General features: G+C 42.5%; 1 protein-coding gene across 1 annotated transcript; it reads left to right on the top strand.

Annotated features, from left to right (window-relative positions):
* The first annotated feature begins 20,691 nt into the window (after nt 1-20,691).
* Nucleotides 20,692-105,126, top strand: LOC126263563 (UDP-glucosyltransferase 2-like). The gene is made up of 8 exons (XM_049960656.1): nt 20,692-20,697; nt 21,882-22,285; nt 41,351-41,606; nt 47,226-47,354; nt 55,547-55,753; nt 81,034-81,265; nt 86,678-86,897; nt 104,847-105,126. Exons 1-8 carry the CDS (start codon nt 20,692-20,694, stop codon nt 105,124-105,126), a joined length of 1,734 nt encoding a protein of 577 aa, XP_049816613.1.
* The last annotated feature ends 39,053 nt before the right edge of the window (nt 105,127-144,179 follow it).

Genomic DNA, 144,179 nt, shown 5'->3' on the forward strand with positions numbered 1-144,179 from the left:
CGTTGCTTTATGACCACCGCGAAAGAGTTTTGAAAAGTGCAGATTTCGTTAAATGTCATCGTGTTTAATTCACAACATACTTTTTAAGAGTACACTGATATGTAAGAAGGGTCCTGAAACTGATAATACGAATATGACATTTGTCGCAAAAAGTCACTTGCTCTACTAAGCCATAAATTTTTGGGTTTAAGTTTTGCTGAATAACTTAAAACAATTACGGAATGTGGTAGAAGAAATCATTAAAAACAATAACAGTTTTTCAAAATTTTTAAGAATATTATGCACATAACTAGATAACAATATTTTCTAAGATGGGTGCAAGGTGCCACGCCCCTCTCCCCTTGGTATTGCGAGGATTATGGAATGAGAAAACAGGAAAGCGTGTTAGCTACTGTGAACAGCATAGCTAACAACCATCACAGCAGTACAAGTCTGTATCCCAACTAGCTCTGCAGATGATGAATTTAGGGAAGCAATGTATGAGGAAATAAAGGAATGAATTTGGGTAGTTCGAGGAGACGAAAATTTAATTGCGATTGGGGACTGGAATTCGATAGTAGGACAAGAAGAGTCGGAAAAACAGTGCACCGTAAGGGGGATAGGTGAGCATTGACACTGGTTCATGATGTTGGAAAATGTGCGAATCTGGAGACTGTTAAAAGAAGACCAGGGTGTAGTAGACAAGGTGGTCCTGTATTTCACTGAACGGGATACATGGGGTGCGCCTGTGGAAGATGAACATGCCACTAACTGTCTGGAGAAGCTGTCGTGGCTCACCTGAAGCGGATCTGAGTCCGAAGAGTGGGATAATAGAGCGACCTCCGGAATCACACGTGACTTCTGTACAACACTTCCCATTGGGTGCAGCAAGTAACACTTTTAAAGCATGCCTTGCCAACATCTCTTGCACGAAACATGGGCTGGTCTGGCATAAAAGCCATGTAAACGTTACCGCGAAAGCACTACAGTGAGCGAGCGTGGAAGGAAAAATTTTGGTTTCCCATGAATTCGTACAAATTACAAAAATAGATCTTAGTATGTATGTATAAATGTATGCAAGTACGTTCTACATCTCCTGCTAAATCACTGGACCGATTTCAACCAAACTTGGTACACATGCCATTTACTGTCTGGAAAGAATCACTATGGGGCTGAGGACAACCGTCCTATACAGGGGCTGGGGATAGTGGTGAGAAAGGAGAGTGGCCCACGACGTGAGAATACCCATAGTTTAGTTATCCAGTATTTGAGAATGAGAGCACTTAAAGACTAGCAACAAACTTCACACATAATTCCAAACCTTTACGAAACTTTTTCTCACTGACGTTCACCATAAAGTGACGAAAGGGAAGAAGCCTGTTACTACACTTCCCCTGTTCACGCAGCAAAACTGGCACATGAAGTGTGGCGTTTTAATCTATTACTTCGTTAGTACTAACTGTAATCGTGACACATTTTGAAAACCGTATTCACATAAGTCATTGAATGTACGAGAAAAATTACGTAATTCGGGGACACATAGTTTATAAGATATGATGTCAAAATTGAGATGAGTGAAAACCCGCCACATCGTGCATGACGTTTTAATTTATTACTTCTTTTTCACGAACTCCATTCACAACACTTTTCACAAGCAGTACCCACATTTACTGCTGACTGCACCTACAAAAATACATCATTGTACGTTACATAGTTCAGTAGATATTACGTCACGAATACTTTTTACTACTAACACCACTCACAACACAATTCTCAGACAGTAGACAGTAGACACTGCATATACCTGCAAAACAAAGTGATTATACAGCACATGCTTCAGAGATACGACGTCATAAACATTAAACTGTATGAAACTGAACTGAGGGGCGAAATTCGTCAAACATGCAGGTGAAATATGTGTACAAATACGTATGAAATATGTTAAATATTTGTGAAATGCGTTTTACTTGTGTGTATGAGAGCAAAGTAGCGGGTAAAAAGCCCTGGAACGGTTTCAGTGAGTTTGGTCCAAAAAATGGTTCAGACGGCTCTGAGCACTATTGGACTTAACATCTATGGTCATCAGTCACCTAGAACTTAGAACTACTTAAACCTAACTAACCTAAGGACACCACACAACACCCAGTCATCACGAGGCAGAGAAAATCCCTGACCCCGCCGGGAATCGAACCCGGGAGGTGAATTCGGTACACATATTATTTACCGCCAGGATAAGAACGAGCGAGAACTTGGAAATATATAGGAGGAGGAAGAGGAGGAGGAGGAGTAGCACGAGGAGGAGAAGGAGACAGAGATATGGGAAGATGAAATGGAGGAGGGAGGATGAATGGACTAATAGAAGACTGAAAGTAATAAATACCTGGTCACGCCCTGTTCCTCAGCTATTCCGTAATAAAATACTCCAGTGATTCCTCCAAACAGTTGGCAGCCTGCACAAACTTTCCTCATTCGCCAGTTTTGATGACAACTCTGTCAGACACTCTCTTGGAAAAACTGGTTCCGCAGATAGGGTCTGGTACACCAGTCTAACAATTTGGACAGTCCGCTAGAAGGCATAGACGTAGATCACAGCCGCTAGGCGGCGCCCCTGTAACCTGCGGGCGCAGCTGTCGCCGCCACAGTGCTGTGTGCGAGACACGCCCGTAGCGCCGTTTAATCGGTGCTCGAGGGGGCCCTATAAAGCCGGCAGCGCAACAGCTCAGGAGTTCCTCCAATATGCTGATGACACAGCTTTCCTGGCTCTGTATCCTACCCTTCAACGGTCCCAATGTACCCTCCAAACCCGCCTTGACCAGTTCACCAGTTGGTGTAACCAGCGATTCCTACGTATGAACCCCTCCAAAACCAGGCACTCATCATAGGCTGCACCACCCACTCCTTCCGTCTCTACGATTTCTACCTTTATGGTCGTCCCATCCAGCTCACCCCCACCCTGGGATACCTTGGTCTCACCCTCGATCGTCACCTCACCTGGACCCCTCATCTCCTGACTACCCATCAGAAAGCCCATTCCCACCACCACCTCCTTAAACTCCCGTCTGACCAGACATGGGGATTGCATCCCACCATCCTCCACACCTACAAATCCCTCATCCATCCTATCCTCTCTCATGCCAGTACTGCCTGGATCTCCGCCAACCACGTTTACAAGGCTCAAACACCACGCACTTGGCCTTGCCTTCCGTATCCACCTTCCTTCCCCCACATGACTCCTGTAGAACCTCATCCCCTTCCCCCACCTCCTTCTCCTCCAACATCTCCGCATCCTTTACACTGTCTGCAGCCTTGATCCCCCCCACCCCTTGGTTTCCTCCTTCCTCTCCACACCCCACCCATTGCCATACCTCTATTGCTGTATCCCTCCCGCTCTCCACCTCCACACTCTCCATCTCCTTCATCAGGGCAATTTCCAGAATCCCCCCCCCCCCGTCCCAGATGTTGAACCTCTCAATGACGTCTACCCTTCCTTCCAACTGTAGCCTGGCCTTGTTCCCCCCTCCTCCCCCTTTTTTTTTTTTTTTTGATCATCAGTCTACTGACTGGTTTGATGCGGCCCGCCACAAATTCCTTTCCTGTGCTAACCTCTTCATCTCAGAGTAGCACTTGCAACCAACGTCCTCAATTATTTTCTTGACGTATTCCAATCTCTGTCTTCCTCTACAGTTTTTGCCCTCTACAGCTCCCTCCAGTACCATGGAAGTCATTCCCTCATGTCTTAGCAGATGTCCTATCATCCTGTCCCTTCTCCTTATCAGTGTTTTCCACATATTCCTTTCCTCTCCGATTCTGCGTAGAACCTCCTCATTCCTTACCTTATCGGTCCACCTAATTTTCAACATTCGTCTATAGCACCACATCTCAAATGCTTAGATTCTCTTCTGTTCCGGTTTTCCCACAGTCCATGTTTCACTACCATACAATCCTGTACTCCAGACGTACATCCTCAGAAATTTCTTCCTCAAATTAAGGCCGGTATTTGATATTAGTAGACTTCTCTTGGCCAGAAATGCCTTTTTTGCCATAGCGAGTCTGCTTTTGATGTCCTCCTTGCTCCGTCCGTCATTGGTTATTTTACTGCCTAGGTAGCAGAATTCCTTAACTTCACTGACTTCGTGACCATCAATCCTGATGTTAAGTTTCTCGCTGTTCTCATTTCTACTACTTCTCATTACCTTCGTCTTTCTCCGATTTACTCTCAAACCATACTGTGTACTCATTAGACCATTCCGTTCAGCAGATCACTTAATTCTTCTTCACTTTCACTCAGAATAGCAACGTCATCAGCGAATCGTATCATTGATATCCTTTCACCTTGTATTTTAATTCCACTCCTGAACCTTTCTTTTATTTCCATCATTGCTTCCTCGATGTACAGATTGAAGAGTAGGGGCGAAAGGCTACAGCCCTGTCTTACACCCTTCTTAATACGAGCACTTCGTTCTTGATCGTCCACTCTTATTATTCCCTCTTGGTTGTTGTACATATTGTATCTGTCCCGTCTCTCCCTATAGCTTACCCCCACGTTTTTCAGAATCTCGAACAGCTTGCACCATTTTATATTGTCGAACGCTTTTACCAGGTTGACAAATCCTGTGAAAGTGTCTTGATTTTTCTTTAGCCTTGCTTCCATTATTAGCCGTAACGTCAGAATTGCCTCTTTCGTCCCTCTAATTTTCCTAAAGCCAAACTGATCGTCACCTAGCGCATTCTCAATTTTCTTTTCCATTCTTCTGTATATTATTCTTGTAAGCACCTTCGATGCATGAGCTGTTAAGCTGATTGTGCGATAATTCTCGCACTTGTCAGCTCTTGCCGTCTTCGGAATTGTGTGGATGATGCTTTTCCGAAAGTCAGATGGTATGTCGCCAGACTCATATATTCTACACACCAACGTAAATAGTCGTTTTGTTGCCACATCCCCCAATGATTTTAGAAACTCTGATGTAATGTTATCCATCCCTTCTGACTTATTTGACCGTAAGTCCTCCAAAGCTCTTTTAAATTCCGATTCTAATACTGAATCCCCAATCTCTTCTAAATCGACTCGTGTTTCTTCTTCTATCACACCAGACAAATCTTCCCCCTCATAGAGGCTTTCAATGTATTCTTTCCACCTGTCTGCTCTCTCCTCTGCATTTAACAGTGGAATTCCCGTTGCACTCTTAATGTTACCACCGTTGCTTTTAATGTCTAAAGGTTGTTTTGACTTTCCTGTATGCTGAGTCTGTCCTTCCGACAATCATATCTTTTTCGATGTCTTCACATTTTTCCTGCAGCCATTTCGTCTTAGGTTCCCTGCACTTCCTATTTATTTCATTCCTCAGCGACTTGTATTTCTGTATTCCTGATTTTCCCGGAACATGTTTGTACTTCCTCCTTTCATCAGTCAACTGAAGTATTTCTTCTGTTACCCATGGTTTCTTCGCAGCTACCTTCTTTGTACCTATGTTTTCCTTCCCAACTTCTGTGATGGCCCTTTTTAGAGATGTCCATTCCTCTTCAACTGTACTGCCTACTGCGCTATTTCTTATTGCTGTATCTATAGCGTTAGAGAACTTCAAACGTACCTCGTCATTCCTTAGTACTTCCGTATCCCATTTCTTTTCGTATTGATTCTTCCTGACTAATGTCTTGAACTTCAGCCTACTCTTCATCACTGCTATATTGTGATGTGAGTCTATATCTGCTCCTGGGCACGCCTTACAATCCAGTATCTGATTTCGGAATCTCTGTCTGACCATGACGTAATCTAATTGAAATCTTCCCGTATCTCCCGGCCTTTTCGAAGTATACCTCCTCCTCTTGTGATTCTTGAACAGGGTATTCGCTATTACTAGCTGAAACTTGTTACAGAACTCAATTAGTCTTTCTCCTCTTTCATTCCTTGTCCCAAGCCCATATTCTCCTTCCCCTACAACTGCATTCCAGTCGCCCATGACTATTAGATTTTCGTCCCCCTTTAGATACTGCGTTAGCCTTTCAATATCCTCATACACTTTCTCTATCTGTTCATCTTCAGCTTGCAACGTCGGCATGTATACCTGAACTATCGTTGTCGGTGTTGGTCTGCTGTCGATTCTGATTAGAACAACACGGTCACTGAACTGTTCACAGTAACACACCATCTGTCCTACCTTCCTATTCATAACGAATCCTACACCTGTTATACCATTTTCTGCTGCTGTTGATATTACCCGATACTCATCTGACCAGAAATCCTTGTCTTCCTTCCACTTCACTTCACTGACCCCTACTATATCTAGATTGAGCCTTTGCATTTCTCTTTTCAGATTTTCTAGTTTCCCTGCCACGTTCAAGCTTCTGACATTTCACGCCCCGACTCGTAGAACGTTATCCTTTCGTTGATTATTCAATCTTTTTCTCATGGTAACCTCCTCCCCATGACCCCTTTTTCCTCTCCTTCTCCCAGAGCAGATTTTCCTCCTTTCCTCCCTCAGTCTCAGCACCCGTCTCACCTCATCCACCATTCTCTCCCTTCCATCGCGCCTCGTTTTCTTTTCCCCCTACCCCCCCCCCCCCCCCAATGGCAGATCCTCCCAGGTTTTTATTAATTATCAAGTGTGCTGTGTTAATGTTGTTTTTGATGCCATTATACAGTGTCTTCTAGCAATGTGGTTTTAAATGTGTGCTCGACCTGCATATAGTCCATGATTGTTCATGTGCTTTTTATATTGTGGCCGCCTTTTATGTTGTTTTTGCCTCGAGTGTTTTTTAAGTGCACTTCAAAATGCCCACTGTGTTCTTTCAACTTTATGTCGACTTTCAACTGTCCCGCAGTGCATGTCCCCATATTAGCGTGTATTTAACTCGCCTCATCTCCATTTCCGGGTTTTTTAATGTTCTCTTTTTATCCCCTTTTTTATATAAGAATCCACTTTTCTGTATTTTATAAAGCCGTTTGGCTGAAGAGTTGTGGACTGTGCCTCTGCCAGCCCTAACCTGGCCATGTGGGGCAGGGGAATGAAATTACAATAAAGAGAAAAAAAGGCTCAGCAGTGACTCTGCTCCTGCTTTTGAGGCAGACACACGAGGCAAGGAAGTGATTCCATCCGCTTCCTCACACGACGAGGAAGAGTCAGAGGAGGAAGAGCTGCCCCTGTGCCTGCCACTCTCAGACGAGTGCAGCATGCAGCCCTTTCTGAAGAAGATTGCAGTGTCTGGGAGGGATGGGTAATACCCACACTAGGACAATCCATATCCCTTGACGCCTACGGACAAAAGCCCAAGCCTCACCTTCCCCACCATCTGTTTGACCTTAGCCACATCTTTGGCCTGTTGCACGAGGTGGTGTCCCGGAAGAGTGGTGCTCCGGCAGGAAGAAGCCTGCCTGAGAGGACCAAGCTAAAATAGACTACTTCGCAAACCTGAGGAAGTAGCGTTACGCCCATTCGAATGTGAGGCCACCGAACCACCAAAGAGGGAAAAGGAGAAACAGCAGCCATGCTGCTTACCCTTCATCCTCACTGGACTCCATGCCAGTCTGCTCATTAGTGCAGTGCGGTGCAGTGTTCAGGAGTCAGTCGTGTTCCGACTGCCCTCTTGTATCATCGTCGCTCGTGTAGCACCCAACGTTGTTCCATTCCTGATCTTGCCACGTCTAGGCTTTCGATTTGGTTCACTGTTCAGACTTGCCATTCAGTCATATCCACCCACAGCTGTTGTCGTCTTCGTTGTTGACAATAGGTGTTGCCTTTGGTTCAAATGGCTCTGAGCACTATGGGACTTAACTTCTGAGGTCATCAGTCCCCTAGAACTTAGAACTACTTAAACCTAACTAACCTAAGGACATCACACACATCCATGCCCGAGGCAGGATTCGAACCTGCGACTGTAGCGGTCGCGCGGTTCCAGACTGTAGCGCCTAGAACCGCTCGGCCAACCCGGACGGCGGTGTTGTCTTTCTGTGATTTTGGCGACTCACCGTCGACACCCTTGGCCAGTGAGCCTGCATCTCTTGGTCACGTCAGATTCTGGTAACTAGACAGGGGACGTAAACTTCATGCAATCACGAGAATTAATTGATAAAAAAATAATTATGTTTGGTCATAAATTCAAAACTAAATACAATTGTTGTTAAAACAGATGAAGTGGATATAAAGGGTGGCAATGGAGCACAAAATTGTCAGTATGGTTTGCCTGCTGAGTCCAGGGCAAAGACCTGTAGGAGAGGCGGGTGTGGCGTGGAGGCTGAGCGTCTGAGGTGACTGCATCACTGATGTACGCTGACTGTGCCCGCAGCAGTTCGATGTGGCGTGCATCGGGAGCCACAAGTATGGAGCTACAATACGCCACACAGAGGCTGTTACAGGAGCCCTAGTGGTGGTTTGTACAATGACAGGAGTGTAGCTCAGAAGCAGCTCTAATCAGTTTATAATTAATACCGTTATTTAAAACTTGTGCTTCTAGAAGAATATTACTTCCTCAAATTACAGTTCGATGAATTATAGAGAAAAAGTAGAGAAACGAGGGAAAGCATTTAGTGGTGTAGCTGAAGGTATGTCAGACAACGTTACAAAATGCGACAGGAGGAATATAATTGCCATCTATATCTACATACATTCTGCACAAGCCACAGTAATGTTAGTGGCGGAGGGTACCCTATACCACTACTACTCATTTCGTTTCCTGTTCTGCTCGCAAGTACAGCGAGAGGAAAACGCCTGCCTGTATGCCTCCGTATGAGTGCTAATTTCCTGTATCTTATCTTCGTGGTCCTTACGCCTCCTTGCTGGGAGGGAATTTATGACTGCATGGAGCCCCTCTACTGGTGACCATTAGAGCCAAAGTGTTGCTGCATCAATAACCTCCCCAACATCCACATACTGCTTCGCAGGGAGCGTACCCTTCATTGGGCCAAATAGATGGGAGTCGGAAAGTGCCAGATCAGGGAACTAGGGTGAATGAGGAAGAACAGTCCAACAGAGTTTTGTGAGTTCCTCTCAGGTGCCCATACTTGTGTGACGCCTTACGTTGTCATGGAGGAGGAGGAATCGTTTGCATTTTTGTGGTAACGAACACTTTGGAGCCTTTTCTTCGATTTACTGCGTGTAGCACAGTAAACTTCAGCGCTGACGGTTGCACAACGATTGAGGATGTCAAACGGCGTAACCCCTTCAGAGTCCTGGACGACCGTCGCCACGACTTTACGGACAGAGGGTGCAGCTTTGAACCATTTGTTCCGAGGACACGTGGCGTGGCGCCGCTCCATGGATCGCCGTTTTGTTTCCAGTTCATGAACCCATGTTTCATGGCCTGTGACGATGTTGGACAAACAGTTGTCACCATGAGCCGCGTAACGCCCAAGAAACTCCGCACAGGCTGGCCTTGGTTGCTCTTTATGGTCTGTTAGGCGTCGGGAAACGCAACGGGGCACTCATCTCTGAGTATGCAACGTGGTGGGCGAATGTGTCATACGCTTCCAGTTGTGCAGCGAGCTGTTTGATTGTGATCCGCCGGTCACCTCGAATGATACGAGGCCTGTTCAGAAAGTAAGCTCCGATTGATTGCCAAATTGAAACCACAGTGAACATCAGAAATGTTTTACTTGTAACAATTAGCTACACCTTTCAGCTACTTCTCTACGTAGTCGCCGTTCTGACTTAGACTTTTGTCATAGCGTTGTACCAACTTTTCAATAGCCTCATCATAGAAGGCAGCCGCCAGTGCTTTCCGCCAATTCTCCACGCTGGCCTACACCTCGTTGTCTGTGTCAAAATGTTGTCTTCAAAGACAGCGGTTCATGTGACCAGAGATGAAACTCAGGGGGAGACAATTGCGGACTGTATTGTGGGTAATCTCACATTTCCATTTGAAAACGATGCAGGAGCATCTTCATTGCCCCTGCAGAATGCGGCTGAGAATTGTCTTGAAGACGAAACAGCACGACAGTTATGTAATGTTAGCTGCATAGCTTCAGGCGAAATTTCTCACCAGGCCCTCGTACTTGGCGGCAGACACTATTTTCTAGACATCTTTACGCACTCACTGCGAGCTCAGAAATGAAAAGAGCGACGTGATGCTAACTGGGGTTATACTAGAGACACTACCCAACACATCTGTGCAAAGCTTTATCGGATTTTCATAGTCGTTTCCATTTCGCGACAGATCGGAGCTTACTTTCTGAACGCCCCCCGTAGTTTGTTCGCTGAGAGGTCTCCGAAGACATTCTGGAAGCGCCTACGAATACCTGCGATGCACTGGTTTTCTGCCCTAAGAAACTCAATGACAGCTCTCTACTCGCAACAAACAGCTATAAACAAATACCTGGACAACGCCGGGTTTCTCTGTTAGTGTGGCATGTAAGGCCACAAAATGATTTCCATAACACAAGAACTGTAATCAGACTTCATAATAAGAGAATTAGAGTGCAAGGTTCGACTTCTACGGAACGCAAATACGCATATGACGGCGCGCTGATGTCGCGAAACCCAGACGTCACCAAATCGATTGCTTCCCCTGGTAGTTAAATAGCTGAAAGGCAAGCAGATTCTGAATTCATCATTAGTAAAGGGATTTTAATCAAGTCCCTATTAAAATAAAGCGCAAGTGAACTTAAATTTCATCACTGATATTACGAAAGTTATAAGTATCTTTATCTACATCTACACATATACTCTGCTAGCCACCAAACGGTGTGTGCGGAGGGCACTAGGGCACTATTCGCACTATTCGCACCAAAGTCGTATTCCCCCCCACTCGCGGATGACGCGTGGGAAAATCGACTGAACGCCTCTGTACGAGCTCTAATTTCCCTTATTTTTGAATGGGGATCATTGCGCGATTTTGAATGTTAGTAATACCAATATATGCTCGACATCATCGGCGAAGATCCGATTTTGCAATTTAGTGAGCAGCCCCTTACGTTTAGCACGTCGCCTATCTGCAAGTGTGTCCCACTTCAAACTCTCTATAAGATTTGTAACGCTCTCCCGATGGCTAAATGTACCAGTCACGAATCTTGCCGCTCTTCTTTGGACCTTCTCAGTCTCGTGAATCAGACCCAACTGGTAAGGGTCCCGTAAAGACGAACAATAATCTAAGACTAGACGGACTAAAGTATTGTAAGCAATTTCCTTCGTTGAAGGACGGTATCGCGTCAGGATTCTACCAATAAACTGCAATCTAGAGTTCGCCTTACACGTTACCTGTGCCATCTGATAGTTCCATTTGAGATCATTTCGAATAGTCACACCCAGATACCTGACGGATGTCACCGCTTCCAAAGACTGGGCATTTATTTTGTACTCGTTCATTAATGGGGCTTTTCGCTTTGTTATACGCAGCATGTTACACTTACTAATATTAAGAGATGACTGCCAGTCATTACACCACGCATTTATTTTCTGCATATCCTCACTGATTTGTTCACAACTTTTGTGTGATATTACTTTCCTGTAGACTAACGCATCATCGGCAAACAGTCTAATGCCGCTGTCAATACCCTCAATCAGATCGTTTGTGTAAATCGTAAAAAGCAGCGGACCTATTACGTTGCCATGGGGCACACCTGAAGTTACGCTTGTTTCTGTTGAAGTCTCCCCATTCAGGACGATAAACTGCTCTTTGTCTGCTGGAAAACTTACGTTGCCATGGGGCACACCTGAAGTTACGCTTGTTTCTGTTGAAGTCTCCCCATTCAGGACGATAAACTGCTCTTTGTCTGCTGGAAAACTTTCTAGCCAACCGCATATGTCATGGAATAGACCGTAAGAGCGCGCTTTTGGAGCAGGCGGCAGTGCGGAACTGAGTCGAACGCCTTTCGAAAGTCGAGGAATATGGGCATCAACCTGGGAGCCGGTATCTAGAGCCTGCCAAAGAAGGCCAGCTGTGCCTCGCATGACCGCTGTTTTCTAAAAGCGTGCTGGTTTCTGTAGATGAGCTTCTCAGAGTCTAGAAAGGTCATTATGTCCTAACACAAAATATGTTCCATGATTCTAGAACAAATCGATGTCAGTGAAATTGGCCGGTAATTATGTGCATCCGATTATCTACCATTTTTATAGATTGCTATAACCTGGACATTCTTTCAGTCCCGTGGAACTTTCCGCTGTTCTAATGATCTCTGATAGATGATGGATAAGAATGGTGTTATATTTGTAGCATAGTCAACGCATAATCTTACGGGGATACCACCTGGGCCAGATGCCTTCCTGGCGTCTAAGGATCTTAACTGTTTTACAATTCCAGATGCACTAAACCCTATGTCAGTCATTCTTGCGTTTGTTCGATAATTGAAAGGGGGAATGGTGTTGCGGTCACTTACCGCAAACGAGTTTTTGAAAGCTACATTTAGAATTTCGGCTTCCTGTTTATCGTCATCAGTTACATTACCCGTACCATCAGCAAGAGAAGGTATTGAATTATTTGTAGCGTTCATAGATCTTACGTACAACTAAAATTTTTTGGGGTTATTTTTGGAATCTGCAGATAAAATATTGCTTTCGAATAACGGAGAAATGTATCCTTATATGAAGGTGGATGGAAGACAAAAGACAATACGGAGGAGACTTTTAGTGCATAAATTATTTTTAAAAAATTGGAAAACGAAATTAGGGAAACGATTGCTAAACATTAGTAAGGACATAGAGTATAATTTGATCTTCGATATAGTGCGATATTTTAATTTATTACACAGTCTCTTAGTTGAACTCTTCAAACAGGCGCCAAGGAGCACCTCGTGGTTAAACCGCAAACAGTGAAACTGTCATTCCGTCAGGATTGGCGATGCGGTCGGAATTACCAAACAGAGCTGTTTAGAGCTAGACTTTATGTCGTCATAGAAGGTTGGATGGCAATTTAGCTCTTGTTTAACAAGAGGTGTCAGCGGCTCTGTCCACAAGTACAGACAATTTTTTTCCCTACTTTGCATTTCCCATCAATACTACAATTCCTTGTAGTGTCGTAACTCGGATGTTCCCTGTTGTACTGTAGAGTACTGTAGAGTTTGCAGAACGACGTTATGTGTCCCGTCATACTGCACCGTTTGCGCTCCGGGTTATACAAGTAGCTCTGCTCTCTGTGTGGCAGTCAGTTACGCTCGTTGCCTTGATTTTGCAGTACGGGCGTTATTCTTGTACTTTATATTATATTGTGACACACGATCTGAGTTGGACCGCCTGTGTCGAGCAATAGCTTCGCAAATTTGCTAGTGAACCCGGGAATAAGGCTGTTGTGGACCGGTAGGTTTCAATTACATGTAGAAGAAGGCGACACTTTTGATGTGTGCAATACAAGTAAGTCGCAAGTACCCAACAAAATTTCGTGATGTTGCTTCATGAAATAAAAGGTCAGTATAAGATCCACAAGAAGTCAAGTGCTGTAGTGTGGTAAGTGCATTTGACATTAACCGGGCGGTGCACGTGCCTAGAAATTCTACGTTAGTACACGCAGCTAGTCTCACAGACCGTTACAGTTTCATTCACTTTTAATTTCCATTGTGATGTATGTCGTGGGGGAAAGTGTCAGTAAATTGACTAGTATCATTGTAAATCACTTTAACACATCTAATTAAAAGAAATAAATTATATTTCGGTCGAAAGCATCTACGCAAAATGGAGATACATGAAAACGAACTGCTATGGAAATAATGCACATATGCAGTGGCACGTCTTGACGAACAGTGTTGGGACGCAGTAACAGAGTGTACAAGGCAAATGTATTCCCCGCAGTTTTTACAGGCATATCTGGTCTTTCTGCTTTTGGTTTCGCAGTCCACACTCTGTCCTCAGGAGGCTGCAGTTAGTTGTTTCCAGTTCAGAACTTCTCACACTCAAAAGCTCTTCAATTCTTTCAGTTACTTTTTGCCGAAGACAACAGCCTCAGGAATTTTGTTCCTCTCAGTTTCCCTCTCTTCTTAACACATCTGGATTCATGATACCGTAACATACAAACACTGACCATCTTGTGTTTCTAGCTACGTTATATCACACAGTCATTCCCTCTAACAGGTCATCTCCACCCTTAGTGAGTTTATAGAATGCGATAATTTATGGATTTTTATGCTTCTCTGTGTTTTGGTCACTATGTCCATCGCGATGCGTCGTAGACAGAAGTAACAACAGGCTATTTCTTTTCGGCACATAAGTGGGTAATGTACAATTGCCCTGAAAGACAAACATACACTCCTGGAAATGGAAAAAAGAACACATTGACTCCGGTGTGTCAGACCCACCATACTTGCTCCGGACACTGCGAGAGGGCTGTACAAGCAATGATCACACGCACGGCACAGCGGACACACCAGGAACCGCGGTGTTGGCCGTCGAATGGCGCTAGCTGCGCAGCATTTGTGCACCGCCGCCGTCAGTGTCAGCCAGTTTGCCGTGGCATACGGAGCTCCATCGTAGTCTTTAACACTGGTAGCATGCCGCGACAGCGTGGACGTGAACCGTATGTGCAGTTGACGGACTTTGAGCGAGGGCGTATAGTGGGCATGCGGGAGGCCGGGTGGACGTACCGCCGAATTGCTCAACACGTGGGGCGTGAGGTCTCCACAGTACATCGATGTTGTCGCCAGTGGTCGGCGGAAGGTGCACGTGCCCGTCGACCTGGGACCGGACCGCAGCGACGCACGGATGCACGCCAAGACCGTAGGATCCTACGCAGTGGCGTAGGGGACCGCACCGCCACTTCCCAGCAAATTAGGGACACTGTTGCTCCTGGGGTATCGGCGAGGAGCATTCGCAACCGTCTCCATGAAGCTGGGCTACGGTCCCGCACACCGTTAGGCCGTCTTCCGCTCACGCCCCAACATCGTGCAGCCCGCCTCCAGTGGTGTCGCGACAGGCGTGAATGGAGGGACGAATGGAGACGTGTCGTCTTCAGCGATGAGAGTCGCTTCTGCCTTCGTGCCAATGATGGTCGTATGCGCGTTTGGCGCCGTGCAGGTGAGCGCCACAATCAGGACTGCATACGACCGAGGCACACAGGGCCAACACCCGGCATCGTGGTGTGGGGAGCGATCTCCTACACTGGCCGTACACCACTGGTGATAGTCGAGGGGACACTGAATAGTGCACGGTACATCCAAACCGTCATCGAACCCATCGTTCTACCATTCCTAGACCGGCAAGGGAACTTGCTGTTCCAACAGGACAATGCACGTCCGCATGTATCCCGTGCCACCCAACGTGCTCTAGAAGGTGTAAGTCAACTACCCTGGCCAGCAAGATCTCCGGATCTGTCCCCCATTGAGCATGTTTGGGACTGGATGAAGCGTCGTCTCACGCGGTCTGCACGTCCAGCACGAACGCTGGTCCAACTGAGGCGCCAGGTGGAAATGGCATGGCAAGTCGTTCCACAGGACTACATCCAGCATCTCTACGATCGTCTCCATGGGAGAATAGCAGCCTGCATTGCTGCGAAAGGTGGATATACACTGTACTAGTGCCGACATTGTGCATGCTCTGTTGCCTGTGTCTATGTGCCTGTGGTTCTGTCAGTGTGATCATGTGATGTATCTGACCCCAGGAATGTGTCAATAAAGTTTCCCCTTCCTGGGACAATGAATTCACGGTGTTCTTATTTCAATTTCCAGGAGTGTAGATGACTATTGTCAGTTTTAAGTGCTAGAAATCCCAAGGGGGCTTGTCTCTTATTCTTCTTCAGGGTACCAACGACGGTCGTCTTCTATGTCATAAATGCGTTTGTAAGTTCGTAACGTGTAAAATAATTGTCGCAAGTTACGTTGCGTCCTGTCTTCATGATAGATCAGTAAAGTCTCTGTATGAGTTCAGTTGACATGTTGGCCTGTTTGTATACGTGGGGCTGTTGCAGAACGTAGTGTACGCCTCCATGCTCAATGCGTAAGAAATTTTGGCGTCCACTTCTGCGAAAATCTCTATTCCATACTGATCTGGTTTATTTGGCATGTAGTGGTGGAATCTGCAACCAGTGTTTCGTCAACTGTCACGTATTCTGAACATTTTCAACAATCAGGCTAAAAACCTGTGTAATCTCCGCCATGTGATATGTCTTCTCCGTCTCACGTCGTATTTCTTTGCCGTCGAATTTTCTGCAACGAAGGAGAAAGTGAGATCTGTTTATATGTGTCGTGTCTCGGGTGATCACAACACTAATTCGTAGACTAGGAAGCAGGACACAAGCCATGGTGGCTGGTCACATTATAGAATATCAATAGACAGTGCAACAATTTAATAATAAAAATTTAATTATTTTTTCAGGAACAGTAATGTATAACATGTGGTGTCACCGCCAGACACCACACTTGCTAGGTGGTAGCTTTAAATCGGCCGCGGTCCATTAGTACATGTCGGACCCGCGTGTCGCCACTGTCAGTGATTGCAGACCGAGCGCCACCACACGGCAGATCTCGAGAGACTTACTAGCACTCGCCCCAGTTGTACGGACGACGTAGCTAGCGATGCACACTGACAAAGCCTCGCTCATTTGCAGAGCCGATAGTTAGAATAGCCTTCAGCTAAGTCAATGGCTACGACCTAGCAAGGCGCCATTAGCATTACATAGCTTGTATCTAAAGAGTCTCACTTGTATCGTCAAGAGCGATGTACCACAAGGATGGATTAAAGTTAAGTATTCCAGAAGCTACGTACTTTTCTTTATAGCATTCATTACGTATCCTGTTTCAGACCTATCTACTAGCCTGCGTGAGTTAACGCGTGCCTTTCGGGTACTTCCGAGTGGCGTGGCTGTCTTGTTACGCCACAACATAACATACGAAGCACTTCCAGCCTCTGAATAAAGCCTTTTGTCAACTCAACAGTAAAATATCTTGCTAGCAGCGCTGTTTGTCTCAGACGTAACTAACTATGACGTCGTCAGTTGCTGTCACTTGAAGCTTAGCTGTCGAACTGAGGAAATGACCTGCGCTGACGAACCGACCCCTGAGCGCTGTCGGCGGCGCCCTTTATGCCCCCGCCGGAGAGGGCGCTGGTGTCGTGTAGTCCTCCCGTAGAGGGAGACTTACGGCGCTTAATATGCGTATACTGCTTCACTAGCGCCACCCCTCGTGGTCCGCAGGTAGTGACGTTCGCGCTGGCGGGCTTTTGATGGCCAGTGCAAGAGTGATGTCTAATGATGACACCGCAATGTCTATGTCCAGTGCATTTGTTCGGCACCAGTCTTGCAGACGTAATTAATAGGCACAAAACACATAAGTGTAGTAGAATAATCCCAATAAAGCCTTCATTTCATCTTCGTTAGATTGTTGGGCATCTCTCGCCCCAGAAAACTTCCCCTGAACACTTTGTATATACCTATTAGTACAGTTAATGAGTATGTGCATAATTTATTCATTAAAAGGTTAGTAGTGGTGTAGAGGAGTTATAGCACTGTTCTCCCGGTATGTGTGTCACTCTGATATGAGAACCTGTGGGCGAGTTCTCTGTCAAACACTTCGCTATCTGTGTCGTAATCACTGTCTCCTGTTTCATTATTCGATGCTTCTTGCTCAGTGTCGGAATCATTATTATATTCCGGGTTCTGCATTCCTCTGAAATCAAACTCTCCAATTCTCCGTAATTATCAGTTTCATATTCAGCCATCACTTCTACAATCAGCTATCTAATTCTCTCCTCTTCTGCGTCATAAGAAGATGCCATGATGGAGTTACAATATTTACACAATACAGAAGTAAGATACCAACCATGAAAAAGTCTGTTCTAAAACTAAACAAAGCCAGTACTGCGTCGTGCGTGCGCCAGAATAATCTAAGGGGAGCTAACAATGAACTGACACCAGTACATGTGGCTGGTCTGCGATGCCCTAGAACTGTTTTCTGTAAACTAACCACAAGAGCTGTTGCTAGAATACCGAGTAGCTAATACCAAACGACTCCTAATACCGTCACCTAAAGGTACTGAGAAGGTAGGGTATGGGAAAGAATTGTCAGAAATTGTATTAATGTGAAAATATTCTCGGTGATCTGTCAGACCACCTGTGTGCACGTTTGGATTAAAAAAAATTATCATGCTGAAAATGATTTGACTACGATTACTAATTGGGGTAAATCTGACTCAAGTTACAAGGCAGATTTTGTACTTCGTTTAAAAATTTTGACTTTTGCAAGCTGTGCGAAACAGAATTATCAAAGTTTTAGAAACAATTCCTGTTCTTAGTGACAGTTTAAAACATTTGATGACAACGACAGGAACAAACTGACATATACTGATGAGCCAAAACATTATGACCACCTGCTTAATAGCTTGTTTGTCCATCTTTGGAACGAAGTACACCACTGATTCTTCATATCACGGATCCGACAGTTTGTTGGCAGGTGTGTGGCATTAGATTCTATGCACAGGTCATGTAATTGGTGTAAATAGCGAGCCGCTGATTTGTGTACATGATGATGGTGCCCGATCATGACCCATATGGGTTCCATAAGTTTTACATCATGCGAATTTGGTCGCCGAGACATCAACGTGAGTTCACTATAATCCTCCTGAAAGCACTGTAGCACGGTTCTGTCTTCTAGACATGGGCAGTTGTGCTGCTGACAGACTGGATAGCCTTCAGCGAAGACATCAACCATGAAGGGACACAGATGGCTCGCAGCTGCCAGCGTGTCTTCAATTACTACATATTTCTGCTCAGGCAGGAGAATGCCTCCTATAGCACAATGCTGCTCCTACCAGCCTGAGTCCATGGCGCACTGCCTGTTCTGTGCCGCCATTCACCTCGATGACAGCATTTTTGGAGACGGGAAGCGACCTAGTGTAGCAAAAATGTGACTCACGTCAAGAGCAGACAGGTTTCCATTGATCGACAGTCAAATCCCAATGGTCTCAAGCCCACTGCAATAGTAATTGACAATCTTGTTGGGTCAACATGTGACTACATCGGGGTGGCCTGCTGCAGAGCTCCGTCTTCAACAATGTGCGATGAATGGCGTGCTCCGAAACACTTGTGCGTGCACCAGCGTTGTGCTCTTTCAGCAGAGATGCCACAGATCACCATCTATAATACTTTATAGAGCAGAGAAGCCTCGGAGCCACATGCTGCGTGTGAAGAGCGGTGGACGTCTAACCACTTAGTGCCTAGCGGTAACTTCACTGACCTCCTACCTAGTCGACCTGATTCGCCGTTTTCGAGATGCTCATTCATAGGCTGTGTGTATTAATAATCTGCTCATGTCTTCGCTAGGGTGATCGCTCGTCCGTGTCTCCTCCACTTACATGCCTCTATTACTGTGTCACGTGCCATCAGCGCCACCATATGGTATTCCACGCCGCTATGGGTAGTGGTCATTGATATGTCGTGGTATGGGAAAACTTAACCAAAATGTAAGATAAACAGAGATCAAAGGCTGGAGGAAGTGAAAGCGTAGACCCAAATGAGGTTACAATTTCAAACACAATTCAATTTTATTAAACATTAAAAAACACTTGTTCACTGGTACAAATATATTGTACCAGTATATATATCACAAAACACAATAAAAAATTTTAAACTCCAGGCCTGAAGGGCCGCTGAACATTCGCAACTGTAATGTCAGAATGACAACATTAAGATTCAACCTAAGGAGATAATCACGGTCTGAAGGACCCAACACCTTTGATTAATTATTGACCAATACAATAAGTTACTGAAAGGAATGACTTTAATCATTTGCCCAGAAGGGCCAATCAAATATAGCCATAAATGCAGTTTTGATAATGCTACAAGAATGCAAAACCAACAGTTAATTTACTTCATCCAAAGTAGCAGTAAAGACCAAAAGACAAATTCACATACCAAAGGTTTTTTTAATGAAACAAGCTAACAAGATAAAATTAATAACCAAAAAGGGGTAGTGACGTCGCCACTCGGCCTGAAGGGCCTGAATATCAGTAGTAATAAATATTTGAGAATGGTTGACGTTAGTGAGTTAGCACTTAAAACCAGCCCGTGCTCCTCACCACTAGGAAAAATTTACAATCAGCTGTGCTAGGACCGTCTGCTTTAGCAATATGGCATAGACCAGCAGAACAACTAGAAACTTCACCAAAGTGGCGAATCGTTCACATAGGGCATGACAGAGACTCTCTGTAACACATAAAATAAAAATTACTAAACATTGAAACATGATTCAAAATATAACGCCTATCTAGGCAGGAACTCTTAATGACGCCCACTAGCCTTCGTAAATCTTCGACTTAGCAAATGTGACGGCCAGTACTAAATAATAATACCACTCAACAAATTGTAAAATACAAGATCGTTATTGCACTTGGGTCAGAATAAAATTTCAACCACATATAATATTTTAGGTTCAGTTATTAAGGCACAGAAAGTTTCTAGTGATAGTTACACTTGACAATATAACAGCAGATCATTGAATTGGGATTTCGGGCACGCCTGAGCCTACTAAAATTGCGAAACACCATGGCACACGACCTTAGAGCAAAACACACCCGACGACACGGGCAGAAATTGAGTGAGAGACATCAAGTCAAAAAATTCTGACCGTTAGTCCAGAAGGCAGACAAGCATTCGGCGACAGGCTGCAGCCAGCACCAACTCGAGTTATGTCAATCGCCCCAGTTCCGCCATAGCAACGCGGACACGCCGCGTCAACAGTTGCCACGCCGAGCTTTCGTATCACACAGCCCCTCGAGAACGACTGCCGCCGTCCCGAGTACACACGCTCGTAGCAATCGCGTGCGTTCACAGGAAGTTATACCGCCTTTCCCGCAACACAGCGCTGCCACCATGGAGGTATAAGGAGGGGAGATGCCATGACGTCACAAACTTGAAGCCGACAGAAACCGAGCTCCGCCATTGGAGTTTGGTCAGAAGACTCGGTTTGCGTTGTTTACGGGTGTACTAACCGTTGGAATATTGCTACCAAGTTAAAAGGAATCACGTTCCATGCGTAAGTGGCCCCGTTCGTAAAATATTGTCGTTTATATTCGTGAGATGTGCGGCCTTGTTTACGTTTTGTGAAACTGTTTTCTTCTTATTTTATTTCAGATTTCCGATCAATGAAGCTCGTAGGGCTCTGTGGGTTCATATGCTTATTTTTCTTGACAAAGCACAAACGATGTTTGTATTTACAAATGAAATTTTGTATAAGTGTGTAAACGAGTAAGAAATATCATCCGGTATGTAAACTAGCATAGCTTTCGGGTTCTGCTTTCAGTTTACATCGACACAAATACAGTAAAAGGTGATTTGAGTTTGAAAAGAGCTTTGTACACTTATTTTTCATCATTCGAAGTTCGTATCCAAAAGAAACACTTAAGTTAACGAGACCAAATCAGTTGTATTGCTGGGGCAAAAACGCATTAAAAACAAAACGAAAACACCTGAAAAAGCTATTCTGACGTTGTGTTATGCATGTAAACATTGTAACACTCATCATCTGAAATTATTTCGCAGACATAACGTTAAATATGAAGAACACGCAATTCTAACAAGAGCTCTGTCACTGTTTTGACCAATCAAACATGGCGGCCCACCGGCTTCAAGCAGACGTACAGCAGACGGCCATAGTGCCATCTCCCCTCCTTATACCTCCATGGCTGCCACACAACAGGAAACTAAACTCCCCGTCTCGCTCCGGCAACAGCACTCGATACTCTCGTCGTCAGCAGGTCTCTCCCAGAACGCAGCGCCCTCCGAAATTTAAAAGCAAACGGACCAATCGCGGCAGAGCAAAGCCAAGGCTCCGGAAGACGACACACCACACCTAGGCAAAGATGAAGATTATACGGTTCAGTCATAGCGTTTGGCTGATCAGTGTATGACGGTACACAATGAAGCATGAAGTACCGTTCATGAGGATGCAGTTGTCAGGAGTAGCCAAATGATATGAAGAAGCGACGTAGGCCCGACGAAGCGCACGCAAAGAGCACCAAAACAATTGAAAAGGTTTCTTATCGTAGATCCCCTCGTTGCAGGTACATATACAGCTTGTCGCGTTAGTGGCGTGCTTGGCGGCGGGCTCTGGCGACGCAGCCCGCATCCTGGCGTTGTTTCACTACCCTGGCGGCAGCCACTTCAACACGCTGGGCCGGCTGGTGCGCGAGTTGGCCGCAAGGGGCCACCACCTGACCGTCGTGAGTCACGTCCCACTCGACAGCCCTCCGGCGAACTACACCGACGTCAGCATCAGGGGCTCCGCACCACTCGTCACGGACACGTTCAGTGTCAAGAGGCTTTTATACACAGCCAAGAAAGACCTTGGCCTTCTCGATCTGGGCATCACAAGAGAAATTGCTTCATACTTATTCAACATTGATTTCAAAAACTGCAAAGTGGCATATGAACATCCTGCCGTCGAAGACCTCATAAGAAGCATAAGGTACTAGTATCACTCAGCAAATGGATCATTATAAAACCTATTTATAATTAATATAACAGAAATGAAAATAGTAGTTTATGAATAAAAATGGAAATCCACAGAAACGATTAAATTTACTGTTGGATTACATTGATTTCAGTCATTATAATTCAACGAAGACCCAAAGAAACTGGTACAGCTGCCTAATACGTGCCGCAGTACGACGTGGCAAGGACTAGACCGAGGAAGTGCTGGAGGAAACTGACATAATGAATCCTGCAGGGATGTCCATAAATCCGTAAGAGTACGAGGGCGTGCATATCTCTTCTGAACAGTACGTTGCAAGGCATGCCAGATATCCTCAATAATGTTCATGTCTGGAGAGTTTGGTGGCCAGTGGAAGTGTTTAAAGTCAGAAGAGTGGTCCTGGAGCCATTCTGCAGCAATTCTGGACGTGTGAGGTTTTGCACTGTCCTGCCGGAATTGCACAAGTCCATCGGAACGCGCAATGGACATGAATGGATGCAGGTGATCCGACAGGGTGCTTACGTACGTGTCACCTGTCAGAGTCGTTTCTAGACGTATCAGGGGTACCATATCACTCAAACTGTACACGCCCCACACCATTACAGAGCCTCCACCAGCTTGAACAGTCCCCTGCTACAGTGCAGGGTCCATGGATTTATGAGGTGGTCTCTGTACCTGTACACGTCCATCCGCTCCATACAATTCAAAACAAGACTTGTCCAACCAGGCAACGTGTTTTGTCAACAGTCCAATGTCGGTGTTGACAGGCCCAGGCGAGACGTAAAGGTTTGCGTCGTGCAGTCATCAAGAGTACACGAGTGGGCCTTCTGCTCCGATAGCCTATATCGATGACGTTTCATTGAATGGTTCGCGCGCTGACACTTGTTGGTGGCCCAGCACTGAAAACTGCAACAATTTGCAGAAGAGTTGCGCTTCTGTCACGTTCATCGATTCCCTTCAGTCGTCGTTGGTCCCATTCTCGCAATGTCTTTTTCCGGCCGCAGCGATGTCGAAGATTTGACGTTTCACCGGATTCCTGATATTCACGGTATACTCGTGAAACGGTCCTGTGGAAAAATCCCCACTTCATCGCTACCTCGGAGATGCTATGTCCCATCGCTCGTGTGCCGATTATAACAACACTTTGAAACTCACCTAATTTTTTATATCCTGCCATTACAGCAGCAGTAACCGATCTAACAACTACGCCAGACACTTGTTGTCTTATATAGACGTTGCCGCCCGCAGCGCCTAGTCTGCATGTTTACATATCTCTGTATTTGAATACGCATGCCTATACCAGTTTCTTTGGCTCTTCGGTATATAATTACGTTACATTACATTCATACTCGTTCCACAGATAAAGAACACGACATTTCGTAATGATTTGGAATCTGTCAGTTTAACATAAGGTTCCTCTACACGGCTTTTCTTTTTGTGCAATTACTACTTCATATCTAAAAATTCATCTATTAAGTAGAAGGAGTTGTCATTCAGGAAGTCTTTTAGTTTGTTTTTAAATGCTGGTTGTCTAACTGTCAGACTTTTAATGCTGTTGGGTAAATGATCAAGGCTTTTGTGGCATTAAAATTCACCCCTTTCTGTGCCAAAGTCAGACTTAATCCAGCATAGTGAAAATCATCCTTTCCTCTAGTACCGTAGCAATATAGTGTGCTATTATTTTGGGTTGTTAGTAACAAATTTTATAAGTGAGTGTATGTATTGCGAAGGTATTGTAGTACCCCTAGTTCCTTAAATAAATGTCTTGCAAGGTGATCTTGGATGGGCTCAAGCTATTTGTTTGTTTACGTGCTTTTTTGCAATGAATACGTTTCGTCTTTGATACACCCAGCTTAACCTGCAGGACAGGACAGGTAGTTTAAATTGTGGAAAGGGGCCAAAATAAGGGGCTGTTAGTTACACTCGATCGCACAACTTCATTATTTGTTCACACATTACAAGAGCACCGAAAAATTTTTTTTAAACACCAGCTTTAATCTTTGGAACTCAATTACTGGCTGAAAGCCACTTTAATTTGAAAATGGTTGAAGGCCAATAACTTAAAACGCAAGCATAATCAGAAATTTACAAGGCAAGCCTCATCTTACAACAGTTCTTTATTTAAGCTGAAGGCCCAAAGAATCTGAGATTTTCAGAGCAAATAATTTGAATTCAAAATCAGCTGATAGCCCAACACTTAAGGCTAAACAACATTAAATTAAAAAAAAACGAAGGCCTTACATAAAACAGTTCTTAATTAGGAAAAACTCAACGAAAACAGAAATTTAAAAGGCAAAGCTTTATCTTAAAACAGTTCCTTAGATAGGCTGAAGGCCCAAAGAATCAGACACCAAGACCAAACAAGTTAAATTCATATCAGCTGAAGGCCTAACACTTAAAACTCCATAACATTAATTTTTTTAATACCAAAGGCCTTACGTGAAACAGTTCTTTAAATTAGGCTGAAGGTCTAAAGAATCTTATGCCTTAAGGGCAAAACAACCTTAATTTTTTTAAAAAATGGCTAGAAGCCATACAAGCACAAACAACAAGAACGAATTAAAAAAAGGCACTACACCCAAGGGCGCTCAGATGTCCGAGGGTCGGCCTGTAATTCAAACACTAGCACTCGCTTAGGTGAGACAGGCAGTCAGGCCAACCATCGACGATCCGACGACAACCCAACCAACAGACAGTCAACGGACCAACCGACAAGATAACTTCCACTTCAGCCGACCAGGCCACAACAGGGAGTTCAACTGAACAACGTTGAAGATATTGGCCCCCACAACCAATCATACATGGAGATACGTAACTACACACTGTGCTGGACAGCAACAACACAATGAGGAAACTACACTGCCTGAAATTTACGTCAACAGCCAGGACAGGCAACCGGAACGTTAACGGCCACAAGGCAAAAGATACCGCTGGTGCACTTCAGTTCAAATAACCAAACATAGTGAAACTCCACCAGAGAATTTTCCAACTGGAAAACCATGTCGTTGCTCGCGGGAATATCACAACAGCCGACAACGAACTCCAAACGACACAATGTGAACAGTCTTGACTTGCTGGTAGAATAAATCAAAACTCAACTTTCGTGTCCAGGGTCGGTGAGCCACGGACCTTGTAGCAATGGGAATAGCCCCACACACTCCAACACCGCGTAGAGACCCCCAGCAGCCCGGCGGAGAACTCCTCGCTGCTCCACACCAACCGACCGACTGCCCAAGCCTGGAAACAGTGAAAGGACCAAGTATACGTCGGCCGATGAGACGACCAACCAAACGACCAACCAACGGTCGTCCCACTCCAATCTCCCTCCGTCGGACAGTTCATGTGTGTCGCCAGCGGTCGGCGAGCACTGGCTGTCGGTGTCTCACCGTCTCACCGTATCTAGACAGAGTAGTTAAAACGTCTAGCTCCCAAGAAGAGGTACCTGCATAACGTCCGTGGGCCAGCACAATATATTATTCTTACTGCTCGCTTTTGTACAATCGATATTTTCTTTCTAAGTGATATATTTCCGTAGAAAATTATTCATAACTACGTTAATGCATAGAAACATTCAAAATATGTCAGGAGGTTGATACATTTGTTTTCAAGATTAGCAGTTCCATGAAGAAGTAGCTGAACTTAACTGTTCAGAAGCTCAGTAATGTACTTCTTCCAGTTAACGTTTTCATCAAAATATACACTCAAAAATTTAGAATGTTCTACCCTGCTTACTGACTACTGCCCATGTGCTACATCAGTTGTTGGTATGACTCCATTTGTTGAACAGAACTGAAAATAGAGAGTTTTCAAAATTTAGTGAGAGTACATTTTCAGAGAATCACTTAATAATTCCTTCTAAAACATCATTTATATTCTCTTCTGTTGTTTTCTCTCTTATGGGATTTGTTGTAACACTAGTATTGTCTACCAAAAAATGGCTCTGAGCACTATGGGACTCAACTGCTGAGGTCATTAGTCCCCTAGAACTTAGAACTAGTTAAACCTAAGGACATCACAAACATCCATGCCCGAGGCAGGATTCGAACCTGCGACCGTAGCGGTCTTGCGGTTCCAGACTGCAGCGCCTTTAACCGCACGGCCACTTCGGCCGGCATTGTCTACCAAAAGTACCAAGTTTACTTGATGAATTTTAAGTGGAAGGTCATTCATGTACACTCCTGGAAATTGGAATAAGAGCACCGTGAATTCATTGTCCCAGGAAGGGGAAACTTCATTGACACATTCATGGGGTCAGATACATCACGTGATCACATTGACAGAACCACAGGCACATAGACACAGGCAACAGAGCATGCACAATGTCGGCACTAGTACAGTGTATATCCACCTTTCGCAGCAATGCAGGCTGCTATTCTCCCATGGAGACGATCGTAGAGATGCTGGATGTAGTCCTGTGGAACGGCTTGCCATGCCATTTCCACCTGGCGCCTCAGTTGGACCAGCGTTCGTGCTGGACGTGCAGACCGCGTGAGACGACGCTTCATCCAGTCCCAAACATGCTCAATGGGGGACAGATCCGGAGATCTTGCTGGCCAGGGTAGTTGACTTACACCTTCTAGAGCACGTTGGGTGGCACGGGATACATGCGGACGTGCATTGTCCTGTTGGAACAGCAAGTTCCCTTGCCGGTCTAGGAATGGTAGAACGATGGGTTCGATGACGGTTTGGATGTACCGTGCACTATTCAGTGTCCCCTCGACTATCACCAGTGGTGTACGGCCAGTGTAGGAGATCGCTCCCCACACCACGATGCCGGGTGTTGGCCCTGTGTGCCTCGGTCGTATGCAGTCCTGATTGTGGCGCTCACCTGCACGGCGCCAAACGCGCATACGACCATCATTGGCACCAAGGCAGAAGCGACTCTCATCGCTGAAGACGACACGTCTCCATTCGTCCCTCCATTCACGCCTGTCGCGACACCACTGGAGGCGGGCTGCACGATGTTGGGGCGTGAGCGGAAGACGGCCTAACGGTGTGCGGGACCGTAGCCCAGCTTCATGGAGACGGTTGCGAATGGTCCTCGCCGATACCCCAGGAGCAACAGTGTCCCTAATTTGCTGGGAAGTGGCGGTGCGGTCCCCTACGGCACTGCGTAGGATCCTACGGTCTTGGCGTGCATCCGTGCGTCGCTGCGGTCCGGTCCCAGGTCGACGGGCACGTGCACCTTCCGCCGACCACTGGTGACAACATCGATGTACTGTGGAGACCTCACGCCCCACGTGTTGAGCAGTTCGGCGGTACGTCCACCCGGCCTCCCGCATGCCCACTATACGCCCTCGCTCAAAGTCCGTCAACTGCACATACGGTTCACGTCCATGCTGTCGCGGCATGCTACCAGTGTTAAAGACTGCGATGGAGCTCCGTATGCCACGGCAAACTGGCTGACACTGACGGCGGCGGTGCACAAATGCTGCGCAGCTAGCGCCATTCGACGGCCAACACCGCGGTTCCTGGTGTGTCCGCTGTGCCGTGCGTGTGATCATTGCTTGTACAGCCCTCTCGCAGTGTCCGGAGCAAGTATGGTGGGTCTGACACACCGGTGTCAATGTGTTCTTTTTTCCATTTCCAGGAGTGTATATTAGGAATAGAAATGGACTAAAAAATTGAAACCAATTGGACTCCCTTTGCGAATGTACCCCAGTCACTAAAATTTTCTACCTTCCCGACATTGTTTGGATTGTTCAGCACAACCTTCTGCATTCTGTTTGTCAAGTATGATTCAGATCAATTGTGTGTAAGGCCATCAATTCCATAAAACTGAGATTTTATAAAAGAGTATCATAATCTACACAATCGAAGCCTTTGGAGAGATCACAGAACATTCCAGTTGGCGATATATTATTGTTTAAGCCTGGAACCATTTGATGAGTGAATGTATGAATAGCATAATCAGTCGAACAACTTTTCTAGTATCCAGACTGTGATGTCCTAGGTAAACTGTTTCCACTTAAGAGGACTATTACTCTTGTATACATTACTTTTTCGAATATTTTGGGAAACGATGTCAGTACGGAAATTTGACGATAATTATTGAAGGTGTCTTGTCATCTTTCTTATGAAGTGCTATGGTAAATACATATTTTAACTTGTCTGAAAAACCTCCCTGTGCTGGTGATGCACTGTATATATTACCAAGGGCATTTCGTATTATGAAGTTGGAGTAGCTTTTCAGAATTCTGTTTGAAATACTATCAACCTCACAAAAGCATTTGCTTTTTAGAATTTTTGTTAATTTCAGTGAAGGATGTCGGTGTTACTTCTAGCTGCTTAAAGTTTTGCAGAATGACATTTGTAATATATTGTCTTGGTATTTTAACTGCCATATAATCCTACATTTTCATATTTAGAAAGCAATTGTTAGAGGTACTTGTACCTTATAAATTATCAGTCACAACCTTGTCATTTAGTTTAATTGTCATGGAATCCTGTACACTGACTGGCTTTCCTCTCTTTTGTTTGATGGTGTTCCACATAGCTTTCATCTTACTATCTGCATTATTTATTTCTTTCAGGACATTTTAATGACATTCCTCAAAATACTGCAGTATTTTTGTAGTGTGCCAATAATGTTGGATCTTGACTTACTCTGATCTTTACACAAATTTTGACCTTCCACATGCATATGATTTCAATTCCCTTAGTTATCGATGGCTTACTTGGTTTTTATGGATACTTTTTGGATAATTTTTTAGGAAAGAAATTTTCAGTTGTTGACACAAACTTACTGTGGAATAAATTGAATTTAACATTGGCACCTCACACATAATTCATCCCATACCACCCCTTTTAGCTTACTCTTCAGACATAGCATCCTTGTTGTCATTAATAAGCCTCACTGCTTTAAATGTATCTGCCTCTGGGTTGTAATGTACCATACTGTTTATTTCCATTAATTACTCATCATGATCAGATAGTCCATTAGCAATTGGGTACATATTGTTTCAGCCTGAACACTGTCGATAAACATGTTATCAATCAGTGTCCTCCTATTTGGCTGCACACGAGTTAGAAAACTGATTACTGAAATTAGATTGAAGCACCCAGATAATAATTCTAGTTTTTCCTGTCCTATCTTTTAAGAAATCTACATTGAAATTTCCACGAACTATGAACTGTTTTTTCTTGTGTGACAAGTAGCCCAATAATGCATCTAGATTTTTTATAAATAGCCATAAATAGCTGAAACCTTCCTGTTGGGAATCTGTAAAGTGTTACAATTCTCAGAGAAGAATTCTGTAGTCACAACTCACTAGCACTTGCTCCTAGATTCTGATCAACACAAAAACTAATTATTTCAACGTTTTCAATATATTTCTTCACATGTGTTACAACTCCTCGTTTTTCCAGATTAATTCTACACAAAAATGATGTAAGCCTATAATGTCTGATGTTTAATTTCTCCATGCCTGAAGCTATATGGTGCTCAGAGAGACACAGAACACCTATGCCTTGATAATTTTCCACATCTTTTAGGCATACAATAAGCTCATCAGTCTTCTGTTCAACTCTCTAATGTTCTGATGAAACTAATTAATTTTATTTTTCTAAAAACTGTTACACATATTACGGCCTTCTACTGCTCTAATTTGTTTCGGTGCTCTCTGTCGGTAACATGGCTCTAACCTAAAAAATGTGACGTTTTGATTCCAGAAATCAAAGAGATTTTTTCTTGTGTACTTGTGGTCTCCTTACACTTTTTGCAAAGTGCTCAGCTGATCTTTCCTTCCCCCTCCAATTTAGGTGCCGGCTTGATTTGTGTATCCCCATCTCCAAATTGCTGCAACGTGTACGGCACATGTATTAGACTTTGTTTCAGTCAAAGGAAAGCCGCTCAGCTCTTTGTTCACAGCTACTTGTTCACAAAGCTAACAGCCGCGGTAACACTGGGCTGTTCATGTCGCTGCCAGACTTCGAAAAACTCACACGAGTGCATGCTGTTGCTGATCATATTTTCTCTAGGTCACCTCCAATGCTATAATCTAAGTCGTTAGCTAGGCTGTTTCCTGCGGCTAGGCTGTTTCCAGCTCCTCCTATAATAAGTACCTTATCCTCGCCAACAAAGTCTGTACACAAGGCCCCTATGTTCTTGTCATCTGGCTAATCTTGGCGTTAGGTTTCGCCATGGCCTGATATTCTAGGCCTAGCTTTTCCTGTAATAACTAGCCTACATCTCTTCCGTGATTGCTCCCTAGTAGCAATTCCCTTTTTTTCCTAAGTTCGTTGAACGTAGGCAGTATCAGACACGAAGCGAATGAAAACTATAAAAGCAATACATTTTTTAACCACACTCTTAAACCGATGCAATCAGTAAATCATTTAAAGCACTGTAATGGATCCAAGATAACACGTAACGACTTAACGCCGATGTTAATACTGATTTTCACTTATCTTAGGTGTTAAATCACAGAAGACACGAAACAAATGAAAACCCTACAAACTACGATATTTATAACAACACGATCTAACAAGACACAAACGGACACTATGATGAGCACTGTACTAAATTCAAAACAGCTCGTAACGCTGATAATGCTGCCTCATACGGGCACGCAACGTCTCCATATCCTTCACAGTGATCACTCGACATCTGACCTGTACACGCCCGTTTTGTACCCTACCAGGCTTGGTAACAAAAGAAAACACAAACCTTTTGCTAGAGTATGTAGTTCTTAGACAATGAAGGACGTAATTTAGTTCCAATATGATGGACGTAGAGGCCAGTTTAAACGGATTGTAAATCGCGCAGTGGAGAAGTATGCGCCAAATAAATGGATTAAGAGTGGAAAAGACCCACAGTGGGCAGTGGTTGAATACCAAACTTCTGCAAATGGTGACGAAGCAGAGGCTGCTGCATTCCCGGTTCAAAGACGAAACGCGCAAATGACGACAAGCAGAAGCTAATACAAATTCGTGGCTCTGCAGAAACATTGATGCACGAAGAATATAACAACCACCAGCGTCATACTTTAGCAAAAGCTCTTGCCGAAAACTCGAGAAAATTCTGGTCCTTCGTAAAATCGCTCAGCAGTTCGAAGGTTTCTCGTCAGACACTCGTTGGCCAGTCTCGTGCTGCACCACCTCGCTTGGTAACAGTAGAAGTAGTTATGGTGATAGGAGGGAGTACTGTGTAGGATAAAATTAAGTATTAATGGTATATTGCATAATTTCTGTAAGAAACAATAGAGTCTGTGATTATATTAGAGGTAACATGTTGCAATTGAATGGAATATATAAATGTTCGCTAACTTATGTGTGTATATGTCCGAAGAACAGTAACTGGTCTCGGACTCCTGAATCCTGTAGAGTGATCCGGATGTAGTCTTTCGTCGATGTGCAATCATCGCGAGAAACAGTATCGAGAATTACCAAAACATCTGGAAAGTCTGCTTACCAGAATTTTTTATCATAGAACTTAGGCCATACTGTTGGTTGCAAACCTACACGAAAGACTACGTAATTACATACACCGTCGAACCAACCAAATCAGAAGAGGAATATGGTTTTTACTCTAGTGCGACAACAGTTCTTGAGCCGTGGCAGGTACAACGCTTGGAATGGGTTCTGAGAGACAATGGATGTTTAGCGAAGACGTCGGAAGCGTGTCAAAGAGAAACATGCAGCTGACACATTTAATAAATAAATTCTCAGCACGGTATTTCTGCCGTAAATCCCCAGGGAACCAAACAGAACCGGTAGTGCATGACGAAAACATGGTAGTGGAGACAACACACACGCACACGAAAGAAGTTCGGTGACTAAGGTTTTCAAAGACGAACGGTACCAACTTGCAACAAAGTGGTCTACAGAATTGGCGGCAAAGTGCATTTCGTAATACTGACGGATAAACTGTCCGTAGTGGAGTATGCGTCGTCATTTGCAGAACTATTGTACAAAAATGGCGCTCATATCTAAGTTTTAGCCGGGACATGAATTTTGAAAACTGTTTGTTCCAAGAAGCTATTCGAGATCTACAAGTCCCTTTCTGTGAAAACCACCATCTGGACCACCTATTTTATTGATACTTCCATTTTTGCATGATTTTTGATGTCTTCAGCTCTAAATTATGCACCGACATTAGGTGGCCGGTCTAACAATGCGAAACAAATACATTCAGGGGATTCGCCAAGATATATACGTGAAAGTGTCAATAACTACAGATACTTATACCTTTATATATTTGTATGTCTGAGGTTAATCGTGATATGCATTGGCGAATCAGCAGATATTCTGCCGGGATTCAATTTCTCTATCCTGAACCTCCTCAAGCATGTCTCCGATAATCGCAGCATAGACTTCGTTCTGCAGGTATCAAAGTCGGAGATAATGTAGAAGTTATTTCATAAACTGTTATACGTAAAAGGGGCGTAATGTCCGGCGCACGACGTGAAGAACCAGTCACCACAGGTTATTGAATGGCCTTAAATCCATAACCCAGGAAAAACCGGACTCCGTCGAGGTAGTTTGGCGGTGAGATATCATATCTAAAAACCATAAAGCATTGTCATCGAAGTGTAGAACTGAAAAGTTGTCCGGCATTTTACAGTAAACACACCTGTCGACATATCGTATTTATACGCCGATACCGGGCATACGACTTTCAAGTAATATGTCCCACTTATACGGGCATATATGTAATGGATGTACGAGTACAGGTTGTAGACGCATATTTATGTTTGGATCTGGTCGTGAGGGGTGTACGGATAGCCATATGGTAAGGTGAACGAAGCGACGTTTAAGTAACCTGTCTCAACTATAGGGGTATATACATAACGGATGTTCGAGTACAGCTTGTAGACGCGTGGTTGACGACATATTTCAGTTTGGGTCTGGTCGTGAGTCCCGTACGGATAGCCAAATGGTAAGGTGATTGCGATAAGAGAGAAATATGTGTTCTAGTCCCGATCTGGCACAAATTTTCATTGTCGTCATTCCATTCTACGGCTGGTGGTTGTCCACATTCGCAATTTCGAATGCATTTACTGTATTTCATAACGGCTGTAGTCTACACGGTGCCTGTGCCTCTAGCCGACCGCGGTGGCCGTGCGGTTCTAGGCGCTCCAGTCCGGAGCCGCGCTGCTGCTACGGTCGCAGGTTCGAATTCTGCCTCGGGCATGGATGTGTGTGATGTCCTTAGATTAGTTAGGTTTAAGTAGTTCTGCGTTCTAGGGGACTGATGACCTCAGAAGTTAAGTCCCACAGTGCTCAGAGCCATTTGAAGCCATTTTTTTGAAGCCATTTGAAGCCTGTGCCTTTGGGCGCTGCATGCATGCATGCATGCATGTCCAAAGGAAATTTGCATTGTTAATTCAGAATACCACATGTACTGCAATACTGTATGGTATCGTAACAGCAGAATGGGTCATCAAGGAGAGCTCATTGGAGTAGTGACTGGGTGACATGTAACAAATCAGTCAGGAACATTTCAACTATTCTAAATCGGCCAAAACACGTCGGTGATGCGATTGTGAAGTGAAAACGCGAAGGAACGACCACCATCCTACCAAGCTCGGGCAGACCTCACGTACTGACAAATAGGGATCGTCCCGTCGAGCATTGCGGAACGTGGATGTAGAAGATCGCATAAAATCAGCACAAGGAGTCACTCTTGATTTCCAATGTGCTACCATTAGCTCAAGTTAGTACAGTGGTTGTGCTAAGGGGTTAAAAGGAATGGGGCATAAACGTTGAGCATCTGCTCACAGACCACACGTTTCTCTAGTCAGTCACAAGCGACGCTTCATTTGGTGTAAAGAACGACGTCACTGGACAGTGGATGACTGGAAACGATCGCAGGTTCGAAACCTGCCTCGGGCATGGATGTGTGTGATGTCCTTAAGTTAGTTAGGTTTAAGTAGTTCTAAGTTCTAGGGGACGGATGACCTCAGATGTTAAGTCGCATAGTCCTCAGAGCCATTTGAACCATTTGGTAACATTCCTGGAATGGACAGGCCGGCCTGAAGCCCCGACCTGAACCCGACGGAAAATCTTTGGGATGAGTTACAACGTCGACTCCAGATCACAGCATCGTAAATGACCACTTTCTCTCTTACGACCCGCGTGTGCAATTCCTTTACAGGCATTTACATACCTCAAGGGAACTGTCCGCTAGAACAGTTCAACTCGCCATAAAAGTGAAGAGTGGACACACGTCATATTAGTTTCCACTAACATGTGTCCGGATTCTTTTGATCATATAGTGTGGATGCAGATGTACATATGATCTCCAAAGATCTTTGGGGATTGTCATTTACAAAAATCAACACTTGTGGTTATTCTGATTGACCCTTATGTGAGGAGTCAACTCATCATTGAAGATTAAGTTTCCAATAAGTCTGCCGTCTTCTTCCAACCTATTGAACGTCTCAGCAAAATTCGAAACACTACCTTACATGCAGTATGATATCACGTAACGCTCACGGATGCTCTGACTGTTTAGTACTGAACAATGGTAGTTAACCGTAAGGACTGGGTTATCTTAAATTTCCATTGTACAGTCATGGTTGACTTTCATACAGGAAAATCATACTATGCACAATGCGGAATGATCATCCCGACACTTAAAATAAAAAATAAAGCAAACGGCTTCTACGATGCCACGATATGTGCTACAAGTCTGTGCAACTGTTAAGTAATTCAATCTGAACCGGCTCCGTGACACCACAGTAAAATTATGTATCACTGTAAAGTCATAAATTGTTTACTTGAGAACTGTATTTCCTGACGATGTTTGAGATACAAAATCCATTTCCTTAGTATAAAGGTGAAGAGCGGACACACGTTATATTAGTTTCCACTAACATGTGTCCGGATTCTTTTGATCATATAGTGTGGATGCAGATGTACATATGATCTCCAAAGATCTTTGGGGATTGTCATTTACGAAAATCAACACTTGTGGTTATTCTGATTGACCCTTATGTGAGGAGTCAACTCATCATTGAAGATTAAGTTTCCAATAAGTCTGTCGTCTTCTTCCAACCTATTGAACGTCTCAGCAAAATTCGAAACACTACCTTACATGCAGTATGATATCACGTAACGCTCACGGATGCTCTGACTGTTTAGTACTGAACAATGGTAGTTAACCGTAAGGACTGGGTTATCTTAAATTTCCATTGTACAGTCATGGTTGACTTTCATACAGGAAAATTATACTATGCACAATGCGGAATGATCATCCCGACACTTAAAATAAAAAATAAAGCAAACGGCTTCTACGATGCCACGATATGTGCTACAAGTCTGTGCAACTGTTAAGTAATTCAATCTGAACCGGCTCCGTGACACCACAGTAAAATTATGTATCACTGTAAAGTCATAAATTGTTTACTTGAGAACTGTATTTCCTGACGATGTTTGAGATACAAAATCCATTTCCTTAGTATAAAGGTGAAGAGTGGACACACGTCATATTGGTTTCCACTAACATGTGTCCGGATTCTTTTGATCATATAGTGTGGATGCAGATGTACATATGATCTCCAAAGATCTTTGGGGATTGTCATTTACGAAAATCAACACTTGTGGTTATTCTGATTGACCCTTATGTGAGGAGTCAACTCATCATTGAAGATTAAGTTTCCAATAAGTCTGTCGTCTTCTTCCAACCTATTGAACGTCTCAGCAAAATTCGAAACACTACCTTACATGCAGTATGATATCACGTAACGCTCACGGATGCTCTGACTGTTTAGTACTGAACAATGGTAGTTAACCGTAAGGACTGGGTTATCTTAAATTTCCATTGTACAGTCATGGTTGACTTTCATACAGGAAAATCATACTATGCACAATGCGGAATGATTATCCCGACACTTAAAATAAAAAAATAAAGCAAACGGCTTCTACGATGCCACGATATGTGCTACAAGTCTGTGCAACTGTTAAGTAATTCAATCTGAACCGGCTCCGTGACACCACAGTAAAATTATGTATCACTGTAAAGTCATAAATTGTTTACTTGAGAACTGTATTTCCTGACGATGTTTGAGATACAAAATCCATTTCCTTAGTATTTTTGCCATTACGTAGCCTTTCTGGCACAGTTGGCAAAATATTCCAACTTTCTGCAGATTCCGCCTTGGCTGTGACAAGTTGTCGAACCTATAAACGGCTCCCAACAATCATGTCATACTGACGATTTCACCGACATATCGTAGTAACATCATGACAGATGGGATTCCACCGTGTTAGTTGATCGAACTTTCCTCGGTTGTTCTGCCCTTTCACAGTGTCCAGCGTGCACAGCATTTCAAACCACGAACCGACCTCGTGGGCTCTCACGACCGACGTACACTGATCAGGTAGACCATTATGTCCACCGACTTACTATCGATATAAACCAGTCCATGCCATAGCAGCGTCACCTGGCGACGAATGACTCCTCGTCAGACATAAGCACGTTCCATGTAGTATCAGTAAGCGTGCTGTCCGTGTGTAAATTGGGAAAGGCGCGCGATCTATCTGAGTTGGACCGTGGGCAGACTGTAATGGCCCAGAGGCTCGATACGAATATTTCGGAAACTGCACGACTTGCCGAATATTCGAGGAGAGCTGCGGTGGGTGTCTTCAGCACGTGCCGAAACCAAGGCGAATCCACTTCCAGACGTCTTGGTGTTGGACGGCCATCCTTCATTGTGCATGTCGGACGTCGAAGGTTGAGCAGACTGCTAAAACAGGACAGGCGGCAGGCTGTGGCGGAACTAACATCGGACTTTAATGCTGGGTAGACTTCAAGTGTGTCTGAATACACAGTGCACCGAATACTCCTAACGATGGGTCTCCGCAGTCGACGACCCTTGCATGTGCCAATGTGAACACAACGACGTTGGCAAATACGACTGAAATGGGCTCGTGACCATAGGCAACGGACGTTGGCGTAGCGGTTGAGCGTTGCACCTTATGCCTACGCCTGGGCGCAAATGCGTCGTCTTCCAGGGGAACAGTCCCTTGATACCTGTATTGACGTTGACAAGCTGGAGTCGGCTGATTATGCTCTGTGGAACATTCACGAGGGCATCGATGGGTCCAGTGGAGCTCGAGCAAGGCACCATAACGGCCAAGGAATTCTTCGGCAAGATAATGCGCCATGTCACAAAGGCAAGAGAGTGATGGAGTGGTTCGAGGAACACACTGGCGAGCTCCAGTTTGTTGTGCTAGCCTCACAACTCGCCAATTATGAACCCAATTGGAGACATCTGGGATTTTACTGCAGCCGCCGTCAGAGCTCATCGCCATCCTCCACGGTATTTACGGGTATTACGTGACTTTTGTGTGGAGATCTGGTACCAACACGCTCCAGAGACCTACCAAGCCCACATTGCGTCCATGCCATGACGCGTTGCTGCTGTTATCCGTGCAAAGGTGGACATAGCAGCTATTACGTAGTGGTCTGGCTGTCCATTGTACAGTCCCTTGCCTCGAGGCAGCTCCAAACGCCGTCCTTGCCTGAGGGCACTCGTCGGCGCCTGAAGAGGTGACTGTTTCGACGACTGCGGCCAGAGACGCCCAGTGGGGCATGGCAGTTCAGGCACCGTGGATGTAGACACTTTGCCCACCATGGCCCCCATCTTGTCGCAATTTCTGCGTGTCCTCTCCTTATTTAGTTTCAGCGCTGATACCCAGGCCCTGCTGAGAATAGAGCTACAGTTCCAGTTAAAAAGTTTGTCTCCCGTGGGTGTTTTGATGGCCTCTCTAACGACGCTGTTCCAGTATTTCGACTTTTGTGATAAAATCTTGGCGCATGTTTATTTCATCATGTAAATTTCGCATAAACTGTATTCCGCTACCACCGACTTCTTTGGATACAGTAGTCGAGTGTGCTTGTGGTGCTCTCGGCAGCGATCTTCTGTGTGTGAAATATTTGTCGAATAAGTGTCACATGCAAGTCTTCCACAAATCGAGGTCATCGCTGATGCTCCCCAGCAACGCGCTTATTTTATGTGTCGGCCAAAAGTCAGCCACATTCAATGACGCAGGCACATGTGTGATCGCCGAAATGGTGTTCCCTTTGGACCCTATGAACTGGTAGTACCTCCCGTCAAACGTTCTATCGTGAAAACTTACACGACTGACACATGGCTAACACATCTGTGTCTAGGAAGATGATGACAACAGCAACCTCTGCAGAAGCCCTGAGACGCCTCGCTGCTGTGTATTGATCCACCCCATACACAATCCGTGGAAAGTACACTTTTAGATCTTTGCCCCCAAAGTGGCGTGCCAATCCTCACCTACCACTGATGGCTATATTCCCAGCTGGCTCATGTCCAGAACGCTATGGAAGTCCTTCACCTGTGAGGTGAACGAATCCCTAAGGCACCGTCCCGGCTACCGTCACTGCCAGCAATTACCCCTGACCCACTGGCAGGGAAGCGTGCCCCTCCTGGTGCCTCCTCTCCTCCCCCCCCCCCCACCCATTTTGCTTAGTTTCACTTCAAGCATCACCGCTCCTATGAGCTGGTTAAAGGGCAAATGGATCTAATCTACCGCCACTTCAGCGATGTGGAAACCAATTCAGAGTGTACTGGCGAAAGTACCTCTGTAGCACACAAGTAACTCTGCTTGCACCAGTCGCACGTTCGAAGATCGCGACAAACACGTCATATGACGATGACCAGTTGTAGACTGCAGAAAGGTGCACCCATCCCAGCGATCGGATACGCTGTTTAAATCAGACAATGATGCACTATCTGGAAGGAGTAAATCAGCCATAACTAGAGCAAAGGTGTTCACTTCCAGGCTCAAGTTCACCAACCACAAGCTCAGAACTAGTAGTACGGACGTCAGTTGGTGTGACTCACTAGACTGTGACGTCGCCCATAATCAGCACATAGGTTGTGGCCTGTTGTGTCAGTTGTACCCACTCTTCAAGAGTGATGTACTATCAGGCAATGTGAAACTGACAATTTGATGTGCCACCATACTTCCAGCCATTTTGTCTGGTTTGCACAGTTGGAAAGAGATACTCATCTGAAACGACTGTAAACTCTTAAAAACGAAATGCATCCAGGTTATAATAAACGAGTCCCGCTATTTTCTCAAGACTCACATTAAGCAACATTTAGGGCAACCATCCATTTATTAAATCATCGATATGAAACTTATCAGATTTTATACAAAACAACTATTTTGCGCCGCAATATGGTAAATTGAACCCCCAAATTCGCTTCGTAAAAGACCAAAGAAGACTCTCATACGATACTTTGGTGAACGACGTACAGTTAAACACTACATGTGCAGAGTCTATCCATTTTTCTAGTGAACTATAAGTTAGTCTCAGATGAGACTTGTGCAGCTTCTGTTTTTCGTATTAGCAACAAACACGAATTGGATTGACTGTTCGTATCTCGTCAGTGATTGTCACAATGATCAGCCAAAGCATTATGACCATTGCCCAACAGCGACGCTGAATGCCAACTGGTAAGGTTGCCGGCACGTGACACTGTAACGAAAGAATGTAAGCGGAAAAGACAGGGGCGGGGGTCACCTTAGCGAAGGTATGAGATGAAAATGGCGAATTCCTCTGAGGTAAGGTACTTTGACAGATTATTATTACTCACAGCCTGTGAACGAGTATCTACAAAACGGCGAAGCTGGTCGGATGTCCGTGTGCTACTGTCGTACGTATGTACGGAAAGAGGACAGTTAAACTACAACTAGGTTCCAAGTGGTTGGAAGTCCAAAACTGTTCACAGAACGTGGGGTTCGGAGGCATGGCTGCTTTGTAAAGTAGGAGATGGTGATACGTGGCATCTCTGCCGAAAGAGCACAATGCTGGTGCTCACACAAGTGTTTCGGAGCACAGTGTTTCTCGTACATTGTTGGACATGGAGCTCCGCATTAGGCCACCCCTACATGTTCACATGTTGACGCAACGGCATCGTCAGTTACGATTGCAGTGGGTACGGGACCATCGGGATTCGATCGTCGGCCAAACAAAACGTCTCGGGTCTTCGGGTCAACCACATTTTTCCTATACGAGGTAGCTAGTCGTCTCCAGAACGCATTCATCGGGGTGAATGACGGCTCGAAAGGTGCAGCGCGTAACGGACGTTGGTTGGTGGCAGCAGTATTATGCTATGGGAGACATTCTCCTGCGCTTGCGTGGGACCCGTGGTAGTAGCCGAGGATGCATCCTGTCGCGCTTGATGTCTTCCCCGATAGCGCTTCATCATTCCGTAGCATAACTGTCCCTGTCTCGGAGGCAGAACTCTGCTACAGTGGTTTGAGGAGCATTATGCTGAATTCACGTCGATGTCTCGGAGACCAAATTTGCACGGTGTAAATACTTTGGAACCTACTTGGGTCGCTATTGGGCGCCACAGCCGCGTACAAGTCAACGGCCCGTTATTTACGCGACTTTCGTGACCTGTGCATAGATATATCTAATGCCCCATACCTCCACGAACCTGCCAAGAAATTTTCAGATAACTGATAGAATCAGACGCACAAACACGTTATCAAACAGGTTGTCATAATGTTGTAGCTCAACAGCGTACGTTATGCTGGTGCCCGAACACAATCCTCACCTCATTTTGTGGACAATGAGCTCCCTTTTGTAATTCTAATTGTGTGTAACGTCATAAATTCTTTATGTGTGCGGGACGATTTTGACTGTGCTCTGTTCTTTGGTTCGAGCCCACGTTACCGCTGTCGTAACGTTCCTTCTCTACCGTGTTTATGACATCGATACAGCGTCCATGTGTGTTTCCGCATGCTTTGGTCCACAATAGCGACTGGCACTGTTTATTTCAGAAATGCAAGACTAATCTAATTGTTTGGAAAGTGTGTAAGTGGTAAACGTAGTGCATATTACCTGTATAACGAGCAAATTAGTAGGCATGTGACGAGTTTGTGAACTTTCTACTTATCTGGCTAACACAGCGATTGTACTGTTCTAGCTATGTAGCCATTTGAAACTGGTTCTGTATTTTTGACTTAACCTTTAGTTGTCTGTTAATGCTTATATGAGAGTAATATAATTGCAGTGCAGCCACTGTTCAGGGGCAACTGATTGACGAAGCTGATGTTGCACAGGAGCGGCGAGAAGCAGTTCGACTTGGTGATCGTGCACGCTTTAACGATCGACTGCTTCGACCCTTTCGCACACCTGCTCGGTGGAGTGCCGCTGGTTGCCGTTTCGACCAACATGATGACGCCCTGGTGCAGCGACAGGGTCGCCAACCCTCACAACCCCGCCTACGTCGGCACTTACTTCCTCCCATACGAGACCGCCAACATGGGTTTCTATGAGCGCTTTCTCAACACCGTCTATCATCTCTTTGTTAAATTTGTAAGTAGAGACTGGTTGTAACTAGTGCTTTCCCAGTGCAGTTCAATGCTACATGTTGCTACCGGACTAAGGTTATCTGCGATTTCCCTAAATCGTTTAACATAAATACTCTCACAGTGTAAAGCAAAAAGGCTAGGGATGATATCTGATCAATTCCTGATACTAATCAGTTTGCTTCACCTACAATGACCTCCCTCTCGTCTATCAGTAGTAGCAGTAGTAGTAGCATTTGTACTAGTACGAGTAGTTTTGTTCATGTGTGGTTCACTTTTACAACGTTATATAATATAATAAAAAACATAATTCAGATACATAGAAATAATGAAATTAATTAATGGTAGATAAGTAAATAGTAAAGATCTGATATGAAACTGAAATTTTGATTACTGTCTCTTACGAAATTTACCGGCGTGTCGGACAAGCACAATAAGCTGAGCTCTGCCTGTAAATGGCTAAAAAATCTTTTCATATTAGTTCCACATAAACGAAATACTATTTCTCTTGTTGTAGATTTATGCATACCAATTAATAATACTACGTCCGATCGCCGTATCCACCTACAAAATCTTGACCGCGTCCTTTATATTGTTGTAATCGGATCCTCGTGATAACTCCGAAGTACACTGGGGTCCTTCTTGGTTTTCTATATATTGCAATGATACTTGGAATAATGACTCACACAACCTGTCACTGGCAAAATTATACTATATTCTTCCTTCGATGCACATAAAAAACGCAAACTTTTTACTTATTCTCACAACCACAATGGCTACATCCGATTACGCTCTAAAAATAATATGCGTCTTCCTTCGTTAATTACCAGAGAGCGAGTCATTCCTTATACTGAGGAACAGGAAAAGCATCTTCTGTTCTTTTAACATTTGAAAATCAAAAATTCATGACGCTAGGGTCTCAAGTTTCATTTCCTGCCCGGCAGACAGTTTTAGTGTGCCAGAAACTTTCCGATCAGCGCACACACTGCTGTTGAATGAAAAGTCATTATAGATGTCATTCTATAATAGTTTAAGAAGATGGATATCGTGGTACGTTACAGAACAGCGTTGTATTGGTTAGGGCTGGGCAATATGATCTTGTGTACGAGATCACACGAATGACATTTACGAGCCTGGAAGTTCGATGAATGGCAGTCTGACAGGGACACTAGAAGCACTGCAGGGCAGGTTTACAGTATATTCCCAAGAATCAGGAACAGGCCCGTACTCGAGGTATGGTGCACCTATTTACAGGTCAGGCTCCATATCCCAAACATTTGCATCGAGTGGGACATGATAACACACCAATTTTTTAGTGTGGAAAGGAAGGTTCCGCTGATCATACTTTTCTCAGATACCCCCTTTTTCAGGTAGGGGTAGACTGCAGTCAGTGCGATTGAAATCTACAAGCAATTGTAAGTGACCAAAACTTGTGGACTACAGTTAATATGATTGCACATGGAATATAAAAAAGGCAACTGCTTAACTATCACTCTATAAGATCAAATGGACGCGTCAACAGATGACAAGTAGCGTTTCCTCCATTATAGATATTGATAGGCACATAGAAATTTAAATAGGAGAAACTTTAAAATACAGATATACATAAATAAATAAGGAATATTTTTTAAAAAATGGAGGAAAGAAAGAATGTTATGGCCACCCGCACAGGTATGCATAGACTCGAGGATTGCGGAGGCACGTACATATCAGTGTGGGCAATGTAGAATAGCGTCGCAACATTAGTTTTAGGTTTAGGTGTACTTGTAGTTAGTCGACAAACCTTCAGTTGTTCTGAGGCTGCCAGTAACAATCTAGTGATATAGGCTGGAAGTTATTCACGTGGAACTTGAGTTAATTCCTTATATTTTATGTTTTTCTCATTTCCAATTTTCTGTTTCAGTTTTACGTTAATATTATAAATGGTTGCTCTTAACATAATTTATGCTATATACAAATAGAAGTCGTTGTACGTCACAATAATTGTTGAATAGGTACGACCTGTTTATAGCTTCAGACAACAGGTAAACAATTCATGGCAAGAAGATAAATTTGAAAAAAGAAGGTTTACGAAAAAAAAACGTAATTTTTACGTACAGATAGCTACATCCCTAAAAGTTTGAGAATGGTGAGACGTGCGGTCAGCTGTGTCCCTATGGTTGGAAATATTTCGGCGTCTGCCTGGTCCAATATAAGGAAACCGTCGAGTTCAAGGTCAGTCGACTAACAACACGGCGACCTCGTTTGGTTCATCGCTACAGTAAAATACAGTTTTGTTTATACATTCTTGCAAGGAAGTTATTTCATACGTAAGAAGCTAATAGTACACTGTTCATTCATTTCTGTACAGTACACCGACAACTGCACAGACTGAATGCTAGTACCCACACTATCAACTGCCATAAGTGCCTTGGCGATGATGTTTTTGCTTCTGTTTCGTATATCACAACTTCCCATTTTCTTGCCTGAAAAACTGATCATGCACCATTGCGCAGTTAGCAAGATACTGATATGAAGATATCTGGGAAAGGCAATAAGATGTTACTGATATCCATTGAGGAGATTTGGTGTTAGCTTTTGCAGAAAAAAGAACGTTCTAGTGCAAAAATGTATTGTGAAGTGAAGTTAAAATATTCATCGTTTAGTTTCGAAGCTCTATCAGTACCAGTGTTTGCAGTCAACATTGCAGTACCTCGAGTCCCGCTGTTATGAAAGCATCTGTTGGTGATAAATGACCAAACATTATTCAGCATCTTTGTGTCATCGTCAGAGGGTGCTTTTATTCAGTTCTGGAAAATGTAAAGTGTTTTTTGGTAATAGTGATTCTAACGAAGTTAAACCTAAAATCGCTTCTCTCTGTTGTTGTTACTATTTCGTACATTTGTTCTCATACCAATTTGAGGACTGATTTTAAACTTGTTTAACGTTTCTCTACCTCTGCATGTGTGTAAATGAAGTTCAAATTTTGCGCCAAACGGCATTGAGAACAACCGAACATTACCTGGGACTGGAGACGCAGAAGCAACATAAAAACTGCGTTTTATGAAGTGAAAAAGTGTAGCTCGGGAGTAAATCTCCGCAAAAACATGTATTTTCGTTAAGTGTATTTTTCCAAAACAGTTGAGAATACAAATTAGGACGGGTGTTTCGAAATTAACTGTATGTACTCGCAAAATATAGTCGCCAAGCATTTTTTGCACAACAAAATTAAATATGTAGTTACAGTAGCAGAGATTACTGACGATGGCACGAAGGTCCCGAAACATGTTCGAATTGTAATAAACAATAGTAGTTTGCACAATAGGAGACTCGAAACCAGCAAGAAAATAAAGGTGTTTTATTGATTTCTGTTACATACTTTAATCAAAGTCCTGTATAATATTTCACTGTAAGGAATGCACTGCAAATGGTTTTCTTTAATAATCTCTTAATTACAATTAGGAAGTTTATTGTACTATTTTTTCTTCAGTAGAAAGAGCTGTTTCCAATTTTATGTTTATTCTTGCTCTGTTAATGTAAGTTATGTCTAGATCCATGGTCAGAGACGGAGCCCTTATTGCAGCTTTGTATGTGCATAGCTGATTGATATCCTAATTTGGTATGGTGAAAATATATTAACGCATCCCCACAGCGATTTACTGATTTTCGTTATTTGTCGATGATGTTGTTCTTTAGTTTGAAAACTGTGTTTTTGTTTTGTTCATTAGTTGCACAGAAAGGAATTCTAGTGGTAAGAAATGAGTGTTCGACATACAGCATTTAACTTGAAGACATTGGACGTTACACAGTGATGACAAAACTCTAAGGGGACTGAACTGTGATGACAGTTTTTGCAAACATCTTTGTACAGTTTCACCACTTCACTAAACAAATCAGCATTCATTAGTATAAATTTTGTGCTCGTTACATAATATATAGTGGCTTCACATACGTTTATCAGTGTCATTTTCACTCATCAAATTGAAATTAAAGGTACTTTCTTTCGTAAATGCTAAACATAACTTCGTAGCATAATGACGAATTGTAAACTTCCTTTAGGGATTCAGTTTCTTTGTCTGCCAATAGGTCCTCATTTTCCTTTACAGTGATTGTCCTGTTATGGTTGTTAAGAAAGGGAATTTTTTCCTTGTGTCGCAACTATTTAGAAATAATTGATGAAGATCAAGAACAGTGATTGTCCTAATACACTAAACAGCCAGAAAATTATGACCCTCGACCTACTATCGATATAAATCGGCCCGGGCGATAGCAGCTTTACCTGGTGGGTAATGTCTGTTAGTCAGACAAATGCACAGTACATGTAGTATCGGTGGGCGTGCTGCCCGCGTGTAGAATGGAGATGGCGCGTAATCTGTCTTTGTTTGACTGAGGACAGATTGCGATGGCCCAGAGGCTCGGCACGAGCATTTCAGAAACTGCAAGACTTTTCGGATATTCGAGGAATGCCGTGGTGAATGTTTTCAACACGTGCCGAAAACAAGGTGAAACCTGCCCAGACGTCGTGGGGTTGGGCAGCCACCCCTCATTATCGATGTCGGACTGGTAAGACAGGAGAGGCGATGAACTGTGGCGGAACTAATATCAGACCTTAATGTTTGGCAGGGTACAAGTTCGTCTGAAAACACACTGCGCCGAACACCCCTAATGATGGGCCTCCGCAACCGACGACCCGTGCATGTCCCAATGTTATCATCATGGCTTTGTCTACGACTGAAATGGACACGTGACCATCGACACTGGACGTTGGCACAATGGCAGAGTGTTGCATGGTCTCACGAACCCCGCTACCTTCTTCATCATGCGGATGGGAGAGTGCGAATCCGTCGTCTCCCAGGAGAAGAGTTCCTTGACACCTGTACAAGCTGGCGGCTGTTCCACTATACTCTGAGGAACATTCAAGTGGGCATCCATTGGAACAATGGAGCTCGTGCACTTCACCATAATGGCTAAGGGGTAACCTACACACCACGTACACCCCTTCATGACGATAACGTTCCCCTACGGCAATGCCATTTTTCAACAAGACAATGTCCCATGTTTCAAGGCCAGGAGTGTGACAGAATAGTCCGAGGAACACAGTGACGAGCTCCAATTTATATGCTGGCCCCGAACTTTCCAGTTTTGGATCCGATCGAACACATTTAGGAGTATGATTGAATGTGGTGTTATATAGTTCATCGTCCCCAACCCCCCACCCCCCTCCCCCCGGAATTTGCGGGAATTAGGTGTCTTATGTGTGAAACTCCCTCCAGCGACCGGCGAAGACCTCATTGCTCCCATGCCACTGTCATCCGTGCCAAAAATGTAGATACTAGGTAATAAGTATGTGGTCGAAATGTTCTTGCTGGTCAGTGTATGTTACCCTTATGAAAACTTGTGTTGCCGAATTTTGGTTGTGATAGGTGCTTGACTGTTGTTTGAGGTTTGTGTTATCACTGCTTTTTCTGGTAAGTATGATCAGAGCTATTCGTTAGCTATTCCAATTGTATTAAAAGTTATTCCTTCCTATTTGGTAGAACCATAAATTTATTTTCTTCAATAGCCCATCGTCTCTATATGGTGAATGATCAACAAAACTGGCAGATGGCTTTGCTAGAAGGTAAAGTGTTTATGTCTATGGATACAGGTATCAAGTGTGGTGGGCAGGTACTGTAGGCCTTCAGCCTCCTCTTACTGGCCAAGTACCTGTGCTGACAAAACTGTCCGCGACCTGTATGAAGATCAGTTTCTGATTAGACAAAGTAGTGGCAACAAGGTGAGTCATTCTGGCTTACGTTTGGAATAATTTAGAGTGGCCCAGAGAATTTTAAATCTTGGGGGCCGGTGGAGGATTTGCTGCCCCTCCGACAGAATTCCTGTCCGCGGCTTATACACTTTGTCCACCTCACTTGATCTTCACTATCTGGAATAGAGCTTTCTCTTTCCATGTCATATGCTACTGCAGTAATGTGCGCTGTTGCTGGAGGCAAGTGCAAAGCCCACACATGGAAACAAGTATAAACGTTAACGCATTGAAATCTTCGAAGCTGTAGGGCCGTTAACAAGTTGGACATTGGCGAATGTACTTTATGTGCCAAGAATTCTAACCACGCAATGTCTCCTGACAAACTCTCTCACACGAAACATATATCAAGATCGACTGACTGTAAATAATCTGTTGTTAGTTCCGTCATTTCACGGAATGTCACCAGGTGATATATGACAGCATTCCTGTAGTATTCTCATTGTAAGATTAATTCTGAACGAAATTTGACAAAACAGTTTACAAAACTACGCCATTGTAAAGTAAAATAGCTAATATTTTATCTCGTATTGTCATTCTCGTCTTGAAACTGATTCCAACAATAATCTGCCATCCTACTTTCCTTCGTGCTACCTGTCTATGGTGGAAATGTCTTTACGATATCTTTCAACCTGTTCAAGCGATGCGATATTAAAAATCTAAGTAATCTATCACTTGTTTCTTGAGAAACAATGCTGCTCTCCGCCAAGGACGCTTCATGTTCATGTAAATTGATTTTTGATAATGACTATACCACTCGCAAAGGAAAAATGGAATCTATGAGTAAACTTGCTGCATTGACAATACCGTACCGTTTACTGATTTACTGTACCTCAGTGTCGCTGCATGTTTTCTATATGTGTTCACTGCATTCCAGTGGATTGAGCACACATCCCAAGATACTGTAATTTTAGTCATACTGGCTTACGCAACTAGGTCAGAGAGCATTGTAATCACCTTTCCACTGTGGAGTAGAAATACATTCCTTCTTGTTTTGGACATATATGTACTCTCAAGTCCTGTGTGCTGTACTGAGAAACAGACTTGACTATGATATTACGTTAACTGTTGTAACTGTCGCCGGCCGGAGTGGCCGAGCGGTTCTAGGCGCTACCGTCTGGAACCACGTGACCCCTACGGTCGCAGGTTCGAATCCTGCCTCGGGCATGGATGTGTGTGATGTCCTTAGGTTAGCTAGATTTAAGTAGCTCCAAGTTCGAGGGGACTGATGACCTGGGAAGTTAAGTCCCATAGTGCTCAGAGCCATTTGTAACTGCCCTCAGTAGACAGACAGCTACGACTTCATACGACAGAAGGCGAACTCTGACGCCTTCCAACGCTGTTGTCAGACTGCAATTGCGAAGTACAAAGGGCTACTGGCTGTATCGAGGTTACGTGACCGAATGCAACAATCCTCAACAGAGCAGTGGAAGAACTGAGACATTGCCATAGAGATTTACGCAAAGTCTCATAGCTCACGAAATAGATGTGGCTAGTCTACGTGTCACACAAAGTCGCATAGCTCACGAAATAGCTGTGGCTAGTCCAATTGTCAGAGGTCTTTTTTTAGTGTATAGTTTCACCTGTATCCGTCGAGCTTACAACAGTCAAGCTTTGGTATATCTCTCCGGCATTTTCATTCTCTACACTTCCACTGATTATCAAACTAACTACTCCATCGCGAAAATGGTCGCTTTCAACATATTCCTCCTTTTTAGAGTGAAATTCTTCCATACATTTCCGTTGTTTTCCATTAGATTCCCTATGTCTTTATTAGTTCTACAATAGACTAAACGTTATGTCTAGCATTCTTCTGCAGCACATTTTTATTGAACCTGCTATTCTCTTCTTGTTTGTACTCTTTAAAAAGCACTTTTCATTACTACACAAGGCTGCACTCCAAATAAATAGTTTCAAAAAATACCTTGTAACAGTGAAATTTGTGTTATATCGTTACGTTACAAAATTTCTCTTTTCGGGATAATTTGTTAATGTGCAATTGCTATTGACAGCCAGAAATTTATGCATGATTTACGTCGTTTATTAACAGATACTTTGCTGCCCAAATAGTAAAACTTATGTATTAGTTGGTGCATCTCATCTGCTTATCTGATTTCCACAGCATGACCTAACTTATTTCGACTACACATTTAGTCTGTAACATCCACGTTTCCCCTCCGTGTTAGGCTATACTCCGCGCAAAGTCCTTTATGAATGTCTGCCTGCCACTTAAATTCGTATTAGACATTAACAAATTCTCAGATAATTTGCATTACTATTGGCAGTCTGCCATTTATATCCTCTTTACATCGGTCATCGCCAGTTATTTTGCTCTGGAAATAGCAACGCTCGTCTATCGTTGTTACATCTCATTTTATAATCTAATTCCCACACTATCACCTAGTTAAATTACACTAGATTCCACTATACATTAGTTCACCTTATAATCTCTTGTCGAGCCACATCTTACAAACTTTTTTATTGAGACGTTGCATATTCCGTTCATCCAATCTTTCACGTCCTTTGCTCGTTCTGACAGACTTCCAGTCCTGTCACAAACCTTAAACTTTTGTTGGTTCCTCATCAACTTTAATACCTTCTTCAGTTTTTTCCTCGATTTATTTTCCTGCTTGTTGGATGTACCGGTTTTGACTATTTTGATACTCTCCAGGATTTCCTGGCGAGATCTTGACATGTGGAATAATCGGGTATACTGCCCGATGTTTGTGGCGCTCTGACACAATATTTCGGCCACGTAACTCGTTGCCTTCTTCAGGTGCTACCTGAGACTGCCGTATTTTTTTTTTCTTTATTGAATTTCAATTCCCCCCGAAGGGGGCGGGCTGGCAGCAGCTTAGTATGCCGCTCTTCAGCCGACAGATTTTGTGACAAAGAACAAGAGAACAAATAATAACAAAACAGGCGATAAAATCGGAGACTTAGAGAGTAACAAGGCGAAAGGAAATCGTGGAACTTAAAACAACAACAGAGGGATGATGATGCTAATAAAAATACATACGAAGCAGACAGGGAAAACAATAGACAATTAAAAAAAACACGGCGACAGTCTGGATTCTGTTCGCAAAAGACATAAAATTCACACCTAGCGACAGCATGGTTTCTGTTCGCAACACGAGAAAGACAAACAACATTGAATAGTCACTGGAACACTGCACTAAAAAGTTGGCAAATGTGACACCACAGTCGAGAGCAGGTGGGGGGAAACTGGACAGAAGATGGGAAAAAAAGGGGGGGGGGGAAAGGAGAGTAAAAGCGAAGGGGGGAACCGGGAAAGGAGCTGATGGAGGATGAGGACCCAGAAGAGGGGTGGGGGGCAGACGCGACAGGGAGTGGGGTAGGCAGAGGAGGGGAATACAAAAGGACTGGGGGGGAGAAGGGAGGTAGGGAGAGGTTTAGTGGGGAGAAAACAGGACGGAAGGGGGGGGGGAAGAGGGAGCCCAGGGAAAGGACAGAGGAAAGGAGGGGGAGTGAGGATCAGAGTTGATAGGAAGGATAAATGGAGGGAGAGAGGGCATCATCCGGGAGGGGGAGTTGACGGAAGCCACCTTGGGAAAGGAGATGGAGGGTGTAGAGATGGAGGGTAGGGGGGACACAACGGTGAAGACGTGGCAGGGGGCGGGGATGGGAGAGGAGAGGAGCAACCAGGGGGTGAGGGGGTTCAAGACGGCGGGACTGCCGTATTGGAGGATCTTGTCCAGTATTTATGCCCAGTGGGCGCTGGGTGCTCTCTTTGCCGTCCGCGCCCACCTGGTGCTGCATGTAATGTGTTGTCTCTTCCCCGGTGCTCCCTCGGACGTCCGCGCCCGACTTGGTCGCCATCTGTGGAACGCCAAACGCGGGTCCAGCCCAGACAGCTGCCACGACAACAGATGGTGGGCGAACCGGGCGCGGACGTCCGTGGGAGCACCAGGGAGTGGCCAAAACCTCAGGAGCAGCACCAGGCGGGCGTAAACCACGAACGGAACGCCCGACACAGGACGGGCCTCAGAGAGCTGCCACAGATGGCGACCACTTCGGGCGCGGACGTCCGAGGGAACACCGGGGAAGGGACAACACATTACATGCAGCGCCAGGCGGGCGCGGACGGCAAAGAGAGCACCCAGCGCTCACTGGGCATAAATACTGGACAAGATCCTCCAATACGGCGGTTGAAGCTTTGCTGGCATTACCTGGAAAGGTCTTTGCAGGTGGTGACTTTAACGCTAAGCACACCGAATGGCATTCCCGTGTCACCAACAACCACGGATGCAAACTTCTCCGAGTGGCCCAGCGGTGGAACGCCGTCATCCTCGGACCTCACGAACTCACCCACTTTCCCAACAACGGTGGGCCTCCGGACGTGGTCGACATTGCGGTGGCCGAGGGAGTGCCTTATGTTATATCCGCCAGCACCCGCACTGCCTTATCTTCGGACGTTATATTTGACGTCGACGTCGATGACCAGCCAGTGACGCGGGGAGGCATCCCAACCAGGAACACCAACTGGACCCGGTATCGGGATCTGTTGGAAGAGGGTCTTCGTGACGCACCTGACGTAGACGATGTTGGGGTTGATAGCTGTGCCGGATTCCTCCACAACTGTACTCTACAAGCGGTGCTTCGGGTCACACTGGCCGCGATCTGGCCCACCTCACCGCTCCCGGCAACTACCACCGCATCTCATGGAGGCGATAACTGCCAAAAACCGCCTCTTTCGTGAATGGCAGCTGACGCGCAACGCAGTGACGAAGAGGGCTTTCAACGGGATGAGAGGGACATAAAAGTTGCCGTTGCAAACCACCACCATCAGGAATGGTCCAACCGCCTGGCCACTCTTCGGGTTGACGATGGTACTGCCTGGAAAGCCACACAGCTCTTCCTCCGCCGGCGTCAGAAGATTCCGCCGTTACAAGTTGGTCGAAACATCGTCAGCAGCCCAGTGGACAATCCCAACGCCATTGCTGACGTTTTTGAACAAAATTTCCAGCCCATCATGGACCTCATGGATCCGGATCACGTTCGCCTGGTTGCTCAACGTCTCCCGGTGTTCCTCGCTGCCCCTACGGGTGACGAACATATCGAAGAGGTGGATGCTGATGAAGTCGCCGATCAACTTCGACGACTCAACAAACGCAAGGCAGGAGGCCCTGACCAGCTTACGAATGAAATGCTGCGACGGCTGCCACCGACAGCCGCTGAACACCTGGCTCGCCTTTTCAACAGCATCCTCCGCACTGGCTGCTATCCTCAGGAATGGAAACACGCCGAGGTCGTCCCCATCCGAAAGCCTGCGAAGGACCCTCGTCTCCTGAGCAGCTACAGGCTCATCAGTTTGCTACCAGCAGTCAGCAAAGTTTTTGAAAGGCTGTATCTCTGCCGCCTCCTGCGTCACATCAGGGAAGAACGTCTCCTCCCGAACGAACAATGTGGTTTTCGCCCTGGACACGCGACAACGCACCAACTGCTTCGACTCGTTGAAGAGGCCCTTGATGCCATAGAACGACGGGAATATTGCGGAGCCATCTTCCTGGATGTTTCACGGGCGTTCGATTCTGTATGGCATGAGGGGCTTCTCTTCAAGCTCCTGGACCTCGGTGTGCCCCTGCCGCATGTCCGTCGCTTAAAATCTTACCTCGCTGACAGAAGCTTTCATGTACGCACGGAGGACCTGTCGACGCGCCGCCGGGTCAGGGCTGGAGTTCCCCAAGGCTCCGTCCTCAGCCCCATAGTGTACATCCTGTATACCGCAGACGTGCCGCGAATAGACAGGGTCCACCTCGTCCTCTACGAGGATGATAAGGCGATGTACACGCGCAGCTTGAATGCCGCTCTGCTCCAACGATGCATGCAGGCAGCGGCTGACACACTTAGTCAGTGGGCCAGGAGGTGGCACCTCAGCTTCAATGGGGCTAAGAGGCAAGCCCTCCTCATCACCAAGAAGCATATCCCAGCTGACCTACCACAGATCATCATCAGGGGAACTGCCGTACCTTGGGGAAATACTGCTAAGTACCTGGGTGTGACGCTGGATAGAGCGCTCACATGGAGATACCATATCGACGACATCGTCAAAAAGGTCAGGGGTAGAATGACTCAACTCTACCCCTTTCTAAATCCGACACCTGCGCTCCAGCCAGAACTGGGTGTTGCGTTCTATCTTACGCTCATACGCCCGCATATCGACTACGCCGCTGTGGTTTGGGTCAATGCTGCAGCGACCCACGTCGACCGACTCCAGCGCCTTCAGAACCGGATTCTACGACTGGCATTGCACCTCCCTCGGGACTTCCCGTCGGACGACCTTAACCGAATCTCCAACATCCCTACTGTTCGAGACAGGTTTCGTCAGGCTGCATGGCTCTTTTATGAGAAGAACGCGCAGTCCGAAAATCCGCTCCTTCGAGCACTGGGCCACCGGGTGCAGCGTCTTAACGCAACCAGATGGCCGCACCTGCTTCGCAACCACTGAGTTGCCAGCACATTCAGAACACCGTCCCAGCAGACTGACAGGACATCAAACACGAAGTCAGGCCATATCAGATGCCCTGTCAGTTTGGAGGAATAACCTTCCGGCTTAGACTCTACCGACCCACAGGGGCTCATCTGTCCCTGTCAGGCAGCAACAGCAATACGGCGGTGTCTACCTAGACAAGCACCTCAACTACTAAGCCCACCTGGAATACCTGCTCAACAAAACGAGGAAACAACAGTTAATCCGACAAGTGCAAGGGCGACTGTATGGCTGCTCCACCAGGACAGCCATACACACATACAAGACATACATACGACCAATATACGAATACGCCGCTGCACCACTGGGCTGAATACCAAAGACAGTAGCAAACAGACTGTACTCGACAGAACGCCGACTACTACGCAGCATAGCAAAACTACCATACCGCACCCCTAGCGACGAAGTATACGAGACAACAGAAATAACCCCACTACAAACAAGACTGGCAAAACTTAGGGCAAGATACGGCTCACACATCCTACACAAAAGACCCGATACGGAAGACATACTGACGACCAAGACACGCACAGCAAGACGCCCGAAAAAGAAATACATTTACCCGGCGCATACAGTAGCAGAAAATACATCAACTGAGTTCCCCGACTTAGCACCCACAATGAGACGACAGGAGGAGAAACCATCCCACCCCACCTAGACGAAAGACAATAACACAGCAACAAATGACCTAGTGCACCACGACAGCCCCCACATTCAACACACAACACACCCCATAACACGAAGCACAATAGCATCAAGGAAATCATAGATAAGATAAGAGCTATTGTAAAAACCAGCTCCAAGTACCACCAAAGGGAAAGGAGAATATGTGAAACTAGATATAAAGCAAAAAAAAAAAAAAAAAAAAAAAAAAAAAGACATTGTAGCAACCAGCTCGTAGTATTAAGATTAGTCTAAGCTAGAATATATCAGCCACAACAACAACACTGTCCCACAACAGTTTACATTTCGTAGAATTATTACATAGGGAAAAATAAAGGTAAACACCATAAGAATCCCCCATTAGGTTAATGTGTCACTTCCAGTTATAATGTCATATCACCCCCACATACCTTATAAAGTCAATACACTAATTGCATCCTAGATTCAATTAAGTAAACAATTGTTATGTTAGTTATATTGTTAAATAAGTTCAGTTTTTGCACAGTGAACTTAATCAATATTCTTTCACACTATATACACCAAAAAGTAACGTAAAATTAAAGATACCCAACATAAAATAATAGCATGTAATCAAATATATAAAGAAAATGGAAATAAATAAAATAAAAATTGTAACCTATGGCTGATAAAGCGCAAACAGACAAGCCCTAGAACAGCCCGCCTTCTCCCCTCAGGAGAAGGAATGAAAAGTGCTAAAAAAAATTATAATAATTCCAGTACGGCAGTCTCAGGTAGCACCTGAAGAAGGCAACGAGTTACGTGGCCTAAATATTGTGCCAGAGCGACACAAACATCCGACAGTAGACCCGATTATTCCACATGTTTTGAAACTATTGGTTTAAAGCTGGTGTCACCTGTAGTGTAGATATCCTCAGCTTTCTGCTCAATGGGTCACGCGAGACCCGCACGGTACGTGTACTCCACTGGAGTGACGCCGGTGTGAGCCGCGGCGCGCTTCTGCTGCCGGCAGGTGCGCCACCGCGCCCTCTACGAGGACACAGAGGAACTACACCGCCGCCACCTGGGCACGCAGCTGCCGCCGCTGTGGCAGTCGCTGTCGGCCACGAGCCTCGTGCTCCTCAACACGCACTGGACCATCGGCGGCGCAGTACCGCTGCTGCCCAACGTCGTCGAGGTCGGCGGACTCCACATCGAGCAGCCGCAGCCCCTGCCGCAGGTACCGTCCACTTCATCATCATCAGTTACCTACTATATTAGGAGGTCATTTGCCTCTCCATTTTCTGCCATCCATTGCTTCCTTTTTAAGGTTGCTGTATGTTGTACCGTCCATCATGTCATCCAGTATCTGGAATCTCTTCCTTCCTCACTTCCTTTTCCCTTCTACATAACCTTCTAAAACTGTTTTTATCAGTCCGCCATTCAGTTTCTTTTTCTTCTCTTTATTACATCTAGTAACTGTCTCTTCCCTCCCACTCTTCTCAGTACCTCTTCATTTTTTACTCTGTCCATCCAAGTTATTCTTTCCATCCTCCGCCATGTCCAGATCTCAAAAGCCTCCATCCTTTCTCTGTCTTTCTTCCTCATAGTCCATGTTTCAGCGCCATATAGAAGAACACTCTCTGAATTCTCTGTCCAGGCCTCTGCAGAAAATTCTCCTTTTCTTATAAAACGCCTCCTTTGCCATTGCTATCCTTGGTCCGCAGCTCGTGGTCGTGCGGCAGCGTTCTCGCTTCCCACGCCCGGGTTCCCGGGTTCGATTCCCGGCGGGGTCAGGGATTTTCTCTACCTCGTGATGACTGGGTGTTATGTGATGTCCTTAGGTTAGTTAGGTTTAAGTAGTTCTAAGATCTAGGGAACTGATGACCATAGATGTTAATTCCCATAGTGCTCAGAGCCATTTGAACCATTTTTTGCTATCCTTGTTTTAATTTCTGTGGTTCACTTGCAGTCAGTGTCTATCCTGCTTCCAAGATACTTAAAATTTTGCACCTGTTCTAGTAGTTCTCCATTCAGCATAATTTTTGTTTCCTTATTTCCTCCTAGTGCTAATACTTTTGTTTTATTTGTGTTAATTTTCATTCCATATTTTTTTCCATTAGTTTCAATGGTGTCCACCAAATCCTGTAATTCTTTTTCCCCTGTGGCTAGAAGGACCATGTCATCAGCAAACCTCAAACACCCTACTCTTCTTCCTCCAATTTCTGCACCTTTGTCATCTAATGAGCATTGGTCAATCATGTTTTCCAAATAGAGGTTGAAAAGAGTAGGTGATAGACAGCATCCTCGTCTTACTCGCCGGCCGCTGGTGGCCGAGCGGTTCTAGGCGCTTCAGTCTGGAACCGCGCGACCGTTACGGTCGCAGGTTCGAATCCTGCCTCGGGCATGGATGTGTGTGATGTCATTAGGTTAGTTAGGTTTAAGTAGTTCTAAGTCCTAGGGGACTGATGACCTCCCATAGTGCTCAGAGCCACTTGAACCATTTGTCTTACTCCTTTTCCTAGTCCGATCCAGTTTGTACTTTCTCCTCTCACTTTAATTGAAACTTTTTGATTGAGATATAATGAGTTTACAAGTCTTCTGGTTTTCCAGTCCACTCTCTTTTCCCTCATTATAGTCGCCAGCTTGTCCCAAACCACATTGTCAAATGCCTTTTCTAGATCGATGAAGCACATATATAAGTCTCTTCCTTTTTCAATAAACCTTTCTCCCAATATTCGTAGGAGCCGTATTGCATCTCTGCTGCCCGTATTCCGTCTAAAGCCAAACTGCTCCTCGCCAAGGTTCTCCTCCATCACTTTATTAATTATTCTTAACATCACTTTGGCTGCATGTGAAATGAGGCTGATTGTCTTGTGCTCGCTGCATTTCTTGGTTCCTTGTTTTTTCGGTAATGGAATCATTACTGTTGTCAGAAAGTCCTCAGGCCATTCACCACTGTCATATATTTTATTAGATAATCTCAATATTTCTCTAATCCCATCTTGGTTCAAGCATTTTAATATTTCTCCCAGTATCGTATCTGTACCTACCGCTTTGCCAATTTTCATTGCAGCTATGGCAGAGTTTACTTCTTCCATTTTGATGGTAGGTCCTTTCTCGTCATCACTTACACTTTTGTGTGATTCAAGTTCCAGAGTTTCTGGTTTGCTATTTGTGTCATATAGCTCTTTTAGATATTCTTCCTATCTCTGGAGGACATCGTCACGATCTTTGTTCACTATCTCTTCGTCTTTACTCAAAATTTCCAAAACCGTTCACTTACGAGGAATAAACACAACAGGCAGTCCCAGAAAGTATTTGCTTATTAACCTACAACAGCCCGTTAACAAAGCACGTTTCCATTTTCTCCAATATGGCCTCTATCGTGCTTTCTAATGAGAGGCACCCACTTGCCTTTCTCATACTGTGGCATCAAGCAGTCAGGCCTGCAAGATGAGTGGTTTGCCAAGCGAGTGGATTCTTCCTTAATTTATCGAGCAACATGAGTTCTCGTATCTTACTATTTAGTTACAAATTATCCTCCTGCATGAATAATATGCAACGGAAACACGCATCTGACTATCAGTGATTTATAGAACTCTGACTGCACACTACGCACTGGCAATACCACATTTACTTTTTGTCTTTGATTTAACGGCTTTTATATAAATTCGGGACATTATGACAACATACAATTTAATGAAAAAGGCCACCAATCTCTTTCTATTCACTATCTGATTTATTCCTCAACACACAAATTCTACAACCTACAACAAAATCACATGAGAAATTCCGCCCAGTGGGCATGGCTTTACGTTAGTGAATCTCTATACTATGGTCTCGTAATCTATTTACCGCAACAGTGCACTCCCTGGATCGGATGGTGGATCTTTTATTATACCTCACACTTCGCCTCTCACAATCATCCTCACGAAACTTTCCTCCAGATCGAGCGATACAGAAGGAACAGGCATACTCACAAATCTTTCGAAACTACCTTGCTACCCCCATGCAAAACACACATACCCAAATTACATGACATATACAACACAATAATATGAAATACAACACAAAGAACTGTTACAACATCATCACTTTCCGCTTTCCCACTTCAATCAATATCTATCCCAGTTTCACACGACACTGCCCCACTTTGTAATTCTACTTTCCTACTGTGAACTCTGGAGATAAACGCACGTCTTCCTGTGCAATGCAAGCCAAGTGGCGTTGCTGGAAAAACGGCCGACTCACCTTGATTCTCTCTCAGAGTTTAAATTTAGCGTCACACGGAATGATATTTCTTAAATACTTCAACTTATGATACACACGCTATTTCTTAAATATTTCAGCTTATTGTACACACGCTATTAATTCTTAAATATTTCAGCTTATTGTACACACGCTAGTATCTCAACTTATAACTACACGTGGGCTCATTGTGACCGTTGGTTTACTACAATCCCCTTAAAATTACCTGCCTCACTTTGTAATTTTCCCCACAAAAGTTCCTGGGAAAGAGAAATGATTAGTTCTAACTACTCTTAAATATTCCACATCCATACCATGCCTCCACACTTTCATTACGGAGCACAACAAAAAAACAGGTCTTTACAGCAGAAGGTTCAGCGCCAGAGTGCCGAAACATGGCCGTATTCCGGTTCTCTCGCACCTCTGTCGAAGTGGGAGAAGCACCTTGCTACCTTATTGGTCAGCCACATTTCAGACGCCCAAAGCTCTGGTAAAATTTTCATCTCTTTGGTCTCACCAAAGGTAGCCAAAGGATCGACTCAAAGATGATCATATATTCCCATTCACTATCTGTGGTTAGCAGACGACCATACATTTATTCATTTCACAGATCTCACCAAACTGGATGTAGGGATTTATTTTGAGGGAGTGCACATGTGATCAATTAAATAAATAAATTGTCATTCTTTCCCACACTGGTTTCCGGCTTCGCTGTATTAATTGAAATTGAGTTACTTTTACACAAAAAATGTGTTGTTCTGACAAGAATTTCGTACCTATTTTCAATGTTGGGCGGTACTGTACCCTTTCACCACCGGCTACCCATGCAGAAAAAAATGGCACGGTACTATCCTTGCAATGCGAGGGTAGTTCCGAACATTTTTTTAAGAAAACTGTATTAAAACAAACGTAGCAATTTATCAAAATAATCAGGAGGAGACCTTAGCCTCTGGTGACCTCAAATAGACGACCAAATTATTGACAGTTGTTGCATTATTGTACTCTCCACAATCCGGAGTAACGTACACATACAAATATGTAACAATCCACACGACAAATAAAACATCACATCATAGAAATGAAAAAATAATATTTAGATAAAAATTTGCTTTAGTTACTGGGATCTTCGTTATTTTTATGAGTAATCCAAATTTCAATAATTCTAAAACAAATAAAAAAATACTAATTGTACTCATGAAATTTTAAATAGCTCACCGTCCAAACACAGAGCAAGTAATCTGACATTCATAAATTGCGCTGTAAAAACCCTTACACAGCAAAGTCTAAATACTAAACAAAATCAACAAAAGAAAAAAAATTCGTACACTAGTTACACGTAGAATGTCAGGCTCCATACCATTACTCTAAAATATACCTCAAACCTACAGAGAAATAAAAACTGAGAAGAAAAACAATGAAATATACCACAAGTTACATACTGGTTACGTAATATAGTTCGTCTAAGACATCATGTCATACCTCATTAACTATCATCACCTAAACAATTGCCACAGCTACTCGACAGTGAGTTTAACCTTATCCTATATCCATCAGTACAAATACCTGCTGCTGAGCTAGTCAGTCCATCAACTTCGATCAATACTCGCAATAAATAGTTAGCAATAAGTGCTTGAATCTACCAGTAGCTCTCTTATCTTACTCTACTGTTCATTTCTCTGTTGTCACACATATAGACGACAAGAACTTGCATTTCGACTAGCCTTCGTTACACTTTAATGTGAAATATCACCACTGTGATAATAAAAATAAGTGGCTTCAGTCAAAACACCAACAAGATTATTACTATGCACGACATCAAAATACATCAGTTAATTCCGATATTTGTTGTGCAATGCAAACTCTTGTCCCCTGTGACAATCTTACTGATCAATGCTACATGAACTGCTACGTTAGTATTACGCCACTGGCTTATAATTAAAGCATCATTGTACCAAATATTCTAATAAACATGCTACGTGAACTTGATAACCCAGAACAAACAAACAAAAAAAACACTAACTATTCTAAACACAAATGTTAATAAAATACAATTACGCTTGCTGTCCCTTCAGGAATGAAACATATAAAAAAAAACATTTACACAATTACAAATACATTATTCCCTATCTTGCGAGTCACACGGAAACATTTCATTCTGTGATTTTCTTGGGGTCAAAAAGTTGCTGATAGTTTTCCTAGAACCACTGTCTCGGTGTCAAAGCTCTCCCATGGTTACCCGGACGAAAGTCTTTGAGTCACTCAATTCGGCATTTTGAACACGCATTGAACAGTAAACTGTATCTCTCATTAAACACAAATGTCATAGTCACTCTCAGAGTACCATCCACACGAATCTGTTCGTCCAAAAAATGGCCCTACAACTACTATTACCCACGGTTCTGTCCTTTCAGTTCATGGTGTAACTAAAAGTCGTAAGTTTCAACAAACAGCACTTATTCCCGCGCCAATTCAAGAAATGTCTCCTACTACAGACGCAAATGTCAATGTCCCACTCTAGTTTCTTGCCTTCATACAATAATTGTTCACCAAACGACAACTGTCCTCTAAGTATACCAAGTGTCCCACATGCAATTCACAAAGCACACTTAACAAGTCACTGCCAAAAGTTTATGGATCCCACCGTTCAGTGGTCAAGACAAAACAAAACAATCGTCCTGTCTGCTAAAGACAAAATCTTTTCCACCACTCACAACGTGGAAACACCAGTCCTTCACTTTCCGCATTATGGAAAGTCGCAGTCACCTTGCTTCACGGCTCCACAGTCCAGTACTAGGTAATAGCTGCTGGTAAAAAATGCTCGCCGGGCTCTGCCGCGCTCCGTCCATTCTGCCGTGGCGCCGCTGCGCGCGCCGTTGAGCAGAAGAAACCACCCGCTGTTGCCTCCGCGGGATACCTTCCCCAGTCGTAAGGGTGGCGGAACTCATGAATGGCCAGTGATACGTGCGTGTCGCCCCAGGCCGTTGACCTGCTGTAGCGGGCGCGTGGAATGTACCTCGTCCGACAGTGGAGTGGGGAGTGCCGCGGCTGTGTCGCCTGTCGCCATGGCGACGTCAGCTCGGCCCGTTAGCGGTATGGGCGTTACGACACCCAATTAGCCAGATCTTCCGTGCATCTCGCAACATTACAGACAAAAGGATATTCTTACATTATTTAAATACTCATTGATTACATGTATGATCTATTAGATACATTGGTAATAAAAGAACCTTTGTTCTAAAAAGAACATAAAATTATACACCCTAGTTTTCTACACAGACAACATACATTTATCTATCCCTTTTCTATAGACAGCCCACACTCGCGCTATTCATTGTACCTGTCGTCCCTCATACAAAACATGAAGGTGTAAAATAAAGAACAAAATGAATAAGAAACAATCTATACAACTCATAATTAAAATACAAAATAGTAAACTACTCTAACATCCTATCACAGTGAAAATATTAGAAACTGTTGATTCTCAAGCTACAATATACAATGAACCTTTGTGCTTGTGACAGACTGAAAGTAAAACCCCTTGAAAGTGTTCTAACAAAAAAATGAGAAAATAATCTACACAACTCTCAATTACCTACCACAGGTTATTAAATATTAAACTACTTTAACATCCTAACACAATAAACATTTTAGGAACTGGTGACTCTAAATCTACAACATATAATGCACCTTTGTGCTTGTGACAGACTGAAATCAGTATCTCTTCACATATTTTACATTTCATTATATATAGCAACGTTTCTAGGACACGTATGACAGATCCTGACCTGACATCGAGGTTCATCCCAACAAACAATAAAACACAATAATGTTTTAGTTATGGATCGGTAGCATCCCCTTTACAGGAGTGTGTGCATTGATCACACTACTCTACGACTCTCACTCACCAGACATCACATTTTCCCTCTCATTCAATCCATTGATACACTAACAGAATAGGTCTAGAAGTCAGCTAACCTTAACACCACCACACTCACTACAACATACCATACCTTTGCTCCCTTATACTCAACCACATAACACATGAAGCTGTTTCGGAGATAGCATTCCAGTCTCCGAATTCGTCCTTTCACTCTGGCACCTCTCTCCATCGGCTTACCTCCGCATTCGCTTTCATTCTGCTGAACACCAACTTAGAATTGCGACATTTCATCTAAGAACAAAAAATACACAAATTAATCAACCCGCAAAATAACTGTACACATTATTGGAACCGTTTTGATTAGTTATACTGGTACCAGGCTTCAACAACAACAAAAAATATTATTTTTGCCAAATAGCATATTTTATGGTAAGAATTAGATCTACACTTATATTACATCTTACGTCAGTATTTCACAACGTTAACCATCTGGGTCTCATACTCCCTTTACGTCCTTTCACACTGTGCAGTTGTCCTCATCTCTTCATTCGTATTTCGGCTCTCCGTCCGTCCATTACTCCATCATTTCCTGGTCTTCCTTCGCCATTGGCATCAATCTCTATTGCAGCATAAACAGGCCTCTCTGTAACATACATCTAAGACATCTCCACATTATTCAATTCTACTCACCTTTATTTACCACTGTTTCATCACGTCGAATCTCTCTTTATTAATCACACTGCTTCACGTCGCTTCTTTCCTTACACCTCACCTTTATCCACTACTATTTATCACGTCGCTTCTCTACCTACCATCTTTATTCACTCATTAATCATCACGTCGTTTCTGCTTGATCCTCATTCATATGACAAAAAATACGTACATACACCACTCTGTCGACTCCTGTTCATGACTCATTCGACCTGTCTATTCCGTCACACTTCCTGACATCCCGCCTGAAAATTCTTATGTTCGATTTGACCCTGCACAACGTTACACATCACAAATAAATACACTGACTATCTACCATAAATTTCCTACCTTAGATCTATCCTTAACTTTTCCATAATTTGATGTTAGAAATGTGATGAAGCCAACGAGATTGTTTTCCCTTGATCGTCTCAATTGTGACAATGATTGTCCTGTCGTGAACGCAATGACTGCCTATCCTCTCTTCGCCCATCATTTTGATTTTCCCTTCTTCCATCTCTGTCCCATCTTCTATTTTCCCGGTTTGACGGTCGATATTCCCATGAACTCTGCCCCCTATTTCCTCGCCATCTTCCATTCCCGTCATTCCTCTGATTCCCTGCTCTCCTGCCATTCTGATAGTTTCTGCCGTTCCTATCCTCGACTCTGTCTGACCTATGAGTCGTGTCTCCGTTCACGATGTTCTTCTCATTACCCAGTTCCTGTAACAAGTGCTGAAATGACGCAGAATCGTCTAAGCCTCTGCCTGCTATCACTATATCTCTGCGCAATCTCACTGGCAACTTCGTTATACAGATCCTAATAAGCTCCCCAGGTTGGTATGGCACATCCAAATACCTATTTCGTCTCAGCATTTCCTGATAGCACGCCACTGGATCTCTTATACTACCTTCGTTACAATTTGGCATCATCAATATGCTTTGCTTAACCTGGTCCTGCTTACTTTTCGGCCAGAAGTCATTTAAAAACTTGTCACAAAATATCTTGTAGCTACTACAGTCTTTAATAACTTCCTGCATTTGTGCTCTAGCCTCGTCCCTCAAATGATTACACACAAACTTCATTTTGAGGAGCGGTCCCCACGATTCAGGTAATGAATCTTGAAATTGAGACAGCCACAGACATGGGTGTTGATAGGTATCAGGATCCGGAAAGCAAGTGAACTTTTGTACCGACACGAAGTGCCTCCTACTTTCTTCTTCCGCATTTATGTTTTCCGACCTTGAGCTACACCCAGTTGGGTTTGCCACCTGTTTTATCCGACACAACCGTTCTTCCAACTCTCTGAGTTCGTCTTCTATTTTCTGCCTATTTTCTTTTTTTGAATTTATCTCACTCTCGCTCTGCAATCTATCTGGTGGTGTGTCACCTCCGCTACTGCACGCTAATTGCAACTGTGCTAGTTCTTCCCTATGTTTCCTATTTGTTTCTAATTGTAATAGTGATTGTATCTCCTCCTGGTCGGCATAAACCTCTCGCTGCGTACTGTCAGAGCCCGTTTCGCCTCTTATACTAATCTTTTCTACATCTGCGCTAATCGTATTCATTCTGGCCAATACCTCCGCAACTTCATCCCTGCATTTATTTAGCGCCACTTCCTGCCGAGTGACTTGAGCTTCCACGCTGTCTAATGCCCCTTGTTTATCTGCAAGTAAGTCCTCCACTATCTCTTTGATTCGCTCATCCGGCAACACGTCCCTACGTTCTGTAATATCGCTCTCTATTGCACTTATTCGTCCCTCCAAATTATTGACTTTTTCTTTCACGGCGTCACATACTTGCTTCAACACGCCCAGATTCTTCTCCCCCTCGTCTAACCGATTATTAACTGCGCACAGACGCTCATCGATAACTGTGTGTAGCTTCCTCATTGCCTCTTTATTTCCCTTATCCATTGCCTCCAATTTTTTCGTATTTGCTTCCAATTTTTCCTTAGTTGCTTCAAATCGTTCCTTTTTCTCCCTATCTCTCTCCTCATTCTTCCTATCTCTCTCCTTATTATCTCTATCTAATCTTTCATCCATCCTCTGTAATAACTGTAGTATCACATCGTGATTTGCTACTTTAGACGCGCTCACCTCCTTCGCCTGAGAAACCGTAGCTTCGCTAAGGGTAGCTGCACTTTCACCGCACACCTGGCCTAGTCTCGGCTCGCCCGCGTCGTCTGGAAAAGCCCGCGTTTGTGGACAAAGCCCGCCGCACAAAGGATCCCCTTGCAGCGGTCCACTGAACAATACGGCCTCTTCGGAGTGTTTGTCTTTCTCCCTCATTAACCCATGGTCCGCAGCTACTTCCTGCTGCACTGCTACGTTCACGCCAGAATCGTTATTCTCCATGGTGACTATACTTTTAGCCTGCGACCTAGTTACTACGGACATTACGCAAAAAAAATTATAAAACGATCTTCTAGCCTTGTGCGATACCGCAATTAATTACATAAAACAAATAAAAGATCCTCACCAATCCAGAAAGAAATTGCAAACAGAAAAAAATTTTACTTCTTAGCGCTATCACAATACATTCCATAAAAAAATTTAACAGCAAACCCTAACAACAAAATATCCTAACAAAAATGATCCTGGCAACAAAATTATCGTGACAAAAACGGAATCCTGGCAACAAAATATCCTAACCAATAAAATAATCCTGGCAGGGTCGAAATTATGAGAGGCACCCACTTGCCTTTCTCATACTGTGGCATCAAGCAGTCAGGCCTGCAAGATGAGTGGTTTGCCAAGCGAGTGGATTCTTCCTTAATTTATCGAGCAACATGAGTTCTCGTATCTTACTATTTAGTTACAAATTATCCTCCTGCATGAATAATATGCAACGGAAACACGCATCTGACTATCAGTGATTTATAGAACTCTGACTGCACACTACGCACTGGCAATACCACATTTACTTTTTGTCTTTGATTTAACGGCTTTTATATAAATTCGGGACATTATGACAACATACAATTTAATGAAAAAGGCCACCAATCTCTTTCTATTCACTATCTGATTTATTCCTCAACACACAAATTCTACAACCTACAACAAAATCACATGAGAAATTCCGCCCAGTGGGCATGGCTTTACGTTAGTGAATCTCTATACTATGGTCTCGTAATCTATTTACCGCAACAGTGCACTCCCTGGATCGGATGGTGGATCTTTTATTATACCTCACACTTCGCCTCTCACAATCATCCTCACGAAACTTTCCTCCAGATCGAGCGATACCGAAGGAACAGGCATACTCACAAATCTTTCGAAACTACCTTGCTACCCCCATGCAAAACACACATACCCAAATTACATGACATATACAACACAACAATATGAAATACAACACAAAGAACTGTTACAACATCATCACTTTCCGCTTTCCCACTTCAATCAATATCTATCCCAGTTTCACACGACACTGCCCCACTTTGTAATTCTACTTTCCTACTGTGAACTCTGGAGATAAACGCACGTCTTCCTGTGCAATGCAAGCCAAGTGGCGTTGCTGGAAAAACGGCCGACTCACCTTGATTCTCTCTCAGAGTTTAAATTTAGCGTCACACGGAATGATATTTCTTAAATACTTCAACTTATGATACACACGCTATTTCTTAAATATTTCAGCTTATTGTACACACGCTATTAATTCTTAAATATTTCAGCTTATTGTACACACGCTAGTATCTCAACTTATAACTACACGTGGGCTCATTGTGACCGTTGGTTTACTACAATCCCCTTAAAATTACCTGCCTCACTTTGTAATTTTCCCCACAAAAGTTCCTGGGAAAGAGAAATGATTAGTTCTAACTACTCTTAAATATTCCACATCCATACCATGCCTCCACACTTTCATTACGGAGCACAACAAAAAAACAGGTCTTTACAGCAGAAGGTTCAGCGCCAGAGTGCCGAAACATGGCCGTATTCCGGTTCTCTCGCACCTCTGTCGAAGTGGGAGAAGCACCTTGCTACCTTATTGGTCAGCCACATTTCAGACGCCCAAAGCTCTGGTAAAATTTTCATCTCTTTGGTCTCACCAAAGGTAGCCAAAGGATCGACTCAAAGATGATCATATATTCCCATTCACTATCTGTGGTTAGCAGACGACCATACATTTATTCATTTCACAGATCTCACCAAACTGGATGTAGGGATTTATTTTGAGGGAGTGCACATGTGATCAATTAAATAAATAAATTGTCATTCTTTCCCACACTGGTATCCGGCTTCGCTGTATTAATTGAAATTGAGTTACTTTTACACAAAAAATGTGTTGTTCTGACAAGAATTTCGTACCTATTTTCAATGTTGGGCGGTACTGTACCCTTTCACTAAATGCGCATAAACAGCAAATAGCACTGCACAAGCCAGATGCAGAGTTACACAACTGATGACTGACACATCATGTGTGTGTCGTGACAAGTACATGGCGATTATAATTAAAGTGCTGCTGTTCACACTGATTCAGCGTTGACTTTATTTCTCGTGCGACAGCAACACTTGGTAGATATCCTGATGTCTTAATGCAGAACGGATTTCCAATTTTGGCGATCTAGTGCAAATCTAGTGCTGTGGATGCAAGAAAGAAATATAGAAATGTTTCCATATGTAATGGATTGGGAATGGGATATGGGCACAAAGGGTCAAAAAAGTGACAAAATAATGCTGGCTTTATTATTAGCGATCCCTTACACAGTCTGTTTAATACGGCCACCAGAGAAAGCGACAAGATGCTGCATCTGTTGTAAAGGCAGCAAGATTTCGCTACGACATATTTAATATTCTTGCAAATTTATATTTATGAGAGATCACTCTTTAAAATGCTCAATCGCATTATTAATCATTTTATTGGCTGATACTAGCTAGCATGCCGTATTAATAACTTGTGTAGTACTGCATGTCTCAGAATTAATTAGGGTTGAGCACTGACAGAAAAGGTGAAGCAGGCGACGCTTTCGTCAGAAGCCACTATCAGCTAAGGAGGGGATGGGAAGAGTCATAACATGTTCTGTAGGGGCGGACATTTACTGCCCTGAGAGAGGGAGCACAGTGTGGCGACGGTGGTTTATGATGCAAGAGGCTGCAGGTCCCCTGTACCATGGACAGAGCAGGCAGCAGGTTGCTCTCTGATAGGACAGAAAAAATTTCAGAATTCCAAATCTGAAGGATGAATGCCAGGGGCAGGGGAAGGCGAAAGGACATCCTTTTATTGCGAAGCAATGCGCGGAGTCATAAACGATGGTCGTGAGCTGGCCTTCGAGGTATCTTCTCACAGGAAGTGCCGGGGAATGTTTCCCATGGAAAAGCAGAGACGCGTTTTCGATTGGCGGAGAGTCAAGATGTACAAAGGGAAATTGAACCTGCCACAAAATCTTATGACAGGAGATTGAGCTTCAGGTGACTGGCCGGCAGATTCATGACCCACGTGCTGGTACAAAATGTTTTTGTAACGGTCTCCGTGATTCCTCGCCTGAACGCAAACGCAGACGCCGCGAGTCCAGCAGGGAGCTGGAGTGTGACGTGAGCAAGGACTTCCCTGTAAGGACCGATCGAGAAGACGTCCCTCCCTCCTGATGCAGCACACACCCCTGCCAAGAGTGAACGAAGACAGATCGCTCTGGGAATCGAGCTAGACTTCGGTGGCGAGAGCCGGAGCGGAAAATCTGTCGGGTACATTTTGAGGAGCGTTGCTTTTGACACAAGGAGTGTGTGGAGTCGTTTCTCCGTGAGAGAGTTGTTACTCTGTTTACTCGAGTGAAGATTGTTTAGCGCTCTGAGCAGTCTGGCTCACACTCAAGCGCTCTTCTACGGAAGAATACTTGATTCGAGTTTCTCTTCCTGGTTGGCGAGAAAACAGAAATCTTGACCCGTATTCTCTCTTGTGCTGAGGATATTTCAACCCCAGGAGTTTGCAGATGGGACACTGAGTCCACTGTGTAGGCAGAGAATTGCAAGTAGCCGACTCGCTTCACTTGCACAGCGGGCGACGCCCCAGCGAGCAGATCATCGGTGCAGTGCAACTACTGTCCGTGCTTCAGTAGATGACATGTGTACTCCGGTTTGGTGGATAAGGAAACACTTACAAGGAAAGTGTTGAATTCCATTTTCTTGTACAGTGAGCGTTTTCTGAAAGTGCCTGTCAGGGTGTAGATCTTCTGTTTCTCACTGAGAACCAGTATCAGCCAACTTCGTGTCCCTCGTCTAATAACGGCGGCCGCGGTCTAGAAATAGTCAAATGCATGTTCTGCCAATCTGGAAATAACGTGTAGGATAGAATCCGATATTGTGTATATACAATTTGTTGCACTCTAAAGCATTTTGAGAATAAATAATTCACGGTGTCCAAGTTCTAATTCATTCTAGTAGCATCCCGATAGGAGTCAGTGGTTCGATGTGCTAAACTGAAGTAAAACCACAACACGATGCTTCGTTTTATGGAAATTTCTACGTGCAGGTTGTCAAAGACAGGATCATCTTAATCATTTGTACCCGTGAGAATTCCGTTTCGGAGGCAATAATCAACTACACATATACACGCCACTTGTTAGAAACACCACGGAGGTTTACACCGTAAAAAGACGTGATCAACAGATGCTCGCAGCAATTCCAGTGGAATCTAATCAACATGTTCCTGTATACTGGCCTTCAGATCAGGTAACGACAGAACGTGTCGCTGGCGATCACATTCCGGTAGATATTCTCAGAGCAAAAATAGCTCTAAGCACTATTGGGACTTAACACCTGAGGTCATCAGTCCCCTAGACTTAGAACTACTTAAACGTAACCAACCTAAGGACATCACACACATCCATGCCTGAGGCATGATTCGAACCTGCGATCGTAGGAGCAGGGCGGTTCCGGACTGAAGCGCCCAGAACCGCTCGACCACAGCGATCGGCCCAGTGCAAAAAGTCACATGGATTCAGACCAGGTGATCTTGCAGGCCACGCATCTGGAAGAATTCTGGAGATACCCCGATCGTGGAAGGTGACATTAAGTAGATATTTCACTGGGCGAGCGACATTAGGCGTTGCCAAATATTGCGTGAAAACGAAGATTGCGCTCTTCCAAATCGGAAATCACATGCAGCACAAGGAAGTCTCCATAACGTGCAGATATCACGGTGCACCTGTTAGGCTCTCTGGGTGTATTCTCCTCAAAAAAGAACGAATCGAGAATAAAGGTGCTTGTGAACCCATACCACACAGTCACATACGGTGTGTGCAAGGGCTCTTCGTGCACAGCACGCGGTTTAACAGTACCCAAAATTCGCTAGTTCCGTGTATTCGCTGCATCCTGTAGCATAAAATATGCCTCGTCACACCATAAAATATTGGCTGACCACATGTCATCAACTTCGACTCGTGCCAGAAAGCGAAAACCTAATTCAGAACGTTGCTGCGCATCTTACAGTTTCAGTAGCTGCACTTTCTGGTTTTGTACATACCAGTGTAAAAAAAGACTGCAAAACATTCCGCACTGTTAACTATAGGAGTCCGCAGCTCGTGGTCGTGCGGTAGCGTTCTAGCTTCCCACGCCAAGGTTCCCGGGTTCGATTCCCGCCGGGGTCAGGGATTTTCTCTGCCTCGTGATGACTGGGTGTTGTGTGCTGTCCTTAGGTTAGTTAGGTTTAAGTAGTCCTAAGTTCTAGGGGACTTATGACCATAGATGTTATGTCCCATAGTGCTCAGAGCCATTTTTTGACTATAGGATGGACAGTTCTCGCAAGACCGCACTAGGACTGGTGCTACCCGGATCACATGCTGCATGGTCGGTTACAGTGACAAGAGCAACTTCGTCACTAACTCCCACAGGGACAGGACGCCTTCGTCTTCCAGGTGCCACATGAAACTCACCAGTGTTCCCGAATTTCATTATCATCTTCTTAAAAAATTAAATGACATCGGGCCTCTCTTCAGATATTTCATTCGGCAATACATTCCCAAATGCAGTACTGTTACGCCTGCCGTTCACATAAAACAGTTTTACTAACAGCGCACAGTCTCTCTTCTTAATTGCCATACTGTTCCCTCGCGTTATAGTCTATCAAATGACAGCGTGAACATCACACCCTCAAAGAAACAGTGTACAGCACCGGATTTCCACCTGGTGACCACAAATGGAACTATTTTTTTCCAGCGCAAATCGGTTTCATGTTAACGCATTAGCGTATCTACAAAGTTTCGATAACATACGATAACAACAACCCCCACTGAACCTGTGTGCGTAGCTGCACTTCAGTTATAACCGCCCGATATGATGTTTCCTGACTGGACCTGATTACGTTACCCGTACTCTTGCACAATGATAAGCGAAAAAATTATGCCCATTGTCAGAACACCGGCTTTTGGTGTTGTGGGCACGTGTCGCATTAACGATAGTACATAACATTTATGAAATACTTCGTCGGTATTTGGAGTAATAAAGACATATTAAAATTTTTAATACAGAGTAGTGATGTTCTACGGTAATACTTATTCTATAGTTCGTTGTGAATCATTTTTCGGCGTTTTAAGCCATCCTCAGATAACTTAATACTAAACAGACGGTCCACAAAGTATCACCGAGAGACAGTATTTAGTGGAGCAGAGACGAATGGTGACTAACTGTAGCCTCGAATGGACTGCAAGTGGGGAACTACACTGACAAAAGCGACTCTGACAAAAGGTAGCCCACTGTCAGGGAACGAATATCTCAGAAATTAAGAGGTTGATCAACATTTCTCATGCTAATGCCGTGAGCGTTTATGGAAAGTGCTTGAGAGATGACGAAACCAGGAGTAGCCGGCAAACTACCAGACGTCCACACCTCATCTCAGAATGTGGAGGTCCGACGCTCGGCCATTGTCTGAGGGAGGAACGACGGGGGTCTCCGGCAGATCAGACGGCGCAGTACAATGCCGGTGCAGCACAAGTGTTTCGGAGCACACCGTTCAGAGGACATTCTTGAAAGTGGTGCTCCAAAGCAGACGATCCTTATGTCTTCCAGTGTCGACACGACATCGTCACTTATGTCATTGTATCTTAAGAGACTGGGCCGTGGATCAATGGAAACGTGTCGCCTGGACGGATAAAGCAGATTTCGTGTCACTGCAGGTCAGAGATGGTGTCCGGAAACGCTGTCATCCAGACGTACAGCTGTTCGAGACACTCACAGTCCTACAGAAGCACGCCAATGTTATTGTATGGGAACATTCACATGGGCTGCCATCGGAAACGCACCTGATTACGTCTTCTGCTCCATAAATGTATGACCTGACCGGAGGAGCACGCTAGTCAGCTCACGTCGATGTCTTGGCCACCAGATTATCCTGATCGGAACCCGATGCACCAGATTCGGTTTGTTGTCGAGCGCCAGGTTAGGTTTACGCAAGTATAGTGTATTACTACTGTCTTCTTTGGGAGGCCTACCTCTTTCATTACGTTGAGTGGATTTTGGTATAATCCAGTTTTCCAAAACAATCATATTCATTTTATTTAGAAAAAGTCTGTTTGTTATCCTATGCAGAAGTCACCCAGCGATCATGCAAGGACTGTGCCGAATCTTAAACGAATGAGAAATATTACGGCCCAGAATCTCATCTTTACAGACTTTGAAAAAACGCGTTGGAAACGTAACTGATCTGGCATGACCATTCGGTGTTGAGCAACATAACTGATATTTTATTAAACACCGCCCTCCATATCGTTCGTCACACATTCTGGCATGGGCTCTTTGTATTTTGTTAAACGGCGAAGTAATTCGCATAGAGGTAACCATTTACCACACAAAGCTTTACTCAACATACAAGACAATAACCTCAGCATTAGGGATAACAACCAACTATGGTTCCGCAACAAAACTGGCAATGAATAATAAAGAGGAAATTAAGGAAGCATTAATAGTGCCTCTCAGTAGAAAAGTCGATAAACTAATCAACCTCAGCAGAAGAAGGAATGTCACGACTTGAGCATAACTGTTAAAAGTTAGTTAAATAGCCAACGGTTGTACAGAGAATCAAAAGCCACCCATGCACAAGCAAGTTCTCCTCTCAGTCGCTGGGATCATCCAAAACAGGCTTGGCTCTGAGCACTATGGGACTTAACATCTTAGGTCATCAGTCCCGTTGAACTTAGAGCTACTTAAACCTAACTAACCTAAGGGAATCACAAACATCCATGCCCGAGGCAGGATTCGAACCTGCGACCGTAGCGGTCGCGCGGTTCCAGACTGAAGCGCCTAGAACTGCTCGGCCACCCCGGCCGGCTCCAGAACAGGTTGGTAGTGCTAAATGCTAACGGAGAGGAGATCATCTCCCTAACGCAAAGTACGTTAAGTTTGACAAACGTCATAACAAAATTCGGACGTCAGCGATATTGCTATTCAGTAGTCTTGGAAGAGTGACTTCTACCTAGCAAAATATTTCGTTAACTGATAGGTACACTTGGCCGTCGCGTGTGTTTTAGCGCTACGTAAATGGAGCGACCTGGCCGAAGTAAATGTCAACGTCACTGGAAAAAAATCAGTTTGGTAAGCATGCTAGAAATGCTATAATGAGATTCGCAGAACTCGATGCAAGTAGATTATAAAGAAGTAAACCGACATTACAAGGAACTTACGTAGGGCTGACAGTCATGAACACTTCCATATTTACTCTCCTCTAAATAAAATGCCACTGAATGATCAATGCAAGACACTGTATTTGCAACTTACTACAAGTAAAATCCTTATCACCACACAAACAGTTACCGTTAACGGACAAAGACTGACTACAAGATCTGACACTGTTCACAATTTAGTTAATCATCAGACACAAATATTATCAAAAGGGATGTAATTAATTAACAGCAGTACATGAAAGTGTTGATATTTTCATGTTTAGGAATGGTCTATTTCACAGAACGTACCCTAACATTATGTTCCCAGGGAACAAGCATGCTCACCCGCCAACATCTGCATCACGTCCGCCACTCAAAATCAGTCTCTCTTCTGCCTTAATTGCGCTTGATTCTTTTTTTACCAGAAGAGGAGGTGGTACTGGCTCGACTAGCCAATTGGGAGGTAAGGAATAACTGCAGAGCCTTACTATTTACTTCGTGCTTTCTTTCTGGGCATGCAGGAGGAACGGCGAAGGCTCGAGGTACGCTACGTTTTGCTTTTCAAAGCATTTCTGGAGCCAGTGGGGGCTGATGGTATCTGAAATTGGGTATTACACCAAAATTTCAGTGTTGCATTTTTATGAGGTGCTTGCAAGGAAGAAAATTCTTCACCTCAGCACCCATATTTCCGTCATTCGTTATGGTGTACCGGTATGAAATGAGCTTTCTTCTTGTGAAAATGAAACACTAATTTTGAATTGAAAAGTAAAAACATTTTATTCAAAATACTGACCATTGCTTTCTATACATTTTGACCACCTTTCTGGCAATTTTTGGACACCACGCCAATAGAATGGCTCGTCTTTTGAAGCAAACCCATCAGACACCCAATTTTCGACTTCTTCGTAGGAATCGAAGTTTTCCTCAGCCAATGCGTGTCCCATTGATGAAAACAAATGGTAGTCGGTAGGGGCCAAGTCTGGTGAATACGGCGGGTGGGGTAGCACCTCCCAGCCAAGTATTTTGATTGTATTCTGAACCAGTTTTGTTTTGTGTGCATGTGCAGTGTCATGTAAAAAAAAAATACTTTGCCATGTCTTCTGTCCCATTAGGGTCTTTTTTCGATCAATGCATAGTTCAAATTGATCATTAGTTGTCTGTAGCGATCATTATTCACAGTTTCACCGGGTTTTAGAAGCTCGTGATACACCACACCTTTCTGATCCCACCAAACACAGAGCATTGTCTTCTTGCCGAAACGATCTGGTTTTGCAATCGATGTTGATGGTTGTCCCGGATTAACCCATCATTTTTCCCGTTTAGGATTCTTAAAATAAATCCATTTTTCATCGCCAGTAACAATTCGATGCAAAATTGATATTCTTTCATGTCTTTGAAACAAAATTTGACAAATGGTTTTTCGGTTTTCCATCTGCCTTTCATTCAATTCATGTGGCACCCATTTTCCACACTTTTGGATCTTTCCCATAGCTTTCAAACGGTCAGAAATTGTTTGTTGTGCAACATTTAGCATTGCTGCCATTTGCTTCTGACTCAAAGTATCATCTTTATCCAATGTTGATTGCAATTCGGCGTCTTCGAACTTTTTTGGTGGTCTTGCACGTTCTTCATTACATATCAAAATCATTATTTCTGAACCGTGGAAACCATCTTTTGCATGTTGCTTCTGATAGAGCATGATCACCATATGTCTCGACAAGCATTTGATGCGACTCTGCAACACTATTTTTCAAATGAAAACAAAAAATTAATGCTTTCCGCAAATCATCACTTTCTGGTACGAAATTCCACATTGTTAACACGATGAAAACATATGATGTTGTTTGTTCCATGACTTGATGTATACTAAATATCTTTCACAGATGTCATACCAACCAAAGAAAAAAAATTAAGGCTCGTTCACAACAAATGTTCCCTATCGACACATTTGTATCTTAACGCTCACTTCATACCGGTACACCTGGTACACATCATGGTGTATGAAGGCCAAAAACATTAGTTTTAAGTCCTATTAACTATCCTGCGGGAAATTAGAGACACATCTATGAAAGAAAATTATCTGATGGAGAGAACGTGCTACGATTTATAACCTATCTAGAAAAGCTATTACCGTCACGTCTGAGTAATGAGCTACATGTCTATTAGAACCGAAACACATTCGTCATTTAAAACATTGGAAAAAAAGAGACAAATTATTCGTTATAAGAAAATTTATTCTTACCTCACTTGTACTGAAAATCTGTGCTCCCATTTTTATTGATGCAAACTTGTTAGCCACGAAGTGATTGAAGTCTGCGATCTGCGTCACGTGATCACTGTCAATGGAAGGCATCGCCAGAGCTGACAATATTTCCTGGCTCAACTCAACGACTTATAGACCATGTGACTAGCTTGTTCTGTCTGTCCAGAACATATCAGATATAACAACGCATAGAAAACTGCGTTATAAAGAAAAAAAAAAAAACACTTGTTAACCTGGAAGCACCACAACATTCATACAGAAGGTTCTTAGAAATAGTACTACGACACGTGATAATGGCGAACATTTTGGCTGAGATAACACCAACAATCGTAGTATTCTAGTCACTTTTCCAAATGTCACAATGTCAACATTAAATTTACGATAAACAAAAATATAAAATACGGTTATGCTGTTGAGAAATTATTTCCTCCGAATGTCTACCCTCACAACAAATTTGTGAATGAAAGACAATTATTGTTGAAACATCGATACTGGTAATAATGTGAGTAGCGGAATGGTGTACCCTAGTCGCTTGAACAAGCGAGGAGGAGGGAAAGCTTGTAGAAGTGTCCTCCATAGAACGGTGGGACCTGACGTGGCATTCGGAACTGTTTCTACGCAGGGAGTCTACACGCCGACTACAACACCTTGTGACATCACTGGGGAGTGTGCTACCTGCTGTTACGGACAGGCTTCGACTCGTCCAAGACGGAAGTGCAATGGGCCGCGCTGTCCGGCAGGGAGCTGCAGTTGGAGTGGAAATCCTCTCCTCGAACCCGGCAGCGTTCCTGTCAGTACGATGTTGGACGGCCATAGGTAGTTGATTGCAGTATATTTCGTGGCATTTAATAGGCTTCTAAACCAAAAACAGTATAAGAAAAGAGGATATATGAAGTTTAAAATTATTGGAAATTGTACAACGCTGAAACAATACCACGCACTGCCACTGTTTGGAGCTCAAATTAAGAGAAGAGGAACATGGAAGTAAAGGTTAGTTCCACTACTTCAGGGGAAAAGATACTTCCCTATCCTATGTAGGAGATTAAAAAAATACTCAGCCATTATTTCAACTGAAATGGACGAAGAAGACAAGGAAACTAGCAATGTACACTGGGAAGAGGCTGCTGGTTTCATGCAAAAATAAAATAAAACATCATATCCCATTGCGATAGTTTCCGAAGCATCGGCAACTGTACGAGATAATGAGAAAGAAAGAAAGCAACAAAATTTGTCCAATACGAGTTATGTTGTTGTTGTTGTGGTCTTCAGTCCTGAGACTGGTTTGATGCAGCTCTCCATGCTACTCTATCCTGTGCAAGCTTCTTCATCTCCCAGTAACTACTGCAACCTACATTCTTATGAATCTGCTTAGTGTCTTCATCTCTTGGTCTCCCTCTACAATTTTTACCCTCCACGCTGCCCTCCAGTACTAAATTGGTGATCCCTTTATGCCTCAGAACATGTCCCACCAACCGATCCCTTCTTCTGGTCAAGTTGTACCACAAACTTCTCTTCTCCCCAATCCTATTCAGTACCTCCTCATTAGTTATGTGATCTACCCATATAATCTTCAGCATTCTTCTGTAGCACCACGTTTCGAAAGCTTCTATTCTCTTTTTGTCTAAACTGTTTATAGTCCATGTTTCACTTCCATACATGGCTACACTCCACACAAATACTTTCAGAAACGACTTCCTGACACTTAAATCAATACTCGATGTTAATAGATTTCTCTTCTTCAGAATCGCTTTACTTGCCATTGCAAGTCTACATTTTATATCCTCTCTACTTCGACCATCATCAGTTATCTTGCTCCCCAAATAGCAAAACTCCTTTACTACTTTAAGTGTCTCATTTCCTAATCTAATTCCCTCAGCATCACCCCACTTAGTTCGACTACATTGCATTATCCTCGTTTTGCTTTTTTTAATGTTCATCATATGTCCTCCTTTCGGGACACTATCCAACTGCTCTTCCAAATCAATTGCTGTCTCTGACAGAAATACAGTGTCATTGGCGAACCTCAAAGTTTTTATTTCTTCTCCATGAATTTCAATACCTACTCCAAATTTTTCTTTTGTTTCCTCCACTGCTTGCTCAATATACAGATTGAATAACATCGGGGAGGGGCTACAATCCTGTCTCACTCCCTTCCCAAACACTGCTTCCCTTTCGTCTCCTTCGACTCTTAAAATTGCCATCTTGTTTCTGTACAAATTGTAAATAGCCTTTCGCTCCCTGTGTTTTACCCCTTCCACCATCAGAATTTGAAAGACACTATTCCAGTCAACATTGTCAAAAGCTTTCTCTAAGTCTACAAATGCTAGAAACGTAGGTTTCCCTTTCCTTAATCTAGCTTCTAAGATAAGTCGTAGGGTCAGTATTGCCTCACGTGTTCCAATATTTCCACGGAATCCAAACTGATCTTCCCCGAGGTCGGCTTATACTAGTTTTTCTATTCGTCTGTAAAGAATTCGCGTTAGTATTTTGCAGCCGTGACTTATTAAACTGATAGTTCGGTAATTTTCGCATCTGTCAACACCTGCTTTCTTTGGAATTGGAATTATTATATTCTTCTTGAAGTCTGAGAGTATTTCGCCTGTCTCATATATCTTGCTCACCAGATGGTAGAGTTTTGTCAGGACTGGCTCTCCCAAGGCTGTCAGTAGTTCTAATGGAATGTTGTCTACTCCAGGGGCCTTGTTTCGACTCAGGTCTTTCAGTGCTCTTTCATATCTCCCACTTCATCTTCATCTGCATCCCCTTCCATTTCCAAAATATTGTCCTCAAGTACATCGCCCTTGTATAGACACTCTATATACTCCTTCCACCTTTCTGCTTTCCCTTCTTTGCTTAGAACTGGGTTTCCATCTCAGCTCTTGATATTCATACAAGTGGTTCTCTTTTCTCCAAAGGTCTCTTTAATTTTCCTGTAGGCAGTATCTATCTTACCCCTGGTGAGATAACATCCTCACATTTGTCCTCTAGCCATTCCTGCTTAGCCATTTTGCACTTCCTGTCGATCTCATTTTTGAGGCGTTTGTATTCCTTTTTGCCTGCTTCATTTACGGCATTCTTATATTTTCTCCTTTCATCAATTAAGTTCAATATTTCTTCTGTTACCCAAGGATTTCTAGTAGCCCTCGTCTTTTTACCTACTTTATCCTGTGCTGCCTTCACTACTTCATCCCTCAAAGCTACCCATTCTTCTTCTACTGTATTTCTTTCCCCCATTCCTGTCAGTTGTTCCCTTATTCTCTACCTGAAACTCTGTACAACCTCTGGTTCTTTCAGTTTATCCATGTCCCATCTCCTTATATTCCCACCTTTTTGCAGTTTCTTCAGTTTTAATCTACAGTTCATAACCAATAGATTGTGGTCAGAGTCCACATCTGCCCCTGGAAATGTCTTACAATTTAAAAGCTGGTTCCTAAATCTCTGTCTTACCATTATATAATCTATCTGATACCTTTTAGTATCTCCAGGGTTCTTCCATGTATACAACCTTCTTTTATGATTCTTGAACTAAGTGTTAGCTATGATTAAGTTATGCTCTGTGCAAAATTCTACCAGGCGGCTTCCTCTTTCATTTCGTAGCCCCAACCCATATTCACCTACTACGTTTCCTTCTCTTCCGTTTCCTACTGTCGAATTCCAGTCACCAATGACTATTAAATTTTCATCTCCCTTCACTACCTGAATAATTTCTTTTATCTCATCATACTTTTCATCAATTTCTTCGTCATCTGCAGAGCTAGTTGGCATATAAACTTGTACTACTGTAGTAGGCGTGGGCTTCGTGTCTATCTTGGCCACAATAATGCGTTCACTATGCTGTTTGTAGTAGCTTACCCGCACTCCTATTTTTTTATTCATTATTAAACCTACTCCTGCATTAGCCCTATTTGATTTTGTATTATAACGCTGTATTCGCCTGACCAAAAGTCTTGTTCCTCCTGCCACCGAAGTTCACTAACGCCCACTATATCTGACTTTAAACTATCCATTTCCCTTTTTAAATTTTCTAACCTACCTGCCCGATTAAGGGATCTGACATTCCACGCTCCGATCCGTAGAACGCCAGTTTTCTTTCTCCTGATAACGACGTCCTCTTGAGTAGTCCCCGCCCGGACATCCGAATGGGGGACTATTTTACCTCCGGAATATTTTACGCAAGAGCACGCCATCATCATTTAACCATACAGTAAAGCTGCATGCCCTCGGGAAAAATTACGGCTGTAGTTACCCGTTGCTTTCAGCCGTTCGCAGTACCAGCACAGCAAGGCCGTTTTGGTTAATGTTACAAGGCCAGAACAGTCAATCATCCAGACTGTTGCTCTGCAACTATAGCACAGCAAGGCCGTTTTGGTTAATGTTACAAGGCCAGAACAGTCAATCATCCAGACTGTTGCTCTGCAACTATTGAAAGGCTGCTGCCCCTCTTCAGGAACCACATGTTTGTCTGGCCTCTCAACAGATACCCCTCCGTTGTGGTTGCAGCTACGGTACGGCTATCTGTATCGCTGAGGCACGCAAGCCTCCCCACCAACCCAACGGCAAGGTCCATGGTTCATTGGAGGGGGGGGGGGGGGGGGGGGACGAGTTATGAAGAACACAGAATTATCAAAGATGGGCGAAAAACGGACTTCTTTCACTCTGCGTAGTTATCTAATGCCACATACCTTCAGAAACCTACCAAGATAGTGTCTAATCCACGTGACTCAGAATGACTGCTGTATCTCTTGACAAAGGTAGGTCAACACTCTATTATGGAAGAAGTCACGATACAGTGTAGCCCCAGTGTGGGAGGTGTCTTTGTGGACAGTTTCGGTTTGTTAACAGGAGCTGGAGCAGTTCCTGTCTGGGTCTGCCCATGGAGCGGTGTACGTGTCGTTCGGCAGCCTGATCGCCTTCCACACGCTGCCGCTGGACAAGATGCGCGCCGTCCTGGAGGCGCTGTCCAGCCTGGAGCAGCGTGTGGTGCTGCGCTGCGACGCCTCCCAGCTACCGGCCGGTGTGCGGTTGCCTGGCAACGTGTGGGCCAGCAGGTGGCTGCCGCAGACCGCCATACTGGGTCAGTCGCTCCACTCTACATTACTCCCACCTTCCTCTGGTGGACACTGTCTTCGCCTACTAGTCCCAGATTCCCTCTCAGTCTCTACATTTTTTGACCTGTTTCGACGCAGACCACCAGAAATGTCTCTCCTTTGCCAAAATCTCAGGGTAATACTTGCATCCTAAGGCCTCAATTGTTTATTTGATCTATCTCTGTCAGTCCTGACAGATTTGTATCTCACTCAAGTATCAAGGAAATTATTCTAATGTCTTAACCCATGTCCTATCGTGCTTTTCCTTTTTCTCGTCAGTGTTCTCCATGCATTCCTCACCTTAACGATTCTTTGGTGAACCACCCCTTTTATTATCATGTCAATCCATCAACATCCCACTCCAGTACCATATCTCCAACGAGTCGATTCTCTTTTTTTCCAGCTGTCCCACAGTCCTCGAATCTTTTCCATCAATCCTCTGTGAGAAATGTTCATTCTCAGAGAATTGTTCCTCAAATTAAGGTCGCTGTTAGGTACTAACAAGCTTCCTTTGGACAGGAACGTCCCCTTTACCTGTGTTAGTCTGCTTTTTATGTCCACTAGCTGCAGTTAGAATTTTCTGCTTACTTCACACTCCTACAATATTTCGGAAAAGACTATATGTTTCACCTACATTGTTACTGGGTTGTTTATCTCACAATCAAGATCTGTGCATATGTGCCATTTACAAACAATAGCTCAAGAGGTGATGCTTAATACATTTCTTTACTTGTTATTGGAACATATTTAATATCATCATCTTAACAGGTGATAATACGGGTGACAATTATTGGACTATGGAAAATAAAATGGTCATAACTACTGAACGGTAGTGTTAGGTTGTTCAAAATGCACGGTTGGCCGCGTAGCATGGTGGGAATTAGTATGCACATGCATGGTTTGGTTGAGCGACGAAGTTCGTCAGTAAGCATAATTGGTGCATTTGGGAGACGGAGAATCAGCATTTCGTGATCGAGAAGCCTCTCCAAGCTCAACGAGTGACTGTGTGATGTGCATTGTCCAGTCACGAAATAGTCAGTGTGATATCCCTCGACGGCACAGTGACTGTCGAACGGTACGTGAAGGTTTTGGAAGATGGATTCATCAGCAGCATCCAGAGTTACCCTGATCTCGACAAGATGCGGCTCATGCAAGACCGGAGCTCGACTCCATCGCGGCAGGAGAGTGTTTGATGTTCTGGAGGAGCGTTTTGGGGATCATATCCTTGCTCTGGTGTACCCAGAGGCCACTGGCATGGCCTCAATCAGCCGCCATATTCTCCGGATTTGAACACATGCGATTTCTTTTTGTGGGGCTACATTAAAGACTATGTCTACAGCAATAACCCCAAAACCATTGTTGATCTGAAAACACCCTTTCAGGAGGTCATCGACAGCATCGATGTTCCAACACTTCGGTCATGCAGTATTTCGCTGTTCGTCTGCGCCCCATCATCTCCAATGATGGCAGACATATCGAACACGTCAGAACCTAAATCCGAATATTTGTAGTGATGTTCACATGTTGAATAAAGTGTGTGCAAGCCATAGTCTGTAACTGATTTCCTTTTTTTTTCATATAGTTCAATAACTGTCACCCTGTGTAGTGACAGACTTCTTGTTAACACACATGCTGAAATGACGACTGTGAAATAAACCCAACCATTATGGAAATCTGAATAAGAAATTTCCGACAGATCTGAATTTAATGGAAAGTTAAAAAATGTAAGCTCTCGATACGTAGTGTTACAGCGACACAGTCCAGAAATGATGATTTGGCCTTGATAATCGTTGAGGAAAGTTGCATGTGGCTGCAAACATTGTGGGACATCTGTTGAGACATCAGAACACAGCTTCGCCGCGCGGGGTATCCGCGCGTTCTTAGGCGCCTTGTCACGGTCCGTTCGGTTGCCCCCGACGGAGGTTCGAGTCCTCCCTCGGGCATGGGTGTGTGTATTGTCCGTAGCATAAGTTAGTTTAAGTTAGATTAAGTAGTTTGCAGGCTTAGGGACCGATGACCAAAAAAAAAAAAAAAAGGTTCAAATGGCTCTGAGCACTATGGGACTTAACATCTGAGGTCATCAGTCCCCTAGAACTTAGAACTACTTAAACCTAACTAACCTAACGACATCACACACATCCATGGCCGAGGCAGGATTTGAACCTGCGACCGTAGCAGTCGCGCGGTTCCGGACTGAAGTGCCTAGAACCGCTCGGCCACCGCGGCAGTTTGGTCCCATAAGACCTTACCACAGATTTCCAGATTTTTTCCAGAGCACAGCTTCCATGGTAGTAGAGGAAGTTGCAGAGAGGCAAATTACATAACAAGACAGATTTAGGAATATGTCCAACAGATAACTGGGTTCAGTGGATGTATGTGCTATGTTGAAATGAACAGGCAGCCTAAAACTGCCCAGCATACCGGCGAAAAAGGACTGAAGGTTGAAATTGTTATTGTTTCTGAAAGATCTTTAAGTTTGCTTGATATGGGTTACTACATGAGGAACCATCTTATTCTTTGTAAAAATTAAAAAGCAAAAAGGAAACGGATGGACTGTTGGAGGCCGTGGAGAGAATGGGGCCTGCAGAGGTGGCAGGGCAATGAAGGTATTATTGGCAGTAGGTACAGTGGAGGCAGTTGTGGTAGTTGAGGCAGTGAACTGGCATGGGCAGTGGGGGCATTGGATTAGTGGGGGTGGTAGCAGTGCCGATGAGTAGTGGTGGTCAGGGTGAGGAGCATTGCAGAGTGATTGCGATAGTGAGGTGGGGGCGGGGAGGGTGGTTGGGTGATTGGTGTAGAGAGTGCATAGGTGCACAGGGGACAATGGGGGCAGCAAAGCCATAGAGGGTGGTGCTGGGCAGTCGTGCACTGGGGACATTGAGGGTAGTGGGCTGTGAGAGGCATTGGAGGTAATGGCACTCCATTGATGCAAGAGTGGTGGGAGTAGTAGGGGTGGTGAAGGATTGGGGGCAGTGGGGTTGATGAGAACAGTGGGGGCAATGAAGTTGATGGAGCATTGGGTAGGAGGGACATTGGATGTGACAGAAGCAGTTGTAGTGGAGAGGCAGTGAGAGTGGTGAGGCTGTGCGTTCATTAATGAGGGCAGTGGGTTGGTGAGGAATGATGTGGACAGTGGTGGTGGTAGGATAAGTGGAGATCAGTGGAAATGGTGGGAAGTGGAGGCAGTGAGGGAAGTGGGGGTGGTGTGGCCTCTGGACACAGGCCATTGACAGGGAGGGGTGGGCGATGATGTGCCAGAATATCGGTACCCCCACTGTGACACCAAGCTGCACCTAGAGGCAGGACACACTACCTGTGAAGGAATGTGAAAGATAGTACTAACCACTGTCTTAAAGGCAGAAATGCATATTTACATGTAGTCATGTCATGATCACCAGTTCTTATGCTAAAGGAAGTTTTCCTGCTTCAGATCTTCAGGTGGGATCTGCACAGGAAGTGATTGCCAGTTTTTCAACGAACAAGACTAAGATTGGACGATTGTACAGTTAATGTTGGGAAGAAAAAGAATCTATTACTTTTAAGTTTCTAATCTAACACTGGTGCCGTTCCTTGAGATGAGGCTCACTGAGACTGTTTCCTCCATATTTCCCTGTTATTAATTAGCAGTCAGTGCACTACTGTCTATGGTACAAAATATAAAATATTTAAACAGTTAACTTGAACATCACATTGATTCTATTTCCAGAAACTCTTGTGACAGTTTTCATGACAAAGTTGTTTTAAGCCTGACATACTCTGTCGCTTACTTTTCTAAAAGAAAAAAAGACAGTTACATGAGTGATGTGACTGGACAATATAATATGAAATGATGTTTGTCATATGCAGTGACAATTGTATTCCCAAGCCACCAGGGAACCATCGTAAGACAAAGCATTACTCTCTTGTCTATATGGTAAGAAATCATACATATCTATGACACAAAGCAAGGCACAGTAATTAACTGTACACTAAAAGATGCACTGCGATCACAGTGACACACAGGTATGAGGTGTCCCAGAATACCAGCAGCTAGACATAGACGATACTAGCTGCATCTCTAACAGTGTCATACAGAATTTCTATCCCAGGCTGTATGTGCTCTTTTGTAAAACTGGGTGCACAGTTGGTTCATATACAGTGTGTGATTATCAAGCTCCACTGTATACCAGTACAGCAAAGCTTCCACAAGCTGCATAATCATATTAGATGGTCAGCAGTGGTGATGATTTTGGGGCTACAATTATCCAGTCTAGAATGTCAAACGCCAAGTCAATTCCAGGGAGTGAGATAACTTAGATGTGTGATGTCCTCTCATTAAACGGTACACAACCACCATACCAGCACTATGTGATCCAGAGGAATCATTCACGAGGCAGAACCTGATGTGTCGGCAGCTGGGCCAACACCTTGTAGATAGAGGTGGCTTAATGCACGCTAGACTAACGCAGACGGGCGTGAAGTACTGTAACAGGATACGTAATTAATGCTATGAAGAAAAGAACGGAGTTTCTCATATACTTATCTTTAATTTCTTCTTGTACATCTCTATGGTGAACACAAGTGAGACTCTAATTACAATCACTGTAAGGCTAATGGCGCCTTGCTAGTTCGTAGCCATTAACTTAGCTGAAGGCTATTCTGTCTCTCGGCTAATGAGAGAGAAAGGCTTCGTACGTCTAGTCGCTAGCTCTGTCGTCCGTACAACTGGGCTGAGTTCGAGTCAGTGTCTCGAGACCTGCGTTGTGGTGGCGCTAGGTTTGCGATCACACAGTGGCGACACGCGGGTCCGACATGTACTACAGGACCGCGGCCGATTTAAGCTACCACCTAGGACGTGTGGTGTCTGGCTGTGACACCACAGAACCAACAACCATGTGTTCGACAATAAATTTGCATATACCATTTCCTAGGTGTATTCTGGCTGCTGTTGTCTGTGTTGATGGAAATCAGTGTAGACTGCATCTCTCATAGTACCTCAAGGATCTACCCACTGACATACCTGTTCCCACCACAATGTTCACCATGTTCTTCGACTAAGACTTACTGCTCATGAAATGGCCTTTTGGAATGTCATGTAGATATATTAACAGTGTCCTCACAATTCCCAACAGCTCGAATAGTGCTTTCCAAATGCGGATAACTTCGGAAAAATTGTAATCTTTGTTTACTTAAAACAAAAGCACAACAAGTGGCCTCACATTGGCGTACCATGTGTGTACGCAAAAACACATTTCTTCCCTCCTAATAGTATCGGCAAGGCAGAACAGATTTTCCTGGTTTTTGAAGATCCTTTCACTTATGGATTTGATGATTTTAGTTACTACAGTACTTTGTGCTGTTGATGTGCATAACTCAGATAGCTGGATGGAAGGTGGTCTAACGTGAGCCCTGCACGACAGCCCACGTCAGCGTGCACGCCTTCGTCACCCACGGCGGCATGCACAGCGTGCTGGAGGCCATCCACTTTGGGGTCCCGCTCCTGGGCTTCCCGCTTTTCGGCGACCAGAAGCTCACCATGAACCGCTTGCAGACACTGGGTGTCGCAATTCAGCAGGACTACCTCCACCTGACAGCACAGTCGTTTCGGGTCGCACTGCGGTCCCTCGTCAACGACACCAGGTGAGGAGCTCCTCAGATGTAGTTTGCCAACTTCTCACTAGCTGTTACAGTTTTAGCAGGGTCATTCACAAGGGACGAGCTGGAAGCTGTCAAACGAAAACCGCAGAATGGATCGTAATCCGTTCGTTTATTGCGGAATCAAGGTGCAATGTGTTTCGCGATAATGAATTGGGCCAGCCAGAACTTTGTGACCATCGACCTACTATCGAAATAAACCTGTCCAGGCGATAGCAGTGCACCTGGCGAGGAATGAATGCTAGTCAGACACACACACAGTGTGTGCAGTATCATCGTACGTGTGTAGAATTGGGAAGACGCGCGACCTGAGTTTGGCCGAGGCCAGATTCTGATGGGACAGAGGCTCGGCACGAGCATTTCGGAAACTGCTCAACTTCTTGGGTGTTCGAGGAGTGCTGTGGTGAACGCCTTCAACACGTAGCGAAATCAAGGCGGAACCACGTCCAGACCTCGTGGTGTTGCGGACCACCCCTCATTACAGATGTCGGACATCAGAGGCTGGGAAGACTGGTGAAATAGGACAGGCGGTGAACTGTGCAGGAACAACCATCAGATTTTAATGGTGGGTACAATACAAGCCCACCGACTCGCCAGATCTGAAATAGATCGAACACATGTGGGGTCTGATTGAAGGTGGCGGCAGCGCTCACGGCCCCCTCGCGGAAATTACTGGAATTAGGTATCCTTGTGTGCAGATGTGGTACCAACTTCCTCCAGCGACGTACCAGGACCTCATTGTTTCCATGGTATGAGCCGTCGCCGCTGTTACCCGTGCCAAAGGTGGACATATCGGCTATTAGGTAGGTCGTCATAATGTTATGGCTGATCAGAGCACGTACGAATTGCAGAATGTTAAGTGAAAAAACTGATAGTGTTTCCTATGAAGCAGACTGAAAAGTAGTCACTTGGCTGGATTACATTAAGTCATTAAACCAATAGGATCTTCCGACGTACTTTAAGGCACTTATCCTTGCATCCTCAAATGCAATGAATATCGAAAGATCCATCAATAATCTTAAATAATTACAGGGCATCACTGAGAGATATTCTAGTTTTGACATGAAAGACAGGGCGGATAATCGGAAGAATACGAAACTGTGGCATCAGAATCCGGTAAATATAATGTGGTAGGATCTTACCAGTATTCAGCTCCCGATAGTTCTCAGAAATCTCAGCTGCGATGAAGAAATGATAGCGTGGTGTCGAGACGCAGTCGCTCCCTAGTCATTGGTCGGGATGAGCGCCGTACGTATCGCTCGAGTGCTGATACTCCTAGATACAGGAAGAGGGCATGAGGGTTGTATAAGACTGTAGTACCATACTTTTTGAAGGTTCGGAGTCATTTTACAAATGAAACAGACGGCCGAAGATAAGTTACACAATAAAACGGGCGTTGCTTGTCGCTTGTAGCATTCCTAATACTTTTAACACGGTGGACCAATTCTCGGTAGGGTGCTTACTTTTTTTCATTTTTGTGCCAATCCCGTTAGTTAAAAATTAAATCTGATTAAAATTTGAGTTACTAAAACTGGCTTTCGATCCAAAAAAAAACAGTTTAAATTAGATTAATGTTTACGATTGCAAAATAAAATTAGGAAAATAGCTAAAACTGAAACGTGAGTCACGATACACAACAATGCATAAAAAGATGAATAAGAACCAAAATCGAAATGCGGTGAATACGACATATTGCAGTTGTTATTGTAAGGGGCTGATCGTAAACGGGAGCATAAGCAATCGAAATTCCAGACAGTGACTCTGCGCCTCAGATCCATCTGGCCGTTCAGCGTTTGGTATGAGTATAGCCTTATGGAGTGCATAAAATTGAGAGTATTGCCCCTGCTCCCGTTACGTACTATCTTTAAGTTGGTCATCGCATCTGTAATTGTAATACCAGTGTCACGCAAATGGTTGTAAATTGCGTATTTACAACCACTCACGTCTTTGTAACGGATACGAAAACTTCGCCCCATTTGTCTAATGTAACACTTTGCACAATCATTGCAGTAAATATAGTATGTACCTGTAAAATCAAGTTTGTTATAATTTATTCGTTCATTCTGGCGAAGGTTAAAGCCAATGGTTCTTGGAATAAAAATGCTGGCGAAACACCTTCATCACTCACTTTTTGTATTTTGGCGCAAACTACGTCTTAATACGTTGTCCTTTAGTAATACGGTTGTATTGTAATTTGGTTCATTGGTGACTGGATCATTTGTTGTGCAAGAGGAAGGACAGCCAGAATTTTCTACCGTATCGTCCAGTTAATGTCAGCAAAATCGGGGTTGTAGCCATTTACCTTATGCAAGACACCTTTTTTTCTGTTTTGTTTCACACAGACATGAGTGTTTGTACACATAATGGCGGCGAAAAATCGGAGAAAGTGCAGTGTCAAGCGACCATAGGTAACGAAATCTGCCTGTTCACTTCGCCAACAACACATGAGAAAGCACCACAATATCAAAACCATGAGAAGTTGTAGATAGTGTAGCAGAGTAGCTACCAAAATAAATCTCCAATAGTATCATGTAAGTTAGAAAATAATAACAACCCACTGAAGATATCACAAAATGTGCTGGAACATGTCTGGGTGAAACAAAGCAGAAAAAAGGGGCCTTGCATAAGGCGGAAATCCTCTTCCCATATCGTAGCAAGCACGGACATAACAAGAACTGCAACACCACAAGATCATTATGTGCAATATATCTGACTGCGTTCATTTCTTGGTCTAAAGTTATGTATGAAAGCAGACCCCCTACGTAAGGTACACAGGAGCCATCTAATGCTGCTTTTTGTAGCTAACTGGATGATTTGATGACTGATGAATCACCATATCTGTGGTAGTCAGCCTTCCGTAAATATCGTAAGAAATCTTTGACTCTTTTAACGTTAGTAATAAATCTAGCCGTTTTCACTATATTGAATAGTGAACTATATATTCGTATTTGAGCAGTTGTGTTTATCTAAGAAGTGCTAGCATTCGTCGTTTGATCCGTTATAGACAAATAGAATGTCGTCGACGTAGCGATTCCAGGCTACCACTTCAACCGTTACTTTCTTACTCTATTAAGTATCTCATTTTCTAAGTTAGTTACGAAAATGTTTGCATACGATAACTGGGATCCCGTGGCTAGGTCCTTGCTTTATAAGAAAACATTGTAACCAAAGCTGAAATAATTGAATTCGAGTATTATGTCAAGTAATTGGATTACCTCATCTATTTCTTCAGTAGAACGATTACTAAAAGAACGTAAAATTTTGTACATGGCTAGAGCAGCAATCTTAGGTTTAAACGTTCTTGTAGAAATAGTACACAGGCCATCAGTTGCAAAATGGAAGTTTATTAAAATCCCTTTATCAAGGTTACAACGTATACAAAACGTGTTCTTCAGAAAGCGGTATTGACAACCGGATTGCTTGTTGTGGCAGAGATACGTTGAAATATAGATGAAAGGAGTCAATCAAATATAAAATTTCACCTCCTTATTAATTGATACATGCACATCATGCTTGTTACCATTTGACATTTCCTCACCGATGAAGAGCTAGTGCATTTTTTAATTAAGATGGAGATGAAATTTTATATTTGAGCGTCACCCATGGGCTATATTTTAACGTACCTCTGTCACCACATGTAGACCATTTGTCAATATTTCCTTATGAAGAAGACATTTTTATAAACGTTGAAACAATGGTAAAGGCGTTTTAATAAACTTTTCAGTTAGCAACTGACTGGGCGTGTCTATTTCCACAAAAAGAACGTAAGTTGTTATTTACAGTATTTCAAACCTCGCCCATCGGTAATGAAGTGTCCATATTCGTAATGTGCAAGGAAACTAAATTTTTTCCTCGTGGTAAGATTAAATGGGATAGGTTTTGAATAAGATGTTCCCTATTCGGAATATTATTTTTGAAAAACACATTTTTCGTTAATTATTGTTAAATTTTATTGACAACATACTTTTTACAAATGTGTACGAAGGGGTCTGAACTTGAAAATATGAATATGACATTTGTAGCGACAAGTCACATTAACTACTAAGACTTAAATTTGTGGGTACGTTCAACTGAAGAATTCAGAAGAATTACGGAAAGCAGTTGAAGAAATCATCAAAAACAATAAATATTTTTTCAAAATTGTACAATATAAAGCACATAACTAGATAATATTATTTTCAAAATATGGACATAAAGTACTCCTCCTCCCTTGGTATTGTGAGAGTTAATTTGTGCATGTAGTTTTGGGGCCAATGGGCACATTGATATCAAGGAAATTTGTTTTTTTGGTTGTACTGGATAAACTTTGTCCATTTACAGAATTTTTTAAACTTGTTAAAAATGTTGATGTTGGGTGATTCCTGCATTTGACTCTCTGGTTCTCGGTAAAAAGTTTTTGGACCTTACTTTCAGATCGGTCTTTTTAAAATAAAACCAGCCTAAAAGTGTAACAAAAATGAAGAAACACCAAAGAGGAGAAGTACCGAGCACGTACAGTTGACACTGTGCTTGCTGTCAGGTGCCAAGTAAAATATATATCACTTAGTAATGGAACAAGTTGTGTAGGGTACTTGTAATAATCAAAAGCGTTCACGTGGTGATGACTCTTTGTCAATTTCATATAAATATCCAAGAGCACATTAAACGCATTTCTTGATTTCACCAGCTCAAACACGCTGTAAGCAGTAGCATTCTCTTTTCTCTTGAATCCATAGTTCTCAAGGTTAATTGTAGTAACATATTAAGGAAGTGTCCGCCCCTATAGCTGAGTGGTCAGTGTGACGGATTTCCGTCCTACGGGCACGGGTTCGATTCCCAGCTGGGTCGGGGATTTTTCTCCGTTCACGGACTGGATGTTGTGTTGTCTTCATCTTCATTTCATCCCCATCCGACGCGCAGGTCGCCCAGTGTGGCGTCGAATGTAATAAGACCTGCACCAAGGCGGCCGGACCTGCCCTGTAAGGGGCCTACCAGCCAATGACGGCAAACGCTCATTTCCAAGGAAGTAAGAACTATGGAATATTTTTTCTAATGTTGTTGAACAATCAGAGTCGCGCTGTCACAATCCCCCTTTAATAGCGGTAACTAAAGCATGATCATACTTTGCACACTACACTCACTAACGCTCATCAGACTACAGCATTACCTTATTCACAGACATCAAGGACACACTTGAGGTTGAATAACTGAATGACATTGGAATCATAGTGGTTATTTAGGTCCATAAAGCTAGTGCGCTGAAAGAGACAAAGAAATGTCTATTGCACACTTGTAATAAAGCACTCTTTGCATTCAGGCCTATAGGAGGTTTCTACATAACATGATATTCCTTTTTGAAAATTCAGCTCCCACGCTCGTTATAGGTTCTAAACAGGACTGCAGACTAACTCACCGTTTCTCACACATGTAACAAACAAAATCTTTGTATGACGCTGTATCAGGATCTTTTATTTTCCGTAACAAACTCAATTTCGCCAATTGAAACAACAGATCTGTCTCGCAGTGGTCCTCCTCCTGCTCCAGTGTTAAACGGGTAAGGTGTTAGCAACATGAACTTAAAAATGGGCTTAGACTACAGCAGTTTTGTGGTTCCTCCACCCACCTGCTCCTTCCGTGAAGATTAACTCCGAATGAATATTTTGCACTCACAATGATTCCTCTGTCAGGGGAAAATTGTGTGTTGGAACGCTACGCTATGAATGGAATGCACTGACACAAACATTGACTTGGCTGTCTGAATATATATAAAAGACGTCACTTTGTGTTGGCTGGAATTACAAGTATCGAAAATCCCAAAAGGTTTCGTGGAGGTGGAGAAACCGATGAACAGAAAAGACTCTAAGGCATTTTAAATAGTAATTGCATCCTTTATTCATCGACAAATACGTAATGGCAGGAGACCTTTACGCAGTGCGAAAACGACACCCAGCTACTGCAATTTTGGACATATAATTTTTTTATATAACTATAATTTATAGTCAAAAATGTTATGCTGCTGCTTGAACGTGAAGGTACCGTGGCTTATGTTCCAACATACATTTGTGGAAAGTAATCAAACTACTATTCACGCAAAAACAAAAAAGATTGCATATATCTAGTCGTAATGGAAGGATAGATTGGACATGGTGAATTGTGACAATATAGCGCAATATAGCAATGCAAGTGTTCAACTGGACCTCCTACAGCGTACAAAGAGACGGACAATACAGCTGTAACAATACGTCCCTCATCACACCCCTAAGCATACTCTCGCATTTTCCTTGCTGTTGTACCGATAGTGATGTTGATTACAGTACTCCAACCCATGTCGATGATGTCTTTCCAGGCATTACGTCCAGAGATGTGGTATTCATTATCACACGTAGTGCCGGACGCCTGTCCTTTATAACACTTTATGAAACGTCCCCTTAGAAAAATTATTGTATTACTGTGCTGGTAAACCCCTTCCGTTATTTGATTTTCAAACAGCTGAGCAGAACTGAACGTACTCAGACATTTCGCTCTTTACTTATTCTGATCAACACTAAACTGACACACAATATTTTTTAGCGCAACGCAGTCTGACTTTCAATAATCCCTACAAAAGAATGGCCCTGTCTAACATTAACCTATACCTTTCACAAATCACTTACCTCACAAAAATCTTCGTTCCTCGAACTACTGCAATACAGCGAGCGACACTACTGCCAGCTAAACAAAAGATTCAAACTACGGAAGGCACTAACTACTGATAGGCATAGTTAGCAAATGAAAGATTTTACTAGAGAACAAACAATGTATTTACCTTAATAGTCATAATATATATAGCAGTTCATGACATCCATTCTTACAAATGTACTGTTTCTGATGGACACACTTCCAGATTATCCAACCTCAAAAATCCGCCATCTCACTTCCCCACATCCACCACTGCTGGCGGCTCGCCTCAAATTGCGCAACGCTACACGCTGTTAACAGCCAGCAGCCCAACACTACAATGGCAGACAACAATGCAAACTAGCCACAGACTGCACACAGCACAGCCAGTGATTTTCATACAGAGCGCTACGTGGCGTTACCAGTATAAAAACCTAAACAGCCTACTTACATAGCCCCCATGCTCCCCACAAAAAATTTTACAAATTGTTTTGAGCAGTGGCCAATAATGATTTGATAAAATTTTTCACAATTACAATAGAAAAGATATCAAATGCACACACTTATTGATACAATGTTGGTCAAAAGCTAAAATTTTCTCACAGTCCATAAAGACGGTCCTGATCATTCATCATAGGAAAATTGCAGTGGTTTTTTTTTTCAAAGTCTGAGCAGTAAAAGAGAATGTACACGGAAGTAGTGGATTTCCATGCAGTCTTGAGGAAGTAGTGTTGTCCTTCCAACGGAAAGACAGTGCTGACTCTTGATATCCAGACAGGTAATAGGCCACAACAGAGCAAACCCACAGCAGAGTCAGTCGAAGTTGAAGAATAATGATAGGTAGGTAGGTCATCACAGAGCAGACCCACTGTAGTCCTAGTGGAGATCATGGTATTGGTGGGCCGCCAGAGGTGCAGACCCACTCCAGTCCTTGTAGAGATAATGGTATTGGTGGGCCATCAAAGATGCAGACCCACTGTAGTCCTTGTAGAGATAATGGTATTGGTGGGCCATCAAAGATGCAGACCCACTATAGTCCTTGTAGAGACGGCCAACAGCCATCTATTGCGACTGTGCAGGAGCACAATCACCATCGAGGAGTCTTGCGGAGAATATTTCCATAAACCACCACTTGTGCACGCAGAAAGTTTTAGGAATTGTCCTTAGAAGTCTTGCAGACAATATAGCAAGTCCATAAACCACCACTTGTGCACTCACAAAGGTTTTGGAATTGTCCTTAGAACCAGCAGTGCTGTTAACCAGTCCATTTCTGAATTATCAACACATGTGCAAACACTAATAGTCCCTACTTCTCACATATTGTCCATATACTATGACCAACAGAAACGTGTGCAGTGAAATGTAACTTACAAGTTACTTAATTTGATGAACTAGTGTCAATTACAATTTTATAACATAAGAATACAATAACAAAGGTACAAAATACATCATTAAAGAACATAACAGTACAGATAACATTTGTAGTAACACAGACTTTACAAAAGAATAGAAATAAACATATACATCAGTGTTACAGGAATTATGAAATAAGTAAATATATAAAATAATGAGAATAGTTTTCGAAACATTAATTTCACACATGAGCATTGAAACAGAGCAGAATTAATAATGTCTAAACATCTTTACAAAGTAAATAACATAGTATTTGAAAAATTCTACAACATAAATCTTATTAGCTAAACACTTAAAGACAAGAAAAAGACCAATACACAAGGGTACATAAACACATAGCGGAATAATACAAAAGGAAAGACAGGGTTCGTTTTCAGTGTGACATTTGGTACTGCAGTCCAACCCAAAACTTCGTTCTATAGATCTTTCCTCTTATTTCAACATATGTTGCCACCAAAAAAATCCTATCCAAGCATGCTTTCTATATTCTGTTCACATTCTCTTTCCAAATTCTTTTTTGGCCAAACCATTTTCTTACAGCTTCTCAATGCATTTCTTCCAATTCATCATAGTTAGTTTCTGATATAGTTTACCCCCTCTTAAGCTAACTTAAATCTACTGAGCTCAGATATATACTAAGGGACGAGGCAATGCAGCAGTACAAAACAATTAACACAAACAGCAATGGCAAAAAAATGGAAATTGGCAAAACAAGCAGCAAATGATATAAATTAGCAGAGCAATTGCAATATAACAACTAATATAAGGCACTGTGCAGCAAACAAGAAAAATAAATCAGTAGTAAAACTGGCTTAACAGAGTAATACAAAGTCAAATTCAGTAACACTATGCCTGGCAAACAGCAGCAGCAAATGCTATAACTTATACCTAAACATGACAAAGCTCAAGCAGAAAAAATATTACACTAAAGACAACAAAGCAGAATAGGGAAATGTCTATTCACATCTTAATATCTATGTCATTAAAGTGGTGCACCACAAAACTAATTCTACAAAAGATATTACCAAGTACTTGAAAAGATAATTATGTATGCAGTAACTGTTATTAATCCCTTCTTATTGTTCTTTCCATTCCAAGTGCTGCTTTTTCGAAGAACGTGGATCATAAAATTATTATTTAATAGATCTGTTTACAGAAAGTGTTCACATTAGCAAATGCATTTTATTTTATTTTATAAAACCAATGTGGCAACACATCTGGAAACCAGATATCAAATGAAATAAGCAACTATGAAAAGCAAAGCATAAAAATATCATTCAAAAGTCATGTGACATTTCATCAGTTAGTAGAAATTCTCTCAACTCTCGTAGAAGGACGCTTGTCATTATCAGGTGTGCAGATGTAAGTATCTTTCCAAGTAATGAGTGTGTCGTTTTTGTGATGCTTTCTACAAAGGAATGTCAATAGTGAGGATAATGGCCTCTTTTTTCTCCACCTAATGGCTTTCTTTTTTCAGATGACTACCTCTCAGGTGGGCGCCCAAAACGCATTACGTCAAGGTCACTTACCTTTCATACCGAAATATTTACGACATCAGTTTCTGCTACAGTGACAGTCTCATATACAAATTTCACAGGTCGAAAATTTGCGTTACAAATGTGTAGAAACAAAATCCTGTAAATATAACAGTGTCCAAAAAATTTTTGTCGGCATTGTGGTACATTCATGCATTTACACACATTTCATAACTCTTAAAGTACGATTCTTGGTTTCCAAAAACCTTTTTCACAAACCAGAGTCCATAACCACTACTCAATATTCCTTACCTTATTACACATATACATATTCGTCGACACTTCTTCAATATTTCATCATAATAAATACATATCATAATAAACATTCCTTAGCAGCATAATACACATCGTCGTCGTAATAATAACATCATAACACCTCAGTCAAATCTCAAAAACGTCGTAGCTTTCTGCAATAATTTCAAAACCTAAAAAAAATTCTCTGCTCATTTCAATAGTGTCATCTACCTCCAACGTACTTTAAAAATCATGCTCCCTTACCAAATACATCATTCAAAGCTCTCATTGTATCACAACGGTTCCTAAAAAATATGAACAGTTCACAAAGAACAGACAAAATACAATTCCATAAGTGTGAAGTTATCCAACTGTGTAATTACGTAAACATCGGTCACTGATGTAGTAAAATAAATGTTTCTCCCTCAGTTAAATGCCGGCCGAAGTGGCCATGCGGTTAAAGGCACTGCAGCCTGGAACCGCAAGACCGCTACGGTCGCAGGTCCGAATCCTGCCTTGGGCATGGATGTTTGTGATGTCCTTAGGTTAGTTAGGTTTAACTAGTTCTAAGTTCTAGGGGACTAATGACCTCAGCAGTTGAGTCCCATAGTGCTCAGAGCCATCTGAACCATTTTTGAACCTCAGTTAAATGATCAGATAGCTGTGTAATTTATGTGTTAGAGAAATATGGTACCGATGTGTAAAGTTGTATAAGCAAATACCATATTAGCTAGGGCTCCTTGTGCTTGCCAGACACATGGTACACAAAGTAGGCGTGTACCCCTGAGGATTAATGTAGTTATACCCTCAGGTGTTACAGATTACAGCAATGGAATGAAATGTATCACGGAAAACCTTTGTATCATTGTACTTCAAATATCTTTAAAAATAAATATTTTAATTACAAAATTAATCACCCAAATACGTGTACTGTAGCGCTAAACTGTGCATCTTGTTGTAAGATAATCTCTGTGGAAGTGTCGTAGTTATCGTACTCCGAAAGCTAAGTTCTGCAGAAGTCAATGTACTTACCTCATGATAAACAAAAGTGAAATGCTTTGCGTATAGATATCTTAGTTATTACGCTTATTGCCGTGATGAAGAAAGTACTGTGCTGTAACGTATTGTTGTGCTACAGAAAAGGCGGTCTCATTGTAGCTAAAAGTTACTACTAAAACATGTTTTACTTTCCAGAACAATTCAGAAAAACTGTGCAGATATAAAACAGAAACACCGCAAAAGCAACATTGTAAATTGTCACTCATTAGTAGCGTCGTGATAAAATCGTGTATCTGTCACATAAACTAACCACTGAGTCATCTGGTATCTCACAGAAAGTACTTTAAATCCAGAATGTATTTTCAAGTAAACCAAAATGTTGCATTAAAATCTCATTAGCAGTACTGGTAAATGTTCTAAGTATGTGAGCCTTATAGTCATTACGTAATCGGGCAACTAACAAGCAAGAATGTACACACACAATAACACTGTGTCGTCTGTTCACAATAACAGTGCATTCGTAATTTCTGTTTAAATAAGTTCTCTTGGTTCTTGACAGGATATTTAACTTCAAACATTGTTGCATGTTAACAGTTTCTAAGTGTGACAAAGCATACTAATAACGTGAAGCGATAAATTGTATGGCAAAGACAAAGTTAAAAGGCAGATTATATCTCAATAAACGTTTCTACATGTGAAATGTGGTGTAAACCTTTACCCTTTCTAGTACGCAGAGTTTCAACTTCGAAGTAATTATCATGTTTTATACGTCGGTAAGGAATGCTAAAATTTTTCTCAGGGTTAGCGTCTATGTTATTTTTCACTGAGCCAGCCGGCGCACGTGGCTGCCTGCGGTGCGAGTCATTGTCTGTCTCTTTGTTGGCGCGCGTCGTTTTTTGGATTTGGAGGTCTAACGTCTACAAACTCACCTTGTCAAGAGGGCCCTGCCCTGTTTGAATCCCGCCAGTTCTGATGAAATTCAGGTCTGTCGTTATGATTATATCGTCTGCCGTCATGTCGGTAGTTCCTGTAGTTTCTTTCTTGTCGGTTAAGTGGTGGAGAATTTCTCCCTGAATTATCACTGCATGGTGGACCGTTGCGTCTGAAGTTATTCTGTCTCCTGTGATAATAATAGTTCTGGTTGCCATATTGTCTGTTTCTATGATTGTCTCTGTCATATTCATTACTACCGAAATGCGATCTTTCTCTGTAACTATTACTCTGCCAGTGGTTGTCATATGGGTGGTGTCTGTTTTGTTCACGATATGCGTTGTAAGAATAGCCTTGTCGTGTCCAGTTATTATTTCTTTCATCGCAGAATTGCGACGGATGTGACCTGTAATTGTTGTGTTCCTGTTTTCGCGTTCCGTGACTGTCAGTGTCAATTTCTAATTCTTGTAAGAGTCCCTGAAAATCTTCAATGTCGTCTTTGCAAAATAATATGTCGTAAATGTTCAGGTAGTTTGATTAAGCAAATGCGGATGAGTTCTGAAGAGCTGTATGGGTTTGACAGGTACTGATTCTTGTGCAACATGTCTTCAAAATATTTTACAAGATTGGAAAATTCAGATTGTTCGAAATATTTAATCATTATGATGCTCTGTTTTACTCGGTCTTGCGTAGCTTGAGACCAATATTCTGAGAGGAAGGCATGATAAAATTCTCCTTCACAGTGACAATCGTGAATGACCGATCGCATTCTTACAGCTGGTTCATTCTCTAAATAGCCACACACAAATTCTAATCTGTGCTCATATGACCAGTTGTGAGGAAAACAATGAGAGAATTGATGAAGCCACGCTTGTGGATGAATGTCGTTGCCGGAATTCTTAAATGTTTTGAATTTACGTGTAGTAATGAAAAGCTTATAGTCATTATCATCGTGTCGGCGAGTCGCATGTCGGTCGTTGTTACGTCGTTTCGGAGGTTCCATTTCAAAATTTGGTGCACCTTGCCAATTTCTTTCATAATTTCCGAAATGCGCTGTGTTATTATTTTGTGGCTGTTCCGTGTTTCTATGTCCCTCTTCCCGTATTGGAGCGCGAGTGTCCTCTGAAATATGTAATTCTTGTATTACTTGTGCCAACTGATCTTGTACTTCCCGGATTTCTCTTTTGTGTTGCGTATTAATTTGACTCTGATTTTGTTTGAAATTCTTAATTTGTTCATACTTTTCTGTGTCAATGAAGGCTACAGGTCTTGTGTCACTCAGATCATCAACCACCTTTGTAGATAAGTTAGTGAACTAATTCGAAAGTTCGGCTACTTTCTCCGATAGTGAACTTATTTCCTCAGTGTGTTTTTTTGAACCAAGTTTCAGAGTGTCCATTTGTGTTGAAATCGTATCTACTGTGTCCTTTAAGTTTTCCTGAGTTTTTGCAAGTTGTGTAACCTTATCGGTAGGTGCAACTGAGTCAATTTTAGCTTGCAAAGTGTCATGATTTTCATGAACAATAGTTTGCAGCTCTTTTATGGCTGCTTCGTGATTCTGTAATGTATTTTCATGCCGCGAAAAAATAGGTTGGAAATGCTCACAAATTTGTGTTTTTACGTCATTACAGACTTTTTGACATTTCTATTCGATTTTATGTAATTCAGTAGTTAAATCTTCACATGTTTGTTCAAGCATGGTGAGAAGATTTTGTTCCATTGCGTCTAACTGTTGCTGTGTTTGTCTCTGGTGTTGTTCCATTGTATCTAACTTTTGAAGATTTTGTTCCATTGTGTCTAACTGTTGCTGTGTTTGTCTCTGATTTTGTTTCATTTGTTGCATTAATTGCAATAATAAAGTATTAGTGTCTGGAATCTGTTCCTCTATGCTTTTCGGCAGTGCATTTGCACCGGCAACATTCACATTTTGACGAGCAGAAAATGTGTCTTGACTTGTTTGAGAAAACGGTGAAGACGCAAAACCTGAATCTACAGTATTTGCAAGATTGTGTCCTGTCATTTCGGATTCCTGAGGCGAACTGTTGCCGACCTATCGATCGATAATGCTTCCCTGTTCACTAATTGTTTCATTGCCTACACCATTATTTGCAGCCCGCTCCATTTCCCTATTCACAATTACCAAATTACTGGTTTGAACATTAGTTAATTCATTACATGGTGGCGCTAACACACTGCTTTCGTCTTCACTGTCATTTCTCAGTTTACTTTGGAGCCTAGTATTACGTTTTTCACACGCCATTATTGTCACAATATTTCACACGACAACACAGAAAAGCACAATTTGAAGAGCAAAATAAAAAAAAAAACCTTAACATAGCACTGAAAATAAAATCTCGTTAATTACTAGTGCAGCTACGCAATACGTGGTGCAAATCTACATGCATGCCACAACTGTTTTACTGTACAACAATGAGAAACTACAACTACAAAGAAAATTCTCTCTATAATTACGCGCTAGAAATAAACAATAGCTACACTAATTACACAAACTACAAGAAAAAAAATCAGAAGATTCCAGTGAGATATCCTCGGCTGAGGGTCGACATATGAAACGTCCCCTTAGAAAAATTATTGAATTACTGTGCTGGTAAACCCCTTCCGTTATTTGATTTTCAAACAGCTGAGCAGAACTGAACGTACTCAGACATTTCGCTCTTTACTTATTCTGATCAACACTAAACTGACACACAATATTTTTTAGCGCAACGGAATCTGACTTTCAATAATCCCTACAAAAGAATGGCCCTGAGTAACATTAACCTATACCTTTCACAAATCACTTACCTCACAAAAATCTTCGTTACTCGAAGTACTGCAATACAGTGAGCGCCACTATTGCCAGCTAAATAAAAGGTTCAAACTACGGAATGCACTAACTACTGATAGGCATAGTTAGCAAATGAAAGATTTTACTAGAGAACAAACAATGTATTTACTTTAATAGTCATAATATATATAGCAGTTCATGACATCGATTCTTACAAATGTACTGTTTCTGATGGACACACCTCTAGATTATCCATTCTCAAAAATCCGCCATCTCACTTCCCCACATCCACCACTGCTGGCAGCTCACCTCCAACTGCGCAACGCTACGCGCTGTTAACAGCCAACAGCCCAACACTGCAATGGCAGACAACAATTCAAACTAGCCACAGACTGCACACAGCACAGCCAGTGATTTTCATACAGAGCGGTACGTGGCGTTACCAGTATAAAAACCTAAACAGCCTACTTACAACTTGTTTGAATGAATCTTGTCAGGATGCAGCACCTTCCAGAAGCGCTGATTCGAAGACTTTGTCAGATAATTTCCTAGGACTGAGGAGAATCAAGACATATAGTCGATGTGAGCGTAGGCATACCATATTTGTTCGGGAGCTGTACAGATATAAAAGATAACTGCACTGTTTGTGTAAAATGTGTATATATTGCTGTGTAAAGTTAATATGACTTATATTGTGGTATGACCAGAGAAGGTGAGTGTGTGTCCTATCATGAGGGGTGTATAGATTCAGCACATTGATAAATGTGAGGCTGTGAGAGAGATTTTTTATGTGGAAAATTATGTGCGCTATAGATACTGATATTTGGTCCGAACCACAGCAGTCAAGAGGAGACATTACCTGTACGTCGATCAGTGTCAGACTGCAGCAGCAATCGTAATATTTATTTGTAGATACATTGGTAAATATGTTCCTGGCACCCAATATTCCTGTGAGTCTTGTAAGTATTTGATGATCTGTAGACATCTTTTGTGGGGTTTAACTGTCAGTACAATTGAGCGACCTGTGCAAAATAATTTTGCCGCTGAAAGTCTCGTCTCCAGAAAATAATGGCGGACAGTGCTCCCATACCAGCAGCAGCAGCAGTTTGACGGGTAAATTCAGTGATGAACGGGCTGTCCCGTTAGGATCACAAGGAAGAGAGAAAGCGGCCTGTGCTATTCTGAGAACTGATTTCTGTAGCTTCTGTGAGAGAGAGTCGCTCATAAAATAGGTCTTCGCTCCCATCTGGTAGTATCAGAATAGTGCCTAGACAGGAATTTCTCAGGTGTCAAGTATGAAAGGGATATCGCCGCGCCGTCGGTATGGCCGAGCGGTTCTAGGCTCTTCAGTCCGGAACCACGCTGCTGCTACGGTCGCAGGTACGAATTCTGCCTCAGGCATGGATGTGTGTGATGTCCTTAGGTTAGGTTTAAGTAGTTCTAAGTCTAGGGGACTGATGACCTCAGGTGTTTAGTCCCATAGTACGTAGAGCCATTTGAACCATTTTTGATGTTGCTACCTCATGCTTGTGGGACCCAAAAAGGCACCTATGCGTGGCTTGGCAACTGTCGGTCGTGTTGTAGCTTTGTGGGGGCCGCTGGTGCATCCCGACTTCTGGGAGCATGTGCGGTAGTGTCCTGTTCAGTCCAGTGGACAGGGGGCAGCAGGCGGTGCATGTGCTCATTGGAGCCATTTTTTATTAGCAATGTTTTGTTTAAACTATATTCCATCGATTTGACCGACCTATAGGATGACGTGAATTTAAAAAAAAGTACCCATACATGTGAAGCGTAGCGATTTTATTAATTTGCATAAATTTTTATATCAATGTGGTGTTAGTAGTACAATACTTAACGTGAAGGTGTACATGAGTGGGTGACATGAAGCAGAACAGCAGGTTAAGTACAGAACACTACGCTAATTTGCGTAATTTTTATGTAAAACGCAATACCATAGTTTAAGAGGGTGGGTGACAAAGAAGAATGCGCAGAAATGGCGTTCAAAAGCATTGAAATTCGAAAAGTGTACCAGAAAGTGGTGGGAGAACATAATTGCTAATCTGGTATCAAAGGCGGTACAATAGTTTAATGAAATGGGGGTGACTTGGTAAACCACTTAACAGATCAATAGGTTAAGTTCTGACAAAAGCCCAAACATTGGGTTAAGATACCCACAGAACAGTGCCAAACATTAGGTTATGCAGCTTGTTTGCCCCATGTAACTGCATCTTGCAAGACCTACATGTTTCCAAACAGGAGAGAATGGTGAGCAAGAGAAATGCAACCCCCAGAAACTGAATTTTTTTTATAAATAAACACTGTACCCTTCAATTTGCTGCTATGAGATCCTTCCTCGCCACCAATTTCCATCCACAAACTGGCTTGAATCCTCTAAATTGTTGAAATAAACAATATTCCACACACAACAATCTATTTCTCTCAAAATGACCGATCAACTGAGTGTTTTCCCGCCTGTTTCCAGGAGGGAGTGTGGGAGGAGAGGTGGGTTTACCAGAGAGGAGAGGTTAATTAATTGATCAATTTAATTAAGTAGTCAATCAAAGTGATAAGAGAGGAAGGCTTATTCCAATAACTCAGACCTGAAGGTGTACCCGTAGCAGTGAGGGGGGAGACGGTCTGTGGTGGGGGAGGGAGTGGGGGGAACAATAGGTTAAGTGCCTGTCAATTAAAAGGAAGGATGCTTTTTGTGGAACAATAGGTTAAGTACCTGTCAATCGAAAGGAAGGATCCTTTTAGCAGAACAATTGGTTAAGTACCTGTGAATCGAAGGAGAACAATAGGTTAAGTACCTGTCAATCAAAGGAGAACAATAGGTTAAATACCTGTCAATCAAAGGAGAACAATAGGTTTGCCTCCGAGTGCTTTCCTGCCCCTGATGTCGGCAACATGCACTAACATAATGCACTGGTGCCCCATTTGTCCCCTTACTTACAGATGTTATTACTTGGTATCATTAACAATTGGTATTGATTGGAAGCACTTCCTTCTGGTATTCAGTTGTAATAACAGTAATGTCCCACTGGATGACATGCTTAATAATAAGATGTAGCGCTCATGCACGAAATGTAGTTTCAAAAAATCAGTTTGATCATAAGGAAAATAAACATCATCATATAAATGAAACTATATAAATGGTAGGGACCAGTGACCTCAGTAGTTTGGTCCTTTAGGAATTCAAACACATTTGAACATTTGGAAGACATAAATACTCCCATACTAGCAATGTCAGGACTTGTACATACTAAATAACTTGGTCCATCCTCCCCACAGAAAAATTTTGGGTTGTGAGCAGTGTTACAAGCCTGTCTGGTGAGAGTGTTCCCACAGGTATACGCAACGTGAATGACAACTTCAGCTCACTAAGTGATGCTCGCGCAGGTACCGCGAGCGCGCCAAGCAGTTGTCGCAGCTGTTCTGGGACCGTCCCCGGCCGCCGCTGGAGGAGGCGGTCTACTGGGTGGAGTACGTCATCAGGCACCGGGGGGCGCCGCACCTGAGGTCCGCCGCGCTGGACCTGTCCTGGTACCAGTACCTGCTGCTAGACGTCGCTGCCTTCGTGGGACTTGGTGCAGTCTTAGCGGGCACGTTGCTCTGTGTGTGTCTCAAGTCAATATACACGGATGTGTGGTCGACAGTAGATAACCTGAAACGAGCGTGAACCCGTCTCCCTGTCACTCGCTCTTTTTTCATCGGCATTACGGTGTCATTACTATGACAACTGACTGACAAGGGAACCTCCCCATCGCACCCCCTTCAGATTTAGTTATAAGTTGGCACAGTGGATAGGCCTTGAAAAACTGAACACAGATACATCGAGAAAACAGGAAAAAGTTTTGTGGAACTATGAAAAAATAAGCAAAATATACAAACTGAGTAGTCCATGCGCAACATGAGCAACATTAAGGAGAAGGTGAGCTGAGGAGCGCGGTGGTCCCGTGGTTAGCGTGAGCCGCTGCGGAACGAGAGGTCCTTGGTTCAAGTCTCCCTTCGAGTGAAAAGTTTACTTTCTTTATTTTCGCAAAGTTATTATCTGTCCGTTCGTTCATTGACGTCTCTGTTCACTGTAATAAGTTTAGTGTCTGTATTTTGCGACCGCACCGCAAAACCGTGCGATTAGTAGACGAAAGGACGTGCCTCTCCAATGGCAACCGAAACTATTTGATCTCAAGGTCATAGGTCAACCGATTCCTCCACAGGAAAACACGTCTGATATATTCGATACGACACTGGTGACGGCATGTGCGTCACAGGAATATATTGTCGACCCACCTAACTTGTACACTTGGCGAATGGGTAAAAAGGTTCTTCTACCTTGCCGGATTTATGTTTTCTTTTGGATGTGATAATCACTCCCAAAAAAGTGATCGCATCGGAAGGACGAACGGACAGATAATAATTGTCTGAAAATAAAAAATTAAAATTTTCTCTGGAGGCAAGACTTGAACCAAGGACCTCTCATTTCGCAGCTGCTCACGCTAACCACGGGACCACGGCGCTCCTTAGTTCATATTTTCCTTGATGTTGCCTATGTTACGCATGGACTACTCAGTTTGTATATTTTACATATTTTTTTCATACTTCCACCCAACTTCTTCCTGTTTTCTCGATAAACCTGTGTTGAGTTTTTCAAGGCCTATCCAGTGTGCCAACTTATAACTAAATCTGAGGGGGGTGCGATGGGGAGGTTCCCTTGTGAGAACTACATGACATAGAGATAATGACACATGTCAATTCATAGAGCACCTCTTCAAATTTAGGTTCTTAACAAATGCTGTGGTATGGTTACAGTAAGGAGCATGCACGTCATAACACGTAGATTTAACCTTCACGTTTTGTTGCATTGAATTAGTTTGCACCTGTAGATAAGCGCCACAGTGTAGAGAATCCCACAGCTGGCTGCTGTGTCACCTTCGCGTGGATTCCATATCAGCAGCTTCGATGAACCTAACGGATGCACTGTCTTTTGCCATGCCATGAACAGTACCCATATTCAGTAACTGTAATGTGTGTCAAAAATTTATAAAGATGCCACATCCACTGATGTCTATGTATACACTGGGAGAAAAAAATCGCAACACAAAAAATAATTTCGCGAATTCATGTATCTAGTTAATATATTTAAGTGATTAATATTGCAAGACCACAGGGTAATGTAACTGCAAGATAAGCCATTGCAAATGTGAAATCCTGGTACATTAGTAACCGGTGTAACCGCCACAATGTTACAAAGGGAGGCATGCAAACGTGCATACATTGTGTTGTACAAGTGACGGATGTCAGTTTGTGGGATGGAGTTCCGTGGCTGTTGCACTTGTTCAGTGAATACAGGGACAGTTAATGCTGGCCGTGGGTGACACTGGAGATGTCCCGTATGTGCTCGATTAGAGGCAGATCTGGTGATTGAGCCGGCCGAAGGAACATGTCGACAGTGTGTGGAGCATGTTCGGTTACAACAGCCTAATGTGGTAGAGCCTTATCCTGTCGGAAAACAGACCTGAAGTGCTACTCATGAATGGCAGCACAGTAGGTCGAATCACCAGACTGACGCACCAATTTGCAGTAAGGGTGCGTGTGATAACCAGGAAAGCACTGCTGTCGTACCATACGTACAGGTGTAGGTCCATTGTAAATAGTACACAGGCAGGTTGACAGGACCCCGTCAACTGGCCTCCTTCTAATCGACATGTAGCCGTCACTGGCACTAAGGCAGAACCAGCTTTCATCAGAAAACACAACAGACCTCCACCCTTCCCTCCGATGAACTCCTACTTGTCACTACTGTAGTGCCAACTGGCGGTGGTTTCGGGTCAATGGAATGCACGCTACAGGGCGTCTGGCTCGGAGCTGTTCTTAAAGTAACCGATTTGTAACAGTTCGTTGTGTCACTGTGGTGCCAACCGCTGCTCGATTTCCTGCAGCAGGTGCAGCATGTTGCGAAAGAGCCATGCGCCGAACTCGAAGGTCTGCCCTCTCGCTAACGCCTGGACCCGGCCTCCCCGCGACCATACGTACTCGTAACCATCACTGCCAGTAGCTGCTACATTCCTACCTAGTCTTTCTTCAGTATCGCAGAAGGAACATCCAACGTCTCGTAGCCCTACTGCAAGATCTCTTTCAAACTCAGTGAGCTGTTGATAATGGCGTCTGTGTCGCCTTAAAGGCATTTTTGACTACCAGCAAATCACCAGGCCTAATGTCAAAGGTAACGAACGGGCTCACAAGCGCTGCAGCGTGTATTTACATCCAACCTGATGTGCACCCTCATAGTGGCGCTACTAGCGCCACTCTTATGCAACTGGCGCGAAATTTCAACAGACTTTAGGAAGGCACCTATCAACATTCTTTTATCTCGCACAACTCCTTCTTGGTGTTGCGATTTTTTTTCGCATCATTCTATAATTCTTTCTTTTTGCTTAATTATCATCAGCTGTGTTACCTGTATTATGTAAATTTGCATTTATTTAAGTGTGGTACGTATACTGTTGTATAGAATCTATGGCAATGTTGATTAACATCTGTGTAAAACCAGAGAATCCGACAGTTCAAAGACAGTGAGTAGAGAAAAAGGGCGAGAGTTTCTGGACGTCGAGTATACGAAAAATGAGGATATGAACTACTCAACGACTAACAGTTCGTGAAAATGGTGTGTAAAGTAGGAGGAATAAACGTGAGATTCCAGCTGATTAAAGTTGTTGAGACGTTGGAAGTGCTTTATGAGCACAGAGGAGCAGATGTATGATCTGTTATTACAACATATTTTTGTCAATTGTGTTATGTGTCTTTTCTGTTTAATAAGAGATCACGTCGTTACAGTTATATCTGAGCGTTGTGATGAAAATATTACCAAAAATCGTCGACAGCGAGTAAACTGAAAAATAATACTCCCGCCAGGATATTCGCGTATTATTCTGGAATTATTTGCACTTCACACAGAAGCTGTTTCATTCAAGCCTGGCCGTCACACAGAACTTCAACAGTTAATTTAGTGCACATTTCCGTACAGTCCGGGCGGGTACCAGGCAACAATAGCACACTTCCTGGAATGGAAGTGTGTAAAAAGCAACGTAATTATTGAATACCTCGTGAAACTAAATAATGTTAAAACGTAGTGAATCCATCTCTTCACGCTGAGAGAGACACATCCATAAAATACAACATTTTTTACAAGACGACAGACAGTTCTCCCCTTGCAAGGAAAAGGAAAATTGCTTACACACAGCCACGGCTTTCCTCCTGACAGAATGCCTAAAGAGTAGAACCAAAAAACAATGGTTCGTACACAAATATGATATTCGTAAATTAGAGAAAAATATCTCTATTTCTGTATGCACCAGTCTCTGATGTGCTTCATCCTTCGCAGTACTGGTATCTCCTAAAACGATAGGAGTCAACGCAGGATTATTATAGAAGTTAGTATGTTTTGAGAATTACAGTCACTCTTAATATTCCTCAGCATCCACAGTTGGAAACAGTACTAGTAAAATGCCCACTTGTATTGCATGTACACCTGGTGATCAACACACAAATTCAGAAAAAATATATCACGCAGCCGATATCTTTTATAAGCAAAAGAAAAGTTTCATAACACAACCTGAATAGTTGCGGTAAGTAAAACAATCAATGGATACCTTAACTGAAACACAGTACGAAGTATTCCTTAACACAGCTTCAGTGCATGTGTACCCAAAATTAGTTGGTTTTTGCTCACCGCCCCTTTGTTTACCAGGTGTAGAAGTATGAAACCGGAATTTCCCTATAGATACTGCCAGCCGTCAGTGTAGGGCCAATGAAACCTCGTCTGCAGCGCCATCTACGTCCTATAACGACTGACGACGAATGTCAGCGCACAGTAACCGAAGTTCTATACATCGGTATTCGTTTCAAACTCCTAAACATGTCGAGTTTTGTGCCTACGAAATACGATTTACGGACAGCATTCGATTTCTGTTATCATTTGAATAAAACTGCCACAGAATCGCATCGAATGCTTCTCGAAGTTTTCGGCGAACATGCTCTTGGGAAAACACAGTGTTTCGAATGGTTCAAAAAATTCAAAAGTGGTGATTTTCTACATCTACATGGATACTCTGCAAATTACATTTAAGTGCCTGGCAGAGGGTTCATCGAACGTGAGAAACGACGAGCGCTGGAAACAATCGACAATGTTCTAAGACAATGAATTGCAGACGTTATTGGATGAAGACGATAATCATAATCAACAGGAACTCTTGGAACAATTGAATGTCACGCAGAAAGCCGTTTCTCTTCGGTTGTAAGCTTTGTGGAAAGCTGCAGAAAGTGGGAAAACGGGTTCCGCATGAAATGAATGAAAGACAGGGTATTCCAAAGGGCCTTAAATCGTAGATGAATCCAGGCAAATTATCGACATCCATTGCAAGACCAAATAGCTTTGAAAAGAAGACAGTGATCTGTGTTTGGTGGAATCATAAGTGTGTCATCTATTAAGAGCTGCTAAAACCTAGCGAAACCGTTAACACTGATCGATTTAAATTGAGAACTACCTGAAAAGCGACCGAAATACGAAAAAAGGCAACACACAGTCATACTGCTCCTTGATAACGCCCCATCACACACAGCAAAACGGGTCAGGGAAACGATCGAGGCGTTCAGTTGCGAAATATCAGGGCATGCGGCTTATCCTCCAGACTTGAGTCCGTCCGATTATCATCTGTTTGCATCACTAGGACACGTTCTCGCTGAACAACACTTCAATTCATATGAAAATATACGAAAATAGCTCGCTGACTGGTTCGCTTCAAACGAAGGACTGTTTTTTTTGGCGGGGCATTCTTAGCCTGTCGGAGAGGTGGTGGAAACGTATAAATAGCAATGGAGATTATTTTGAATAAAATGTTGTTTATCAGTTTCAGATAACAGACGTGTAACTATTGCAACCAAATTACGGTTGCATACTTATACACCTGGTACGTGAAACGCACAAAAATGAATGGTTTGCCAGATAGACCAACAGTATCTGAACATACAAAAGAAATTGGTTCGGTACCCTGCGGACATAATGAGACAATGAGAAATAGAAGTTGCCATGTACACTACAACTAAGTGAGATAATCATTAAGTAATTATTACTAATCAGTCAGGCACCAACTGCAAGAAATATTAACACGAGTACAAAGAAGGGACCACAATTTATGTGAACCAAGCAGCACACTACAAAAAGATCAAAACATAAAATAATAGACATGCAATCTGTACAACACTAAGAAAACCAAGGAGGTAGGAAGAAAACATCATTATTATATCGTTACACGCAGCTTTAAAATACACATACGAGGGTCACTCCATAAGAAATGCACACTATTTTTGTAAAAATACAGTTTTCATTCTGCATGGGTGAAAGTTTTACAGTGTGTAGCTACATCCTTCCCGCTTGTTTTCAAACTTAGTTCAACCTGTTCCCGTGAGTGGCGCCATCACAGCATGTCTTCAAGATGGCTTCTACACTTAACGTTCGTCAGAAGCAACGTGTTGTCATAGAATTCCTGTGCTGTGAAAATGAGACAGTGGGAAACATCCACAAGAGGTTGAAAAACATGTATGGAGATGCTGTCGACCGCATTACAAGTTAGTCGGTGGGCAAGCAGGATATGTGCTGAAAGCGGGCAAGGCAATATTGAGATTGTTCTCGCACCAGCAGGCCTCGTACTCCACACACGCCAGACAATGTGCAGAGACTTAACGAATTGGTGACTGCTGAGAGACGCATCACAGTGAACGAATTGTCACACTACGTTGGGATAGGGGAAGGAAGTGTTTGCAGAACACTGAAAGTGTCGGCGTTAAAAAAGGTTTGTGCCAGGTGGGTTCTCAGGATGTTGACAGTGGCTCACAAAGAAACAACAAAAGCGGTATGCAGCGAACTTTTGGAACAGTACGAGAATGGTGGAGATGAATTTCTTGGAAGAATTGTGACAGGTGATGAAACATGGCCCCATCATTTTTCACCAGAGACGAAGAGGCAATCGATGGAGTGGCATCATGCAAATTCACCCAAGAAAAAAAATTCAAAACCACACCTTCTGTTGGAAAAGTTATGGCTATGGTGTTTTTAGATTCCGAAGGGCTCTTGCTTGTGGACATCATGCCAAGTGGAACCACCATGAATTCTGATGCATATGTGACGACACTGAAGAAACTTCAAGCATGACTGAGTCGTGTTCGATCACATCGGCAAAAGCAGGATGTTTTGCTGTTGCATGACAATGCACGGCCACATGTCAGTCAAAAAACAATGGAAGCGATCACAAAACTCGGATGGACAACACTGACACACCCGCCTTGCAGTCCTGACCTCGCTCCATGTGACCATCTTTTCTTTGGGAAACTGAAAGACTCTCTTGGTGGAACAAGGTTTGAAGATGATGACTCCCTTGTGCACGCTGCCAAACAGGGGCTCCAACAGGATGGATCAGAATTTTACCGTGCGGGTATACAGGCATTGGTCCCAAGAAGGCGTAAGGCAGTTGAGAGGGATGGAAATTATGTGGAGAAATGTAAATATTGTTCCTAGAGGATGTACCTACACACTGTAAAACTTTCAAACATGTAGAATAAAAGATGGATTTTAAAAAAATAGTGTGCATTTCTTTTGGAGTAACCCTCGTATAATTACCACTGAACAACACACTCATGCACACAGCATGACACACTCGATGACCAAATTACATTCACTCATCACAACATGAAATTCAAAATGATCTATACTTCCTGCTATTGTGTAGTCACTTGTAATTCATTCCACTACTGAAAATACGGGAAAACATACTACACTCACTGAAAACATATAATTCTGGAGGTTTTACATAATTTCACTTTCTTCCCCTAATCGACTTCTAAAATCATCATGTTGATCACTTACCAAAACTTGAAATGAGAGGTGGTTTAACTAGTTAATCATACTCATCTTCCAATAGTCCTCACATTCTTGCATTAGTAAACATACTGAGCTGGTGGGAGTAAAGTCATCTGCTACTCATCAATGAATTATCATAAAATGGCCTCACACTGAACATTCGTACATCATTGTTTTCCCTCATTTACAGGTGCACAGAAACCAGATTCTCCTTATGGTTTACATGAGACAGAGATTTCCCTTATCTAGGACACTGTGCTCAACGTTTTAGGCTTGATATCTGCTATATGAACTTCAGCCATTCTATAGATTTACTGACTTAAAAGTTCATAAAGGTTTAAGCACAAAACGACACTACAGCCAAATTTAGCCATTTTAATTACGCAAAATACATAAAACGTAATTTCTACAATTTTAGGCCTTCAACTCAGTTTTCAAGATATTGCACATGTGAGAAAATTCTGACAGTTCACATCACCAGCAGAGCCTGCATATGATCACTCATGACAAAATAAAAACGTTACTGGGAATGCTACTTTATCAGATACCATCAGATGTTACTTTCCAGGTACTACAAAACCACACAATATGAACTCTGAACCCATTTAATCACTAGAAAATATTCATTGATGTACCTCATTTGTTTGTAAACCCAAGTCTTTGGTACATTATAAATTCTCACTTGGACACACATTTATTTATAGCTACCTAACTTCACAACACCTTCATAGTAACAGAAGAAAAACTACGAGTACGTTTACACTAATACAAAGTGGAACTAGAACAAGAAACTGTTGTGGGTTGGCAGGAGAGCCAACACCGTGATTTTAGAGGAAGAAGAAAGGCACGCGTTTTAGCTCACGCAGGCTGGCGTGAGGTCTGGAACAGGACAAGGAAATTATAATTTAGAAAAAACGGACGTAGCTGGTGGAATACTTAACTTTAATCTATGAATGATGAGCGTCGCTCTTGACTGTACATGATTCATTATATCAATAGTAACTGGTAATGGCGTCTTGCTAGGTCGTAGCAAATGACGTAGCTGAAGGCTATGCTAACTATCGTCTCGGCAAATGAGAGCGTATTTTGTCAGTGAACCATCGCTAGCAAAGTCGGTTGTACAACTGGGGCGAGTGCTAGGAAGTCTCTCTAGACCTGCCGTGTGGCGGCGCTCGGTCTGCAATCACAGATATTGGCGACACGCAGGTCCGACGTATACTAACGGACCGCGGCCGATTTAAAGGCTACCACCTAGCAAGTGTGGTGTCTGGCGGTGACACCACATTCCCCCCCGCAAATCGGCGCACGGTTGTGGCATAAAGCTTCCGCCCGCCGTGGGGAGGACCCTGTGGTGTCACCGCCGGACACCACACTTGCTAGGTGGTAGCCTTTAAATCGGCCGCGATCCGTTAGTATACGTCGGACCCGCGTGTCGCCACTATCAGTGATTGCAGACCGAGCGCCGCCACACGGCAGGTCTAGAGACACTTCCTAGCACTCGCCCCAGTTGGATAGCCGACTTTGCTAGCGATGGTTCACTGACAAATTACGCTCTCATTTGCCGAGACGATAGTTAGCATAGCCTTCAGCTACGTCATTTGCTACGACCTAGCAAGGCGCCATTATCATTTGTTATTTATCTTGGGATGCATGTACAGTCAGACCAATGTTCACCAATTATGGATTAAAGTTAAGTATTCCAGCAGCTACGTACTTTCCTTGATAGTATAATTACTTTACCTGTTCCAGACCTCACGCCAGCCTGTGTGAGCTTAAACGCATGCCTTTTGGCTTCCTCCAAACCCCGTGAATTGGCTCCTGCCAATTCACAACAGACCCCATGTTGACGTATGTGACGAGGTGGGGAGCCTAACAACAGATGAGGCTGTGCCACCCGCACCCTGCCATTCGGATCGCGGGGAGCTAGGAAACGCCTGAAAACCTCCTCCAAGGTGCACGCCAACATGCGGTGTATGCGCCCACAGAGAGACAGGAGGGGCCAAAGGGTCGACCTCCATCGGGCAGGGGCACCCGACGGGCGAAAACGACATATGGACCGGAGCGGGCAAGAGTTCCATGTCGGAGGACAACTGGTCACAGGAAGCGATCGGCGGCGCGTGACCCAGGGAGGCGCCCGGCGGTTGCAGCGACGCGTCCACTGCGGGCGTCGCCGGCGGGAGAACAGGCGGCGGCGGCGGTGGCGCGTCGCCATGTGGCAAAACGGAGGGCACCGTCGGTAACACCTGGGGCCGAGGCGAGCCAGTAGATGGGTCCCCAGTGCGCTGACCGGACGGCACCGTCGCTGAAAGCAGACGGGGAGCGGCAGATCCCGTGCAACGACAGAGGCGCAGGTGATTGAGATGCCGACGCACCTCGCCAAAGGCCCCCAAAACCTGATACATAGTGCGGCCGAGGCAGCGAAGAATGCGCCCTTCGCGCCAACGCCGTGAACCTCGATAGTGGCGGTAGTAGACAACGTCGCCTGGGGCAAAAGCAGGCGTCTGCCGCTGCACAGGAACCTGATGCGGCGGATGGAGCAAAGACATCAAGGTTCGATGAGGGCGACCGTGGAGCAACTCAGCCGGCGAGCGACCATCTCGGGGCTGAGAGCGATACGAGGACAAAAAGAGCAACAACGTGTCCTCCCGAGAATGCGACTCTTTCAACTTCAACATCTGTGACTTGAAAGTCCTGACCAATCGTTCAGCGGCACCGTTTGACTGTGGCGAAACCGGCGCGGACGTCAGATGTTGAATACCATTGGCCTTGCAGAATGACTGAAATTCTGCGGACATGAATTGTGGGCCATTGTCGGAAACAATACTATGTGGAAGACCTTCGATGCAAAAGATAGTGGATAACGCCTGGATGGTGGCAGATGACGTCGTGGAAGACATCCGGACAACAAAAGGAAAATTACTGAATGAATCTACCACAACCAACCATCGATCATTCCAGAATGGACCAGCAAAATCGATGTGTAAGCGTTGCCAAGGGAAAGTGGCTTTTGGCCGTGCAAAGAATTTCCGCGGCGGTGCTGATTGTTGTTTGGCACACACCATGCAAGAAGAGCACATATTCGTAATCGCGGCATCGATTACGAACGAAGTACAGTGCTGACGAGCAAGTTGTTTCGTTCTCACTATACCCCAATGTCCTTGGTCGAGAAGCTGTAATACAGAGGACTGTAATGAACGTGGGACCACGACCCTGGACTGATCATTATCAGAATGCAACAGCAAAACACCACGTAGTACAAAAGGTCTCTCCTGGAGAGCAGAAAATCGGCGAACCAACGGATCCCCGATCCGTGACTTTGACAAGGGCCATTGCGTAGCAACAAAACGCAGAACGGTAGCAAGGACAGGGCCGGCAGCTGTGGTTGTAGCTACACGACGAAAATCAATCGGAAACGATTCGACCACGTCATCGATTTCCGAATCAATGAACATGCAAGCAAGTTCGGAGTAATCAAATGCTCCATCCTCAGCAACAGGCAAACGAGACAACGCATCGGCGTTTCCGTGCTTAGCAGTGGACTGATACAAGATATCGTAGCGGTACCGCAAGAGGAAAATAGACCAGCGAATGAATTTCTGCGCTGTACGTGGAGGTACAGGCTTGGTCGGATTTAAAAGCGATGTCAAAGGTTTGTGGTCTGTGATGATGGTAAAGTGACGACCATACAAGAAATCATGAAACTTTGTAACACCAAATACGAGAGCCAATGCTTCTTTCTCGATCTGTGAATAATTTCTTTGCACAGACGAGAGCAATTTGGACGCAAAGGCAATTGGGCGATCGTGCGAACCATCTTGGTGCGCAAGCATAGCACCGATCCCGAAATCCGATGCATCCAACATCAACAAACGGGGCTTCCGGGGATCGAATGGCGTAAGGCAAGTATTGGAAAGCAACGCCGATTTCATCTGGCGAAAGGTGCGTTCGTTCGCATTCCATCGTCCAGACGAACGGAACACCTATACGGCATAAGCGATGAAGCGGAGCTGAAATGGAAGAGGCCTGTGGAACATAGCGATGATAATAGTTAATTTTTACCAGCACACTCTGTAGCTGCTTCAAATTCTGCGGCGAAGACAAGTCTTGTATGGCACGGAGGTGCTCGGGACTGGGATGTATGCCTTGAGCATTGAGTACATGTCCCAGGTAGGGTAAGTCACGAGCAAAAAACACACTTTGTCCTTCCGCAAGTGAAGACCATTTTGTCGCAAGACCTGAAATAATGTTCTTAGATTGGCTAAATGTTCTTCTTCCATCTTTTCAGAGATCACAATATCGTCGAGATAGTTTGCTGCAGTAGCGACCGACGCACAAACAGTATGTAGATATTGCTGAAACAATGCAGGGGCAGATGCACACCCGAATGGCAGTCGTTTGGATCGATACAAACCAAGATGCGTGTTAACCACCCAAACGCGCTGGGATTCTTCGTCCACCGGCATTTGCAAGTATGCATCCGCTCGGTCCAACTTCGAAAAATATGTACCCGGGCACAGTTTGTCAAAAAGATCTTCCGGACGGGGTAAAGGAAAAGTTGCAATCACTAGTTGTGGATTCACTGTTGCCTTGAAGTCCACACAAAGTCTCAATTTTCCAGAAGGTTTTGGCAAAATTACTAAGGGTGACGCCCAGAGAGACGCCTGCAAACGTTCAATTACACCTTGTGATTCCAAATCATGTAATGTTTTTGCGACCTCATCACGCAATGCGTGGGGAACATTGCGCGCTCTGAAAAATTTCAGTTACGCGTTTACTTTCAGTTCCAAATGTGCTTTATAGTTCTTAGAGCAACCGAAGCCTGGTGCAAAAATGTCTGCAAATTCGTCACATAGACGAGAAACACTGTCTGAAGGCACAGTCTGGTTCACTGATAGGACCTGATTTACTATAGACAAGTTAAACAACTGAAATAAATCGAAACCATACAAGTTCACTGCAGAAGAAGAACGAAGGACGTAAAATGACACAAGTTTTGTTTGTCCCTTGTATGTTGCAAGAAGGCTGCACTGTCTTAACACAGGGATCTTGTAAGCTGAATAGCTAGTTAACTTAACAGTTGCGGCACGCAACGGAGGTGTGCCCAGCAGTTTGTAAGTGTCTAGATTGATCAGTGAAACTGCAGACACGGTATCGAGCTGGAATGGTATCACTTTGCCGTTAACGTCGAAGTGCACAAAAAGTTTATTGTGCTGCTGACGACAAGAGCGACAGCCCCAGTCAACGTGAACTGACACTGGTACAAATTCACTTGCGACTTGATGGGAGTTCCTGCGATGTCGATGCACACTATTTGTGGGACGAACACAGTCACTGTTAGAGAGAGTGGCACTGGGCAGAGTGGCATGAACTATATGAATTTCCATGGGCGAAGTGTCGCGAGCCTGAGTATCCGTGGTTCGATTCCGATTCCAGCGCAAAGCAAAGGGCCTGGAATGATTCTGAGTTGCCAATTGGAGCTTTTTCTGGCAAACTCTCTGAACATGTCCTTTTTTATTACAGTAAAAGCAAATACCTTGGCGTGACGGGCAATTCTCACGCGAATATCTAGTAGCACACTGCGGGCATGATTTTAGCACTGCATTTGCTTGTCGGTGCGGTACACGTGGCTGAGAGCCTGGCAGCAGCGACGCAGTCGGGTGCAAGGACTGTTTACTGTTCCGTGCAGCTCGCCCGGCGGGCCAGTTAACCTGACACACGGGTGGCGAAGTTTCAAATGATTCCTGAGCAAAGTCAAGTGTGTCCTGCCGATCCAATATGTCCATCACTTGTAGAAGGGAGGGATTGACTAGTTCCAAAATCTGTTCCCATATATGAACATCATAAACGTTCTGTGCAATTGCATCGCGCACCATAGTATCTGAATAAGGGAGTCCACATTGACACTCAAAAGCACAATCCCTCGTAAGGCCTTGCAAGGTTGCAACCCACTCCCTATTAGTCTGACCTGTCGTACGTTTTGTACGAAAGAAGGTATACCTTTTCGCAACTAAGTTGACTGATTCTTTGAAATATGCATCTAATGCAGACAAAATTTCTTCGTAGGACAGAGTTGCTACGTCGCATCGGGGAAATAATTTGACTATCACACGGTACGTGTGCACCCCGACGGAGGACAACAAAAAAGGCTGCCGCTCGTTACCCTGAATTCTGTAGGCGGCGAGATGGAATCCAAATTGGCGTGACCACTCCGTCCAGCTTTCCAGTGAAGCACCAAAAGGACGAAAAGTTGGTGCAACTGCGTGTTGTGGCTGCGTTAGCGGTGGAGCGTCGGCTGCCGCATCGTTTTGCATTGCACGTTGACCCTGGGCGAGCTGTCCAAGGGCATCCAGTAAGGCCTGCGTCTGCTGATTCTGTAAGCGATAAAATTCGGACAGTACATCTGGAGATGGTGGCGAAGCCATTACACAAGTTAATCAGGGCAGTATAGTTACGAACGCGGTGTTACCTCGTCGCCAATGTTGTGGGTTGGCAGCAGAGCCAACACCATGATTTTAGAGGAAGCCGAAAGGCACGCGTTTTAGCTCACGCAGGCTGGCGTGAGTTCTGGAACAGGAGAAGGAAATTAGAATTTAGGAAAAACGGACGTAGCTGGTGGAACACTTAACTTTAATCCATTACTGATGAGCGTCGCCCTTGACTGTACAAGATTCATAATATGGTAATGGCGTCTTGCTAGGTCATAGCAAATGACGTAGCTGAAGGCTATGCTAACTATCGTCTCGGCAAATGAGAGCGTATTTTGTCAGTGAACCATCGCTAGAAAAGTCGGTTGTACAACTGGGGCGAGTGCTTGGAAGTCTCTCTAGACCTGCCGGGTGGCGGCGCTCGGTCTGCAATCACTGATAGTGGCGACACGTGGGTCCGACGTATACTAACGGACCGCGGCCGATTTAAAGTGGAAGACAAGGTAAATACTGTGTCAGCTAAGGCTCCTTGTTGTATTCAAACATATGTACCTTGTTGGCTCACTTTTGTACACGTATTTCACACGATACACTGCCAGACCTCGCTCAATTTTCATACAAACAGTAACCAATGTATGTACAGTGATATAGGCAATTCCACTTCATCATTCTACATTCAACTTGGACTACACCTCACTGCATAGAAAATGAACTTCCTACTATAGACACCTCTCAAAATTTTATAAACACAAAGCAAAATTACCAATCCTCAATCACCTCATTACATAACACAATAATTAAATCATCCTTCCCTGCACAAAAACTTTCATCGAGAAACAAACGCTTCTAGCAATGTCACACCTCAGACATCATATGGAATAGCAGTCATACTCATTACACCAGATTTCACCTCAGAGACAACAGGAATATTGTGTACACAGCAGTCACCCTCTCAGAGCACAAAGCATTAATATCAAGGAAACATACAAAATTCATGGAAAATACATCTATCAAAAGAAAGCCAATTATCTGAAAATTACTGTGTACTTTCATTTCCTAAGTGCCAGCCCAACAGAGAATTTTGTCATCAAAAACATAATCAGACTGGAAAATTTTAGCACCCAAAGGAACAATACAAGAAAGACAAGAGAAAAGCTGATGTAATCACAAAAATTTTTTAACCAAGAACACTTCAATAAAATCTCATGTTGACAGCCTAGTTTCACTTATAAAGAGAAAATCTGTTTATTAATATATACAAATAAAAGATCCTCGAAACTCCCTGCTCACCGCATCTCACCAAAACTACAGTGATACAAAACACCTCCACACTAAGATCCATTCTGTGAAGAGTGCCATCCTTATATTGAATCCTGTTGTTGTTGTTGTGGTCTTCAGTCCTGTGACTGGTTTCATGCAGCTCTCCATGCTACTCTATCCTGTGCAAGCTTCTTCATCTCCCAGTACCTACTGCAACCTACATCCTTCTGAATCTGTTTATTGTATTCATCTCTTGGTCTCCCCCTACGAATCATGTCCCAACTATATCCTACAGCATCCTAATGGAAAGCTCCCATAACTGAATTACCAAGTGTGCAAGATAAATCGGTCACCAGCACTTCTTCGAATCCTATCCCAGCTATATCCTACAGCATCCTAATGGAAGGTTCCCATAACTGAATTACGAAGCGTGCAAAATAAATCGCTCGTCAGCACTTCATCAAACTTCCCGTGCACTGAAACTCCACTACTCTCTGCACTTTCATTACCAGTCAATTAGGTCACATTTCCACAATCATCTGATGACAGAAATAAACTTATTCAACACCTTTTCACGTTACAATAATAGACATTCACCTGCAGTTTACCAAAATGTTATCTGCAGTGCTTTCAAATTCACGTACTTCCCCTCATATTTCAGCGACATTATTTTCACTTACCACAAGCTCATTTTCATCAGCATTCACATCATGTTCCAAACCTGGTTTCAAGTGTTTTTTGTCATTACGTGTTCTACTGTTTGTACTAGCAATTAATTTAAACCTGCAACAAGCACAACCTCATTTATAACGTTAAGTACTTCTCCATCATCATGTTCCTGATCATCCTTACAGTAACACTCGCTTTTCTTTATCCATTATTGATTACTTCAGTTTCAGCTTTAGCCCCTAACTCCATTCTTATCTGTACTTTATGGTCGTCAGGTACAGAAAAAAATTCTCCTTAACAATTGTAATATCTTTTAAATCATAACTACTGCCTGGCACTGTTCAGCACTAGCAGTCAGATGAAATAGTAACTAACTAGTAGTACAAGAAGTAGTAACAAATTAACTTCTAGAAGAACCTTCTGCACCTGGAAGATTCAACAATAAACATGTTCTCATATTATTAGATAACCACCACTAACGTTTTATAATCTCCTTTGTTAACCTCCTTTATGGTAGTCCACAGCGTATTGATAAGGTATTGATGAACAGCAAATTTTGTAAAAGAAATAATGTTTTGCTATTCAACCTGAACAGGACAAGCTGGACAAATTTCAGAAGCTGCGGAACCATCTCTTGAGACAAAACAGGTACTATTACACTTAGGTGACTGAACCACTCCAGATTTAATTGCTCCCTCATTATAACATGATCAGTCTCTTGATTTACCACATGAACATCATTTGTTCAAACATTTCCTTACTGACAAACAAAGTTACTAACTGAATCGCTATGAGACACAGCATCAACTCTCGTAGACGCAGTACTGAATAAGATTCCAGAATTAGAATATTCCGACATCTCAGATATCTCACTTCTCCCCTGGCTCTTTCAAAAATAACACTGTATGTGTAGAGCATCCTAGAAGTATTCCATGTTCAATTAGAAGGACCGTTGCTACTGTTTCAAATTTTTATTCAGAGACATGACCGGTTTCGCACTCACATGTCTGCATCATGAGATGTTTATCTGTATACAAATGTATAAAAAATTCGAAATTTTGGCAATGTCAGGTAATGGAAAATAAAAACGATTAGATTTATGGCTGATTACAGACAATCCACAAAAGGGGTCTGTTTAAAAGCTGCTAAAAGCAAATTCCCAACATTCTCATTAAGATATTTAAAATTTCTAACTTGCAAATGGGTGAATATCTATAAATAAAAACATTGCGGCTGAGGCCCTCTTTTAATCCAGAAAAAAGGAAACATAATGGATATCAAATTAATCATTTATAAAGATATTCTGCAAAAGAACCGCATTTTAAATGGTGACAGGAAATCAACTGTCAGAACAATGTCACATTTTACCTCTAATGTAGACAGCCTGGCGAGGAAGAGTCGCTTTTGCCAGCTTTAAACTAACTGTAAGCTGCAAGGTAGACTATGCAGAAAGCGAGCTTGCAAAATGTTGCAGACAAGGTGTAACTAGGTACCCTGATTGAAATGTTGGGGATGGGCTGTGTATTTTTAAAAATAAACTGTAATAATCAGAAACACTCAATCAGAATGTAGTGTTTCAAGTGGACAACGTATGTTTGTTACTCGAATAACATAGCTGAGGTTATTTTAAGATTGTCTTAACAGCCTGGCGACAGCATGAAGTGTACCCATGAAGAAGGTCTTCCTCTGAATTTGAGAAAGTGCCTCCTTGTTATCAAAGGAATAAACGCCTTTAGACGCATGGTTAACAATCTGCCTTAATAAAGAAAACGTAAGAATCAACTCCTTAGTTTATAGGTGATGTGATAGGCATACTCCCAAAACAGACGCTTGTGACGAAACGCATGTACAGGCGAGCGATTTGGCTGCGTGGAAGCGGTGTGAGGGGAGGTGAAATTGTTGTACAACTGAATGCTAGCCGAGCCAGGGCTCAGGGCGTGCTCCAGCACGTCCAGCTAGGTGAGTGGTACAGATGAGTCCTGGTACAAAACAGAGCAGTGTCGCCAGATGAACGGGTAAATCCCAAAGCTGGAAATCTGAACGGATTTTGCTCAGAAGGTTCATGTGCAGGAGAAAATGCCCAAAGAAATGCCGGAGTGTCAGAAAAGCTGAAAGATGGCTTCTTACAGATCTTCAAGAATCTTTAATAATGCACAATTAAGTATTGAAGCAAATCTGAAGACATCGGAGAAAAATCAGGAGTATCCATTGATACAGCAATATTTCAATATCATTAAAACTACAGATGTTAATATTTCACAGCGGACAAACATTTTCACAGCAAACCTCTGTGTTAACAACATTTAAATATAATGCGATTTCACCATACAGTGTCTCCAATGATAGCACTGCACTATAGCTATTACCTCTGAAAGATATGCATCTGTATCTATCTTATTTTTCCATTTATTATGTTCTTATGTCTTTTCATTACGCAAATGTTTGTCAGAACATCGTGTTCTCCTCAGTTCCCAGCAAATGAATACAAAATGAAAGCCTCACCTTTTGTCACAATTATGTATTTATTTTATGAACAGTTTACTATTTTGACAGTAATATTATATAAATATTAACGAAATTGATAATACAGAATCATAGTAATTTAAGAAGTGGTCAGTTTCATGCATTAAGTGATACTACTTTGTAAAAGACTGCCCAAAAACTCTTATGACTAGTAGGCCTAAATAATCGTTTAAACAATATTCAACGACTGTCTGTTGCCATCATGATGATCCCACTTACGCAAGAATACTGGCTTACTTATTCGTGGACAAACCTTCATTTAAATTTATTGTGAGTGTTCTGAATGTGACCAAATGTTTATACAATTTATTTATTTAAATATTGATCTATTATACTAGTTTAGACCAGGAAGTGGTCAAGAAGAGTGAAATCATGTCTGTTGAACACCAGGATGGTGTACTTTTGTGGCGACAGCCATCAGCCCATGGAAAAGCTGAGAGTAGCGGAAGTGGAGACTGGGACTTTCTGAGTGAAGAGATCAAGGGAGTGATTCTGGCCACTTTTCGTGGTTGTGATTGAAGGAGCCACACTGGCCCGTGGTAATGAGTAGTATCCAATTTTGTAGGTGATGATTCGGGCTACCATATTTTAACATCTGAATAGATTTTATACTGCGAGAGGTCTGAATGTGCTCCAGTGTAGGACTGGAACAGAACTGGAACTGAGGACGGACAGAGCACAAGTTACTATACATTAGCTCGCATTTGCTAATTTGTAAAGCATCGTGTTGAACTCTGAACTGTTTTGAGCTGATGAATATTGCATGTATTGTGATTACGAAATGGACTTAATTTTTGCATATCTTTCATGACTATTTAGTTTAGGGAATTTGCTACTATTCTCGTAAAGCTCTCAGCGTAGTTTTACTGCATTTGATAAGGGTAATTTCTGTTTGTTTTTTAATTGGATATCGTAGAACCACTTCCTGTTATATGCTATGAGGAGCAACCTATCGAAACGTATATTGTTCATTTGTGGACAAAATTGAGTTTGATATAGTTTTTGGTGGTATTTTATGTGCTCCACATGTCCCAACAATCAGATTGCGTGTATCTGTGTCTTTTAACACGAAAAATGTACCTGGAAAATTAACTGTTAAAACATATTGTCCCCGTGATTGAATGAATCAGAATGTATAATGTCCACTATTTACGTTTCAGTTTGCTTTTGTTTCATCTACTCTGACAATACCGTCGAGTGTAACTTCTGTGAATGCTTGCGGCTGTTCAAAGATTTAATCGGCATTGTTGCCTTCTGGTATTGTTTGACATCATTGTAGTAAAATCGTTACTGTTAGTACTGCATACCAGCAGTATTCTGATGTGTTTCGTGTGTACTGTGTCCAATGAATTTAGAAGAGGAAAGTAAAGAGAAGCGTAAATATGGAACAAGAAAAATAATGATGAAGAAAAGAAGAGAAGTGAAAATTGAAATCAGGTAAATCTTCTGTTTATACCTTCCCATTAGAGACATAGAACTTCTTTCTCTAACATTCATGTCAATAATGTCATAATAAATAGCACTTTCTTATTCTTTTTGCCCAAATATCGTGATAAAGATCAGTATTTAATGAATTTTAATCTTCCCTGCCAACAATTGCTGCTCTATCCCAGTAAACATGTTTTCTACACCATATAAAAGACACAAAGATCAAAAAATGTCGTATCTTCAGACTGTAAGCAGTCCAAAGCGTCAGCGCATCCGCAGAGAAAGTGCCAAAGTAAAACCAACAGGTTTCACAGTGAACTATCACGTAAGTTGGGGATTTAATACAAATTCACATTACTTTTCATTTTAATTTTTCTTCTTAATGAACTACATATTTGTACCAATACTGAACAGGAAATGATCCAACAGACTCTGGAACGCTTGTAGTTAATGTTCCAGTGTGCTAATCTAAACAAAGATCATTATTATTGCACAAAGTTAAGTAAGAAGCTATCGCATGCTAACATGGGTTTCTGTGAGTTGCAGGTGAAATCAGGGGGTGAGAAAATTCCTGTGTGTGCTGCATTTTTTCAGAAACTCTTTGGTATTGGACAAACCAGATTAAATACGATTGCGGAAGGAATTGCATCTGGGAGACGACTAACAGATAAAAGAAGGTGTCATCATAACACCGCGAAGTATGAAACTAAAAGAAAGCATGTTGTAGAATTCCTATCAAATTTGAAAACCACTGACAGCCATTACGATAGGGACATAAGCCAAAGACTGTGTCTCTCGTGTGAATTAAACATAAACAAGCTTTTAAAATTATACAGCAACTCAGCAAAAACTGATTACAAAGTTAAAAAATCATTCTTTCTTTTAAAAAAAAATCATTCTTCACCAGAATTTTCAGCTTCAAATTCAATTTGCCAGTGGTAGATGCAGTTATTGCCTTACAACGAGGTATGAAATTCAGAGTACTGTAGATACAAATCAAAAGAAGAAGTCAATGACTGAACTACGTGCTCATAGGCCGAAAGGTCGAGCTTTTCATAAGTTAATGAAGCAGTCGTCACGTGGAAGTAAGACCTTTGCATTTCACTTACAGCAAGTCCAGCTTCTGCCAAAACTGAAAAGACATGTTACATCTGACAAATTACATTTCATAGCTTCTGTGTAACAAATATAGAAACCACACACCTTGTTTTCTATGTATAGAATGAAGCTCAAGTTGGAATCGGCCACAAAAAATTGCATCAGCCATCACAACTTTTCTCTCTGGGACATCCTTTGACCAGACTACCACATCTCTCAGACTCTTCGCTGATGGGTGTAGTGGCCAATATCTGATTCATGTTATTGCATTCTGGCTATTGAAAAGTTCTCCATTACATGTACGTGACGTGTATCTATATTTTCCAGTTCAATAGCATTCCTTTTTACCTGCAGACACGGTCTTGGGACGAGTTGAGAGAATACTGAGCCAAATTTCAGAAATTTTGAATCCAGGGAAGTATGTACAGATCTATAATGAAGTAAGGGAAACGTGGGTAATTGGAAAAGACTAGGAGCTTAAGAACTATACAGAACTCTCAAATGAATGGGAAAAGATAGATGGCGTAAGTGAACTAAAAAGAATAATTTCGAACAAGTCAGAACTGAAGAGTGTCAGTGATTAGGTTATTAAATTTGAAACAGATATTCGTTATTACTTCAATGACCCTTCTAAATCATTCAAGAAATTATCAAAACGTGGAAATAATATGTCCTCTGGTACTGAAAGGCCTATATTAGCGTTGTCAAACATGAAAAAGGAAAAGGGAAGATCTGAAGAAACTGCTTGCTTTAAATTTGATATGCAATGGAAAAAAGAAGAATAACTCCTTTTTTTTCTCACGGGCTTTAGAGGTTCCAAGCAGCAGCTACACTCCAGAAGTTATCGAATGTGATTGTTTACAAGAAGAAGTAGGAATGGACAAAATTTAGTTAATTCTGCATGTAAGAAATTATTGTTTTGAAGAGTTTATTATGTAATTTAAAGCTCTGTAGCATCCTTCAAGTAATTATTAATGCTACATTCCTCTAAATTTTATAATTAATGTAAACCAACTGAAAGTTACTGTAAATTAATAAATATTTTCAGATATTAAAGTTCGTGTGAATTAATGAAGACTTAATACTGAAAACACATCAAAATATATAATGTCCTAGGTGACCGATCAAAACGTGTATTGTCCAAAACTTAAATTCATTTTATAGCAATCCTAATCAAATTTCGATCTGTTGCAAAGCGGAATCGAATTCAATAACCCAACACGGAATTAACTGTGAAACCAGCATTATGTTCCGTTGAATAGTTTGGTGTAGATATCAGTTTTTCTCTTTTCCTGAAAAATTTGAATCAATGGACGTTATACGTTTTGTTTAGTTGCTCCTCATACGTCCTTTCATCAGAATTCCCTGTGGTCTACAACAATTACAGACATTAGAATGTAACCCCAGTTATTAAGTTATTCATTTTGCATTTTATATTTCTGTGTGTTTTATTAACTCATAATTCTAGCAAATGCATAGACCATCTGACTTCAGGATCACAGCTACAGGTTATTATTTGCAGCTAAGTAGCTGCAGGGAATGAAAGTAGACGTGCACGGCTCGTCTCTATAACTACGACGAGCTATTCTTTTTAAACAAAGCCATGCATAGCCCAAATACGTAAGGTACAAGTAACCGCAAATAAAGACGCAATTGGTTCGCTCATATAGGATGCTGTTTAGAAGAGCAACTACACTAATTGTTAGCTGCAGTCGCACCCTTCAGGAAGGATTTCAGATGGATGGTACTGTAATTACGAGAATTTCTGGTTGGAGAAGCCGTATTTTCTTGGACCGAGGAGACGAGCATCTCTTACTGTAATCTCAAGAACGCGCTGACACCCTCACTGGTGTCAGAAGCTTTACTTTGCTTTACGTCAGTTACTGTCTTTCAGTCGTATTTGCTACAGCGATACCTAGGGTGGGCATACCTGTAGCGTGCACCTCCCCACGGAGAAATGAAGACGTTCGGACGAACTCGGCCAGTACGTGTTCCTACTACAGTTCGTCCAGTTCTTCATTTCACATGTAGTTGAGGATTAGGCACAGGGCTGGACAAATGTATGGAAATACTACAAACACAACATAACCCTTGCGTAATAACGTGTAGGAAAACCGTTGGCATTTAAAATAGCTTCCAGACTTCTCGAAATGGAAACTAACAGTTCAGTTGTCGTGACGTACACGCATGACTTGCGTTCTACCCGAGTAAGTTAATTTATGAATTTCAAGACAAAGAATTTCAAGAGAGGGCGGTTGCACGAATAATGTCTTCAAAAACTAGTAAGAGAATGCGACCTCGAAATAATGATGGTGAAAATAAAACTCGGAACTTTGATGTTAAGTATACTCTTTCCACAGAAAACGACAAGATATATCCAGTTTGCAAGAAATTTTTCGTGCATATTTCTCTAATGAAACCTGTTCTGCAGAACAGTATAGCAAAAAAAAAAAAAAAAAACTAAGTGGAGGCAAACTGATAAAGAATACAGAGGTGACGATCACTTCAGACAATTTACACAGAATCTGAATTGAAGTGAAGGTTATTACAACAGATAGAAATCAGAACGGCTGTGTCTGAACAATGAACTAAATAGAAAACAGCCTTTAAGTGTACTAGTTAACAAATCTGTGGCTAACAACAGCAGAGAGTCTGTGTCTTCAGGTGTATGTTCATGTATGCATGAAATAAAAGATTTAGAAATGCAGCTTCCTTTTTTCACAGTTTCAGCGCAAGAATCGGCAGGGAAATCAAGGTGATTTCAGAAATGATTACGTTGGAACTGAGAAAATATTTTCTATGAACTTTTGCGTTAACAGAATGAGCATAAAGTGACGCCCTGTTTTGATCTGCAGCAGGTGAAACCTTTGCCTTTTCGTTCAAGTTAAATAAGTTTCTACTGTCAATGTTAAATCAGAGGACCCTATATTGTATAGTGGACATAAGAGTTTTTAGGGCATGGTGTAGCAATTTGGCTTCAGTTTTGTTGCATTTTTTAAGATCTTTTGATTTTAAAGATAAGCCTGTGGTAAAACTTTTCTGTAATGCGGCACAAAACAAGAACGTTCGTGCTTCATACCCTCATGCATTTCCTTGGAACACATGATTGTTCTTATAAAGAAATTCATCTCACGTTTCAAATTCTAACAGTCTCTAATGATTTCCATGTCAATGGGACATACAACTCCAATCTTGCTTACTTCAGGTTCAAGGATACGGTTAACTGTCGAGTGACCACCTTTCCGGTAGAGTAGAAAATATCTATGGAGAAAGACCAACAATTGTAACGAAAGAGGATTATAATGACGTCCACGGGGGAGTGAGTGAAATAAGAGACCTTGGTGAAAATTGGGAAGCGGCAGGCGTGAAACCCCTATCCAAAATCCTATGAAATTTAGATCAAATAAGTCAAATGAAACGAATTGTCATATACAGACACAAAGATATGAGAAACACTCGCGGTGATGTGGAGGCAACTGCATTCTACAGATCCCAGCGAGATGAGTGAAAGCGGAATTCTGTGCTGAAATGCGAACGTACTATTACTAAATGCTTTCATCGACCTCGAGATGAAGCACTTCTCGCAAGGGAAACTCCTCATCACACTCCACTAAGATTTGGTGGTAAAATGGTCCAGCGGATAACCTGTCAAAAACTGAACATATATGAGGCAAGAAAACAGTGAAAAAAAGAAGCAAAATAGAAACAGTGAACGCTCCAAGCTCAAGACATGCAACGTCGAGCGAACTTCAAGAACAGCACCGTCGTGGTAGCGTAGGCATGGTGTTGGACTGCAAACCACTAATTTTGTGGTCCAATGTGTCTCGTGCCCATTTTTTTCCGCACAATTATGAACTTTCGGTCAGCTCACTGACGTGTCTGTTCTCATCTTGTAGTCTTGGCAACTGTCATACCACACAACGGTGACGGACTATGAGTCACATGGTGAGAATAATCTACCGTCGCAATTATATGTGATGAATAGTGAGAGCAGGCGAAATCCTGCATAGACCTTCCACAGAAATTAAAAGAAAAACAAACGGGTGTGAACTATGTTACTACAAAAAAATTCTGGAGTCAAAACTTCTAAAACGGAGCACAAGAGTCATAAAATGTAGTACTTGTGTAGAACAAATTTTATTTCTTTGTTTAGTGTATGGCTAGAGATGCCACATCCATCATGATTGAAATTTACACTTGTATGTCTAGATTACGAATGTAGTCTATAGTTTGTGGAGTCTCGAGAGCAAAGTCACTAGAACTTTCATTATACTTCCTTGTGCTGCATTCGGTGACAATATGCTGGATCGTCTGCTGTGTAGCACCACAGTCACACTCAGGCGTTGAACTTATGTTCCACTTGAAGTGGGAGGTTGAAACCAGGTGGTGGCGTCTTCTTAACAGGAAGCATTGTTGGGCAGCATTTGCCGGTAAGTCTCTTCTGCCGCTAAATGGTAGTTTGGTAGTTGCTGTTCCTCAAGTTCATGCCATCTCTTGTTGGTGGTTTTCTCGAACGCAGGCGACTAACATTTGCGTTGCTGATGTAAGAATGTATCGATAGTTCTGGATTGTACATTATTTTGTTGAATTCTCTTAAGAAAACGTCTTTACGTCTGAGATCTCGCGGGGGGGTATTACTGGTAGCTAGAGTATGGGAGTAGATTTGATTGTGCCAGTGATAAGTGGTATTTAGTTTGGTATCTATGATATTTGTATGGGCACTATTGAGCCAGACAGCAGCTCAGACCTACCAACCCTAGAGCTGAGTATCGCAGAGTTGCGGCTGTAGATCCCAAAGTTGTTGCACATAGTTTATGAAATATGTTGCGAGTTATTATTTTTGCAGCAACATTTTGGATATGATGTCTGAAAGACAGTGCTCTATCCAATGTGACCCCTAGGTATTTAGGGTATCTGTTGTGTCTCAGTTGCTGGTTGTCCATGCACACCTTTAACTCCCTATTAGCCATTTTGTTGTTTAGATGAAAGCAACAAATTTCAGTTTTACTGGTGTTTGGTTTGAGTCCCCACTTTTTAAAGTACTGAGCCAGCTTGTTGAGGTCTTCTGTCAGGATCTCTTCGGTTTGTTGAATGGCTTGTTTTCCAATAGCATCTGCCCAGTCATCTGCACATCCAAATTTCCTTGAAAGTGTCTCTGGCATGTCTGAAATGTACAGACTAAACACCAAGGGAGCAAGAACCAACCCTTGAGGCAGCCCGTTGTTCATCGATCTTTTATTGCTTACATCTTTCCCCTTATACACACGGAATTGTCTTTGACTCAGCATGGTGTTCAAAAGTCGTGCAGTTCTTCTACATGGGATAACTTTAAGGAGCTTTTAGAGTACTCTGTCTTTCCATACTATATCGTAGGCCGCTGTTAAATCTGTGAATATCACTGTAGTCATAAGTTTTCGTTGATAGCTTGCTTCTATGTAAGTTGTAAGAGATATAAATTGATCTGTTGCATTCCTGTACTATCTAACAAATAAGAGGTATGTGCGTCTGGAGATCTCTTCCGTACAACCCGCTGTTGCAAACGGACCTTACACCACGACACAGACACAAATTTGAATACGGCGAACCGGACCGACAGTTCATAATTCTGTGAAAAAAAAAGTGGGGCTCGAGGGAGATTTGAACACGGAGACCAACACCGGGACCACACAAGCACGACGCCGTAGCTATTCAGATATGCTCGATGTCCACTCTGCCCCCCGGTCAATTTCTCGAGCTCAAATTATTGTTGGGGCCGAGCGCTGGCTGAAACCCGAAGTACAAAGCTCTGAGATACTTAGCGATTCATCAAATGTATATCTAAAAGACGGATTAGACGCCACTCGCTCAAGGATCACGTCGCGTGAATGTGAGACGAGGGATACTGTCAGCGGGAAGCTTAATTCGAAAAAATACATCCAGAGTACGAAAGCCGGTGGTCTTAGCAATGTTTGGGAGAGATTTTCATTTGTAGCTGATAAGGATGGAAATCATGTTGACTATGTGTGGGCTACTGTGACAGGAGTTCTGCTCTCCTGTCTTGCAGATTGACGCATCTGAAGAAGCCAATCTGCAGAACACGACAAAGTGGTAGTTATGAAGCATTACCAGCTTCAGTGAAAGATGCAGTAACTAAAAAGTGCTTAAAATGTGTGCTAGGGATCTTCGTTCATTTCCATTAATATATGGTGGAGCATTTCGCTCTTCATGAAAGGAGCTTGTAAAGGTTGGTTTCGAATTTATAGAGGTGGATGTCTGCCAAATGCTGCCTCATCCTATGACGGTGGCACGAAATATTGAAAGACAAGCCGATGAAGTACGGGCGATTGTGATGCCAAGCTTCCTCCAGGCGATATATGTGAATGCACGTGCATGTACAGCTGAGTTGTGGGCAGATCCACATCGGAAAAGGTGTTACCTCTTGGTTGCTGCACACCCTGTTGATTAAGTTTAGACATTAAATTAAACAACAAGATTAGTGTTACGAGTCACTGTTTATTTATCTCCATTATTTATCTCCACGATACGCTTCAAAGATTCAAACCTCCATCATCAGGTGGCTTTACATTTGTTAATATGACATTTGTGGTTGTGTTATGTTACGATATTTTGGAGTAACTTGTGGCACTGTCTTCAGTGGTTACAGGTTCCTTTCGCTGTCGTAACACATCACGTGTATACTGTCATATTTTGTAAACAAAATTGTAACACATCACGTGTATACTGTCATATTTTTTAAACAAATTTAATTTAATAGTAAATTCCGAGCACTTTACTAAGATTTCTTTTGTCACCGACCGAGGCTGTAATATACAGAAAGAACTGCAATGTTACCCACATTACGTATGCATTTCACATATTTTGAATATAGTCCTAAAACAAGTTTTCAATGACGATTATTTGAAAAATGAGATTGCGACCGAGGCTGCCAAAGCCGCTGTTCGTTTCATGAAGGAAACAGGTGACATGAGTTAGTTAGAGACAAGCTTGAAGCAAGAGACAAGTGCAACAGCTCGTTTATAATACCTCAGTCTGTAGTTAGTCAGTACGGCTAAATCGTGGAAATACTTGCGGAGAAGGGTGTCCCTGAAAAACTGAATGGTTACAACGAAACTGCAAAAGAACACATGACATATTTGCAGCCATTCAAAGATGCAAAGAAGTGCACGAAGGCGAGAAATATCCTACAGTTCATTCAGTGAAAATTCGTTGCAACGTAGGGCCAGACGATACAGAGGTACGTTCCTTTAAATTAGCGCAAATCCACTATTTTCGTTTAATACGAGCGGCGTGCCCAGCAAATACAAAGTGTAGTTAGTTTCGAAACACCGGTTTCAGTGTCACTGGTAGTCGGCAGTACAGTACAAATATTGCATTATTTTATGTTAACTGTAGTTGATAGGTGTGCTGAAAGATCGTTTTCGCATCCAGTGGAGGGGAAAGTATAAAATTCGGACGTTGCACATAACAGCAACGCCTACTTTAAATGAAGAATGTTACATCAAAACACATCTCAGCCGTCTAAATTTCCAAACTGTTATTTTAATAGGCAACCAGTTTCGGCGATATGTTACGTCTTCAGGCCCCCTGACTGGTCCAGTCTCAAACTGATGTCCGTTGCTGATAGTCGCCAGACAGTAAAGGCTACGAGGCAAATTTGTGACGAAATATCTGAATAAAATTATAACGTGACAGTAATACGCTCTTATATTTTTGCCTTCTTCTTCATCTCCCTCAAGCATTAGAGCAGTTGCTCCTTTGCAACTTCTTGGTCACTCTATTTTCTCTTGAGTTTATCAATTATACTTCTTTCTTTAGGTATGCACTGTGGCAGTTGTTTTGGAGTACGTTCATCGTCCGTAACTCCTACGTGTTCTCTCCGTATTCCTTAACTTTTCCATGCCTGCCTCCCTGCATGACAACGGTGCTGCTTCGGGTGGATATTAATTTAAAAGTGTTCTGTACAGATCATTTTGGATTCGTGCCACCGGCCATTGCAACGTCTTGCTTGTTTGTGTCGGTGCTAACTCCCACAGTAGCCGACACAGCATTAATAATCAGCGGAAAACGCAGGCTGGTGTCATGAAGAGATAGAGCGTTACAATCAGAAACAGATCTAAAAGGTTGATAACGAAGTAGGCGTTTTGAGTTCTGCAGCCTGTAGTGTTTCCTTTCCTCGGGGTTCTGGTTTGAAAATACAAAACAGAAAATCTGATTTGAATTTTGATGCAATAAGTTACGGATAAGGTGGACTTCGTATTATTGATTGAGATAGTGCTGTAATTTGACCGTGCACGGCAGACCGGGTCGGCAACACTACAAAAAGCGACAGTACGGAAATAGCATCAGAAACTAGTTGAAATTTACCTTATAATCTTGTTAGAAACGCAGTACTAATTACAATATAGTCTTCATGGCTGTCCTCCTAATTCTCTTGTAGGACGACCCGTCTTTCACTTTTCTCCGTCTCTTGAAAACTTCTTCAAGTTGTCACTGTCAGGATCAATTTACAAATTCGGCGACAACCATTTCGAATCACTGTTGAAACAACTCTGTTTCGAAATATAATTTTAATTTCCACCCAAAAGCATATTTAACACAGCGCCGAAAAATACACGTCTTACGTATGAAGACAAGAGAGAGAGAGTGATCAATTAGTTGCTAAAAACAAACGCCTACGCAAAAGTAAAAAGAACAAAATGATTTATAAAAATCGGTCGCTGGCGCAGCGCTCTTCTGCGTGCGCGATCGTAAATTATATTTATGATCACAATGCTCTTTGCATATCAGTCTTTGTATACAGTCTTTTTGGTGTGTATCTTCTTTAGGAGTCGTAACATTAATGTCTTTGAACTGAAGCGTATTATCGTTGCTTAGCACAGCGTTTGAATTCAGTTCACATGATTCGTGTTTACAATGGAATTAATTCGAACAATAAATGTTTCTATTATATTGCTCCAATGTCTTTAAACGCAGTATTGGCTTCTGAGTGTGTGTATACTGCCTGGAACTCTTGCGTGTGACTTGAAGAAAATCCAAAGTTTGTTCATTGTGTCAACACGAAATTGTGATCTCCAGCAGTCGAATTTTAGTGGCGTCCACCGGGGTATAAATGGTCAATGAGGGCACAGGAAACACCTCACTGCCTACGACAGGTGATGAGCTTGACCTTTACACCAACCTGAAGACCTGCCGGCTTCCACTACACCATACACTTCAAGGAAGGCATATTGACACAACGTAAATATTTCTTGACCAGTGTTCCATCACGTTGGTTTCTTCTTTGCATTTGCAGTTCCATTTTTTATGAATCATCTGCTACATGCACAAGTCCTTTGCAGTTCATTAACATCTCCTTAAAATAAATTTCTTGATATAATAAGTACACACACAAACAAATATTTACAATTAATCATTACCTGAGATATTTATATTGTTGTCATATAGTACATATACAGAATTAAATGAAAAATATAGTAAATTTTTACGTTACATTCAAAATCATTGTGCTGACATGTGAATTACATTACATTCAGATTGAAATATTCATTTTATTCATTTTATTTGTTAGCTCATTCTCTTTCCTTTCTTTCGTTTTTTTTGTTCCTTTCGCTTTCGTTACACTTGCAACACTTTAATTGTGGCAACTCGCTAGAATATCCAACTTAAAATTCATCTTGCATCCTGGAATAAAATTTACACATATTTCAAGCTTCAAGACAGCCCTCTGTAGGAGGATAGGTTCATGGGATGTTTGCTAACTACTTCATAAATACTAGTAAAGTCATCTCCTGCAATGGACTACACAAAATAAAATATGATAGACAAAATACATGTTTACTTAATATAATGTAAAATTTCCGATACCTGAGTTTGGTGTCCCCACTATTGCTGTTTCTAAGAGTGATACCCCTCTATTACCGTTTCTAAGAGTGGTACCCCTCTAAATATCTTAGGATCCTACAAGTATGTACATCAGTGTGGTAAGTGTGTATATATATATATCTAGTTCAAGTCAATCATGTTCCTATAAAGTTTGTGTGGTTCATCTCCTTCCTTTCATGAGTATCGAGCAATATAAATAAATATTTTACTTAATAAATAAATAATCTTCTTAGTTCTTGTCAGATAATTGCTGCTGCGTTCTATGCTGTATATCCATTCTGTGTTTACCTTGTGGTACCTGCAAAATTCTATTCATAAATAAATATGTGTGTATGCCTCTCCATACTGTCAGATAATCACAAATTATATAATGTCAAATATTTCATCAACATGCATATTTTTTTTTAGGGGGAGGGATCAGAGTGTGAGCCGCAACGGAGGACTGACGTATTGTTTTCTCCTTCTTCTCCTTTCTATTTAATGGTGCATTAGTTCAGTACAGTAGATGAGTTTTAATTATGCCATTAGAGGACTGCTAAATATGTTCTCTTAAATAATTCTTCCAATCTGAAGTGTCAAGCCTACATAACTCCAAAAATTTCATTACAAGTTCCCATTAGATCAGTGTAAAAGTGTTATAGAGTTAAATCTTCTGGTATATTTTCAACACTGGCTACTGTAAACAATTCTTTCCACATAAATCTATACTTTCACGTTTAGTTATAAGAATATATAAGACATCACATAAGTTATTATCTCAGGCATACCAATCTTTCAATAAATAATACTCTTTCCACTACTTTCATTCTGTATTCCATGAGTACATGTGATATAGCGTTGAAATCTAGTTTCTCTCCTCGCAACATATTCTCAATTACTCATAACATTCTCACCTATCCATTATTCATTCTTCACAAAATTACATACTTATCCCTCAGCATTTTATATATATATTTCCCTCTTATTCATCATCACTTACTTTTTTACTTCAACAATAATAACAATAATACCCTTTTCTCATCTTATATTCCATTTTCCTCTCACCATATTACTATTTATCCTCTTATTAAACTGAAATTACATTCACTCATCTCATTCAGTCACTCACATCACTCATATCAACATCACTATTATCACATGCCTCCTAAAGAAAATAATTCTGTTCAGTTCTCTGCCTCCTCTAATGTGTATATGCCTCAATAGCAACTCGTCTTATAACCAAATATCTAATTAGCTATTGGACGGTTCACATTGCTTTCTAGACTTACCTGCATTCATTAGATTGTAAGTATCTGTATAACTTCAATGTAGGCTCATCATAACTGTATATCATATTAATTATCTTCTTCTCATTAGCTAACATTTTACTGTATGTATTTTTTTCAAATGTCTGTGTGGATGTAGACCTCTGGATTTATGTGTTAATGGATATTCTAATGAATAACAGCCAGGGTGTGGAATATTTGCAATTCGGTATGGTCCAGAGTATAAGACCTGCCATTTCCTGTTTAAATGTTTCAGTTTTGTGGGTTTTGTATGTGTTCTTATTAAAACTAACTCATCAACTTGAAATGCTTGTGCTTTCCTGACACATCTGTCATATTTCTGCTTTCTTTCCTTAGCTTTGTCACATAATGTTGTGTAAGCTTGTCTTACCTTTTCTTCTGATCTAACAGGATTTGTTGTTGCTGTAAATTTAGGTAGAGGGTCTACCCATTCATTTCTTTCTGTTTTATCCATAATTAATTCAGTTGGTGTGTATCCAGTAGAAATGTGAGTTAAATTGTTCACTATTTGTTCAAATTGTGCTAAGTATTCTACCTATTTTGTGTGCTTCTCTGGTGTGTGTGCTCTCATAAACTGTCCAAATTCTCGAAATGTTCTTTCTACCGGGTTTTCTGCCACGTGAAATCTTGAAATTAAAATATGTTTAACATTCTGTTCTTCAATAAAAGTCTTCCATTTTAAACTGGTAAAATATGTTGCATTATCCATGTTCATAACTTTAGGTTTTCCTATTCTTACAAAATAATCTGTTAATAGATGTCTGGTAATAGCAGTGGTAGAAACTGAAAGTAAAGCATATAATTTTAAATACTTTGTGAAAACATCTAACACAGCAAGGATCTATTTCATTCCTCCAAATTCTTGTGGATAGGGTCCTGCAATATCTAAAGAAATTAGCGGTAATGGCCTCTTAGGTATGATTGGATGCAATTCATTCATTCTTGTGCGATTAGAATATTTGGCTTTCTGACATATGATGCATTTCCTAATATTACTCAATACTCTTCGCCTTAAATTTGGAAAATAGCAATATTGTATAATCTTATCTATACAATTGGTTACACCATAGTGTCCCCAAGTTCTGTGTGTAAATAAAATAAAATCATCAACATGAGCTTCAGGTAGGCAAACACACCAATGCTGTGATTCAGGGTTTCGTCGGTGAAACAGTACTTCTTTGTGTAATGTGTAATATTTTTCAAGATGTGGTTCTGTTCCTGCACGTAATTTATTCTTTATCTGGATCCACCTGCGATCATTGTCCTGCAATATGGCTAACTTCCAGCACATGATTTTGTAGTAAGGTGCAAACGTACTGTCATAAATAAGTAAAATTTTGAAATCTGATGTTTGTTCTGTCACATCTGAAAATTCTTGTAGGCCTTGGGGCAAACGAGATAGAGCATCGGCTATAATGTTGGATTCTCCTTTTATGTATATAATATCAAAATCATACTCTTGTAGTGATGCACACCAGCGTGCAAGACATGAATGTAATAACTTGCATGACAGCAGGAAAGAAAGAGCTTGATGATCAGTATAAAGCTTAGTACGTTTTCCCCATAGAAAGTAGCGAAAATTGCGAAATGCCCATACTATGGCATGTGTTTCGCGCTCGGTCACTGAATATGGCTTTTCGCATTCAGTGAGCGTGCGCCTAGCAAAACTGATAAGTTTTATGACTGTTCATTTTCTACGTGAATTGGGAATAAAAATGCTCCGAGCCCATAGGAACTTGCATCTGTTACTAGGCAAAAGTCTGACGTCATGTCAGGATGACATAACAACGGTGCATTTACTAAAGCATTCTTAATCGCATCAAAATCTGTCTGAGAGAACTCTGTCCATTTCCAAATATTATTTCTTTTGAGTAAAGATAGAAGATGTGGACTGTAAAGAAGGTGGTAGAGTACAAATTTCCTGAAGAATGAAGATAGACCAAGAAAGGCTTTGAGTTGTTTACGATTCTGTGGGGATGGAAAATTCTTAATTGCATCAATTTTTCTTGAGTCTGGATAAATGCCTTCAGTTGATATGATGTGATCAAGGAATTTCATTTCTCTCCTCCCTAATTTCGTCTTTGATAAATTGATAGTGACACCTGCGTCAGAAAATTTAGTCAGAAGTTGCTTCAAAAGATGAACATGTTCTTCCCAAGTAGAGGTGGCAATGACAATGTCGTCAACATAAACTGTGATTTGCGATAACAATTGTGGTCCAAGAACAGCATCTAAGGCTTCAATAAATACTCCAGCTCTCACTCGTAGACCAAAGGGTAGAACACAAAATTGATAACTACGTCCCTCACATAGAAATGCAGTGTATTTACGGCTGTTTTTATGGAGGTTCACGTGCCAAAACGATGAACGGAGGTCGATTTTGGTTAAATACTGTACATTATGAAATTTTAAAAGCTGTTCTTCCAAATTTATAGGTCGTGTGTTGATTGGGATTATAACTTTGTTAATTTCTCATGCGTCCAGCACTAACCTTACACTACCATCCTCTTTATTAACTGCTTGGATCGGACTGCAATATGGTGAATATGACCTTTCAATGATACCCCAAGCTTGCATTCTTTCAATCTCTTTCAAAACTGCGGGTTTCTTTGACCAAGGAATATTATAATATGTTCCACAGTATGTTTTGTGTCATTTAACATCCATCTCATAAGTATAGCCTCTAATAATTTCAGGTTTCTCCACAAATACCTCAGAAAATTGCTGCAAAACTTCAAGTAATTCAAGTTGTTATTCCTTCATCAGATATTCAAATTCTGTACATTTCTCATATAAATCATTAGGTTTAATTCCCTGAGATACAGCTTCATTAAAAGTTAAATCACATATGTTTGTTGCTGGTGGATACACAAAATGTAACTTTTCAAACTTACCTTGTTTACTGTTTAAGTTTTTACCCTGTGTTAACTCTATTGTCAGTTGTTGTTGGTTTACAGTTAAATGACATTTCCCTTTTCCTAAATCTATGATTGCTTGATATTCATTCATAAAGCCAATTCCTAATATGCAATGCATTTGTCTACTACATGAAAACTGTAATTGAGTGGTATATTTGAAAATGTGAAGTTGAAAGGGTACAGTACCACCTGACATTGAAAATAGGTACAACATACTTCATTATTTTTGTCAGAACAACACATTTTTTTTGTAAAATAACTCAATTTGAATTAATACAGCGAAGCCGGATACCAGTGTGGGAAAGAATGACAATTTATTTATTTAATTGATCACATGTGCACTCCCACAAAGTAAATCCTTACATCCAGTTTGGTGAGATCTGTGAAATGAATGAACGTATGGTCGTCTGCTAACCACAGATAGTGAATGTGAATATATGATCATCTTTGAGACGATCCTTTGGCCACCTTTGGTGGGACCAAAGAGATGAAATTTACCTGAGCTTTGAGCGCCTGAAATGTGGCTGACCAATACGGTAGCAAGGTGCTCCCCCACTTCGACAGAGGTGTGAGAGAACCTGGAGAACGGCCATGTTTCAGCACTCTGCCGCTGGATCTTGTGCTGTTAAGACCTGTTTTAGTTGTGCTCCGTAATGACAAACGAGTGGAGACATGGTATGCATGTGGAATATTTAAGAGTAGTTTGAAATAATAATTTCTCTATTTCAGGAACTTTTGTGGGGAGAATTAAGTGTCAGGCAGGTAATATTAATGGGATTGTAGTAATCTTCGGAAGTGACCAATGGTCACAATGAAACCACGTGTAGCAATAAGTCGAAATACTTCCGTGTGCTTAAGTTAAGCTGAATTACTAGCGTGTGTACAATAAGTTGAAATATTTAAGAAATAGCGTGTGTACCATAAGTTGAAATATTTAAGAAATGGCGTGTGCAGGACTTGAAATTAGAGACGAGTACTTCCACGTGGTGAGTACTGTGTGAGTCTCAAACTGTGTATGAGACAAAAGATAAAGAGAAGTACTCGTCCATGGTGTCAGTTGAGGACTCGCGTGTGTGATGAATACGTTCTTAATATTACTTTGCGTGATATGATTCCTTGTGACGCTAGATTCAAACTCTGAGAGAGAAGCAAGGTGAGTCGGCCGTCTATCCAGCAACGCCACTTGGCTTGCATTGCACAGGAAGACGTGCATATATCTCCAGAGTTCGTAGTAGGAAAGTAGAATTACGAAGTGGGGCAGTGTCGTGTGAAACTGCGATAAATATTAATTGAAGTGGGAAAGCTGAAAGTGATGATGTTGTGACTATTCTCTGTGTAATATTTCATATTGTAGTGTGGTGTATGTCATGTAATTTGGGTATGTGTGGTTTGCATGGGAGAGTAGCAAGGTAGTTGCAAAAGATTAGTGGGTTATGCTTGTTCCTTCTGTACTGCTCGGTCTGGAGGATAGTTTCGTGATGATGATTGTGAGAGTCGAAGTGTGAGAAATAATAAAAGATCCACCATCCTATCCAGAAAGTGCACTGTAGCGTTAAATAATTACGAGACCATAATATAGAGATTCACCATTGTAAAGCCATGCCCACTGGGCGGAATTTGTCATGTGTTATTGTTGTAGGTTATAGAATTTGGGTGTTTAGGTTAGAGAATTTATCGGAATAAATAAGATAGTGAAAAGAAAAAGGTTGGTGGACTTTTCCTTCGAATTGTATGTTGTCATAATGTCCCGAATTTATAATGTGTGCGCCATTCATATTCAGTGCGGTGGCCACGTGTTGACAAATGCCGTTAAATAAAAAAAAGAAAGAAAATGTGGTATTGCCAGTGCGTAGTGTACAGTCAGAGTTCTGTAAATTACTGATAGTCAGATGCGTGTTTCCGTTGCGTATTAATCATATAGTAGGATAACTTGTAACTTAAGTGTGAGTACTAGAGTTCATGTTACTCGATAAATAAGAATGAATCCATTCGCTTGGCAGACCACTCATCTTGCAGGCCTGAATGCTTGATGCCACAGTATGAGCAAGGCATGTGGGTGCCTCTCAAAGTTAATGAGAGCTTGAAATTTCACGTTCTTTGATTTGTTACCAGGGCACTTATAATGTGACAATTCTGTACTGGCAATGATTGTATGTTCATTATTTGTTTGAGTTCATTTGATAAAGACAATGAAATGACACTTGCTGCTGCTCCTGTATCTAACATTACTTCTACTCCATAACTACCAATCATAACTCGTGTTATAGCCTGAATAATCTTCTTTGTTTTACTGGTACTATTAAAATCTACATCCTGATATAATTCTTTTTCTATTTTCTTACTGTCATCATATCGGAGAAAACAAAAATCGTCGGTTTCGTTGCGCTCTGCTCCCTATCGACCATAACTCGACCGCTTAGCTCGGTCGTCGTTCGTTTTCCGGCAAATTCGGCTGTTGCTGCGGGTTGGGTACATTGCCCAACTCAGTAATATTTACATTTCTGTCGCGCGTCACTCAAGTATCAGCTGTTTGGTTGTTGACATTACCTCGCGTCACATTGGGAGTTCCGTTAGGTAGGAATTGAGTGTTGCTGTATTGCATGTGTCGTGGCGGTGGTCCAGTGTGATTTCCCCATACATTATTTTGCCCATGACTGGTATTTTCATTACTGTTATTCCTGCAATACATGTTTGGATGTTGTTGTATGTTGTTTCTCTGAAAATATCCTGGATGGTACCTGTTATCCTCTCTTCTTTGATGTCTATGATTTCGGTTCCTTCTTCTGTTGTTATTTTGAATATAACTGTTATTGTTCTGATTGTAATTACTGTTCAGATAACCATTATAGTAATAATGACCGTTTCCTTGCCAATGCTGCGAGTTGTTTCTCCTAATATTGAATGGATTTGTCCCAGTGTAGTGCGAATTGTTTCTTTGAGTCTTTTGGTGTGGTGTCGGAGGCGGATTCCAATAGCCATTTCCGTTGTTGTGCGCACGCGAATTACTTGGATGGATCGGATACAATTGATTGAAATTCCTGATCTCATCTCTGTAAACAACATCTGTCTCATCAACATAACTGAAAAAATTCTTTATGTTGTCCTCGGACACTCCTGTTAATTTATCACGGTAAGGAAATGATAAGTGGCTTTTAAGTGTTCTAATTACGTCTGGTAAATCTGCTGGTTTTGTCCAATATAATGTTTTGTCTAGGTAGCGTTCAAAGTATTGACGTAAAGTCTCTTTCTTCGGGTTGTAAATTTCTGGATTGTATACTTCTCGTTTTAAACTTTGCTGTTCTGTGATCGACCAGAATTCCTCAAGAAATGCTTGTTCAAACTGTTCAAATGTTGAACATCGTCTTTTCATTGCTGCTCCCCACTTAGCTGCTCTTCCACGTAACAAATTTGTAACATATCGAATTTTATCAGCTTCTAACCAATGTCTCGGGAAAATTCCGTCAAAAGAGCGGATGAAAAAAATCGGATGCACTTTGTCTGTCTCATCACATGAAAATATCTGAAAGTATCCATGTCGTACTAATGTTTCATCAGCTACTCCCGATGGTATTATGGGTCCTGCATTTTGTGTCAAACTGTGCATAGTATGTGGTGATGTCTGATAGTAATTTTGATCTTGGGGTAGCATTGAAAATGGTTCATTTGGATTTGTATCACGCATTGGTAATCCTATTTTCGGCTGTGTGCTGGGTCTAGCATTATTCGGATTCTCATTTGTGTTTTGGTTGCCTGTTATGGGTTTTGGTATCACTGACAAACTTGGTATTACATTTTCTTTGTGTTTACGTACCTCTTTCTGAATATTATCTGTTTCTCCCTTTACTTGTTCCTTTGTCTTATCTAAAATGATCTGCGTCATTGTCTGAAACTTCTCATCTAAATAATCATCACATAATTTGCATTCATGTACAAGTTTCTCTGCTACAGTTGTGTCATTCTTTAAAGATGCTACATCTGCTCTGTCTTCAAGTTTTTCTAACTTTTCCTGTAAGGATTTCTGCTCCAGTGTTACATCATTTAATCTGTCTGAAAGGTCTGTAATCGTCAGGTCTAAGTGTTCTTGGTTTGTTTTTACGGAATTGTGTGACTGTCGTAATTCGTCAACTTGGGTACTGGTTTTCTGTTGTTCAAAAACTATTGTTAACAACTTTTCATTACATCGTCGTAAATCAGTTTTTATCTCGTCGCTGAATTCCACAAATACCTTTTCTTGTCTCGTGACCTTGTCTGATAAATCAGTAAATTTCCTTCCAAGACTACTGGTGGTTTCTGTCAAGTCGGCAATTTGTCTCGATTGTTTTTCAAAATTT

This window comes from Schistocerca nitens, chromosome 6 (genome assembly GCF_023898315.1).
Source record: "Schistocerca nitens isolate TAMUIC-IGC-003100 chromosome 6, iqSchNite1.1, whole genome shotgun sequence".
NCBI lineage: Eukaryota > Metazoa > Arthropoda > Insecta > Orthoptera > Acrididae > Schistocerca > Schistocerca nitens.

What these genes read in the sequence shown, in the direction of transcription:
- LOC126263563 (XM_049960656.1), top strand. An exon ending in GACAAAGTAGTGGCAACAAG is followed by an intron (nt 47,355 to 55,546) that starts GTGAGTCATTCT and finishes TGCTGCCGGCAG; the next exon opens with GTGCGCCACCGCGCCCTCTA. An exon ending in GCCGCAGACCGCCATACTGG is followed by an intron (nt 81,266 to 86,677) that starts GTCAGTCGCTCC and finishes CCTGCACGACAG; the next exon opens with CCCACGTCAGCGTGCACGCC.